The sequence below is a fragment of the Felis catus genome, chromosome B2 (genome assembly GCF_018350175.1).
Source record: "Felis catus isolate Fca126 chromosome B2, F.catus_Fca126_mat1.0, whole genome shotgun sequence".
Taxonomy (NCBI): Eukaryota; Metazoa; Chordata; class Mammalia; order Carnivora; family Felidae; genus Felis; species Felis catus.
The window spans coordinates 3,138,502-3,276,637 of NC_058372.1; the positions used below are offsets into that span (position 1 = coordinate 3,138,502).

General features: G+C 49.3%; 8 protein-coding genes, 4 long non-coding RNA genes and 19 other non-coding genes across 37 annotated transcripts; 15 read left to right on the forward strand and 16 right to left on the reverse strand.

The window, feature by feature from the left end:
- Window positions 1-1,696: 1,696 nt before the first annotated feature.
- On the reverse strand, window positions 1,697-1,769 carry TRNAV-AAC. Its single transcript has one exon. It is a non-coding gene; the product is annotated as a tRNA-Val (tRNA).
- A 1,435-nt stretch (window positions 1,770-3,204) lies between these two features.
- On the forward strand, window positions 3,205-3,278 carry TRNAI-AAU. Its single transcript has one exon. It is a non-coding gene; the product is annotated as a tRNA-Ile (tRNA).
- A 3,044-nt stretch (window positions 3,279-6,322) lies between these two features.
- TRNAV-AAC lies at window positions 6,323-6,395 on the forward strand. The gene has a single exon. It is a non-coding gene; the product is annotated as a tRNA-Val (tRNA).
- A 4,636-nt stretch (window positions 6,396-11,031) lies between these two features.
- Window positions 11,032-11,105, reverse strand: TRNAI-AAU. Its single transcript has one exon. It is a non-coding gene; the product is annotated as a tRNA-Ile (tRNA).
- A 1,710-nt stretch (window positions 11,106-12,815) lies between these two features.
- Window positions 12,816-12,888, forward strand: TRNAV-AAC. The gene has a single exon. It is a non-coding gene; the product is annotated as a tRNA-Val (tRNA).
- Window positions 12,889-13,618: 730 nt separating this feature from the next.
- On the reverse strand, window positions 13,619-13,691 carry TRNAV-AAC. Its single transcript has one exon. It is a non-coding gene; the product is annotated as a tRNA-Val (tRNA).
- A 4,258-nt stretch (window positions 13,692-17,949) lies between these two features.
- Window positions 17,950-18,023, reverse strand: TRNAT-AGU. The gene has a single exon. It is a non-coding gene; the product is annotated as a tRNA-Thr (tRNA).
- Window positions 18,024-24,234: 6,211 nt separating this feature from the next.
- LOC111560404 (MLV-related proviral Env polyprotein-like) lies at window positions 24,235-32,813 on the forward strand. 2 transcript variants are annotated; one of them, XM_045057035.1, is made up of 3 exons: window positions 24,235-24,855; window positions 25,971-26,165; window positions 30,016-32,813. In XM_045057035.1, exons 2-3 carry the CDS (start codon window positions 26,024-26,026, stop codon window positions 32,325-32,327), a joined length of 2,454 nt encoding a protein of 817 aa, XP_044912970.1. In that variant the 5' UTR covers window positions 24,235-24,855; window positions 25,971-26,023; the 3' UTR covers window positions 32,328-32,813. The 2 variants fall into 2 exon arrangements, with proteins under 2 accessions (XP_044912970.1, XP_044912969.1); XM_045057034.1 differs by lacking the exon at window positions 24,235-24,855 and having other exon boundaries at window positions 25,061-26,165.
- Window positions 32,814-36,525: 3,712 nt separating this feature from the next.
- TRNAV-UAC lies at window positions 36,526-36,598 on the forward strand. The gene has a single exon. It is a non-coding gene; the product is annotated as a tRNA-Val (tRNA).
- A 4,923-nt stretch (window positions 36,599-41,521) lies between these two features.
- Window positions 41,522-41,595, reverse strand: TRNAI-AAU. Its single transcript has one exon. It is a non-coding gene; the product is annotated as a tRNA-Ile (tRNA).
- A 288-nt stretch (window positions 41,596-41,883) lies between these two features.
- LOC123385267 lies at window positions 41,884-43,709 on the forward strand. Its single transcript, XR_006597472.1, has 2 exons — window positions 41,884-42,417; window positions 43,085-43,709. It is a non-coding gene; the product is annotated as an uncharacterized LOC123385267 (long non-coding RNA).
- Window positions 41,916-41,989, reverse strand: TRNAI-AAU. Its single transcript has one exon. It is a non-coding gene; the product is annotated as a tRNA-Ile (tRNA).
- A 2,158-nt stretch (window positions 43,710-45,867) lies between the features above and the next one.
- PRSS16 (serine protease 16) lies at window positions 45,868-53,945 on the reverse strand. The gene is made up of 12 exons (XM_023253573.2): window positions 53,826-53,945; window positions 53,590-53,750; window positions 52,755-52,854; window positions 52,004-52,133; window positions 50,625-50,748; window positions 50,296-50,373; window positions 50,151-50,198; window positions 49,312-49,602; window positions 48,598-48,739; window positions 46,575-46,754; window positions 46,352-46,497; window positions 45,868-46,243 (listed from the first exon to the last, which is right to left on the reverse strand). Exons 1-12 carry the CDS (start codon window positions 53,896-53,898, stop codon window positions 46,175-46,177), a joined length of 1,542 nt encoding a protein of 513 aa, XP_023109341.2. The 5' UTR covers window positions 53,899-53,945; the 3' UTR covers window positions 45,868-46,174.
- LOC109500252 lies at window positions 49,715-90,049 on the forward strand. 2 transcript variants are annotated; one of them, XR_006597470.1, is made up of 5 exons: window positions 49,723-50,364; window positions 51,122-53,272; window positions 79,971-80,256; window positions 85,051-85,614; window positions 89,724-90,049. It is a non-coding gene; the product is annotated as an uncharacterized LOC109500252 (long non-coding RNA). The 2 variants fall into 2 exon arrangements; XR_006597471.1 differs by lacking the exons at window positions 85,051-85,614; window positions 89,724-90,049 and having other exon boundaries at window positions 49,715-50,364; window positions 79,971-80,055; window positions 80,136-84,025.
- On the forward strand, window positions 56,155-63,188 carry LOC123385268. The gene is made up of 2 exons (XR_006597473.1): window positions 56,155-57,637; window positions 61,807-63,188. It is a non-coding gene; the product is annotated as an uncharacterized LOC123385268 (long non-coding RNA).
- TRNAV-AAC lies at window positions 61,619-61,691 on the reverse strand. Its single transcript has one exon. It is a non-coding gene; the product is annotated as a tRNA-Val (tRNA).
- Window positions 67,038-67,120, forward strand: TRNAL-UAA. Its single transcript has one exon. It is a non-coding gene; the product is annotated as a tRNA-Leu (tRNA).
- TRNAR-ACG lies at window positions 75,958-76,030 on the reverse strand. The gene has a single exon. It is a non-coding gene; the product is annotated as a tRNA-Arg (tRNA).
- On the reverse strand, window positions 77,943-78,023 carry TRNAS-CGA. Its single transcript has one exon. It is a non-coding gene; the product is annotated as a tRNA-Ser (tRNA).
- On the reverse strand, window positions 78,520-89,724 carry LOC102901177. Of its 4 annotated transcripts, none has more exons than XR_006597468.1 (5): window positions 88,871-89,724; window positions 84,464-84,639; window positions 83,628-83,719; window positions 82,589-82,709; window positions 78,520-81,533 (listed from the first exon to the last, which is right to left on the reverse strand). It is a non-coding gene; the product is annotated as an uncharacterized LOC102901177 (long non-coding RNA). The 4 variants fall into 4 exon arrangements; XR_006597467.1 differs by lacking the exon at window positions 88,871-89,724 and having other exon boundaries at window positions 78,520-79,773; window positions 81,407-81,533; window positions 84,464-85,056; XR_006597466.1 differs by lacking the exon at window positions 88,871-89,724 and having other exon boundaries at window positions 84,464-85,056.
- TRNAV-CAC lies at window positions 84,167-84,239 on the forward strand. The gene has a single exon. It is a non-coding gene; the product is annotated as a tRNA-Val (tRNA).
- A 1,250-nt stretch (window positions 90,050-91,299) lies between the features above and the next one.
- On the forward strand, window positions 91,300-97,320 carry LOC102901244. Its single transcript, XM_045058424.1, has 4 exons — window positions 91,300-91,330; window positions 93,133-93,598; window positions 94,497-94,661; window positions 95,912-97,320. The coding sequence occupies exons 1-4, from the start codon at window positions 91,300-91,302 to the stop codon at window positions 96,009-96,011; spliced, it is 762 nt and encodes a 253-aa protein (XP_044914359.1). The 3' UTR covers window positions 96,012-97,320.
- TRNAI-AAU lies at window positions 93,629-93,702 on the forward strand. Its single transcript has one exon. It is a non-coding gene; the product is annotated as a tRNA-Ile (tRNA).
- A 2,707-nt stretch (window positions 97,321-100,027) lies between the features above and the next one.
- On the reverse strand, window positions 100,028-100,101 carry TRNAT-AGU. Its single transcript has one exon. It is a non-coding gene; the product is annotated as a tRNA-Thr (tRNA).
- Window positions 100,102-104,467: 4,366 nt separating this feature from the next.
- TRNAV-UAC lies at window positions 104,468-104,540 on the forward strand. The gene has a single exon. It is a non-coding gene; the product is annotated as a tRNA-Val (tRNA).
- A 5,247-nt stretch (window positions 104,541-109,787) lies between these two features.
- TRNAH-GUG lies at window positions 109,788-109,859 on the reverse strand. Its single transcript has one exon. It is a non-coding gene; the product is annotated as a tRNA-His (tRNA).
- Window positions 109,860-119,487: 9,628 nt separating this feature from the next.
- Window positions 119,488-131,474, reverse strand: LOC101086721 (histone H2A type 1-E-like). 2 transcript variants are annotated; one of them, XM_045058514.1, is made up of 2 exons: window positions 131,052-131,474; window positions 119,488-119,575 (listed from the first exon to the last, which is right to left on the reverse strand). In XM_045058514.1, the coding sequence occupies exons 1-2, from the start codon at window positions 131,427-131,429 to the stop codon at window positions 119,567-119,569; spliced, it is 387 nt and encodes a 128-aa protein (XP_044914449.1). In that variant the 5' UTR covers window positions 131,430-131,474; the 3' UTR covers window positions 119,488-119,566. The 2 variants fall into 2 exon arrangements, with proteins under 2 accessions (XP_044914449.1, XP_003985748.1); XM_003985699.6 differs by lacking the exon at window positions 119,488-119,575 and having other exon boundaries at window positions 130,964-131,474.
- LOC101086477 (histone H2B type 1-K) lies at window positions 120,234-121,893 on the forward strand. Its single transcript, XM_045058516.1, has one exon. It carries the CDS (start codon window positions 120,278-120,280, stop codon window positions 120,656-120,658), a length of 381 nt encoding a protein of 126 aa, XP_044914451.1. The 5' UTR covers window positions 120,234-120,277; the 3' UTR covers window positions 120,659-121,893.
- Window positions 123,127-123,486, reverse strand: LOC105260538 (histone H4). Its single transcript, XM_011282072.4, has one exon. The coding sequence runs from the start codon at window positions 123,451-123,453 to the stop codon at window positions 123,142-123,144; it is 312 nt and encodes a 103-aa protein (XP_011280374.1). The 5' UTR covers window positions 123,454-123,486; the 3' UTR covers window positions 123,127-123,141.
- On the reverse strand, window positions 129,519-130,762 carry LOC105260537 (histone H3.3-like). The gene has a single exon (XM_011282071.4). It carries the CDS (start codon window positions 130,745-130,747, stop codon window positions 130,319-130,321), a length of 429 nt encoding a protein of 142 aa, XP_011280373.2. The 5' UTR covers window positions 130,748-130,762; the 3' UTR covers window positions 129,519-130,318.
- Window positions 131,475-131,721: 247 nt separating the features above from the next.
- LOC101086971 (histone H2B type 1-J) lies at window positions 131,722-132,151 on the forward strand. The gene is given in 2 exon segments (XM_023249598.2): window positions 131,722-132,105; window positions 132,108-132,151. Coding segments are annotated over 2 exon segments (378 nt in total). The 5' UTR covers window positions 131,722-131,768; the 3' UTR covers window positions 132,149-132,151.
- The last annotated feature ends 5,985 nt before the right edge of the window (window positions 132,152-138,136 follow it).

The following is a 138,136-nucleotide window of genomic DNA, read 5'->3' on the forward strand; positions in this document are numbered from 1 at the left end:
CTCACGGCCAGTGCACCACCCTGGCCGCTCAGAGCCACTGCCTCCACGAAATGAGTTCATGCCGCCAGTAACTTCTCCAGAATCTGGGTGTCCCGTTTTCCTGGCTCAGTTAATAAGAGGCAAGTCACTTTCCTCTAGAGAGGCGCTGTGTCAAGGACCCCGCATCGCTCTTCCGGTTGGCAGGCTCAGGGTGTGGCTGTAGCGGCGACTCCATCAGCCTTGATTAGTGGCACCCCATGTTATGGGCCCATTCCTGCCACTAGGCTCCTCCGTTTCTGTGACCAATTAGCCCGCCAGGGTTGCTGATTACTAAGGCTGGCAGACAAAACCTGCAGAATCATCCTGGCTGCTGAGCTGTTCCCTGCTTCTGGGTGTAGGCAAGCTGGTGGAAGTTATCATGTGACAGCGATCTTCTACTGGGTGCCCACTCTGACCAGTCAGCCGAACCGTTAGTCGCTGTACGTGGGTTCACGTCTATGCTGATATCCGGGTGAAATGGATGACCAGGTCCCCCATCCAAAGTTCTGCCCCCCACACTGCTGTCTTTCAACGATATTCCAGGATGCCTGCCGGAAGTGTGTGAGATCCTTTGGAAAACCTACTTAATACCCCAAACCGAGCCACTTTATTTTTAGGCCTGAAGCCCAAAGGGCTGGTTTTGAGGTCTCAGAGGCAGAACAATAAATAAACAGCCTGAAGATGTCTCCTAATGTTTTAAATCGATTTACATTCTTATAAGTCCGGCTCGGGCACCAACAAAACAAACTTTCTTGCTGAGGGGAACACCAGCCAAACATGAACTCTGTATGTGGGCTTCGAACCCACAGGAGCAAACCCCTGACCCGATCAGCCAGTTGCAAAGGAAGCCTGTTGGGCGCGGTTCATAGTCTTGGGGAAAATATGAGACTAACACAACCAAGTCACTATTAAGCCTCCCCCACACGTCCTCACTTCCAAATGCAGCAAATGACCCCACTTGGGAGGTCCCACGTGGGCCCCCCCCCCCAGGAACGGTCCGGGCCTGAGCCCGGGGACCTCCTCCCAGCTGGACGTTGAGTCCCGGGCAAAGGTCCCGCAGGCCCCAGTGCACACACGTGCAGGGCAACACCCTAACCCTGTCCCACACGCGCCACAAGCGTTCCGGCTCCGAGTGCCACACGCGCTGCTCCCACCCAAGCTGAGTGCACCAGGTGGCCCTGGAGGGAAGGGCCTGGCCAGGGCCTTGTGCCACACAGACTGCCCCCAAGTCTGGCAGCACCCCCTCCCCGGGGCCAGGCGGGCATCGGATCAGCCTGAGGTCCAAGTCCCTGAGATATTCCTGGGGACCTGGCGGGTGGAGCTCGGGCCTGAGTGGGCCGCGCGCCCCTGAGATGTCCCCGCCCATTCCTGTGATTCCTGTCCGCCCCATCTGCACCCCCGACACCTCCGCTCTTCTGTCTCTCTCTCACTCTCCTCAAAATTCACCCAATATCTGAATGTATTGATCTGGCAATAAATACGTTAACTGGGGACCTTAGCTCTGAGAAGTCCTGGGGCAGGGGGTGGGGGCGCTTGGGAAGGAGGGGAGACCTATCCCCCCCAAGAGACAGGCCCCCAGCGCTGCAGGCTCCAGGGAAGGCCCCTTGGAGGGGGGTCTTGTGCCCCCAGCGCAGCTCCAGGGAAACCTCAAAAGTAACACTCGCCCGGGAGACTTTCCTGTTTCCGCCCGGTTTCGAACCGGGGACCTTTCGCGTGTTAGGCGAACGTGATAACCACTACACTACGGAAACCAAGCCGCACCCCGCTCGCCTCCTCCCCGATGGAGACTAGCCGGTCTCTGGGTCTCCCGGCTTTGTTCCCACTGGAGGCCTCTTTCCTTCCGGGAAATAGCAACCTTATTCCGCCTCTCTCTTGACTAAAAGCAAGAACCTTCGAGGCAGTGAATCGCTCCAAGGAAACACCGTCCAGGGGAAGAACGCCTTTCCAGATGCAGGACACAAAGCGTAGGCCGCCTCGGGGTCTGGCGGGTGTCGGAAAATTCCTCCATGGGGGGGGGGGGGGGCGGGTCCTGCTTACGTTTGCCTGACCTCAGAGGGCTCCGTGACCTGCATCTCCTGGGTGCCAGACACGGGTCCGGGCCGGGATACTGACCCGGATCCGGTGGACTGACTCGAAGGGGCCCGTTGTGCGCGGCCCCGCTTGACCCACAGAAGCTGAGGCCCGAGAGGGGGCGGTGCCCACCTGCGTGCCGGGCGGAGTGGGGACGGCCGTGGGGGCCAGACCGTGGGACGTTGCCTGGCGGGGCTCGGTGCCCACGACGCCACTGGCCCGGCGCGGCGGGGACATGTCACGGGCTCCTGCTACGCACTGGGCGCGCTCGGGTCCCATACCCGCCGCCGTCGCTAATCCAACAGCCGGAGGGCCGCGCTCACAAACTGCGCCCGCCACGCCTCAGGGGACTGCCAGTGACCTTTGGGAGGGGGACCGGAGCCCCATCTCCACGGCTCAGCAGGGCCCAGAGCTGGAAGGGGACGCGCCCCCTCACACCTGTGCGTACCAAACGCCCTCTCATTGTGACGGTCATGGCGTTTCCCTAGGGACCGCGGATCGTTTTACTGTGGGTAGTAGCTATCCAGTGTCCCCGCTATTTGCTGCGAAGGCTACCCTTCCCCTCGTCGACTTGCCTGGCACCGTTGTTGACAATCAGCTGGCGATGCGTGCCCGGTGTTATTCTAGACTCTCGGTTATGTCCTGTGGGTTTGCACACCTATCCTTTTGCCAGGACCTCAGTCTCGGTTTCTGTGTCGTGACAGACAGTCTCCCATCAAGAAGAGAAATCCTCCAAGTCGGGTCCTCTTTTTGCAAAATGACGTTTCCTTCTGGCGTCTCTTGCGTTTCCAGGCGGATTTGAAAGACTGGCGTTTCCATGTCGGCGGGGCAGGGGGAAGACGCTTCCCGGGATTCTGAGCGGGATTGTTGTCATTTCACCCGGATGCTCGTCCCTGAGCGCAGGACGCTTCCCCGTGTGCGCCGATCCGCCCTGATCCCCCCTCTTCCCCGCGGTGTGCTGTCCGCTCTGCCCGTATGCGCAGAGCACTTTCGCCGCCCGAGGAGAGCACAGCCTTCCAGAAGGTCCCTGAGGAGCGAAAAGGCACCTGTCCCCTGCGAGTAGGAGCGGAGTCCTAGGGTGGAGTCCCAAAAAGCGGAGTGCCCGAAAGCCGACCTGGCCGGTTAGCTCAGCTGGCTAGAGCGTGGTGCTAATAACGCCAAGGTCGCGGGTTCGAGCCCCGTACTGGCCACGTCTCTTTTTACCAGGAGTTCAATGCCATCTACAAAGATGTGGTTTTTCCCCCAAGTTTGCACTCGAAGTCATTCTAAAGAATCCCTACTACCAGGGTTCCTGCTGCCTCACTTGGTAGCACATGTGACTCTTCCCCATGGGATCCTGAGTTCCTGCCCCAATTTGGTCAGTGTTCTGTAATAAAGCAAAACAAAACAAAAAAACCAACCAGTCTTACCAAGATTTAAACAAATCCACAATCCACGGCATTTCTTCATTACGCAATTGTGAAACCAGTTTTGTCCATGGTATATTCATTCTATTATTTTGCAATCAATTCCCTTCCCTAAAACCTTGCCCTTTAACCTTCCCGTCTTCAGCCTTTACAACGATTTTCAGCCCGGAAGGAGCCTTTCAACTCCTTTTGTGGAATTGCCAAGATACTCATTTTATTCACACTTACCTGGTGAAAAGCATTTCATTTCCCCCCTTTTTTTGGCAAGTTATTTCTAGAATTTGTAAGACAGCACTGTGTGTTATCAACTGTGTGTTGATAGCCACATACAGGGGTATTTGGGGGTTTTGTTTGTTTGTTTCTTTACCCGTTTGTAGGATCTTTTTAATTATGAGGACCATTCGTCACTTGTCTTTGATGTGAAACAAAAACATTCTGATTTGTCATTTGCCTTTTGACTCGCCTTATGATTGATTTCCCTTGCAAAAGAATGGTCATGTTTGTGGTTATAATTATCAACATTTTCAAGTTTTTAGTTTCTGGGGTTTCCACTTTGCGAGGAGTGTTCAGTTCTAGGCTCAAGCAAGGAAAGTATTTTTACTTACAAAAGAGTCTGAAAGGAAGGAAACGAAATAAAAACAGAGAGGGAGGCAAACCATAAGAGACTCTTAAATACAGAGAACAAACTGAGGGTTTCTGGTGGGAGGTGGGGGGATGGGCTAGAAGGGTGATGGGCATTGAGGAGGGCACTTGTTGGGATGAGCACTGGGTCTTACATGTAAGTGATGAACCACTCAACTCTACTCCTGACACCATTATTACAGTATATGTCAACTACCTTGGATCTAAATTACAAATAAACAAAGAAACAACAACAACAACAAATCTAGAAGGACATTTGCAAGTCTAGTGGAGCTTAGGACATCTGTGGGCTCGCCAGCAGATTTCAGGATGGGTAGCACCCCTGGCCTCACTGACTAAATGCCAGAAAAGCCAGCCAGTCGTGATGACAATCAAAATGTGCCCACATTTCCGCAATGTCCCTTAGTGCTGTCTTACACATTCTAGAAACCACTTACAACGAACAAGAGGGAAATGAAATGCTTTGTAGCAAGTAAGCACGAATAAAATGAGTATCTTGGAAACCTCATAGAAGGAGTTAGGAAGGTTATTCCCAGGCTGAAAATCGTTGTAAAGGCTAAAGATGGAAAGGTTAAAGAGTAAGGTTTTGGGCAAGAGAATTGATTGTAAAATAATAGAATGAATGTACCATGAACAAGACAGGTTCCACAATTACATAAGGAACAAACACCATTGTTTTTTAAAAAGTTACAATAAATCAGGGTGCCTGGGTGGCTCAGTCAGTTAAGCGTCCGACTTCGGCTCAGGTCATGATGTCACAGTTCGTGAGGGCAACTCACGTCATGATGTCACAGATTGTGAGTTCAAGCCCCGTGTCAGGCTCTGTGCTGACAGCTCAGAGCCTTGGAGCCTGCTTCAGTTTCTGTGTGTCTCTCTCTGCCCCTCCCCTGCTTGTGCGCGCTCTCTCTCTCTCTCTCTCTCTCTCAAAAATAAACATTTAAAAATTTAAAAAATAAAAATAAAAAGTTATAACAAATCCATTTGATTTTTTTTCCCCTTAACGAAGCCTCTGCCCAAGGTGGGGCTTGAGCTCATGCATAGCCATAGGCGCTAGGAGCTAACTGAGCCAGCAGGGAGCCCTGGCAACAGTGATCCTTTAGAACTCCTTCAAGTGCAAAACGTAGGAGAGCAGAACCAAATCTTTGCAGGTAGCATTGAACTCAGGTGGTCAGGCGACCTTGGTGTTATTAGCGCCGCGCTCTAACCAGCTGAACGAATTGGCCAGCTCAGCTCCAAAGGTCTCGCTGCAGTTGACAGTTGCACTAGAATAACACCGGGCACGCATCGCCAGCTGATTGTCAACAACGGTGCCAGGCAAGTCGACGAGGGGAAGGGTAGCCTTCGCAGCAAATAGCGGGGACACTGGATAGCCACTAACCACAGTAAAACCATCCGCGGTCCCTAGGGAAACGCCATGACCGTCACAATGAGAGGGCGTTTGGTACGCACAGGTGTGAGGGGGCGCGTCCCCTTCCAGCTCTGGGCCCTGCTGAGCCACGGAGATGGGGCTCCGGTCCCCCTCCCAAAGGTCACCGGCAGTCCCCTGAGGCGTGGCGGGCGCAGTTTGTGAGCGCGGCCCTCCCGCTGTTGGATTAGCGACGGCGGCGGGTATGGGACCCGAGCGCGCCCAGTGCGTAGCAGGAGCCCGGGACATGTCCCCGCCGCGCCGGGCCAGTGGCGTCGTGGGCACCGAGCCCCGCCAGGCAACGTCCCACGGTCTGGGCCCCACGGCCGTCCCCACTCCGCCCGGCACGCAGGTGGGCACCCCCCCCTCTCGGGCCTCAGCTTCTGTGGGTCAAGCGGGGCCGGCAGCGGGGCCCGGATCCGGGTCAGTATCCCGGCCCGGACCCGTGTCTGGCACCCAGGAGATGCAGGTCACGGAGCCCTCTGAGGTCAGGCAAACGTAAGCAGGACCCGCCCCCCCCCCCCATGGAGGAATTTTCCGACACCCGCCAGACCCCGAGGCGGCCTACACTTTGTGTCCTGCATCTGGAAAGGCGTTCTTCCCCTAGACGGTGTTTCCTTGGAGCGATTCACTGCCTCGAAGGTTCTTGCTTTTAGTCAAGAGAGAGGCGGAATAAGGTTGCTATTTCCCGGAAGGAAAGAGGCCTCCAGTGGGAACAAAGCCGGGAGACCCAGAGACCGGCTAGTCTCCATCGGGGAGGAGGCGAGCGGGGTGCGGCGTAGTTTCCGTAGTGTAGTGGTTATCACGTTCGCCTAACACGCGAAAGGTCCCCGGTTCGAAACCGGGCGGAAACAGCCGCCCGCTCGCTTTTTTCGCACTTTACCCAGTGCTCCCAGTGCCTGAGACCCTGCGCCCTGCCCGGGGCCCCACACGAACACACACCTTTGCCACCTGCCCCAACGCCACCAGCGCGGACCCTTGCGTCCCCAAGGGCTTTCTGACAACACGGGCCCTCCTGCCCCCCCATCCCCCCGCTTCCCTTCAACATCACATCCCTCTCCCGCGGGCTGCACCCTAAGACCTCTCAGACCCCTGGCGATAAGCCGTCCTCGACCCCGTAGTGGACACCCTCCGCGCGGGGGCCTGTGCCTCCTCTGTCCTCACGCAGCCTTTTCACGAAAACCTGCTCTGGTTTTACCAACAGCATCACCTTCCTGTGATGCTAAGTGCTGCGTCCTGTCCGGGAATCGCCTGCCTTCCTCGAGGGCACCAGGAGTTCCCCGCACGACCTTGCGTCCACCTACTGCTTTCGCCTGGGCCGCGGGCACAGGGCTGACCCGGGGACAGGCAGGGGCCGGTGCGCAGAAGTGACCCGCTGCAGCAAATGTGACCACGGGGAAACCGTCGGGAACCAAGGGCGATGCTCCCCGTACGCCGTCCATTTCCCACATCGAGTCCTCGCCGGACGCTGTCCCTGCACCCGGCGTCCGGGCCCTGTGTGCGGAGCAGGGGGACTGGAGCGGACTCGGGGTGCGGAGACCATGCGCACCTTCCGCCTCCATCCTGCCTCTCGCCCCTCCCACCCCCCAGCCCCCCTCCAGGTGCACCTGCGCCCCCGGGACCTCGTCCGCCTGCGGTTCCGCTGCTGTCCGCGCGCCCTGCACCCGCCGCACCTGCCGAGCCGCCCCCGCTGCCCGCGGCCCCTGCTTCCCGGCGGGGCGGCCACCAGCCGGAGGCGGCTCCGCAGACGGCCCCCTGAGGCACCGCGCGGTCCTGGCCGGGGAAGGGAGGGCGCTGAGGCGGGGTTCCGGGCGTGGGACGGACAGAAGGCCGCGGGACACGCGGACACGGCCTTGGGAAGCGGGACGCGCGCCCGCAGGTGTCCGCCACCGCACCTGCTCCTGGGCGCCCCTGCCGGGGACCCGGCGCCCGCTCCGCTGCGGGACTCGCGACGCCTCCAGTGAGCTTTCCCGCGGTGACACAGGAGACCGGGACGCGGCCTCATGGCAGGTTGTTGGTGTGTTTGGTCACAGACTTTTTTTTTTATGGAGAAGAAAAACCGCGACACAGGGGTCCCAGTGTCTGTACTGGGCTGAGGGCCGGGCCGGGCGCTTCCACATCCAGGGAACGGATCCCTAACCTCTGAGCTCCCAGAGCTCCGCGGTTGCAGGGACAGCGCTGGGGAGCGGGGCCGGGGGCGGGGGGGGGGGGCGGGGGAAGGGCGGGTTGACCCTGCAGATCCGGGAGGGGAGCTGAGTGTGGGGGGCTTTCACCCCAGGCCGTGGGACTGAGGGGTGCACGCTGATCCCAAAGGGAAAATGAGAGAACTTTCCCGTGAAAATAATCTGAGAGGGCGCCTGGGGGGCTCGGTTGGTTAAGTGTCTGACTCTTGATTTCAGCTCAGGTCACACTCTCATGGTTTGTGGGATCGAGCCCCCCACGGGGCTCTGTGCTGACATCTGGAGGCTACTTGGGATCCTCTCCCTTTCAGAATAAATAGATACACTTTAAAAAAATAATGGGAGAAATTTTCACGATCTCATCTTAGGCAATTTTTTTTAGAGCAGCACATAAAAAGCTACATCGAATTTCTCTGTGTTAGCTCTTCTCTGCAGGGGGTGGGGGCTGAGGGTCAGAGAGGCTCTTACAAAACTAGACTCTGCTAACAACGGGGATGAGAGGACATCACAGCAACAGAAGCCGCTAACAGAGTTTCACTGCCTGAACCCTCCTGGTGACATGAAATACGATAAGCAGCAAAGGCAGGGCCCCAGCCAAGCACCTGCCTCCCAGAGACTTGTGGGCACAGTTCATCTCAGGTTGTGTCCACAAAGGAAACGAGATGATAAGCCAGATACTGAGGGGGATTACACCGGTAATAATCACAAACTTTGCCCTGTTTCTGAACCTGAGAAAAATCTCAGACTTGGAATCTGTTGAAGGAACAAGAGACACCCTGGGCCCAGGATGCCACAGAAGCTTCACTGGTGAAAATCTGTTGCTTTCATTGAAAAGACTTAAAGTCAAACATTTGGTTCATATGTGCACTAATGAGGTGAAATTCCACGTAGTTAGACATATCAGGAAGGAACGATTAAAATATTAAAGAAGCAGGACGATGCTACTGGATGAGGACAAGAAACTTGGCAAATAAAGAGACTTTCTAAAGGAAAGGAGTACTTTCTGCCACAGGGAAAGGGATTTATACCTGCAAACCAGCTGATAGTTACTGTTCGTGCAGGGGTTGGAGTCAGGGAGTGTCTCCCTTTCAGAAAGGAGAACGTTGGGAGATAAAGGGAAACCACAGAATTCAAACTCATATTTGTAGGGATCCAGGTTCCATGCTCCTTTACTCTCAAAGGAACCGGATCACTGCGACTTAAATGTGGAAATGAGCAAGGATTTCCACATAGGACAGCATTTTGTATCAGTGGGAGAAGCAATGGTGGGGTGTGGGGGGCCGGGCCCCGGTGCCAGGCTGAGACCGGGTCCAGCAACGTTCCCCGTTGACTCAAGCCAACCCGGTGGTTCCCCCTCCCATTCCCCCACTTTCAAGGGCATACGAGAGCCTTGTCAAGGCTGAGAGAGTTAATTCCTGAAGCCTGTGGTCTGCAGGTGTTGGCAGTAATGCTACCTCCCTTTTTCTACCCCGAGTCAGACAGAAACAAACATGGGAACTGTGTTTTGCTAGCAATCTTATCAACAAGGTCTTGTGACCCGTCTAGAAAACGCACAAGAAACACAGAACTAAATGTTTTGGTTGGCAGCGATTATGTGAAACCTGTTTATTCTTAGAATGACCTAACCCATAAGAGTCTGGTTATAAAAGATTGTGTACAGCAACAATAAAGCCGTCACTTGGGCCATCAGCCCAGGGGACCCTCCTGTTCCCAAACTTTCTCTTCTCTCCTTTTTTCTTGCATTCCCCTACCCTCAGGACCCTGACCTCGGTGTTTGTCGCGCCGGTCACGACAGTGGGGGAGGCGTGTAGCCCACAGGGCGGGGATGCCAAGGGGATCCCTGCGCAGGAATCATACAGCTCCTGTTAAATAGGCACATTTACCACGGTGGGTCACAGATTTAAATGTAAATACGGAAATGTGAACTTTCCACAAGAACACACAGGGAAAAGTTGTTACGGTGGTAAAGTGGAAACGCGGAAACTAAAACCTCAAATCTGAGCATTGTAACTACAAACATGAGCATTTTTGTGCAAGACGGAATCAGTCACAAGGGGAGTCAAAAGGCAAATGACAAATTGGGATGTTTTTGTTTCACATCATAGATAAATGACAATGGTCCTCATATTTAACGAGAGCCTGCAAATCGGTAAGAAAAAGACGAATACCCCTGTGTGTGGCTATCAACACACGGTGCACAGAAAAGAAAATTCAAATGTCCTATATGTATGCCAAGGGACTTAGACGGACTCATTAGAGAACTGTAAATAATGAAACACTCCTGAGCATCCCTTTCTTTGCACCTGTCAGATGGCAGAAGGAAAGCATGGGTGGCAGCACTGTGTAGTGAGGACTCATTCATTCAATAAACAGCCATGGAACACGGACTTTACACCCGGTGTGGATACGTGCGCTGGGGACACTTGGACCTAGACTCAGTACCATGACACAGGCAGGTTTCACTCGTGACCCAAAACCAAGTGACCTGCTCTCAGTGACACGCTTTTCTAACATAAGCACGTCTCAGCAGGTGACACAAAAGTCAATGGACCCTCAGTTTAAAAATATGGAATACATGGAAAGCAGGGAGAATGTTTGCCTTTACATGCACAGAGAGTTCGTTTTAGGCGCAGGGAAGGAAAGCATTTTTACTTACAGAAAGTCTAGAAGGACATTTGCAAGTCTAGCGGAGCTTAGGACGATCTGTGGGCTCTCCGGCAGATTTCAGGATGCGTGGCACCCGTGGGCTCACTTCCTCAATGCCAGAAGAGCCAGCCAGTCGTGATGACAGCAGCGATGTCCACACATGTCCCAACATCGCTTAGTGCTGTCTTACAGACTCTAGAAATCAGCTTCAACGAATGTTGGGGAAATGAAATACTTCGGAGCAAGTAAGTGTGGGGGGAAAAATTGAGTATCTTGGAAATTCCATAAAAAGAGTTGGAAACGCTACTTTCCGGCTGCAAAATTGTTGTAAAGGCTGAAGATGGGCAAAGGGCAAGGTTTTGGGCAAAAGAATTAATTGTAAAATGACTGAATATACCATGCACAAAATAAGTTCCGCTAGTAATAACAAACACCGTTGCTTTTTTAAGTTATAATAAATCCAACTGATTTCTTCTTCTTTAATGAATCCCGTGCCCAAGGTACTGGGTGAGCTCATGACCCTGACGCTGTGATCGTTTTATGCTCTACGAACCGACCAGCGGGGAAACGTGGTTGACAGTGATCCTTCACACCTCCAAAGTGTAAGACTTGGGGGAGCAGAGGTAACTGTGAACTGAGGGGGTTAGGAGGTAAAAGGGACCACTGGCCCGTACGGGGATCGAACCCGCGACCTTGGCGTTATTAGCACCACGCTCTAACCAACTGAGCTAACCGGCCACACCCGCACCCCGGGCCTGTCCCTCAATCTTTCCGCCTCTGCTCCTGCGGTAGCTCTTCCTGGAAAACCAGGTTTTCATAGTTTTCTCATTCCACTCAATTTTCCACAACAGAAACACTGAAAGAAAAAGTCCCCTTCCGGCACACGTGATCCGCACCCACTAGCAAATCTCCTCTCCCCCAAATCCTAACGTCCCACCTGAAAAGACGCACAGAAACCGGGCTGGGAAGGGGCGGGGCGGGGCGTCCCGTTTCCCTCTTTTCGGGAAAACACCTGCGGCAAACGCAAGGCTTCCCGAAGCTCTGGGATCAGAGCACAGCAGGTCTCCGCAGGGCCCCGAGGACTCCGCTCCTACTCGCAGGGGGCAGGTGCCTTTTCGCTCCTCAGGGACCTTCTGGAAGGCTGTGCTCTCCTCGGGCGGCGAAAGTGCTCTGCGCACACGCGGAGCGGACAGCACACCGCGGGGAAGAGGGGGGATCAGGGCGGATCGGCGCACACGGGGAAGCGTCCTGCGCTCAGGGACGAGCATCCGGGTGAAATGACAACAATCCCGCTCAGAATCCCGGGAAGCGTCTTCCCCCTGCCCCGCCGACATGGAAACGCCAGTCTTTCAAATCCGCCTGGAAACGCAAGAGACGCCAGAAGGAAACGTCATTTTGCAAAAAGAGGACCCGACTTGGAGGATTTCTCTTCTTGATGGGAGACTGTCTGTCACGACACAGAAACCGAGACTGAGGTCCTGGCAAAAGGATAGGTGTGCAAACCCACAGGACATAACCGAGAGTCTAGAATAACACCGGGCACGCATCGCCAGCTGATTGTCAACAACGGTGCCAGGCAAGTCGCCGAGGGGAAGGGTAGCCTTCGCAACAAATAGCGGGGACACTGGATAGCCACTACCCACAGTAAAACCATCCGCGGTCCCCAGGGAAACGCCATGACCGTCACAATGAGAGGGCGTTTCCTACGCACAGGTGTGAGGGGGCGCGTCCCCTTCCAGCTCTGGGCCCTGCTGAGCCGTGGAGATGGGGCTCCGGTCCCCCTCCCAAAGGTCACTGGCAGTCCCCTGAGGCGTGGCGGGCGCAGTTTGTGAGCGCGGCCCTCCGGCTGTTGGATTAGCGACGGCGGCGGGTATGGGACCCGAGCGCGCCCAGTGCGTAGCAGGAGCCCGTGACATGTCCCCGCCGCGCCGGGCCAGTGGCGTCGTGGGCACCGAGCCCCGCCAGGCAACGTCCCACGGTCTGGCCCCACGGCCGTCCCCACTCCGCCCGGCACGCAGGTGGGCACACCCCCCTCTCGGGCCTCAGCTTCTGTGGGTCAAGCGGGGCCGGCAGCGGGGCCCGGATCCGGGTCAGTATCCCGGCCCGGACCCGTGTCTGGCACCCAGGAGATGCAGGTCACGGAGCCCTCTGAGGTCAGGCAAACGTAAGCAGGACCCGCCCCCCCCCCCCCATGGAGGAATTTTCCGACACCCGCCAGACCCCGAGGCGGCCTACACTTTGTGTCCTGCATCTGGAAAGGCGTTCTTCCCCTAGACGGTGTTTCCTTGGAGCGATTCACTGCCTCGAAGGTTCTTGCTTTTAGTCAAGAGAGAGGCGGAATAAGGTTGCTATTTCCCGGAAGGAAAGAGGCCTCCAGTGGGAACAAAGCCGGGAGACCCAGAGACCGGCTAGTCTCCATCGGGGAGGAGGCGAGCGGGGTGCGGCTTGGTTTCCGTAGTGTAGTGGTTATCACGTTCGCCTAACACGCGAAAGGTCCCCGGTTCGAAACCGGGCGGAAACAGCCGTCCGCTCGCTTTTTCTCGCTTTACGCAATGCTTCCCAGCGCCACCCAGCACCCGGATCCGCTCCGGTGCCCCTGCTCCGCACATAGAGCCCGGTCGCCAGGTGCAGGGACAGCGTCCGGCGAGGACACGATGTGGGAAATGGACGGCGTCCAGGGAGCATCGCCCTTGGTTCCCGACGGTTTCCCCGTGGTCACATTTGCTGCAGCGGGTCACTTCTGCGCACCGGCCCCTGCCTGTCCCCGGGTCAGCCCTGTGCCCGCGGCCCAGGCGAAAGCAGTAGGTGGACGCAAGGTCGTGCGGGGAACTCCTGGTGCCCTCGAGGAAGGCAGGCGATTCCCGGACAGGACGCAGCACTTAGCGTCACAGGAAGGTGATGCTGTTGGTAAAACCAGAGCAGGTTTTCGTGAAAAGGCTGCGTGAGGACAGAGGAGGCACAGGCCCCCGCGCGGAGGGTGTCCACTACGGGGTCGAGGACGGCTTATCGCCAGGGGCCTGAGAGGTCTTAGGGTGCAGCCCGCGGGAGAGGGATGTGATGTTGAAGGGAAGCGGGGGGATGGGGGGGCAGGAGGGCCCGTGTTGTCAGAAAGCCCTTGGGGACGCAAGGGTCCGCGCTGGTGGCGTTGGGGCAGGTGGCAAAGGTGTGTGTTCGTGTGGGGCCCCGGGCAGGGCGCAGGGTCTCAGGCACTGGGAGCACTGGGTAAAGTGCGAAAAAAGCGAGGGGGCGGCTGTTTCCGCCCGGTTTCGAACCGGGGACCTTTCGCGTGTTAGGCGAACGTGATAACCACTACACTACGGAAACCGACCTGCCAGAGCTGTTTCTAAAATCCTTCTAGAATGTCTTCTGGAACGTACACCCATTTTCTGGGTGCCCCCAAACCCGGTAACTTTGAATGATTTTTCTTTGTACGTATCGTCACTCACGATGACTCTGTTTCTCTTACACTTTTTGTTGTTAAAATAACAATACAGAAAACTCCGTAACTCGTAACCACACATAACTGAAACCCAGAGTCCAAATTCCTTCCCAGGCTGCAGGCAGGGGTTCCCGGGAGGGGGGGGGGTGTGCTTGGGGTCCGCATCTCTTCTGACCTGGAAAAGCTGGGGACCCCCAGACCTGCCGGGCCATGCTGGAAACTCCGCCTAGCGCGGGTGGAAACCGTCCCAGTTTACTGCCGGGCGGGGTGACAAAGGGAGCCCCTTGGGCGTCCCTGTGACTGGACTTCGTGTCCCCGCTTCCGCTCTGGGTGCCGGTGCTCAGGGACCGTGTCAGTCTGCGGAGCGAGTTTGTTTTCCTCCTCGTGCACCCTGACGTTCGTCACTCTTTCCCCCTTCCCAGCATTTGTCTGGGACTAGAAGGTGCTCACTGCAAAATGATCTGTCTTCAAACCCTTCGTGAGAAATTCGCGGCAGGACCGCGCTGTGACTGCATCGGTCAGAAACGGCAAAGCTGGAAAACCCCTCCCGTAACCCAAACTCGGACGGGTCTCAATGCTGCCGGAAACAGAAGCGAGGCTGTATTACCTAGAGGGCAGGAAGGATCTTCAGTCGTACTTTTTCTTCTGACATCGAGTGGACAGCATAACTTCTGGTTCATTATTTTTGAAAAATAAGTTGATTAGATATTTATTTTAAAGGAATTAGTGAGCAGCCCACAAGGTGCCCAATCCTGACCTAGGCTCTGGAGGTACCAGGTGTCCTGAAAAGTCGGACAAGCCTGGGGAAGCAAAGGGCATGTGCGCTGATTATTATAATATGATTGCACAAAATAAGTCATTTTATTTTTTAGTGTTTATTTTTGAGACAGAAAAAGAGAGACAGAGACAGAGAAAGAAGTGGGGAGAGGGGCAGAGAGAGAGGGAGACACAGAATCGGAAGCAGGCTCCAGGCCGGAGCTGTCAGCACAGATCTGGATGCAGGCCTCAAGGTCACCAACTCCAAGATCATGGCCTGAGCCAAAGTTGGAAGCTAAACGGACTGAGCCCCCCTGCCCCCCCCCCCAATTTATTTTTAAAATTGCCAAATAAAACTACAGAGATAAATGCTCATGCTTTTTCACAGATGCATACAAATGAGACAATTTTGCAACTCCTAATGATTAGGAAAGACTGTCAGAAGAAGTGATCAGCGATCTGAGACTTGATAGATGAAAAGAAATACATTGGTGGAGCAGAGGTGAAATGAGGCCTGGGGGTGGGGAGGGGGGATCGGCATCAGGGGCAGCATGGTAGGTCCCGGGCCAGGGCACTTGCCATGGGACCCAGGAGTAATGAGCACTCATTAACTTGAGTTGGTAGAGATAGGATTTCAGTTAAAGATATTGATGAACTTCCAGGTCTTATTTGGGATCGAATTGTAGAGAACAAACATTCTCCTTTATTATATTTAAATACTCACCTCTCCCAGCAGAGTTTCATAGCACTGTTTATTATTTTTATTTCTAACAGAAGTCAGTATTCCACTACAAGAGATCTACAGAATAAGTCTTCTGAGACATAACATTCCTTCCAAATGGCTCACAAAAGGAGACATCAGCCCGTTAGACCTTTAGGGGGAGAAGTAAGAAACGAAGGAAATGAAACTGATTGTTTGAGAAATGTTGTGCACATTACCAAGAGTGGGGAGCATGGCACTTATGGAGTATGATAAAAGCTTTAAAAGTGTTTTTTAGAATGTAGAAGAAATAGAGCAGATAAACAAGAAAATCTCAAGTCTTGGGGTTTAAAGTTTTTTTTTTCCAGCTGTATTATTTTTTTTAGAGTTATCTAGCTAGTAAGTGCACCAAGAGTTTTCAGATTTAAAAGCACTTTTTTATTTTATTTTTTAAATTTACATCCAAATTAGTTAGCATATAGTGCAATACTGATTTCGGGAGTAGATTCCTTAAAAAGCACTTTAAAAAGCAGTTGCCTCCAGCTTTTTTTTTTTTAAAAAAGGGAATCTTGTGTGCTTTGCCATTCTTTTTTATCCTCTCCTCTTTCAGATACAATCATATTACTCCTCCTTCCAAAATTTCTGGTATATTCCACAGTCCCTTAACACATTAAAAGGAGAAAACAGTTATAACGTTAGCTGATTTACACTAATTTATATTAGAGTTTTTCCCTCGTTCCTTTCTTTCATTTCTTTTGAACTGGATTGGATGAAAGGCAAATGAGTAGACAACTCCAGGTTTACTAATGGGTGTGGAAAATAGTTATAAACATATAAAAAAAACAGAACTCAAAACCACAACGACTGAGGTGCTGGGAAAACTGGACAGCCTCGTGCAAAAGAAAGCGGGTAGATCATTATTTATACCACACACAAGAATTAACTCAACGTGGGTTAAAGACTTGCATGTAGAAATTCTGGAAGAAAACACAGGCAGTAGGTTCCTTGACATCAGTCTTAGCTGTCTATGTGTCTGTGGATCCAACTCCACACGCAAGGGAAACAAGCAAAAATAAACAAATGGGACTACATCCCACCAAAAAGCTTTTGCACTGCGAAGGAAACCATCCGTTAAAATGAAGACAACTTCCTGAATGGAAGAAGATATTTGTAAATCATCTATTTGATAAAGCGTTAATACCCCCAAACATATAAAGAACTCACACAACTCAACAATAAGAAAACGACTTGATTAAAAGATGGGCAGGTGATCCGAATAGATATTTTTGTAAAGAAGTTATACGGATGGCCAACAGGTACGTGAAAAGATATTCAACATGACTACTGGAAACGCAAATTAAAAGCAAATGAGATGTCACCTCATACCTGTTAGAGGAATTGTTACCAAAAAGTCAAGAAATAACAAGTGTCGGAGAGAACGTGGACTGTGAGACGCTTAACCGACTGAGCCACCCAGGCGCCCCTGTCGCAGCATGATTTCCAATAAGCAAGACACAGAAACAACCTGAGCGTTCGTCAATAGGTGAATGGATGGGGAAAATGTGGTACATAGACAGTGGAACATATTCAACCATAAAGGAGAATGAAATCTTGCCATTGTTGACAACATGGATGGACCTCGAGGATATTACACTTACGGGAAAGAAGTCGGAGAAAGACGAATACTGTATGATCTTGCTCGTATGTGAGAGTCTAAGAAACAACACGAATGAACAAACAAAACAATATAAAAACAAACTCATAGAGGCAGAGAGCAGGCTCGTGGTTACCAGGGGGGAAAGGGGATTCGAGAGCAGGCAGAATGGAAGAAGAGGGTCAATTGTATGGTAATGAAAGGGAACTAGAATTTTGGCCATGTACATACAGGCCGTGTACATACATAGAATTTTGTAGTACATACAGATGTCTAATTATAATGTGCACTTGAAAGTTATCTGGTATTATATAGCAATTTTACCTTGGGGGGGGGGGGCAAAAGCCACAACCACTGAAGCTAGATCACTAAGTCACTAGCCTTTCTAAACCAAATAGGGTCCTTGTAACAGTGGCATAGACATCAGTCACCCGAGACTTGTATGAATGCTGGATTTCAAGCCCCATCCAAGATGCGGTGAATTAAATCTTTCATTTTAATGGAACGCCAGGTAATTCATGTCCTCGCCAAGGTTTGAGAAGCATGGCTCTGGTCCAACACACGATTCACTATTCGGTGGGCCAAAGAGCGATCTGATGCAAAATTGGGGATGGGGGAGCGGGAAATGGCCATTCAAGGAGCCAGTCAAGAAAAACAGCTGTTTACAACGTCCTAGTTGGGAAAGATTCTAGGGGGCGAAAATGACGAAGACAGTCACAGAGATCATGTATAACCTACGTGGTGGAGTGCCTGAGGTTTGGTCTAAAATGGCAAAAGAAGACCAAGGGGCAAACCCCACTTTTCCTAGGCAATCCCAGTGCCCAGATCATAGTCATAGAACAAGATCTGAGTTTCTCAGCTCTCAGCACAGATATTTCGGCATTTCTATCACTGTCCTATTGGGAGAAGTGTGTTTTTGTTTTTAAAGAAGAGTCTTCCCCTAAGGCTGTCCCTTCCACCTCTGGTGCTTCAGGGATGTGAATTCAAATTCTCTCCACTTCTCAGCTACTAAATCACAAAAGCTCGTGTGGAAAGGCCCCGCTGGGAGTCGAACCCAGGATCTCCTGTTTACTAGACAGGCGCTTTGACCAGCTAAGCCACGGAGCCCACAGCGAGGGCAGTCTCCTTTGTATGTAATTTGAGGGTGATGTCACTGTTTGGTCTGACCAATGTGGCTCTCGAGAATGTTTGCCCAACAAAAGCGCATCCAAACTAAGTCTCAGGATCTTTATCACGTTTTCTTACTTTCTCCCGAAAGGTGCACAGCAGTGTCGATACGCTGCACCAGGAATAAAAACTTCCTCAGCCACTGGACCGTTGCAGTAGGCAGCCAGACGGTCGCGCTTCCCGGAGTCTTCACAACTGCTTGGTATGGAAGGTGGATTCAGCTTGGACTCTGCCACACGGGGGACAATGGTGCCTCTCAGCCGCGCCCACCCGAGGCTTTCCTGAAGTGAATCACTTGGCAAAATGCTCAGGCGCTCAGGCGCTGGCGGTTTTCTTCCCTTTGTCGCTCAGCGGTGGCCGTTTATCCCACGTGCAACTATGTTCCGTATTTGCGGAGAGTGGCAGTCTGCTGTGGCACATGGGAGGCATTAAAAATACACCACGCTTCTTAAATTCCACACCTGGCATGCTAACTGCAATTTATGTAGAAACGTGGAAAAAATTAAAAAAGAAATTATATACGAATATCAAAACACATTAGAACTTTACTGGCGTATTATTTTCTTACACTTTCCCGCCAAGCAATATTGGATAGACGTCTTCTTACTCTCACCCTCCTTTTTCCTCTTTAAAGTTGATAGCGATCCCTTTCTTTCCGAAAAACGGATACTAAACATTACCCGGGAAAAGGCATATGTTCTCATTCCAAGAAACCGGAGCTGGACAAACCCTTGAGATCGTTTCTATCCCTGGGACAACGCTGGGGGAGTGCGCTGTGACACGCGCCAGTTAAACACACGGATCTATAATACAATCCCACAAACTTCTAGAAATAATTCCTCAGCCCTTGGTTGGGAGCAGAGTCGCTGAGCCCCGGCTGCTTAGCCCCGCCGGCGACATCCAGGCAGGGGTGGGGGTGGGGAGGGAAGGGCTAGAAAGCCCCTAGCTGGAAGAGGACAGGCGGTAAGGAAAAGCCCCAAAACATCAGTGAAGGCGACCTCCAGGCCTGGTCCTGCAAAGAGGAAGTTCAGGTGACAATTTTGCAGCACTTCCTGGGGGCGGGAAGTGCAAATAAAACGGAAAAGAGTGACACGGGGGAACTGGGAAACTGAGGGTTGAGGCTTAAAACCAGCAGAGTCCAGAGTCTGGTGTTGCCGGAGAGGGAGAAGACAAATCCGATATGCCCGACCTACAGGGAGTCCCAGCCCTGCTCCCTGGTAGCTGCCGCCTGTAAATCCATAGGGAGGGTGTAATCGACCATTCGTAAATGTAAATAACAGCCCATACTTGACGTAGAATAGTCAGGAAATTCCACCTCCTCTCTCTCTCTTCGTATTGAGATAAACGTAACCGCTTTCTCGACACAGGTGGAATTAGGTGCTGGTTGTCTTCCTGTACGACCAGAAAGTGGGGGATGATTGGATTAGGGAGGCTTTGTCTTGTGTGCGAACCTTACTTCCACTGTGTAGTGTGGTCAACATCAGGAGAGACGAGGGAACAGCGGAGCCAATTTCTCTCCGAGTCATTCTCTGCTCGCCTAAATCGTGGAGGAAGAAAGACACTTGCTAAAAGGACAAGAGCAAGCCAGCCCGTGGTTGAATCTCGAAAGTCTGGGTTGATTTTTAGACGAGATACTCACTGCGTCCCTCAACCTTCTCCAGGAAACACCTTCAAAACGCCTTTCTCATTAGCAAGCATCTGTGGTCCAGGAAGATGTGATTGGTTTAGAGACACAGACAGACATGAGGTGCTCAAGTGTGTGATTCGGGGACTCAGACCAATTCATCTTGTGCTCAGTTTCCAAGACGTACATTCTTTTATTTTTTCATAATAAAGAGCAAGTGATGTTATTCTTTAGAACTTTTTTATGTATGATAGGATGGATGTCATTCCCCTAAGGTCTTTTTGCTTTTGGATATATCTTCGTGTCTGTCTCCTTTCGAGCTTGTGAAATACCATGTTGCAGTTGGTTGATCTCTGCACTTTCACCTAAATTTGATTTGTCATATCCCTGAGGATGTGAATGAATCCTAAGACTTACAGTTTTTAACTCCTAATGGTGACTGCCAAGTTGATTCATTTACTTTCTGGTATTCTATCAATTTAAACAGATAAAATACTGTGAAGATATCGTACGTTATTCTATCATTCGAGAAAGTAACCAAGCAATAAATCCAGCATGCAAGAAACTGTAGCAGAGGTTAGAAATAGCACACCCTCAGAGGACGATTACATGTGTGGGAGAAAACATGTATTTTAATATGGTAGACTAACTAACAATCCACTATCACGATATTCTATCCTACATGTTTCTCTTTTTTTTTTTTTATCCTAGGTGTTTCTCTCTCTCTCAAACTATACTGCAAACAGAGGGACCAAGCCAATTGCATTAGTAAACGTCCCTCACTGCATTTTTGCATATAATAGGCACCAAAGGCCCTAATATATTTACAACTCGTGTAAGGGTTAAATTGTAGTGTAGGGCTAAGCTAGAGCTTGAGAGATAACAGCTTTGTGCTGACACTGTAGCTTGAGAAATAGCAGCTTTGTTTTGACACTGAAGGTTAAGAGATAACAGCTTTGCTTTACTCTTGTAAATTACACTTCCTACTCTTGTAAATTAGGCTTCACCAATTAAGGGAACAAAAGTTCAAAGAAAAGTGGACCAGAGGCAGGGTCAAGGAGATCAACTCATCACAGAAATTCTAAAATAATCACCCCATCCGGGAACTGTTTCCACCTCATCTGGGAACTATTTCTTTGTTCTGTTCCCAGGTGATAAGACGATGTGGTCGGCAATAAAAACTCTGTACCCCGGCTGTTCGAGGCCGCACTCTGATCAAAAGTGTCGGTCCCGATCGGTCGGCCTTGCCTCTCGTAGCAACAAACTTTGCTGTGACTGTCACTGGTGCCCTTAGCATTCTGTTTCAGGAGTCGTGTGGATGCAACACTGGTAAATAACATTGAAGATGTTTAGATGCACATAAAAAATAAGTAAGAACCCTCAATAGAAACTTAACCTTCCAGCCTACACAGAAGCTAGTTATATTTAATGTTTTTTTTCAGAAATGTCTTGAGCTATAGGTCTCACTTGAACAGAACTGCTTTAACTGGTTTATATTAAATACTGAAATTTTATAATAAACGATAAGAGCAGTAGAGAAACTGTTTCTAACATGAACACACAAAGGAACCCCTGGTACAGAAAGGGAAAATGCCATCATTTAAGAAGTCCTGATATTATTGTATACAAAAAGCAAACAATTTGCATAGGGACATCAAGCGCTTTGTAAGTTATCTTAAGTATTTTTGCAGTAGCCCAATGTAAAAAGGATTGGTAGGAGATGTGGGCATAAAGTGTATCTTAACTATTTGAAATTCAGTATTTTACACACATTTCATCCTCCTTTTCAATCCGTTCTTAGTTTCTAAATAAGTTGGAGTACTGAAATAAGGCACTGTATTTTCTCCTTCGTACATTTTACAAACTGTTACACTTTCAGGGATGTGGGGATTATCGATCGCTAGGATATTACGGGTGCTCTTGGTCCTGAAAGGGCGGGCCTACGCCAGCCGACTCCATCTTGTTCTGTGTCTTTCACCTTGACCACACCTCCTCCCCTTGAGTAAACCCTCCCTCACCTGCCTAACAGGACTCGGACCCTTCCCCAGGACCCTTCCCCAGCCAATCGGCTGAGGCCATAGCCATTACCTCACCAACTGCCCCCAGGCCCCAATAAAACCTTTGTCCTTTTGAAACTCGCTCTCTTTCCCTGGTATCTCACCGCTGCGTCGGTGCAGGTAGGGGATTGAGCTCGAGCTAGCTCGAATAAAGGCTCTTTGCTTTTGCATCGGACTCGGCTCCCTAGTGATCTTTGGGGATCACGAATTCTGGGCATAACATTTGGGGGCTCGGCCCGGGATCCCCAAGACCCCCAAGGGACCCCCGACCCGGAGAGCCTGACTGGCCACGGTTAGTGTCTGTTTGTTCCGTCTTTTCTGTGTGAGCTCATTTCTGGAATTCTGGTAGTGCCCGACGCGGTCTAAGTGGACGCACTGGAGGACCACGGGCCGGGAGTTTCGGAAGACGTTCCGATTCTCCCTTCTGGAGGGACATGGAATCCCCTCATCTGTTTCGGAGGGATGTGGAATCCCCTCAAAGGTCTGAGACGAGGCGGGTCGCTCCCGCTGGTCGGCGTGAGGCCGTCGTCTTTGGAGGGATGTGGAATCCCCTCAAATGTCTAAGCTAGCTCTCAGTTTTGCTTCCATGGAGTTGGAAGACTTTCTAGGGGCCCTCTGTTTGTCTGTTTTTGTGTTTCTCTGTTTTGCTCTGTGGACTTACTGGACGGACGTTATGGGACAGACTCGGACTACTCCTCTAAGTATTATGATTGATCACTTTAAGGATGTGAGGGGAAGAGCTAACAACCTCAGTGTGGAAGTCCGAAAGGGTCGGTTGCAGTTTTTTTTGCTCTAGCGAGTGGCCAACTTTCAATGTCGGATGGCCACCAGAGGGGACCTTCGACCTCCCTACCATCCACCGAGTCAGGAGTATCATCTCTCAGCCTAAGATGGGCCATCTTGATCAGCTCCCTTACATTATCACTTGGCAGGACCTTGTAGAAGACCCACCCTCTTGGCTTAAGCCCTTCCTAACCCTGATCCCTCTGGAGCCAAAACCCATTCTTGCTTTGCAGGAGACAGAGAAGAGGAAACGTCTTACCCAGCCTTCAGCACCCCTCTACCCTGTCCTACAGGGGGGTACTGAAGAAGAATTAATTTTTCCTCCCCCGTATAACCCCTCTAGGATGCCGGAAGAACACCATCCTCCCCCTCCGGGGGAGGCAGATGCTGTTCCGAGAGCGAGAGCGAGAGCGGGAGGCGGAAACGCTCCAGGGGGAAGCCCGCCCTTTACCAGACAAAGGGCTCAGAGGAGCAATCCACCTCTGCCGCAGACTCCACTATTCTGCCCCTGCGAGCCACTGGACCCCCAGATGCAGAGGGGAACCAGCCCCATCACTATTGGCCTTTCACCACTAGTGACCTCTACAATTGGAAAGCTCAGAATCCTAAGTTTTCTGAGAAACCGGCAGGGCTTATTGATTTATTAGACTCTGTTCTTTTTACCCATCAGCCCACGTGGGACGATTGCCAGCAGCTTTTGCAGGTCCTGTTCACGACTGAAGAAAGAGAAAGAATCCTCAGTGGGGCCTGAAAACTAGTTCCGGGCGCAGACGGGAATCCCACCACCAACCAGGCTCAGATAGAGGCCTCCTTCCCCTTAACTCGGCCCCAGTGGGATTTCAACACGGCAGAAGGTAAGGAGAGGCTCCGGGTCTACCGCCAGACTCTAATGAGGGGTCTCCGAATGGCTGCTAGAAAGCCAACCAATTTGGCCAAGGTAGGAAATGTACAACAGGGAAAAGATGAATCTCCGGCTGCCTTTTTAGAACGGATCATGGAGGCATTCCGTACCTATACCCCCATGGATCCAGAGGCTCCGGAAAGCAAGGCAGCTGTTATCATGGCCTTTGTAAACCAATCGGCCGTAGACATTAGGAGAAAATTACAGAAAATAGATAGACTAGGAGAAAAAAGTCTGCAGGACTTACTGGTGGTAGCCGAAAAGGCATATAATAACCGGGAGCCTCCTGAGGACAAGCAGGCTCGCGCCATGGCGGCTGCCAGCAGTAAGCAGACTCGAGACCTGGCCAGAATACTACTAGCTGCCACTGCTGACTTCCCCGAGGAACGAGACCGCCGTCTCCGGCAGCTGGCAGACGACACAAGAAAAGGTAAAGGAACCACCAAGGGGGGGAAGCAGAGGCTGCAGAAGGATCAGTGCGCATACTGCAAGGAGATAGGGCATTGGGCCCGAGATTGTCTGAAAAGGGCCGGCGGGAAGGGAAGCAAGACTGATCGAGTAAAAGTCCTAGAGCTGGATGAACTAAGTGATTAGGGGAGTCAGGGTTCGGACCCTCTCCCCGAACCCAGGGTAATTCTTAAAGTGGAGGGGACCCCTAGTGACTTCTTTGCCGACACCGGAGCACAACATTCGGTCCTCCGCACCCCACAAGGAAAACTAGCCAGCAAGAAGTCCTGGGTACAAGGGGCAACTGGCATGAGCCAGTATTCATGGACTACCCGAAGAACAGTAGATTTGGGAACGGGCCGGGTATCCCACTCCTTTATGGTGAAAGACCCCTTCCCCTTGCTTTGACCCCCTGTCATAATATGCTTAGCAATAGTAACGCCATTTGCAAGGCAGCACCAGGACGTTCAGGGGTCTTATCTTAAGTCCACCGTTTAGCTGCCAAACAGGATATCTGTGGTCAGCCACCTGGCCCTAAGATAGGGACGGAAAGTACTGACTCCACCCGATAAACCCTAGAGATGAGCCACGTCAGCCACCCATGTTTGTTCCCCTCATTCTGGAAAATCACCCTCAGGAAAAAACCAGCCTCATTCAAATGGACCAATAAGAACCCCGTAACCATGCTTCTCGCTTCTGTAACCGCGCTTCTGCCACTCCAACCCTATAAAAGTCTCCCCAGCCCAACAAGAGGCGCGCAAGTCTTTGCTGAGACTTGACCGCCCCGGGTACCCGTGTACCGAATAAACCTCTTGCTGTTTGCATCTGACTCGTGGTCTCGGTGTTCCGTGGGCACGGGGTCTCATCGCCGAGGAAGACCTAGTTCTGGGGTCTTTCATTTGGGGGCTCGTCCGGGATAGAGACCCCCAACCCCCGGGACCACCGACCCACCATCAGGAGGTAAGCTGGCCGGCGACCAGATCTGTTGTCCTTGTATGAGTGTCTCTGTCATTTGATCTGATCTTGGCGGTGGAGCCGAAGGAGCTGACGAGCTCAAACTTCGCCCCCGCAACCCTGGAAGACGTTCCACGGGTGTCTGATGTCTGGAGCCTCTAGTGGGACAACCATTGGGGTTAAATTGTTTGGGATCTCATCCGTATCAGGTGAATACAGGGTGTTGATCGGAGACGAGGGAGCCGGACCCTCAAAGTCTCCTTCTGAGGTTTCATTTTCGGTTTGGTATCGAAGCCGCGCGGCACGTCTTGTCATTCTTTGTCTTGTCACGTCTTTCCTTGTCCCCTGTCTAACCTTTTTAATTGCAGAAGCCGTCATGGGCCAAACTGTAACTACCCCCTTGAGCCTCACCCTCGACCACTGGTCCGAGGTTCGGGCACGAGCCCATAATCAGGGTGTTGAAGTCCGGAAAAAGAAATGGATTACACTGTGTGAGGCCGAATGGGTAATGATGAATGTAGGTTGGCCCCGAGAAGGAACTTTCACCATTGACAATATTTCACAGGTCGAGGAGAGAGTCTTCGCCCCGGGGCCATATGGACACCCAGATCAAGTCCCTTATATTACCACGTGGAGATCCCTGGCCACAGACCCCCCTCCATGGGTTCGCCCGTTCCTGCCCCCTCCTAAGCATCCCAGGACGGATCCTCCCGCGCCACTTCCCCAGCCTCTTTCGCCGCAACCCTCAGCCCCCCCCATCTCCTCCCTCTACCCCGTTCTCCCCAAACCAGACCCCCCCAAGGCGCCTGTATTACCACCCGATCCTCCTTCCCCTTTAATTGATCTCTTAACAGAAGAACCACCTCCCTATCCTGGGGGTCACGGGCCAACACCGCCGTCAGGCCCCAGAACCCCAACTGCCTCCCCAATTGCCAGCCGGCTGCGAGAACGACGAGAAAATCCAGCTGAGGAATCTCAAGCCCTCCCCTTAAGGGAAGGCCCTAACAACAGACCCCAGTACTGGCCATTCTCGGCCTCTGACCTGTACAATTGGAAATTGCATAACCCCCCTTTCTCCCAGGACCCAGTGGCCCTAACTAACCTAATTGAGTCCATTTTAGTGACGCATCAGCCAACCTGGGACGATTGCCAACAGCTCTTACAGACTCTCCTGATGGCAGAGGAGAGACAAAGGGTCCTCCTTGAAGCCCGAAAGCAAGTTCCGGGCGAGGACGGACGGCCAACCCAGCTGCCCAATGTCGTTGACGAGGCTTTCCCCTTGACCCGTCCCAACTGGGATTTTGCTACGCCGGCAGGTAGGGAGCACCTACGCCTTTATCGCCAGTTGCTGTTAGCGGGTCTCCGCGGGGCTGCAAGACGCCCCACTAATTTGGCACAGGTAAAGCAAGTTGTACAAGGGAAAGAGGAAACACCAGCCGCATTCTTAGAAAGATTAAAAGAGGCTTACAGAATGTATACTCCCTATGACTCTGAGGACCCAGGGCAGGCTGCTAGTGTTATCCTGTCCTTTATCTACCAGTCTAGCCCGGACATAAGAAATAAGTTACAAAGGTTAGAAGGCCTACAGGGGTTCACGCTGTCTGATTTGCTAAAAGAGGCAGAAAAGATATACAACAAAAGGGAAACCCCAGAGGAGAGGGAAGAAAGATTATGGCAGCGGCAGGAAGAAAGAGATAAAAAGCGCCATAAGGAGATGACTAAAGTTCTGGCCACAGTAGTTGCTCAGAGTAGAGATAAGGATAGGGAGGAAGGTAGACAGGGAGATCGAAGGAAAATACCTCTGGGGAAAGACCAGTGTGCCTATTGCAAGGAAAGGGGACATTGGGTTCGCAATTGCCCGAAACGACCCCGGAAGAAACCCGCAGACTCCACTCTCCTCAACCTAGAAGATTAGGAAGGTCAGGGCCAGGACCCCCCCCCCCTGAGCCCAGGATAACCCTAAAAGTGGGGGGGCAACCAGTGACCTTTCTGGTGGATACGGGAGCCCAGCACTCGGTACTGACTCGACCAGACGGACCTCTCAGTGACCGCTCAGCCCTGGTGCAAGGAGCCACAGGAAGCAAAAACTACCGATGGACCACCGACAGGAGGGTGCAACTGGCAACCGGTAAGGTGACTCATTCTTTTTTATATGTACCTGAATGTCCCTACCCGTTATTAGGGAGAGACCTATTAACCAAACTCAAGGCCCAGATCCATTTCACCGGGGAAGGAGCTAATGTTGTTGGACCCATGGGCTCACCCCTACAAGTCCTCACCTTGCAACTAGAAGAAGAGTATCGGCTATTTGAGCCGAAAAGTGAACTGAAACAAGGTATGGACAGTTGGCTTAAAAACTTTCCCCGGGCATGGGCAGAAACAGGAGGTATGGGAATGGCTCATTGCCAAGCCCCCATCCTCATTCAACTTAAAGCTACTGCCACCCCAATCTCCATTCGGCAGTACCCCATGCCCCATGAAGCTTACCAAGGAATTAAACCCCATATAAGGAGAATGCTGGACCAAGGCATCCTCAAGCCCTGCCGGTCCCCATGGAATACACCCCTATTACCTGTCAAAAAGCCAGGAACCGGGGATTACCGACCAGTGCAGGACTTAAGAGAAGTAAATAAAAGGGTAGAGGACATCCATCCCACTGTGCCAAACCCATACAACCTCCTTAGCACCCTCCCACCTTCTCACCCTTGGTACACCGTCCTAGATCTAAAAGATGCTTTTTTCTGCTTGCGACTACACCCTGAGAGCCAATTACTCTTTGCATTTGAATGGAAAGATCCAGAGATAGGGCTGTCAGGGCAACTGACCTGGACTCGCCTTCCACAAGGGTTCAAGAACAGCCCCACCCTATTTGACGAGGCCCTACACTCAGACCTGGCAGATTTCAGGGTGAGGTATCCAGCTTTAGTCCTCCTACAATATGTAGATGACCTCTTGCTGGCTGCGGCAACCAAGACCGAATGCCTAGAAGGGACTAAGGCACTCCTTGAGACTTTGGGCAATAAGGGTTACCGAGCCTCTGCAAAGAAGGCCCAGATTTGCCTGCAGAAAGTCACATACCTAGGGTACTCTTTAGAGGATGGTCAAAGATGGCTTACCAAAGCTCGGAAAGAAGCCATTCTCTCCATCCCTGTGCCTAAAAACCCACGGCAAGTGAGAGAGTTCCTTGGAACTGCAGGCTACTGCCGACTGTGGATTCCCGGTTTTGCAGAGCTCGCTGCCCCGCTATATCCTCTCACTCGACCAGGAACTCTGTTTCAGTGGGGAGCAGAACAACAATTGGCCTTCGAAAACATTAAAAAAGCCCTCTTGAGCTCCCCTGCCCTGGGGTTGCCAGATATCACCAAGCCCTTTAAATTATTTATTGATGAGAGCTCAGGGTTTGCGAAGGGGGTGTTGGTCCAAAAACTGGGACCCTGGAAAAGACCAGTTGCCTACCTATCAAAAAAACTGGATACAGTGGCATCTGGATGGCCCCCTTGTTTACGCATGGTTGCAGCCATCGCCATCCTAGTCAAGGATGCAGGGAAGCTAACTCTAGGACAGCCGCTAACTGTCCTGACCTCCCACCCAGTTGAGGCACTTGTCCGACAGCCTCCAAATAAATGGCTCTCTAATGCTAGAATGACTCATTACCAAGCTATGCTCCTCGATGCAGAGCGAGTCCATTTCGGGCCAACGGTCTCCCTTAACCCTGCCACCTTGCTTCCCCTCCCCAACGAGAGAAGCCACCACGACTGCCTCCAGATTTTAGCCGAGACCCATGGCACCAGACCCGACTTAACTGACCAGCCGTTGCCAGATGCAGACCTGACCTGGTACACGGATGGCAGCAGCTTCATCCGTAACGGAGAGAGAAAAGCCGGAGCCGCGGTAACAACCGAATCTGAGGTAATCTGGGCTGCTTCCCTCCCACCCGGAACGTCAGCCCAGCGAGCCGAACTGATTGCCCTGACCCAGGCACTAAAGATGGCAAAAGGTAAGAAGCTAACTGTCTATACGGACAGCCGATACGCCTTTGCTACAGCTCATGTACACGGAGAAATCTACAGGCGGTGGGGCCTGCTAACTTCAGAAGGAAAAGAAATTAAAAATAAAAATGAAATCCTCGCCCTATTAGAGGCGTTATTCTTACCCAAAAGACTGAGTATCATCCATTGCCCGGGACACCAAAAAGGTGATAGTCCCCAGGCGAAAGGAAACAGATTAGCCGATGATACAGCAAAGAAAGCCGCCACAGAGACTCAATCATCACTAACCATCTTACCCACAGAACTTATAGAGGGTCCCAAAAGGCCTCCATGGGAATATGATGACAGTGATTTAGACCTTGTGCAGAAACTCGAAGCTCATTATGAGCCGAAAAGAGGTACCTGGGAGTACCAAGGAAAAACTATAATGCCTGAAAAATACGCAAAAGAGTTGATTAGCCATCTGCATAAGTTAACACACCTCAGTGCTAGAAAAATGAAAACTTTACTAGAAAGGGAAGAAACTGGGTTTTACCTCCCTAACAGAGACTTACACCTCCGGCAAGTAACAGAGAGCTGCCGGGCATGTGCTCAAATAAACGCAGGGAAAATAAAGTTTGGACCTGATGTGAGAGCCCGAGGCCACCGGCCCGGAATACATTGGGAAGTAGACTTCACTGAAATCAAGCCAGGAATGTATGGATATAAATACCTCTTGGTGTTCATAGACACCTTCTCTGGCTGGGCCGAAGCTTACCCCGCCAAACATGAAACAGCAAAAGTTGTTGCCAAGAAACTCTTAGAAGAGATTTTTCCTCGTTACGGGATCCCTCAGGTATTGGGTTCAGATAATGGACCCGCCTTCATCTCCCAGGTAAGTCAGTCTGTGGCCACCCTACTGGGGATTAATTGGAAATTACATTGTGCATACCGACCCCAAAGTTCAGGTCAGGTAGAAAGAATGAATAGATCAATTAAGGAGACTTTAACTAAATTAACGCTAGAAACTGGCTCTAAGGATTGGGTGCTCCTCCTGCCCCTGGTTTTATACCGGGTACGTAACACGCCAGGTCCCCACGGGTTAACTCCTTTTGAAATTCTGTACGGGGCACCTCCACCTATGGCTCACTTCTTTGATTCTGACATCTCTGGTTTCGCTACATCCCCCACCATGCAGGCACATTTACGCGCCCTGCAGCTGGTCCAAGAAGAAATCCAGAGACCTCTAGCGGCAGCCTACCGAGAAAAGCTCGAAACCCCGGTTGTGCCTCACCCCTTCAAACCAGGAGACTCCGTCTGGGTTCGGAGACATCAAACCAAGAACCTCGAGCCACGGTGGAAGGGACCACATATCGTCCTCCTGACCACCCCCACGACCTTAAAAGTAGACGGAGTTGCTGCTTGGATCCACGCCTCTCATGTAAAGGCTGCAGGGCCAACCACCGATCAGGACCCCTCAGACGACCCCAGCTCAGACGATCTATCAAGATGGAAGGTCCAACGCACCCAAAACCCTCTAAAGATAAGACTTTCTCGTGGGACCTAATAATTCTGGTGGGGGTCTTACTAAGACTAGACGCGGGAATGGCCAATCCTAGTCCGCACCAAGTGTATAATATAACTTGGACAATAACCAACCTTGTAACTGGAACAAAGGCTAATGCCACCTCCATGTTGGGAACCCTGACAGACACCTTCCCTACCATATATTTTGACTTATGTGATATAATAGGAAATACATGGAACCCTTCAGATCAGGAACCATTCCCAGGGTACGGATGTGATCAGCCTATGAGGAGGTGGCAGCAGAGAAACACAGCCTTTTATGTCTGTCCAGGACATGCCAACCGGAAGCAATGTGGGGGGCCACAGGATGGGTTCTGCGCCGTATGGGGTTGCGAGACCACCGGGGAAACCTATTGGAAACCCACCTCCTCCTGGGACTACATCACAGTAAAAAAAGGGGTTACTCAGGGAATATATCAATGTAATGGAGGTGGTTGGTGTGGGCCCTGTTACGATAAAGCTGTTCACTCCTCGACAACGGGAGCTAGTGAAGGGGGCCGGTGCAACCCCTTGATCTTGCAATTTACCCAAAAGGGAAGACAAACGTCTTGGGATGGACCTAAGTCATGGGGGCTACGACTATACCGTTCAGGATATGACCCTATAGCCCTGTTCTCGGTATCCCGGCAAGTAATGACCATTACGCCGCCTCAGGCCATGGGACCAAATCCAGTCCTGCCTGATCAAAAACCCCCATCCAGGCAATCTCAAATAGAGTCCCGAGTAATACCTCACCATCCCCAAGGCAACGGAGGCACCCCAGGTATAACTCTTGTTAATGCCTCCATTGCCCCTCTAAGCACCCCTGTCACCCCCGCAAGTCCCAAACGTATAGGGACAGGAAATAGGTTAATAAATTTAGTGCAGGGGACATATCTAGCTTTAAATGTCACTAACCCCAACAAAACTAAAGACTGTTGGCTCTGTCTAGTCTCCCGACCGCCCTACTATGAAGGAATTGCGGTATTGGGCAATTACAGCAACCAAACCAACCCCCCCCCATCCTGCCTATCCGACCCACAACATAAACTAACTATATCAGAAGTGTCCGGGCAAGGTTTGTGCATAGGGACTGTTCCTAAGACCCACCAAGCTTTGTGCAACAAGACACAAAAAGGACATAAAGGGACTCACTATCTAGCAGCCCCTAACGGTACCTACTGGGCATGCAACACCGGGCTAACCCCATGCATCTCCATGGCAGTGCTCAACTGGACCTCTGATTTTTGTGTCCTGACCGAGTTATGGCCCAGAGTAACTTACCATGAGCCTGAGTATATCTATTCCCACTTCGAAAATAAGCCCCGGTTCAAGAGAGATCCAATCTCCTTGACAGTTGCCCTCATGCAGGGAGGAATCACTGTAGGAGGCATGGCCGCCGGAATAGGAACAGGGACTGCAGCCCTTCTCGAAACAGCCCAATTTAGACAACTGCAAATGGCCATGCACACGGACATTCAGGCCTTAGAGGAGTCAATTAGTGCCTTAGAAAAATCCTTGACTTCCCTTTCTGAAGTAGTCTTACAAAACAGGCGAGGACTAGATATTCTGTTCCTACAGGAGGGAGGGCTATGTACAGCATTAAAAGAAGAATGTTGTTTTTATGCAGATCACACCGGATTAGTCCGAGATAATATGGCTAAATTAAGAGAAAGACTAAAACAGCGACAACAACTATTTGACTCCCAGCAGGGATGGTTTGAAGGGTGGTTCAACAAGTCCCCCTGGTTCACTACCTTAATATCCTCCATCATGGGCCCCTTAATGATCCTCCTCCTAATTTTACTCTTCGGACCTTGCATCCTTAACCAGTTGGTGCAGTTTGTCAAAGATAGAATATCCGTCGTGCAGACTTTAGTGCTAACCCAGCAATACCAACGCCTGGGGCAATGCGACTCAGACCAACCGTATCACCCCAGCTAAATGTATGATTCCATTTAGGCTCCTAAGAAAAGGGGGAAATGAAAGACCCCTTCCCCTTGCTTTGACCCCCTGTCATAATATGCTTAGCAATAGTAACGCCATTTGCAAGGCAGCACCAGGACGTTCAGGGGTCTTATCTTAAGTCCACCGTTTAGCTGCCAAACAGGATATCTGTGGTCAGCCACCTGGCCCTAAGATAGGGACGGAAAGTACTGACTCCACCCGATAAACCCTAGAGATGAGCCACGTCAGCCACCCATGTTTGTTCCCCTCATTCTGGAAAATCACCCTCAGGAAAAAACCAGCCTCATTCAAATGGACCAATAAGAACCCCGTAACCATGCTTCTCGCTTCTGTAACCGCGCTTCTGCCACTCCAACCCTATAAAAGTCTCCCCAGCCCAACAAGAGGCGCGCAAGTCTTTGCTGAGACTTGACCGCCCCGGGTACCCGTGTACCGAATAAACCTCTTGCTGTTTGCATCTGACTCGTGGTCTCGGTGTTCCGTGGGCACGGGTCTCATCGCCGAGGAAGACCTAGTTCTGGGGTCTTTCAATGGTAATACCAGAATGCCCCTACCCGCTGTTAGGACGGGACTTACTGACCAAGATTGGAGCTCAGATAACTTTCAGACAAGGGGGGCCTCAGGTCACTGATGGCAAGGGCCACCCCATCCAGGTCCTGACCATGAAACTGGAGGATGAATACCTCCTCCACCAGGAGGCGCTCCCGAGAGAGGATAATATAGACAGATGGCTACAAGAATTCCCCTCGGTTTGGGCAGAGACAGGGGGGATGGGACTAGCCGCTCATAGGACCCCAGTCCTGGTAGAGCTCAAGCCAGGAGAGAGTCCGGTAAGGATCAAACAATACCCCATGTCTCAGGAGGCTTGGAAGGGGATCCAGCCACACATCCGGAGACTACGAAGCCTAGGGGTACTAGTTCCTTGCCAGTCTGCCTGGAACACCCCCCTACTGCCGGTCAAAAGCCTCACACAAATGACTAATGACCAGTACAAGACCTCTGGGAAGTAAATAAGAGGGTCGTGGACATACACCCAACTGTTCCCAACCCATATACTCTCTTGAGCTCCTTGGCGCCCTCCAGAGTCTGGTATACTGTACTAGATTTAAAGGACGCCTTCTTCAGTCTGCCGTTGGCACCCCAGAGCCAACCCTTGTTCGCCTTCGAGTGGCATGATCCGGAGGAGGGCTACAGTGGGCAACTCACCTGGACACGGCTACCTCAGGGATTCAAAAATTCACCCACCATCTTCGACGAGGCACTACACGAGGACCTGGTATTTACAGACAACTTCTCTGGCTGGGTGGAGGCATACCCAACCAAGCATGAAACGGCTCAGACGGTGGCTAAGAAGCTACTAGAAGACATCTTACCCAGGTATGGTTTTCCTGCCCTGGTAGGATCAGACAATGGACCAGCTTTTATCTCGCAGGTAACACAGGCAGTAGCCAAGGCGGTGGGGGCAAACTGGAAATTACATTGTGCTTATAGGCCCCAGAGCTCAGGACAGGTAGAAAGAATGAATAGAACCCTAAAAGAGACCCTTACCAAATTAACCATGGAGACTGGCGGGGACTGGGTGACTCTCCTACCGTACGCCCTTTACCGGGTTAGAAACACTCCTTACACTCTGGGTTTTACTCCCTACGAGATCATGTTTGGCAGGCCACCCCCTGTTATTCCCAGCCTTCGAGCTGAACTTATTGCTGAGTTTAAAGATCAAGAACTTTTTCTTTCCTTGAGCGGGCTCCAGATGGCGCACGAGGACATTTGGCCGCGCCTCCGTGCCATCTACGAGGCTGGCCCGATCCCGACACCTCATCAGTACAGGCCGGGAGACTGGGTCTACGTCAAGAGGCACCACCGAGAGACTCTCGAGCCGCGCTGGAAGGGACCCTACATCGTGGTGTTGACAACCCCCACCGCTCTCAAGGTAGACGGCATCGCGACCTGGGTCCATCACACCCACGCTCAGCCAGCGGACCCCTCCTCGATCCGGAAGGACTTCGTCACGCGATGGGCTATCAGTCGGGACCAACACAACCCGCTCAAGCTCAAGCTACAGCGCATTCGACCTACCTAATATTGGTAACTCTGTTAACTCTGCTTGTCATTGCTCATGCTGCCGGGAGTCCCCACGCCCCCCAAAACATCACCTGGCAGATCATAGACACGAGCTCGGGGACAATACTTAATCAGACGTCCCAGAGCCACCCCAGGGACACTTGGTTCCCAGAACTTTGCGTAAACCTCCAGACTCTGTTCTCCTTGTCACCATAAATGCAGCCGGTCCCATGATTGGGTCCGTAAGCTACATGACAAGGGGGGAATGAAAGGGCGGGCCTACGCCAGCCGACTCCATCTTGTTCTGTGTCTTTCACCTTGACCACACCTCCTCCCCTTGAGTAAACCCTCCCTCACCTGCCTAACAGGACTCGGACCCTTCCCCAGGACCCTTCCCCAGCCAATAGGCTGAGGCCATAGCCATTACCTCACCAACTGCCCCCAGGCCCCAATAAAACCTTTGTCCTTTTGAAACTCGCTCTCTTTCCCTGGTATCTCACCGCTGCGTCGGTGCAGGTAGGGGATTGAGCTCGAGCTAGCTCGAATAAAGGCTCTTTGCTTTTGCATCGGACTCGGCTCCCTAGTGGTCTTTGGGGATCACGAATTCTGGGCATAACAGTCCCGGCCTGGGTTGAGGCTGTCTGGTCTTCCAAAATTCATCTTTCTCACTGCAGCATCTGAAGTTCAAGTTGCCTCCATTTTGGAAGTTGCTTCCACCGAATTCATTAAAACCTCCATGCTCTTTCTTTCCCAGACTTTCATCTAAAAAGAGCCACTCTCTCCTTTCCATGACAAGTGTCTGGCTGGCTCACACACCTCTGCAATTTACTCTTACTTTTGTAACATGGGTGCCTTGACACCTAGCATGTACTGGAACGTGATATGTATTTGGAACAGTTTCAAGGACTTCATCACATCTTTTGCTACTGGCTCAGGCTCGTCCCGCTGCCTGGGGGAGTGTGGCAGTATTTCTAGAGCGTGTATTGTAAGTCCTGCAGGGGGATCGGGGTACCGGCCGAAATGTCAGCACTGTTCTGGTCTCCAGGTGGTCGAACGCATGAGATACAGAGCCCCACAGTCCCGCAGAGGACAGTTTAGATACAACACCTGCTGTAACTCGCTGACATTCCTGGAAACCACACGCACTCCTTCGTGCCTTCACGTCGCCACCAGACGTATGTCTGGCTCATGTCTAAAGATCCTTTGTGCTCTTTCTTTGCTCTGATATTCTTTGATGCTCACATCTAATGAAAGATGAAATAAAGGCTATGTGCGGGCCACGGCTGCTGCTGCTCTCTCTCTCTCTCTCTCTCTCTCTCTCTCTCTCTCTCTCTCTCACAGAGGCAGCCCCGCACGTCCACTCAGTCTCCGTGTCTGAGAACTTTTCCTTCCGTGCACGGACATGTGGGGGCACAAAGAAATAAGCCAGCAGCACACATAGTCCAGCCATGTCAAGGCCGCGAACTTGCCATCCGCGGAGACAAGGCATATATATAAACAGCCTCACGACCCTTTTCCAAGGTCTGCAAGTTCCAAGCTGATTTCACAGTAACACTAGATATTTATGGTGGGGTTGATGCTGATCTTAATGGATGTGGTTTTTGATCTTGTCTATTGAAACATGCAGGAGTTTCAGGACAAGGGGCAGAGAAGGAGTTCATGCGGCTGCTGCTGAATTCAAGGATAGTTTCCATGAAATATAAATGCACTTTTTAAGTGTCATCTCAAGAAGGATATATATATATTTTTTTTACCTTTGTATTTACTGCTGTATCCCAGAGCCTTGAAAAGTGTCTGGAGCATAGTAAGCTCTCAATAACTATGGGCAGAAAAACAATAAATGTTGACCAGACTAAGAGTGTCCCAGGAGGATAGAAAAATGGAGGATGTCTCCGAACATTTGAAGTCATTTTCATACTATATTTTCAGGTGACAGTATTCATGAAGACTTTCAAACTTGTGTATGTAAAGTTCATCTGTCCCACACATGCTCCCTGGGCCAAGTTCACAGGACTTCGTTCTCAGTCATAATAACAATCTATACCGAGTTTTGGTCTTCTTTTCTTACCTTGATTCTAGTAAGAGCACCTGGGGAGACAGGTTGCCCTCAGGTTCCATGGTGTAGTGGTTAGCACGTCTGCCTTACACGCAGAAGACCCTGGGTTCGATTCCCAGTGGAACCACAAACTTACCTTGACCCTGGGTTCGATTCCCAGTGGAACCACAAACTGGCTTCCATTCAGGAGAGGTTTGGAAGGTTCCTCTTTTCCTTCCAGACACTTAGATAGCCAAGAACCCAGTGGGTTGTGCGCTCAGTTTCCCCTTCTGGACACTCGCCCAACGGGGCTGTGCAGTGTGGGGCCACGCTGGCTTGCACAGAGGATTTCTCTGGCTTTCTTGATGGTTGGGGGAAAGCCATCAGCAGCAAATGTGGAATATTTTAAATGAGTGCACAGCCAGGGCCTGACTGGAAAGATTATTATTTTAATTCCATCGTAGTTACAATGTTAAGGATTTAAAATTGCAGAAACAACATCTACTTTAGCAGGTTTGAGCAGTGTGTTAAAGGAAACCCAAGTGTTGGATGCCAGAAACTGGAAGGCTCCGGGTTTCATGCAATTAGACATGTGCAGTTTCCCACAGAAGCAGATTTGAAGGAGAGCAGATCAGACGTTGTTCTGTGGTTTTGTAAGGAAACATGAACTTTCACCCTCTAGAGGGCAGAGAGTTGCTACAGTACCCACGTGGGAAAATTTGGCACTATTAAATACAATGGAAAACACACTTATTTTTTTTTTTTAAAGCACTATGTGATTTTTTAATGTCTCCTCATTTTGGTGGTAATCTAAAACCTGAGGATAATAACAATCGCCCAGATCTGAATTTCTCCACGTATTACAACACACGCACACAGCATTAAAGCCATACCTTCTCCCCAACTAGAAGACAGACTTCAAGTTCCCTGTAAAGGAGAACTAAAAACACCCACGTCAAGCAGATCTGCCTTTCAAGAGCTCCCAAAGGCGACTCTGGGGAGAATGGAAGGAGCTCCAGAAAAGCCATCTAGAAGTAAGAAAATGGGAACTGAGATCCCAACATGCAGCTAAAATTCCCCTCCTCTCAAATAGAAATTTCAGCTTAAAACACTGGGAAGGAACCTGGGCACGCATGCCAGTCCTGAGACGGTAGCAGCAGCAGAAGCTTCTGGGGGAGAAGAAAGTGAGGAGAAGCCCTCCGCGGAGAGTAGCTGGTAAAGGAAAAAAGAAGGAAGCGGGGGGATTCAGAATCCCCCAAGACCAAAGGAAACATAAAAATTGGAAGACGCAGAACTCTTTCCCAGTGGATCCCCAGCCCTCTCCCCAAAGCCATCTATTAAAGATACTGTATTTTTATGTAGGGATAGAAGAGGATGGCCTTGAACTAGGAATCCTGTAAACGATCCCAAGTCTCTTCCCACAATATCTGAACGAGCTTTATTTATGCAAAGCTGCTATAATATAAGAAAGCCCCAAGGCAAAATATTTTAGCTGATGAAAATTCCTCCAAAAGTGAAAAAGCAGAAGAAAACTGTAACACAGCTCTCAAAATTGAATCAGGCATCCTCAAATAAGCATTTTTTGGACTTGAAAAAAATCACACGAAGTCAGAAATATAAAAAATTAAAACAAAAAGAAAAAGGGTCAATCAAATGTCATAATAATTAAATTTATAATCCAGGAAGTTTCTGTGATAGAAGAAGTCCAGGACCAGATTGGGGGAAAAACAAGTTATACAAGGGTAAATAGATGGGGGTAACTGTTACAACAAAAATTCAAACCATCGTAGGTGTCACAAGAAACTTCTTAAATGAGAAAAGAAATATCAGGGGTGTCTGGGTGGCTCAGTCGGTTGAACTAACTCATTATTAGTTATGGAGAATGCCAATTAGTACCACAAGGAGATAATACTTAAGTCTATTTAAATGTTTCAAATAGACTGTCTAAAATTTAAAAGTCTGGCAATACCAAATGTTGGAGAAGTCTGGAGCAAATGGAGCTCTCACAAAGTATTAATTGGAAAGTAAAATGGCCTTACCATTTTGGAGAATATTTGGTAGCTTCTTATAAAGTCAAACAGACATTGACCAAATGATCCAGCAATTCTAGGTATTTACCCCAAAAGAAATGAACTCCTAGGTATTTACCCCAAAAGAAATGAAAACATTGCTGGGTAATTTTATGTGTCAACAAGGCTAGGCCACAGTATTCAGATATTTGGCCAAACACTAGTTTAGATGTTGCTGTGAAGATGTTTCTTGGATGAGATTAACATTTAACCAGTAGGTTTTGAGTAAAGCGAATTACCCTTCATAACGTGAGTGGCCTCATCCAATCAGTTGAAGGCCTTGAAAAAAGAAAGACCTTTCTCTCCTGAGGAAGGGGGAATTCTGCCAGTACACTGTAAAAATTTTTTTTAATTTATTTGTTTTGAGAGAGAGAGAGACAGAGAGAGTGTGTGCTTGCACGAAAGGGGGAGGGGCAGAGACAGAGGGGGAGAGAGGGGGAGGGAGGGAGAGAGAGAGAGAGAGAGAGAGAGAGAGAGAGAGAGTCCCAAGCAGGCCCTACGCTGCCAGTACAGAGCCCGATGTGGGTCTTGAACCCGTGAATTGTGAGATCCTGACCTGAGCCAAAAGCAACAGTCAGGCACTTAACCACCTGAGCACCTTGCCTTTAGGCTGGAGCTTTAACCTCAGATCTTTCCTGCGTCTCCACTCTGCTGATCTACCCCGCAGATGTGGGCTTGCCCGACCCTCACAACTGCCTGCGCCAGTTCTTTAAGATCTCTCTCTCTCTCTCTCTCTCTCTTTTTCTGGAGAAGCCTGACCAATACAACATACGTCCACACAAAGACTTGTGACATTAATCTTCATATGAAAAAGTCTATTCACATGTGAATGGAAAACAGACGGTGATATGTCTGTACATGGAGTACAATTCAGCAAGAAAATGGAACAAGCGACCGATACATGCAGCAACATGAATGAATCTCAAAAATATCGGGCTGAGCAAAGGAAGCCGGGAACATGAGACTACGTACTCATGGTTTATAAGAAATTATGGACAAGGCAAAGCCATCATGATAGAAAGAACATCTATAGTCACCTGGGGCTGGTATGGGGGTATAACGGAGTAGAAGGGGTATGTAAGTTTCCTATTGTGATTGTAACAAATTACCACAAATTCAGTGCTTGAAAACAACATACACTTACTTTCCTCCTGTTCTGGAGGTCAGTCCAATATGGGTCAGCGGTACTGCATTGCTTGGTAAGCTCTAGGGGGAATTTTGTTTCCTTACTTTGTCCAACTTCTAGACGCTGCTGGCATTCCTTGGCTAACACCACTGCACCTCTTCAACCTCTATTTCTATGTCACATCTCCTTCTGTGACCCTGACCCCTCGTAGAAGGGCCCTTGTGATGACATTGGACCCCATCTAGATAATTCAGGAAAATCACCTCATTTTAAGATCCTTAGTCACATGTGCAATGTCCCTTTTGCCACGCAAAATAATATGTTCATAGACCTCAGGGGTTAGGAGGTGGACATCTTTGGGGGGACATCCTTCTAACTACCACAAAGCACAGAGGAGGTTTGGGGGATTGTAACGGTTAAATTGTAGTGTAGGGCTAACGTGTAGCTTGAGAGATAACAGCTTTGTTCTGACACTGATAATAAACTTATCAAATTCTACACTTAAAATGGGTGCATTTTATTGTACGTAAATTATCCCATAATAAAGCTTGTTTGTTTTTTTTTTTTAAATACTTATTTATTTTTGAGACAGAGAGAGACAGAGCATGAATGGGGGAGGGTCAGAGAGAGGGAGACAGAATCCGAAGCAGGCTCCAGGCTCTGAGCTGTCAGCACAGAGCCCGATGTGGGGCTCGAACTCACGGACCGTGAGATCATTGCCTGAGCTGAAGTCGGACACTCAACCGACTGAGCCACCCAGGCGCCCAATAAAGCTTGTTTTAAAATGGAAGGATCAGAATCTTACACACACCGTTTCGAATTCTGCTTTTTTCACATAGTCATACATCTCCAGCATTTACCAGACACAGAATAGCGGCTAATTATTGCATTCTGAAGAGTGGAGCGATTTAAACAAATTTGTTAATAATGCACAATTTTCTTTAGGGGTCGGGCAGAAAGTGCTTTGCTTGAACATTTCCGCCTGTTCTCAAGTTTCCCCAAGCTGCCTCCCTGTGTGCATTGCCTCCAACGGTGATACAAAAGGTTAGAACGTTTCAGGTTCAACTTTGCTGAATATGCCAACTTTTTTGAAACTACGCTTTCATTTCGCCAAAGGCACAGTATCGAAAGTGTTGCTTGAAAGCTCTCAAAACGCTGATAAGATAAAGATGCCACCTTATATAGCTAAGTGAAGAAGGCAAATTGAGCGCGTATGCTGACTCTTAGGGGAAGAAGAGAAAACAAGAGTTTATGTAAATATTTGCTTGTGCAAAGAGAAGTGGAAAGAATACCTAAGGGGTCTCCTACAGAAGTTGGAAATCACCACTGGGTGCATGACAGGGGCGGGAGGAGACTTTTCACTGTACCTTTTAATATTTTCTAACTTTGGAACACATGAATATATTTTTACCCCCAAAGTAAACGTTTTAACGGTGAGCCCGCTGTCAGAACGTTTACAACGAAGCTGCCTTTCTTTCCTCCTGTGTCGATATTAATAGGAGCCTGCTTCCCAGATAGCTTCAAACATCTCGTTTCATCTCTCATTCAACTAGTGAAGCCCCAAGTGTGGACGTGCACAAAGTGCGGGTGGTCTTACAATTTCTTCCCAGTTGGAAATAATCCAAACAGGCCAGTTTCCGTTGCAAGAATCAGTTTCCCAATGGAAAAAAAAAAAAAAAAATCGCACGAAGGTAATTTTTTTCTTTTTCCAGGTCCCTGCTAACCTTTGTGGACAGAAATCAAACAAGGACCTACTAAAGCAGGGAAGTCAGAGAACCGTGTTCAAATTCTCTAAATTCCGCATTGGTTGAGGCCTGGGGATGAGTCCTAGACTGACGGACTCCGGTGTTTAAACGCAACAAAAGTCGCCCCCATGTGGCCAGTACGGGGCTCGAACCCGCGACCTTGGCGTTATTAGCACCACGCTCTAACCAGCTGAGCTAACCGGCCACTGAGGAAGGACCTCTCGGTCTGCGGGACGTGTTACATAAGCCAAAACCAATTCAGTTTTTTTTTTTTTTTTTCCAACACAAACCAAGGAATTCTCTCTCATCCTGGCCCCGCCTCGCCTAAATGTACCCGCTCTACTTTGTTCAATGTCTTTTAAAAACACTTTCTATTCTAGCTTTCGTTTGTTACTTCTTAAAATCATCATAATAACAAGACATGAAGGTTCCACAGCTCCACGCAAGTGTTTGACTTCAGCAGTCGGGTCCACCCGGGTCGGGTAGGGGAACTGCGCGCGCAGCGACGGTAAAACGGTATCTGCCTGGCCCGTACGGGGATCGAACCCGCGACCTTGGCGTTATTAGCACCACGCTCTAACCAACTGAGCTAACCGGCCACCCGACGGAAGGGTGGCCTCTATTGTGAAGATGTAAACAAAAATCCTGGACACCGGTTCTTCAAGTTGGAGGAGAGGGAGGAAGGGGGAGGGGAGAGAGGAGAGGGAGGGGAGGAGGGGAGGAGGAAAGGGAGGAGAGGACAAAACAAAAAAATGCCAAAGACGGACAGTTTTTAAAAAAAAGTCCCGCCTTCTTCCCATTTCGCTCTCCCCCACCGCGGTGATGGGAAAAGCAGCGAAGGTTAACTCGTGGCTTGAATGGACGAACCCTCCTGTCGCGAGTCTTTCTCAGATCCCGGTTCTGACCCGAGAGGATTCGGACCAAAGCCGCCCGGCGGGGCTTCCTTTCTCCCACCCACGTGTCGCAGCCTTGTCTTCCTGAAATTGATTTCCAGTTCTTCAATCTGGACGCAGATCCTTGGTCGGAAGTACGTAGTGTGCGTGTTTCCCTTCAGTCTTTTCCTTCCCTTTCCATTTCTTAGTGATGTTTTATGATGAGTTTTTTTTATGAGAAGTTTTAAATTTTGATAATGCCAATGTATCCTTTTGATAATGTCAGTTTGCTCCTTTTAATGTATTTTATGCTTTGCTTTCCTCCCTAAGAAATATTTGCCTACTACAAGGTCATAAGTGATTTTTCTATTTTATAGCTTTAGCCTTACCTCCACTTGTATTAATTTTTGAGTATGGTATGAGATAGGGGTGAGGTTAATCTTTTCCCCCACGCTCTGCAGCTCAGAGAATGCTTGGGAAGAGAAAGTAGTCTGGCACCAAACCCAGACCCATTCAGATACCAAGTTGCAAAGAAGCTTGCAAAAGAGATTGAGAGAAGGTCTGTAGTTTATCCAGTTGTTCCAGGATTATTTGTTTTAAAGACTTCCTCAACTGATTGGCCTAGGCATGATTGTAGAAAATTAATTGATCGCGTGCGTGCGTGCGTGTGTGTGTCTGTCTGTCTGCTTTTGGACTCCCGTCCTGCCCCGTTGATCTGTTTATCTACATGCAATGCCCAAACCACATCGTCTTCATTATTGCAGCTTAGTAGGAAATCTTTTGATCAGGTGGTACTAGTCCTTCACCTTTGGTCTTCTCTAGACTCAGCCTGAGAGATTTGTGTGAAGTTGAGAGTCTCTTCTGGTGAGGGCGCCATAGAACAGGCATTTTCACGTGCCCCCGGAGTTTGCGCCCTGGGATAAGGTCATGCTGCACCCGCGCCAGCCCACAAACCTCCAGAGAAGGTGAGAAGCCCCACTGGGTCCCGCTTCCAGGGGGAGTGTGTGTGGCACAAACCAGGAACCCTCAGAATGCAATGTTTCTACATTCCTCGGAACTGTTTATCCTCATTCGAATTCAAGTGTTTTCTAGGATATAGCGCATAACCGGTAAATGAAAGTCACAGGTGGGTGGACCACAAATTTACCAGCCCTCCTGGTCCTGAGAAGTGCTTTGCGATCTTTGATCTGGTAGACCGCTGAGCTTCTGGAGAACCAAGTTCGGGTGAAAACGGCACAGGTTGTGAAACGCAGAACTCACAGGGGCATGTTTACCAGGAGAGCACCGTCCCCTGGCTCAGGGACAGCACATTCTAGTACAGAGGGGGCCGAATTAGAAAGAAAATAAAACAAGGTAATTTTAGGTGGTGCTTGTGGCTGGGAAGCACGTAAAACAGGTAATGTGACAGGGAGTGACTGGGACACAGAGGCAGTCAGGAAAGGCCTCCTGGAGGTGACATTGGAGTGGAGCCTGAATGTTAAGAAGGAGTCAGTCATTTAAAGGTCATTGAAGGGAACCACCTCCTGGCAGAGGGAACAGCAAATGCGAGGACTTGAAGTAGGAATCAGCTTTAGATCTGAAGTAAACGAGGAGGCCAAGTGGTTGGCCTGCAGTGTGGGGGGTAGTGGGAGTTGAGTGCAAAGAGTCAAAAGCCAAAGGCCGAAGAGCCTCGTAGCCCCGGGGGAAGAATTCCAGCCTTATTCTAGTTCTAATGGGAAGCGCGGAGGCTTTTAAGCAGAGGTGACCTGATCTACCTTTTGCAAGAATCATCGTGGTTTGTAGGTAAGAGAAGGGATAGTAGGGGCCAAGTATGGGCCAAGGACACCAGGAAGGGAGAGTACCTCAGAATTCTCCATCCTTCCCTAATACAGACCCACACAGACAGTACTGCTGTTCGCCCGGCAGTCTCAGAGTCTCAGCCCAGTGAACTGAGGTGGCCCAGCCTGGTGCGCGGGCCGCCGCAGACCCGTGCCCAGAGGGAACGAGGATCTCAGCACAAGGGCAGCTCAGCCTGGTGCCGCACTCACCGCTGGGGGAGCTCTGAGAATGCTCGGGGAGGGAGCTGGGCACCAAAGCTAGGTCCATTCAGACGGCAGGTTGAGAAGACGTTTGCAGAAGAGAGTGCGAGCAGCTGCATCCGGCAAAGCATGGGAAGCGCTGACGTTAGACCTGGTTCTTTCATCCCCCGCGGGACCGAGCACCCTCCATGTGTCAGGCCTCGGAGCTCGTGTAAACATACACGCTAGGCCTCAGCTTGGGGTTGTCCCCACAGGGAGGACCCGGTGAACGGAGCTGGGGTTAGGGGGGTCAGCGGGGACAGTCAGGACTCAGGGTTCAGAGTCCAGACGGGCGAGCAGGGACTTCCTCACAGGACTGCGGGCTTGTGGCTTCTCTTACCAACCCCAAACCTTGTCCTGACTTGTCTCCCCCTGCCCTCCCCAGCCCCCCAGCGGCACTTGCCTCCCTGACTCGCTACTTCCTGTTCCCAAGGCCGTGCTCAGAGTGAACCAAGGCTCAGCAGACACGCCTGAGGGTGGGCGCACCTCCCCAGAGCCTGGGGCTCCCCTATCGTGAAGGCTGGACCAGGGCCCTCGACCCCCAGGGCGGGAAGCTGGAGGTGTGGAACTGTGAGAAACGGCATTGAGGGAAGGGCGGGGAAGGAGATTAAGAGCCGGAGACAGAAGCACAAAGATTATATGGCAGGGGAGAAACCGAAAAGGTCTCAGAGACAGAGAAGGCAGCGAGGAGAGACAGGGAGAGTCTGAAGAGAGGGAAACTGAGGCAGAGACGGAGGAGGAAAGGCAGACACCGGCCGCTGGGGAGCTAGCCGGGGCAGACAACCTAGAGAGGAGGCGAAGAGGGACACTGACTGAGAGACAGGACACCACGGACATAGACTGCAGCACAGAAATAAACAGGGGGACAGAATGACCCACAGACAGATGGAAATGAGGATATTCAGAGAAACAGGAGACCGGCTGGGAGACAGACAGAGACAGAGACCAGGAGAAAGCAAGAGCCCGAGGAAGAGGGGACAGTGAGAAGCAGGGACAGGGCCTGAGCGGGGAGGGAGGGGCTCACTCAGCAGGGCACCCAGCCCAGGAGCCGAGCAGAATTTGAGCTGCAGCACACTGGACATCTGACTTAAAATACCAATATTCCTTGGGGCGCCCGGCCGGCAACGTCAGTTAAGTGCCCTGACTCTTGATTTTGGCTCAAGTCGTGACCTCCTGGTGGTGAGGTTGGCCCCAGGGTCCAGCTCCGAGCTGACGAGCTGATGTGAAGCCTGCTTGGGCTTCTCTCTCCCGCTCTCTGCCCCTCCCCCGCCCCAGAGAGAAGACGGCTGAGTGAGAACCAGGAAGCGAGGTCTCCCCAGACACCTGATTTTCTGGTGCCCTGATGTCACGCTTCCCAGTGTCCAGAACCTCGTGAGACAAATATCTGTCGTTTATAAGCCACCCAATCCACAGGGTTCTGTTATCGCAGCCCGAACAGACCAAGATGGAAGCTGACTCCCTGTCCCTTTGGGACCCGAAGAACCTACCAAGGTTGCTGTGCTTTTGAAAGTAGGACAAAAAATAAGTCAGTGGGAGATCGTTCCCGAATTATGTTACACAAAGAGGCTTTACGTTAAGATACTTTACACAATAAAAGAGATAGCCACGAAACAATTAATAAAATGCTCCCTACAAAAGAAAAGAAGATACCAAGATGCACGCCAAGAATACTCCTCCACTTATCCTGCCATCCACTCTCGGGAGTGAGAGGGCTGCAGCAACGAGTCTGTGTGCGGATCAGAAGCTGAAGCCCGATTCCTGGCAACTCCCTCTTTCCAAACAAGCTCCGTTCCCCGTCCAGAGGACACGTCCGGGAAGGAGGTGGCCGCGCAGGGAGTGGCGAGGGTCCGGGCCCTCAGTCCCCACCCCTGGCCTGGCTCCGCTGTGCCGGCCCGAGCCAGGCCTGCAGCTGCTGGGAGATGCTCTGGGGAGGGGACAATTCTGGAAGTCAGACTCAGGCAGTGGAGGGCAGGGGCAGGCAAATTAATGCGCAAATGAATGCGACTAACCCAGCGCGCGGCCGCCCTCTTACCTGGCGCCCCCGGCGGAGGCTGGGGGAGTCTGACGGCCTCTCGGGGGCCATGTCCATGCAGTGGGAGGCTCCGGGGATGAGAAGGGCCGACGCCGACGGTCCCGAGGCTTGTGTTACGCTTAGCGCGTGCCAGGGGTCTGTGTCCCCTGGAAAGAAAGGAAGGATGGCATGCCGCGCCGGGGTTAGGTGCCCACCCGGGGCTCAGGTGCTGAGGGGCGCTCACCATTAACGAACAGCACCTGGGTGGCCCCCGGGGTCTGGCCGCCGTAGTAGGAGTTGGTCTGGGTCACGGCCTGGGCTACGGAGGAGGTGGAGAGCCCGAACACCTGCTGGCAGAGCTCTAGCTGGGAGGGCAGTGCCGGGACCCGGGAGAAGGGGCAGCTGGGGTCCTCACAGGTGACATCTGTGGGGGGAGACATCTGTAAGCGTGGGGCATACAGCCTTTAATGGTCACCATAGAGTCTCCCCTGGTGATGACCCAAGCAGCCCCATACCCTCCCTCCGGTGAGCTCACAATCCTGTCAGAGAGACCCCACCCACAGTGGCAGCCCAGACTGGTCATGGCTGGGAGGGAAAAAGACCTGGGGTGGGAGGAATCCCAGTTGGCATGAGAGGCTCCAAGACAGGAACCTGCCAGGGATAAAACCTTCAGGAGTGAGGAAGACAGAAAAGAAAAAGCAGCCTGAACAGGGGAAAGAGCAGGCGTGCAGGTCCAGAGAGACAAGGGAGCGTGGGAACTTAAAGCACAAATTGGACCACGTCTCCCTTGCTTAAAATCCATACCTCCCCAGTGCCCCCAGGCTAAATCGAACTCCCTTAGCCTCACATTCAGTCATTCCTTTCTTCACCAGGCATGGAGCACCTATTGTATGCTCACATACATGGTGACCGGTATTGGGAACGCAAGACGGTCCCAGGCTCTGTTGTCGCAGGGCTCACAGTGCACAGGGGGGAGATGGGCAACCGGGTCTGGAGGATGAGATTGCAAAGTGCTAATGAGAAAAAACACAGAGCAGTTGAGGGGGCTGGTAGGGGAGGCCAGGAGGCGGACCTCTCTCCAGCAATCAGGTAAGGCTTCCTGAGGAGGGGGCATCTTGTATGGAGACTTGAAGATGAGTAAACTGTGTGATGAGAGGAAGATGAGTAATCCAAGCAAAGTGAACAGTATGTGCAAAGTTCCTGAGGTGTTAGGAAAACTGGTGTATTTGAGGGTCAAAATGTGTCGTCTTGTAGGAGTAACAATAATTAGTACTTAGGGAGAACTCACTGTATACCAGTGTTATTCTTAGCATGTTACAGATATCACCTCCTTTAATCCTGGAAACAACCTTATGAGAGGCACTACTGTTATTCCCATTTTAGAGACGTGGAAACTAAGGCACAGAGAGAGAGCTTAGGTTATCTGCCCAAGATCACATAGCTATGAAATAGAGCTGGAATTTGAACGCTTTGCTTTAAACCATATCTTCATTGCCTGCAGGAGATGGGAAAGGATTTGAGCTTAACTCTGGAGTAGGGGACCCAGATTAGCAAACAAAGTTACAGGATGCCCAGTTCAATTTGAATTTCAGTTAACAAATACTTTTTTTAGTATGTCTCATGCAATATTTGGGACACACACTAAAAAAAAAAAGTTTTCTCAAATTCACATGTAACTGGGCGTCCTGTATTGTATGTGGCAACCCTGCCCAAGGGTCACTGAGAAGCCATGGGAGGAAGGACAAGATCATATTTAGAAAAAGCTCTCTCCGTGAGGAAATTGGATTGTAGGGGTGAAATGAAGGCCTGGAGACCAGAGAGGAGGTGGGGTCAGGGATCCAGGCAGGAGCCGATGGGGGCCTCTACCAGGGTGGCAGAGCTGGGAATAGAAAGGGGGTTGGGGTGAACCGGAGGGCTGTCCAGGATGAAGAGTGGGCAGGACTCAGTGGCTGACAGGCTATGGGACAAAGGGAAGGAGGCATGTAAAATGTGCTAGGGTTTCTAGGCCAGTGACTAGGGAGAGACTGGGGCCACTCCTGGGACAGGGACACATATCGCTCATGTGAGGACTGTGTGCGTGAGGGATTCTAGCACACTCTAGTACAGCTATGCACCTTCCAGCCCCACACCTATGGGTAAAACCAGGCCCAGCAGTGTGGCCAGGGTCCTATGGAAATGGAAACAAGTCCAGACCACGTGTGAGACAGCCTGTCTGGGCACAGTGCAGAACGTACATTTCAGGGGTGAGGGGTGGGTGGGTCACTCACAGAAGCCGAACTCAGTACAAGTCTGGTACAACCACTGGCGGTCGCCCACACCGGACACTTGGGACTCTGTGACCTTCAGCTGTGCCACTGTCTCTGCTCGGGAAAAGCTTAGACACCTCTGGCCCAGGCTGTGCATGACGACCTACGGGACAACACACACACACACATTACTCCTGTCCCTGAGAGTCAGGGCCCAGGGCCTGAAAGCATACACAGGTCCCTACAAGTCAAAGGTCAGAGGTCAGAAGAGCTACAGAGTTCTCCTGGGAGTCGGGGCTCAGGGCGAGTGGGTGCCTGGGTCCCTGTGGGTTAGAGGTGAAGGCACTAGGTGACTGTGAGACCCTGGGCGTGTGACCATCTCTTGGAACAGCCGTTTCTAGCCGTGGATCCCGAGGCTGGAATCTCGGTCTCTAGGGACGCTATGTCCCCAGGGCTTCTTTCTTCCGTCAACGCTACCGGAGCACCTGCTGTGAGCTAGACTCCGCTGCAGGTCCGGGAGTGGACCGAACAGGAAGCGCAAAATAGGGACCGGTCGTAGTCGCTAACACCTGCAGAGCGCGCGCTTCCCCTGACCGGCTTCTCCGCACCTCCCCCGGCCCTGAGGCATCACCCCCGCTTCACAGACCGGGAGACCAAGGTCAGAAGGGGTCACGCCCACCGCAGGACACGCAGCGGAGCAGGCGCCCCGCCGGCGGACTCTCCCAGGCCGCTCACCTGCACTGCCCGCCGGAGCCCGCGGTAGGGCGCGGAGTGGCTGTGGTTGCCCCCGCCTTGCAGGAGGAGCCCGCACAGCCGCCGCACGCTCAGCGGCGCTCCCGCCTGCGCGTCGTACTGCGCGGCGCCCCCCACCAGGGCCTGCAGCGCCCCCAGCAGCTCCGCCCGGTCCTCCGCGCGACTCAGTGGCGCGCAGGCGCCCAGCTCCGCCCGCAGCGCCGCGCGAGCCGCCCCGCCCGCGAGCAGCCGCCGCTCCACGTCCGCGAAGGCTGCGGCCGCCGCCGCCCGGCACTGCGGGGAGCGAGGGGCCGCATTGGCGAGGACTCGGGGTCCTGGGCCTCGCCTTCACCGGCCCAGGACCCCGAGTCCTTCCCCCCAGCGCCCCACTTCCTCAGAGGTCCCGCCCGAGGCCCCGCCCCCTGACCGTGCTCCTCCCGACCACCTCCCCGGGCCCCGCCCCTGGAGGAGCCTCTCCCCTCTGATAGGGTTGTCCCCTTAGGCCCCGCCCCACGCCCAGCCTCGCTCTCCTGATAGGGTCGTCACCCCGGGCCCCGCCCCACCTTGAGCCTCGCCCCATTTATGAGGTGGCCCCGCCCCGCGCTGAGTCTCGCCCTTCTGATAGGGTCGTCCCCCCTTGGTCCCGCCCCCCGCAGAGCCTCGCCCTCCTGATAGGGTCGGCCCCGCCGGGCCCCGCCCCATCCCACTTCCCCAAATCCGCCCACCTTCCCGGCCTCGGTCGTCTCTCAGACCCGGCCACCTTGCCAGCTTCCCCGGTTTTCTCTGCCCCCCTTCCAAGTTCTCCCGTCCCCATACCCCCGCGGACTGGCCCCATGTGCTACCTCCGGGGAGCCGCCGACGGCCGCGCTCGTCAGGCTTCGGGACACCACCTGTGGAGGGAGCGTGGGAGGTTGTTTCAGGGGACTCCCTGCACCAAGGACCTCCCCCCCCACCCCGCACCCGCCGCCCGCCGCCCGCAGCCCTCACCTCGTTGTACTCGGAAAAATCCAGCACGGCCCGCACCGGAGCAGAGGAGGCGACGGAGGCGAAGATGAGGTGGGGGAACTGAGGGAGGACAGCCGTTGTCAGCCTGGGGGGCCCAGGTCCTAGAACCCCATCCCCGCCGCCCCCGTGTCACCGTCTGCACTGCGGTCGGGGGCAAGTCCCTCCCCTCTACACGTGGACCCTGGAGACGACAGCTTGCGGAAAGCCCTTCGGCGGGGGGCAGGAGTGTGTGGGGGGCGCCTGGGGGGCGGGGGTGCCTTTGCCGCCTGAGACCGGGACCCACCCCAGCCCGCCCGGAGAGTCCCGGGGACCTTGAGCCGGGCCCAGGCGGCCAGGGAGCCGGCGTAGGAGCCTCCAAAGCAGATCCAGGGGCTGGAGGAGGAGACGTTGAAGAGGCGGCCGAGTGCGAGGCGGGCGGAGGCCACGTCAGCCAGCCTAGGGGCAGCGGGGAGGTTGGTGGGCCCTCCTCGCCGGGAATCCCCGAGGATGCACCCCCGCCTCTGCACGGGTGGGGGTCCAGAGACCCGAATGGGGCGGGGGGGGGGTCTGGCCAGAAGCCAGGGCTCTTGTCACGGGTGTGTGTGAGCCTGATCTCAGCAAGTGCGCACCTGGGCCAGAGGACCACCCCCCCACCCCCACCACCGCCAAGCCTCCACCCTCCTCACTGCGGGCTATAGGGGGGAGGAAGGGTCTCTCAGGCAGCGCATGCAGAAACCTGGGGGATAAGGGGAGGGCTGGGGGCGCTGGAGGAAGAGGAGACACCGTCAGAAAGGGACATGTTGCCATGTGGCTACATCCTCTTTTCTAGGTGTTTCCGTGTCTTCCCGGACTTTCCGAAGCAGGCTGCAGTTAGTGCCTTCCTAGGGCACTTAGAACCCCGTACAGCTTGTGAAAACGTGGGGAGACAGAGAAGCGTGGAGGCACAGAGACAGAGGTGGAGATAGAGATGACGGAGGTGAGAGTGAGACCGAGAAAGGCCGAGACTGACACAGCCGGAGACCAGGAGAGGTAAGTCCTGGGGCCGCCAGCAAAGCAGGTGGGACGCACTGGAGTCTGGGAAGAGCGTCTAGGGAAGGAGGTGAGGGAGACAGCCATACAAACACGGGGGGGGGGGGGGCGCTCCCCGCAGAAAGAAAAAGGCTCAGGGCAGCAATGTGCCTGTAAGCCTTCAGAGCAGCAAGGACGCGGGCGTCGCTGGAGCCCAGTGAGTGTGCGGAAGTGGGGGCCAGAGAAGTAACGGGGACCCAGAGCCAGTAGGACCTCGTGGCCCCTGTGAAGACTGTGACTTGACTGTGAGGCAGATGGGAGACCCTGGGAGATGTGAGCTGGGAGAGGGTGGTCTGGTCTGTGCTCTAACAGTCACTGTAGCTTCGTGTGTACAATACGCTGATGGGCTCAAGGGCAGAAACCGAAGACCAGTGGGGAGGCTGTGTCATCCAGATGCTGCTGGTCTGGACCGGGAGGCTGCAGTGACGCAGGAAGAGATGAAAACGTGGCCGGAGAGAAAGAGAGGGAGGGACAGGGACCCAGAGACAGAGAGAGAATAAGACACTGAAAGAGCGAAGGAAACGTGGACCAGAGACCCAGAGGTCAACCTTGGGCAGTGGCGGAGAGCCACACAGATGCAGAGGTGCCCGGATACAGATGGCATCAGCGCCATGACCCGGAACACTACCCCACCCTCACTCACGCGTGGCGGCTGGACAGGAAGCGGAGCTGGGCCACGTCCAGGCCCCCGGCAGGTATACTCAGGCCATAAAATCTGTGCTCCAGGCCTATCACGAGGGCCCCCCAGGCTGGGGCCAGGGCTGCGGGGTGCCCTGTGAAGAGTGTCCGGTTGGGGTGATGAGGGAGCGCGGGGCCACCTGAGGGCACAGTGCAGCCTCAGGGCACCCCCACCCTCAAGGTGGGATCTGTGTGATAGTCCCTGGACACTCCAGGCTACCCCAAAACAGGAAAGGATAAAAAACCAAACGGTTGAACTGATAAGAGTCTCCACCAGTTTACGAGAAAAAGGCAACCCCATCAATAGCCTGAAGTCCGGGAAGTCCCTACTGTCTTATGTCAATGCTTTGCTAGAGGGAGAAACAACCTTAGCTTGACCGTAGCTGGGCCTCCAGTAAGTCTTGAGCTTGTGAAAGTCTCTTTGGAAACTTCCCTTTTGACTTTACCTCCCCCAAGTCCATGGCGTACAACCAGCCCTTCTACACGACCCCAGTACAGTTCTCCCCGCCCACGGGTCCTGTCCCCGCGCTTCAATAAAGTCACCTTTTTGCACCAAAGACGTCTTCAACAATTCTGTCCTGGCCGTGGGTTCCGGACCCCGCGAACCTCACCATCACCCCAAAACTTCATCAGGGGGTTAGAGCCCTCCCGCCTCACCGCACGACAACATGGGGCGCCCTTCCGGCCCCCGCCAGCTTCCCAGCCCTGCTTCTTACCTCTCGTCACTGAGCCAGGCCTGAGGCTGCCCTCGCCCCCCAGATGCAGGAACACGGGTCCATGCCGGCTGGCCCAGTGTTGGTCATTCACCCAGTACCGCTGAGAGGTGGGGTGGAGAAGAAGATGAGGATTGAGAGTTCTGACCTGTTCTTTATTCCTAGTTCGCTGCGGTCTCTCTCCCTTATGGGTCTTCCTTTATCTACTTAGTAGTGTGTGAACTCGGCTTGTGTAGTTATGTTCCTTTCTCTCCTGTTAGTCTCTTCAGCTAGAATGCAAGGTCTGTAGGAGCAGATAGTTCATCGACGTTTTTACCCTTGTGTCCCCAGGGTCCAGGACACTGGCCAGCGGCGGGGGCCCTGGCTGTATATGGAAACGCTAAGCCGAGGATAAGTGACGGGTGCAGACCAATTTGGAAGCAGGGCCTAGGGGAGCTGACCTGCACACACTGTGCACACAGGAGGTGTGAAAAATGGGGCAAGTGTTCATCCATCAGATCCCTTCCAATTCCTCTCGTGAGGTAGGTCTGCTTCCAAAGCTGGTCCACATTTCTGCTACGTATTGAGCCCTACATGTTGGTGGTGGATTTGCTGTTCAATCTGAAGGACAGGGAGAAGGGGGTCAAAGACGGCGCCTGAGGGACAAGGGAAGTGGAGGCTGAAGAAAGAAAGGGGGGCCCGGGGATCAAGGGCACACTAAGGACCAGAGGGGCTGACCGGAGGCCACAGGGGCACGGGCAGCGGGCACAGGATGAGCCCGTGGGGCCCAGAGACACAGAGACAGGGTAGATAGAGCTGGGGGAGAAAGCGTCAGCTCCCCCCCACCCCCCGGCCTCACCTGCAGGAAAGATCGCTGGTCGGATGTGTTGAAGGGGTCCAGTGGCTGCTCCAGCCAGCCTTGTTTTGGGGGGACCAATGCATTTGGGCCGAAACCCAGGCCCGGGCCGGAGCCCTCCTGAAACCGCTCAATGTGCTCAGCCAGGCGCCTGAGGAGGGGGGCTGTGGGACACAGACAGGGAGGGAGTCAGCCAGGCCCCCGCAGGAGCCCCTGCCTGACCCGCGGCCTCTTCCTACCCGGAGCCGAGGACCCCCAGAGGGAGAGCAGGAGCAGAGGGCCCAGCCGTGGGGGGCCAGGCCTGCCGGCCATGCTGTCCGCTCCTCCGCGCTCTGTTCCCCCGCTCACTCAGGACCTTTATCGTGTTCTGGGGCTGGACTTTGAGGTTGTGGCCTTTCAGTGGGAGCTCGGGTTTCTTTCCAGATGCCTCTCCGGGGACAGGCGTCTGTGAGAACCAGTACAGCGGGGCAGGGACGCCAGTCTGTACACGGGGCCTGCGGGTGTGGTGCCTGAATATCCAGTTTCCCTCTCTGTCCCGTGACTTTCCATCCAGCCGTCCCTCAGGCTCCCCCTCTCTATGCCTTAGTCTGCGTTCTGGCCTCTAGTCTCTGGGTCTCCACGCAGGGACCTCGCCCTGCCCCCTCCCTCAGCCCCTTGGTCGCCCCGCTGCCCCACCTCGCCCTCTCTTTGTTCCTCTGTCCTTCACCCTCTGTCGTCTTCTCTACTTGAGTGACTCTCTGTCCAGGTCTCACCCTGTCTGCTTCCTAGTCTCCCCGTCTGTCTTATCACCTTATCACTGCCCCCCAGTCTCACCTCTCTTAAAAAAGCCTCCTTTGGAGAAGAAGAAGGATTTCCTTTAGTTTTAAAGAGACACAAGCACGTCAACACCCTTTTTACCCTTTTAAGTAAAAAGGAGGTCTGGCCAGGTGGCTGGTTGGCTCAGGCGGGCAGAATGTGGCACCGACAGCTCGACGTCGTGGGTTTGATCCCCAAACGGTCCAGGAAAGGTACCCGTTCTTGGGCTGGAAACAGCCTCTCCAACATAAAATTGAGACTAAAGTTGACTTTACTTCCTAATCCTCAGCAGAGACACCTACCTTCTTTGTCCCCCTTTCCAAGGGGGGGTGGTGGTGGTGGGGGGAAACCAGCAACTTGAGAAAAAGTGGCTTAAAGCCTTGAGACGGAAATTTCAGTGAAGAGAACCAGGGCACAAAGCCAGGGTTGGCGCTGGAGAGACGTGTGACCATCCGAGCGCCCGTGTCCTTGTCCCTTTCTGCATGGCCCTTCTGTGCTTCATGTACCTGATTGTGCCCGCCTCTCTGCGCTGCCTCTCAACACTGTTGAAGTTGATACTTCTTGTTAAAAAATCAAGTTAGACACAGTGCGTACTTTCCTTTTAAAATTTTTTTTTAACATTTATTTATTTTTGAGACAGAGAGAGACAGAGCATGAATGGGGGGAGGGCCCGAGAGAGAGGGAGACACAGAATCTGAAGCAGGCTCCAGGCTCTGAGCTGTCGGCACAGAGCCTGATGCGGGGCTCGAACTCATGGATCGCGAGATCGTGACCTGAGCGAAGTCAGACGCTCAACCGACTGAGCCACCCAGGCGCCCCAATTTCCTTTTTAAAAAGCTGCCAGTTTGCTTCCACCAGAATTTCCTTCCATGGAAACAGGTTTTGTTTTGCTTTGTTTTGTTCTCTGGATCTCTAAGACCAACAACAGTTTTGAACATAGAGCAGGCATTCGGTAAATATTCGTGGAGTGAATGTATGAAGCTTTTCCATCAGAGTGTGTCGGTACTTTGCCGAATCTGGTTAACACACGGTACAAAGGAACCGAGGTCTACCCGAGTCACTGCTTATGACAAAACCGTATGGTTGTGAAGGCCACACCGCCACATCCGACACCCAAGAATATCAGCAATGGAAAATGAATCAAAAATGTAATCCCAGCAAAAAATGAAATTGAGGTGTTTGAGATTCGATGAAGGGGCTTTCTCAAAGGATGGTGAAACCACCACCCACTACTTGAAACACAGAGCCAAAACTCATTTGGGGAGGGAGCTGGGTTGGTAAGGCACCGGCCCCTGAGAGAGCTGAGGGGTGGATGATGTTTTGGGGGAAGGGGCTCAGGGAAGCGAGGACGCTCGGATGGGATGCTCGGGCTGAGCGGGTTGACGCGATCTGTGGAAGCGTGACTGTTTGGGAGAGACTGGTTGGTGGCGCTCAGGGGCCTGTTTGTTGGAGCGAACCCGTGTCTGACTGGCTGACCTTCCGAAGGCAGGGGTTGACAGTGATTCATTGCGTTGAAAACAGTTATCGTTGATAGATTGAGTTGGTGGCTGCTGGCCTGGCTACAGAATAATCAGTCTCTGTTTTTTGGAAGTTTGTTTATTTATTTTGGGAGAATGAGAGTGTGTGCCTGCGTGAGTAGGGGAGGGGCAGAGAGGGAGGGAGGGAAAGAGAACCCCAACCAGGCTGGGCACTGTTAGCGCACAGCCTGACAGGGGGCTCGAACCTGAGCGGCAATCGAGAGTCACGTGCTTAACTGTCTGAGCACCCCCCCCCCCCGCCCCACCAGGGGCCCCATCAGTCTTTTTCTAAGTTTGTGATAAGTTTATGTTCTCAACATTTACTTCGACCTAATAGCAAAATTTCTTCCTTCCTCCCTCCCTTCCCTCCTTCCTGTCCCATCTATTTGTTTAATATCCAAGTAATGTATAATAAAAACGATTTTTTCTCTGAGCCTCTCAACCCATCTTGGACACAGTGACGAGATGACTAGCAGAGGTGGAGTTAAGGACCGTGAGGCATGGGGGAGCTTAGGAATGCTGTAAGTGGCAGGGATGGTCATGATCGTGGCGTGGGTGGTGATGGAGTTAGAGTGAGAAGCTAGAATACGTGGAGCACATAACCAGGTTAAAAAAAAAAGGCGGTTTTTATTTTGACCTTTTTGCATCAAATTAACTAGAAATAATTCATTACTGTGGTGGGCCTATTGCATTAATAACCCCAACTCTTCTCCCCTCCCTTTATTCATGGTGTTCTTCGTGTGCCCTTGTCGTGCCTTCCCCCTTTCTTTTGGCCGAGCCCTGTGACTGATGTTGGCCAACGTAGTATTAGCAAACTTGACAAAGAAGCTTCTTGAGTATGCCCTTTACTCTTTCTGCTTGCTTGTTTTGGTTCCTGTTTTTTTGTTTCTTTTAAGTAGTCTTTATTTTTTAGAGCAGTTTTAGGTTCACAGCAAAATTGAGTGGGAGGTTCTCATATACCCCCTACCCCACCACACACACAACCTCCTGCACTATCAATGTCCCAAATCAGAATGGCACATTTACTACAACTGGTGAACCTACAGTGACACATTATTATCATCCAAGGTCCATAGTTTGCATTTGGACTCCCTCTTGTTGGGCGTTCTGTAGCTTTTGGCAAATATGTGATGTATGTCTACCATTATAGTATCATACCGAATAGTTTCACTGCCCTAAAAATCCTCTGTGCTCTGCCTGTTCCTCCCTCCATCCCTCCTAATCCTGACAACCTCTGATCTTTTTGCTGTCTCTAGAGTTTTGCCTTTTACAAATATCACAGAGTTGAATCATATAGTGTGTGGCCTTTCCAGACTGGCTTCTTTCATTTAGCAATATGCGTTTAAGGTCCCTATATATCTTTTCATTGCTCAATAGCTCATTTCTTTTCAGTGCTGTATAATATTCCATCGTGTGGCTATACCATGGTTTACTTATCTACTCACCTCCTGGAGAACATCTTGTTTCCAAAGGTTGGCAATTATGCATAAAGCTGCTATCCACATCTGTGTGCAGGTTTTTGTGTAGACGTAAATTTTCAGCTGATTTGGGTAAATACCAAGGAATGTGGTTGCTGGATTGCTTGGTTGGTAAGAGGATGTTTAATTTTGCCAGAAACTGCCAAACTGTCTTCCAAAGTGGTTGCATTCCCACCAGCAACGTTGTGAGAGTTCCTGTTGCCCCACACCCTCCCCAGCATTTGGTGCCGTCCGTGTTTTGGATTTTGGCCATCCCAACAGGTGCGTGGTGGTGTCTCATTGTTGTTTTTATTTGCATTTCCATAATGACATGTAATGTTGACCATCTTTCATATGATTATTTTTTTCTCCTATGTTATCTGCTAGGAGTTTTATAGTTTTGTGTTTTACACTTAAGTCTATGATTCTTTCTTTTTATTTTTTGCATGTGGACATGTAATTGTTCCGGCACTATTTGTTGAAAAGGCTGTCTTTTATCCATTGTATTGTTTTTGCTCCTTTGTCAAGGATCAACAGATTAAATTTGTGTGGGTCTGTTTCTGTATGCTTTATTCTGTCTATTCTTATCCATTTATCTGTTCTTTTGCCAATAACACAATGTCTTGATTATTGTGATTTTATCATACTTCTTGAAGTCAGGTAGTGTCAGTCCTCCAACTTTATCCTTCTCTTTCAGTATTGTGTTGACAATTCTGGGTCTTTCGCTTCTCCATATAAACTTTAGAATCAACTTGTTAATATCCCAAAACAATTTGCTGGGGGTTTGATTGGGGTTGTGTTGAATCTATAGATCAAGCTGGGAAAAACTAACATCTTGTCAGTGTTAAGTCTTTCTATCCATGAACATGGAATATCTATTTAGTTCTTTGATTTATTTCATCAAAGTTTTATAGTTTTTTTTTTTTTCCTTGAGAGAGAGAGAGAGAGAGAGAGAGAGAGAGAGAATATGAACAAGTCAGGGGGTAGAGGGAGAAGGAGAGACAGAATCTCAAGCAGGTTCCCTGCCCAGCACAGAGCCTGATACAGAGCCTGATGCAGAGCTTAATCCCACAACCCTGGGATCATGACCTGAACTGAAATCAAGACTCGGACGTGTAACCAACTGACCCACCCAGGCGCTTTTGTACTTTTCTTCACGTATAGACTTTGTACCCATTTTGTTAGAATTGTACCTAAGTATTTTATTTTGGGGGCGTAAATGTAAATCACATTGTATTTTTAATTTCAAATTCCAAATTTTCATTGCTAGTATGTAGGAAAACGATTGACTTTCGTATATTAACCTTGTATCCTACAACCTTGCTATAATTGCTTTTTAGTTCCAGGAGGGATTTGTTTAGTATTTTTTCCTGGTTGTTTTTGCCTGGAGAACTTGCCTGGGTTTAGCATGCTGGAGACTATGAGATGTGTGGAGATTGTCTGATTGTTTATTGTTCACCAGATATGTGAGTCAACCCAGCTGGGACCTTCAACAGTCTAGTCAGTCCTGACCTATATTAGTTAACCACAGGCTAGTGAGATAAATAGATTCTAATTATTTTAGGCTACTGAATTTGGATAGTTTGTTAAGCAGTAGATTTGTGGCAGTAGATAAGTGTTGTGTACATTAAAATAGCATTCATTTTACTCCAGCAGAACTAGCCTCCTTGGTATTCCTTAAATACACAAGGTAAATTCCATATCAGGCTCCCTGTGGGCACTCTATCCTCTGTCTGGAATCAATTTACCTAGACAGCCCCAAGGATCATTCATTTTCTTCCTTCAGATTTTTTGCCCAAATGTCACCAATAATCCATTTAGAATTTGAAAATAAAAATTCACCCCTAATGTCCTTCTCTCAATTTTTTTCCTTAGCATTTATTGTCACATTGTATTGCATTTTATATGTAACTTTGCTTTTAAAAAAATTCTGTAATCCTGCTGCTAGAAAGGGAAGAGAGTTCTATTTTGTTCATAGGTGTTATCCCAGTAACGAATAGTGTATGACACAGTATATGCGCTCAATACATATCGATTCAATGAATGAGTGATTAAGTTCTTTGTTTAAAGAAAAGAGGACATAGGCTTGAAGAGAGGGGGTGGAGAAAACCTCACCTTAACTCCTTCCATCGCCTTTCCCTCCTTTTAATATCTAGGGGCTAGATGAAGTGGAAATTACCTAAAGAGGATTTTAGGGTAAGATCACATATACTCTAGCCGGAAGGGTCTCTTAATTTAGCAAGATCTGTTGAGGGTCTAGATTAATCATCTTGATGTCGTTCAAGGGCAGTAGTTCATTGACCTCTATGCTGGCAAATAGGGATTAATGTGACTCAGTAAATCAATGCAATTTTCTCTTTGAATCTATTATGTCTGTGGCATTGTTTTTGCTCCTTCCAGTTCTGATTCCTCCCCCCTAAAAAAATCCATCTAAATACGTGACCTATCTAAATGCGTGAATCATTTTGGGGCAGAGATTTTTATGGAGGATCAGGTTATAGGTCTCCTCACAGGTCACGTGCCAGCCCACGGATTGGCTGCCTTTGAGAGCTCTGACCTGGAAGTTGAGCGTCAGCATTACATGTGACAAAACATGGCCGTCCTCCAAGACCATGTAGCACTTTTGTGATTGTGGGCTGATGGTGGAGCGGTACCTATCCGATGAGACTGAAGACGTGGCCAGCTAGTGGATTGCTAGTAAATTACTCAGAGGTGGACATCTCATGGTTCCTTCAACTATTTTAAATGTTAGCATAGTTCCAGAACCAGTCTTCATATATCTTTGTCCTGAAAAGGGAAAATAACAGAGAAGAGAAAGATGGAATCAAAATCTACTTGTGACCTGTTGCTATTATCGAACTCTGGAAAATTCTTCAGTCTCCTCAGGGAAAGGAATTTTTTTGTACTGTCAAAATTTTTTTGTACTCCTGTGTTTATACACACACACACACACACACACACACACACACACACACACACAATGGAGTATCACTCAGCCATCAGAAAGAATGAAATCTTGCCATTTGCAATGATGGGGATGGAACTAGAGTGTATTATGCTAAGTGAAATAAGTCAGTCAGGGAAAGATGAGTATCATATGATTTCACTCATACGTGGAATTTGAGAAACATAACAGATGAACACAGGGGAAGGGAGGGACAAATAAGAAAAACAGAGAGGGAAACAAACCATAAGAGACTTTTAAATACAGAGAACAACCTGAGGGCTGCTGGAGGGAAGGTGGGTGGGGGGTGGGCTAAGCGGGCAAGGGGCATTAAGGAGGGCACTTGCTGGGATGAGCACTGGGGGTTGTATGTAAGTGAAGGATCACTAAATTCGTCTGAAAGCAATGAAAGATACAAGTTAGCATGCCTAAAACAGAACTCCCAAGTTTTCCCTGTCCACGCTGCTCCCTCCCGCCGCCCCCATTTCAGTTAAGGGCAAGCCCGTCTTTCCAGTTCTGCAAAAAAACTTCAGGGTCATCGCCAATTCTGTTTTTTCTCACTCTTCCCATCCATTTCCTCAGGGATTTCTCTCGCTCTACCTTTAAAGTATAGACCCGTAAGGACTTTCCAGCAACCCCACAGCCACCATGCTGTCCAAGCCACAGTTAGCTCTGATGAGCCGCCTGATGACAGGGGCTCCGTAGTCTCCCATTCTCTTCTGCATGCAGAATATTCTCCACAGATCTGGCAGAGGCGTCCTTCTGAACACTTACGTCGTGTAGAGTCATTTCAGTGCTTAAAACCCGGCGCCTTCCTATTTCATCCGAGTGGAGGCCGAAGTCCTTAAACAGCGGGCTAACAAGGCCGCCCTTGACCTGTCCGCTCCTTGCTGCCCCCTCTCCGCCTCCTGGAAGTCCTCTCCGCCGGGCGCCCTGCTGCAGTTGTAGGGGACTTCTCGATCCCCCCCTTGCGTGGACGAGCCACACTCCCCTCCCAGGCCTATCCCCTCCTGTTTCTGCTCCAGGCGGATGCAGACGCCCGCCCCGCTGGACAGCCTCCCTCCCCCCCCCCCCCCCCCCCCCCCCGCAGCCCCGCAGAATCTTCCCCCACCCCGGTGGTGAGGATTCAACAGTGTCTGGTTGAACAAGGAGAGGAAGCGAGGCTCAGCTCTGGGCTTGTTTCTAATACAATTCTTGTAATTAAAAGTTCTGGGCTGCAAAGAGAGCACAAAGATTTGAGACTGGGTGGAAATGTGAGTAAATTTAGGTAGACGATTTCTGGAACAGAACTTGGAAAAAAAAAAAAAAAGCAAACCCACTGTTTCCGCCCGGTTTCGAACCGGGGACCTTTCACGTGTTAGGCGAACGTGATAACCACTACACTACGGAAACCCGCTGGCTCGCAAGCTTTACTTTCCTGAATTAGTTAAATTTAACCTTAAATTTAGCCTTCCCTGGAGGCTGTACTCTGGGTGGAGGCAAATGTTTTCCACTCCACACTTTCCAGTTCTTTGACCCCACAACGTCTGCACTGGATAATTCGGGGCCAGGCCGGTGTTACCCCAGGGCCCAGCTACTCTGCAGACACCTGGCGGGGAAATCCTGGGCCGACTCCTGGGGGTGTTCTCATCTGCTGTTGGCTCCTGCCTCTGACCTTGCAAGACGCTCTGACCTTCACCTCTCCACGACTGAACATTGTCCTGTAGGAGCCGGAGCCGACTGGCGAGAGGACGCTGGTCTCCGGCCACAGGTGGCGTCCACGTGGCCACCACGCCCGCGCTGTGTCTGAACCGCTGGGCATCGCCACGCAGCCATCGGTCCGGGCCAGGGTGGCCTCGCTTCCGCCGACCATCTAGGAGAGACAGGTACCAGACGTCGTCTCTGTTGCCAAAGGGGCAAACGGCCCCACGGACTCCTTGCTGTGTGGAGCCGAGGGGCCTGGAGAACTGAGATCCCATCAGACACGACATCCGCCTGAGCGCTTTTCCTTCGCGCTGGAGGCCTGTCGGGATCGTGGCGGTGAGGTTTGTTAGACACCCGCTTTAAACACTCCTGAATGAGACACTTTACCCAGGTTTGAAAACAAAAGACAGGGCAGTGTTCGTGCAAAGATGTACAACAAGAAACACATCGCCTGGATGGGCTTGGGAGAGTGGAAACAGGAGGCAGAAAAAAATTATCCGTGGACTAATCAGCAGCGAGCTAATATGTAGATCTATTTCTCCCACTATGGATTTATTATGGTTTCGTGCATATATTGGCAGCTTCCTCATGCATAATTATCTCAGCTTAGCTTTGTGAACCATATCCAGCGGTTTTTACCGAGCCTGAGGAATGTTAATAAAAAGTTCTCCTAAGTATGGTTATGGCTTTCATCCAAGAAAGACATATTTAATCAGCTTAGAACTGAAATGTAAGTTCCCCAAGGAAAAGGATGTTTTGTCTCTTGTACCCACCGCTTTATTCCGAACTGTTCAACAACGCCTGGCTGGTAATAGGGGTTCAATTGATGTTCCTTGAATGAGTGAATGGATGATGGATGAATTAATGAATGATTAAGCAGGACCAAGTAAAAATCAAGAATGGAATTTCGGACCTCTAAGCCTAACTTTTCTCCCAGTGTATTCTAAAGAATGGGCCTTTCACACACGTGCCAGATGAGATGCTTTTAAGGTTCCTCAGCACTTAGAATGCCCTCCTCGCTTGGCTTGTGATTAGACCGTCCTTGGACCTGTTAGCTGTAACCAATTTTTTTTTTTTTTTTGTCAGCTTCCTGCTCTTTCTTGCATTTGTGCCTGTCCTCAGCAACGACCTCGTGTCCTAATGTAGTGGCTGTTACCTGTACTTTGCCTGAAGAAGCCCCAAAATAAACCAAGTGCTGATTCCTTGTCCTGCTTTTTAAATTTCATAACAGAGAGACCAAGCTATTATTTTACAGTCTTTCCCATCCAGGGGATGTCTGCTCCACTGGGCTGCAGGGGTCTGGGGTCTGGCAGACTTTTCCATTTCCTTATTTCTTTCTGGCTACCATAAGGAGCCACCGAAAAAGCATTTTCAACAAAGCCTGAGCACCTGCGACTGGCAAATACTCTCAGGATACAGAACCAGGGGCACTGACTTGGGGGACAACTGTAGAAGCTATGGAGATATAGATGCTGCCAACTTTAGCTCACAAAGGATAGCTACACCGGCATAAGCTTCCATCAGCAGGACACGAGGATTATTCTGTCCTCGTTCCTGCGGTAAAGAACACATGCGGTTTTCTGATTTTTCACACTTAACATATGTAGAGTCAGATCTCATTTTATTTTGCATTTGCATACATTACTAGCAATATTAACTGTTTGATATCTTTGTTAATCTTTTCAGATTCTTCTTTATCTTGGCTTTGATGAGCACCCTGTTCCTTTTTTTTTTTTTTTTTTTTTTACCCATCATATGTTGAATTTTCTGTCTGATTTTGCTAATTTCCATGACTTCTTACTCCATAATATAGAGCAGGCTGTCAGTTTTATTTTTAAAAAATTTAAAAGTTCATTTATTTATTCTGAGAGAGAGAGTAAAAGCAGGAGAGGGGCAGAGAGAAGGAGAGGCAGAATCCCAAGCAGGCTCCGCGCCATCAGCACAGAGCCCAACGCAGGGCTTGAACTCAGGAACCCTGAGATCATGACCTGAGCCGAGATCAAGAGTCGGACGCTTAACCAACTGTGCCACCCAGGTGCCCCTAAGCTGTCATTTTTAAATGTCTCAGTTATCTTTTACTTTAGTCATACCTGTCCATTTACTGTCCCATTGTGGCCTTTGCTTGAACATTTGATTTGGATGAAGTAAACCATACCAACCGTTGGAGCTTTTACTTTTTTTTTTCCTTAAGTCCTCCCTGACCTCCAGGTCATAAAGACACTTTTCTACATACGTTTCTATTAATTTTTACCTCTCACATTTAGGTATTTACACTCTCTAGCTAAGTGTATTTTATAAACTCTACAGACAATTCTACTCTGTGTTAAGAATCACAATAATCGCGGCAACAAAAGCAAAAATAAACAAGTGGGACTACATCAGATCAAAATCTTCTGCACAGCAAAGGAAACCATCAACCAGTCAACAAAAAGGCAACCTATGGAATGGGAGAAAATGTTTGCAAACCACGTATCTGATATGGGGTTAGTATCAAAAAAATTATAAAGGACTCATACAACTAATAGCAAAAAATAAACACACACACACACACACACGCACACACACACACCAAACAATCCCATTTTAAAATGGGCAGAGGATCTGAAGGGACATTTTTGCAGAGAAGACACCCAGACGGCCAACAGACACATGAGAACGTGCTCACTCATCATCAGGGAAATACAAATGAAAAACACAATGAGATATCACCTCACACCTGTTAGGATGGTTAGTCTTAAAAAGATAAGAAATAACAGGTGTTGATGAGAATGTGGAGGAAAGAGAACTCTCATCATGCACCGTTGGTGGGAATGTAAATTGGCACAGCCCCCGTGGAAAACAGCACGGAGGGTCCTCAGAACTACCGTGAGATCCAGCAATTCCCCTTCTGGGTATCCATCAGAAGAAAACAAAAACACTAACTTGAAAAGATAGATGCGTCCCACGTTCACTGCGGTATTGTTTACAACAGGCAGGATGGGGACACAGCCTAAGTGTCCCTCGGTGTGTGAACGGATGACGACAACGTGGGAAATATACACGAGGAATATCGTTCAGCTGAAAGGAAGAACGAAATCTTGCCGTTTGACACAACACAAATGGATCTGGAGGGCATTGTGCTAAGTGAGATAAGTCAGAGAAAGACAAGTACTGCATGACCCCACTTATGTGCGAAATCTTAAAACCAACAGGCAAAAACAAAAACAAAAACTTGAGTTCATAGATACAGAGAACAGATTGGCAGTTGCTAGGAGGTGGAGGGTGGGGGGGTGGGCAAAATGGGTGAAGGGGGCAAAAAGTACACATTTCCAGTTATAAAAGAAATAAGTCATGGGGATATAAGATACACCACGGTGACTCCAGTTAACGATACTGTATTGCATGTTTGCAAGTTGCTAAGAAAGTACATTTCGAAAGTTCTCATCACGAGAAAGAGAATCGTAACTGTATGGTGATGGACGTTACCTAGATTTATTGTGGTTATCGTTTTGCAATGTGCAATATTTAATCATTAAATTTTACACCTGAAAATACAGTCATATGTCAATTATGCATCGACTTAAAAAATTGGCAACAAAAAGAATCACAATAATAGAAAAATATAAAAGCCCTGGTGTGTGCCAATGTGTGGGAACTCCTTTCTCCGACATGCCCTTTGTTGCACCCACCACTCACTCTTCCCAGCTCAGCTCTGACCCAGGCACGGACTTGGCATTGAGCCAGCCTGGATCTCCCTCAACAGGCAAAGGCAAGAAGCTTCTAGGCCATCTCTTGGCTCGCTAGCACAGAGTATCTAAAAGGCCAGAGACAGAGCTCTGAGCTGATGGACCAATGAGATGAGTGACACATTCCTCCCTCGTGGCTTTACCAGCCAATACAGGACATGGTTTTGAACTTGGTGAGCTCTGTGCATTGCCAGCAAAAGCTGGACTCTTTCCGCCTCAGTGGTTTCAAGCCGGAGGAGGGCGGTGCTTAGACCTTTCGTGCTTGTGTGGTACAGCTGACAATCTTCTCATATTGCAGTTCTGTCTCCAGGTAACCAAAATAGCACAGGAGTATTTATTTATTATGGTGGCTCTCAATAGGTGTTTTGTGATGTTTGCACATTAATTCTATTCCAAACCCTACATCAGGATTAATTTCATCTCTGATTCCGGAAGCCTTCACAAACTTTCAAGACAAGCCCCCAAATCCCCATCTGGAACCTGCTTTAATGAGTTTTTCATCAGCCCACTCCCTGAAGTGTCTGACCGTGTGTTACTGACTTAGTATTACGTGCACCTGGCTCGGTGCCTAGCGCACAGTAGGTACTCAGGAAAGAGACTTCATCAGTGGAGAGTTGGAACTCTCGGTTAAAACACTTCCTTTATTAGAACCAATGTCACGTATTAAACTCCAAACTCCATATGTATGCAGTAGGGTTTTCTAAACTTACTCCAAGGGTAGGTTGTCTCAATATTAACTATTCTCTGGTTCCAGACCTGAAACCCTCACCCGGACAGTTAGATTCAACGGGCTTGGAATGGGGGCTGAGATTCAGCAGGCAAAACAGTGTTCTCTGATGAGTAATGAAAAGTACAGATACCACGTTTGTAGAGTTAGAGACATAGTTCACGCAGCTGCATTCTCCTCACCTCTCACTTCACTTCCTGTTCTCTTTGGTTTTCTTTCCAAATCCACTAAAAGAAGGGTCTTCTCGTGAGCGTAAGTGGTGACAAAGTGAGTTGAATCTGATGAGTATTCCTGTAGCATCCTGTGTTTTTTATGTCATAATATTTCTCATTTTGATGCAGGTCCATGAGATCAGGCGTATTTCAGTCTTTCCCTAACACCCGCCGTAATGTATGGTACAAATTAGTGATTACATAATAGTTGTTGAAAAGAAACATTTTCATTAGTTTTCTTTTACCCCCAAGAAGCATTATAAGGAATTGTTTCCTCTCGGCATGTTACAGCCTGGTCACAGATTTCCCAGGTGTATTCATAACTTTCCAGGAATTAGCAATTCTAATTAATTCTAATTCAGTAATTTTGACATCAGAGTTTGCATGTGCCACCGGGATGGCCGAGTGGTTAAGGCGTTGGACTTAAGATCCAATGGGCGTGTGCCCGCGTGGGTTCGAACCCCACTCCCGGTATGCATACTTTATGCGAGATAAAAATTCCCTCCTGGGGAGTCGATCCAGTATTGCAGCTGGGTCTGAGTTTCTATTATCCAACTTGACAAACTCTAATCAGTGGATTCAGATAACCTACATGTAACGTCATCGCTGACATGTTGGTGTTAAAATCCACTGTCTCATTACCCTGTTTTCTAGGTGTTCCTTTCCTTTATCTTTCTTCCTGTCTTTGACACTTCGGAGCACTCTATGTGATTCAATTTTATCTTCATTGTGGCCTTACTGTTTGCCTTTGAAAACAACCTCGACTGGTTTCCCTGGGGTTTCCTGCACCCAGCTGCAACGAACCCAGGTCCACTTTTCAAATGGCATCATGCTGCTTCTTGAGTGGCTCCGAGTTTGCAACAGCGGGCTCCTGGCTCCTCTCTCCTCTGTTGTGTGTTCTCCGTCCCACGCCTTGGCTCTCCCGCACATTCCACAGCTCATCAGCACGATTGCTTTATGCAGCCGATCGTATTTAGAGTGATTCAAATTGGGAAAAAATATTCCTTTTATGTACCTTCTTCACGGGGTAGCCACCTCCTTGGATATTCACTCTTTCTTGTGTCTCTGGGCTCGTATTCCTTCTCCCTGAATTCCTCCTTCTCATGACGTCTCCTGTTGCGCAGGTCTGCTGGTCATCCGCCCTTCAGATTTTGTGTGTCTGGGCAGACCTTAATGTCTTCTTCATGGTGGAAAAATATTTTTTTGCGTGATAGAGAATTCATGGTCAAGAGTTTCTGTTCTTTTGGGGTTTTGTTTGTTTTGTCTCTCATCACTTTCAAGTGTCATTCCCTTGTCCTCCGGCATGCTTAATTTCTGGTGAGAAGTCTGCTGTAATTTTTATCTTTTTCAGCTATATGTAATACGTATTTCGTTCTTTGACCGCCTTCAGCACTCTCTTTTGTTTTCAGCAGTATGACTATGAGGTAGAGTCCCCCCCACCCCAACCAATATAAAATGCTTAGAGTTCTCTGATCTTGGAGCCGGGGTTGGATGAATTTCATTATCTTGGGAAAGTACTCAGTCTTTATCTCTTCAAATATTTTTTTCTATTTTTTCTCTCTTTCTTTGCCTTCTGGGAGTTCAACAATAAATATATGAGACTATTTGGCATTAATCAATAACTCTTTAATGGTCTTTTTTTCCCAGTCTTTTTTTCTTGGTGTTTCAGGCTGGGTAGACTCTACTGACCTTCCTTCAACTGCCCCTCAGACCAGAGTCTCCCGGGGAGACATTAAAGGCATTCTTTATCTCTGTTACTGTGTGTAGGTTTTTACAATTTTTTTTAGCGTATCTATTTGACTTTTAGTTTCCACCAATCTACTGAAATTTCTCATCTGCTAACGTATGCGGTCCATTTTTCCACTGGAGCCTTTAACCTGATAACCATGGGTACCTGAAATTCCCTTTCTGACAGTTTCCTCATGTGAGACCTATCTGAATCTCATTTTGCTGCTTTGTCTCTTGACAGTGAATGGTTTCTTCTCGCTCTTATGAGCGTCTCATAATTTTTCACTAGCTGCTGGACACAGTGTGAGGGCTGTAGCCAGTGAGGTTAGTAGTAGCTAAGCCGGAGACCGATATGTCCCTTCTACTAGGCTGTTAATGTGTGAGGTTGAAATTGAAGCAGGAGTTGAGCTATGTTTGTATTTTATCGTTGCTATATTTTCCATCAGAGCACAACCGGCTTCAGATTCTTTTGGCTCTGCTTTGGGTTTGGGGTGAGGCTGAATTTCTTGCTTTTTCAATGTTTTTGCTCTACCCTCAGCTGTATGCCTTCTCTGTACAAGTTTCAGAGAGGGCTTCTCTCCTTGGGTTTCTTGCCTTCCCCCAGCGCTACACTTCTGTTTCTTGATAACTAGCGCTCGCTGGTCTAGGGGGTCGTGTGGGAGGCTTGAGCCCCAGTCTTCTTGTGCTCTGTGATCCTGGGGCTCTGGGGTGTGACTTTCTCAGTCAGCCTGCTCGCCCCCCCACCCCCCACCTCCCCCCCCCCCCCCCCCCCGCAGCTGACATTCTCTAGTATTCTGGGCCCAGTATGGTTTTCTGACACTCCCCCCGGGGCAGAGATTTTTATTTTTTGATGCTTCCTTTAGTTTCTAACAGTGTTTGCTGTTTCTCTGTCAGTGTTTAGGAGTTTTGCGGTTGTCAAAATAAAAGTCCGGACTACTGACGGAGGCTTTCTCTGGGCTCTTGCCCTGCCCCCGAGAGTGCTCGGTGAAGTGTGGGTAACCACCCCCCCTCCGCCCATCCAAACACTGGTCCCAGGGGTCCCAGCCCCCTGCTGGCCAACACTTGGGTTTCAGCAATTCACTACGAAATGATGAATTTTAGCTGGACTTTTCTGACCCTCTTGCCTGGAGGCCCCGTCTTCATCCCACTGCTTTTGGGTGAGACAGTGCTCATGTCCCATCTCTGCTTGGAGGCAACTGTTTTCCTTAGATTGCATACTATCTGGTCGCTCTGAGACCTCAGCTCTTCATGGATTCACAGAAACTTATAATTTTTTTTTCACATGATCTGGATTTTTGGTTGTTAGATTAGGAGCAACACTCTTTCCAACTCTATTCATGTTAAGTGAGAGCTCGAGTCCTCTAGGATTTTAATCTGAACATAAATGACGCCATACTATTCATTGCCTGTGATATTATGGTACTGATCTTTTGCGAATCCAGCATGATAAGAAATCACAGTAAGTCAGAGATAGATCTGCTTTATAATGATGGCGTGGTAAAAATGAGCATTTGATGTCTCTCTATCCAAAAATTCACTAAAAAAAGAAAGAAAGGGGGGTGTTTTTTACAGCAGAAACACACAAGGACAATCATAGGAAAGTAAAGGGCGGCACCCAAGTTTTGAAAACCAAATGGCAGAAGGGCTGGCGAGATACTCGAGGAAAGGTTTGTTTTAAGCCAGAATTGGGAAAAGCTGAATAAAAATACAACTTCTCTTGTGAAAACTGACCTCCTAAACTTAAAAAATTGGCCGCTGCAGGGATTTATATGTAGACAGTGAAAGTAAGAGTGAGAATAGAATTTGGCTGAATGTCACTTGCAAGGAATTTAGAACTGCAGACCCTCTCCCTCAATTTCAAGATATGGGGGGGGGGGTACTACCCCTCCAGACTGTGGCAGGACATCTGGAGGATAATTTCATGGGGAAAAACAGAGGCTCACCTGCCTGGAAGACACCAACAAATTGGAAAGGTGTATTCCATGGTACAAACCAATGGAATTCTATCTTATCTTGGCTCCGATTCATAGTCAGGACTATCGTATCCTGCAGCACACTAGAAGGTTTGTTTCTGAAAATCTGCCCAGCCCGCTTACGGACGCTGACGGGGAAGAGTTCCCCAACCAACTGGCCCAGCCATATCAACCGAAAATGAATTTCCCCTTTAAGAGCTCCACCAAATGCTCTGAGCTTCTGGTCAGGCAGGAATTGGAGGGAAGGGCCTAGATACTGCCTACTAAGTAAGGGTAAAGGTCTCAAGTTACACCTGGCCTTTTCCAACGCCACCCTCCTTGCTGGTCGAAGGTGGGGGGTCTGAGCTGTCCACTGGGTCCTTTCAGATGGTGAACGGGAGGGCGGGGGTATTGGGACAGTGTTTCCTGCGGCGTGCTGCTGGAGTAGAGTTTTCCCGTCTGAAAGTTGTCTGTCTTGCTCGGCTGCCCTCTTCCTGATCATTTGGCTAGAGACGGATGGCTTTCCTGTAATTTCCTGGGTGATAGGAGTGTCTTTGGTCCTACTGAGGTGCCTCCGGCTGGGCTCCTGGTGGCTCCCAGATAAGGGTCACCAGAAAGACCAAGCCATGATTAGAAGCTGGGAATGCTCAGCCCTGCCCCCAATTCTCTTAAGAAGGGGAAAGGACTGAAAATGGGGTGTGTGATCCATCACATCCACATGATGAAGCCTCCATAAAAATCACCGAAGTGTAAGATTCAGAGAGCTCTAGGTTGGTGAACTCAACTCACTCAACTCACTTGAGTTTGTACCTCAATGTACTGGGAGGGTGACCTCCCCCCAGCTCCCCAGGGACAGGCACTCCCGTGCTTGAGATCCTCTCAGACCACAGGTGCCTGCCCAACCGTATCCTTTATCAGACCCTTTAATAACCTGCTAGATGTGTGTAAGTGTTTCCCTGAGCTCTGTGAACTGTGCTAGCAAATAACGGGGAGGCGCTCATGGGACCCTCCAATTTGTTGCCAAGTTGGACAGAGTTGTGGGTAACCTGGGGCCCACAACTCGCCTTTGACATCTAAAGTGAGCGCAGTCTCATGAGACTGAACCCTTAACCTGTGGGATCCGACACCAGCTTCAGATAGAGAGTGTCAGAATTGAGTTACACCCAAGACATCCAGCTGGTGTTGAATTGCTTGGTGGGAGGAAAAACCCCACACATTTGGTGACCACAAGTGTAAAGTGTTCTGTGTAAGTTGTAAAGGAGACACGCAGGAGAAAAAAACCAGTTTTTTTCCCCCTAACACACTTCTCAGCCCAAATTCCTCCTTTTATTTTTTCCTTTTTTTAATTTAAATTTTATTTAGTTAACATGCAGTGCCATATTGGCTTTCGGAATAGAAGTCAGTGATTCATCACTTACATACAATGCCCAGTGCTCATCACAACAGGTGCCCTCCTGATACCCATCACCCATCCATCCCCCCCCCCCCAACTACCTCCATCAACCCTCAGTTAGTTCTGTATCTTTAAGAGTCTCTTTATGGTTTGTTTCCCTCTCTTCTCTCCCCCCCCCACCACTTCCCATCCATTTATCTGTTTTGTTTCTTAAATTCCACATATGAGTGAAATCATACGGTATTTGTCTTTCTCTGATTGACTCATTTTGCTTAGCATAATACACTCTAGCTCCATACATGTCATTGCAAATGGCCAGATTTCATTCTTTTTGATGCTGAGTATTATTCCATTCATCGGCCAACGGAATTTGGGCTCTTTCCATTCTTTGGCTATTGTTGACAGTGCTGCTATAAACATGGGGGTGCATGTGCCCCTTCGAATCTGTATTTTTGTATTCCTTGGGTAAATACCTATTAATGCAATTGCTGAATTGTAGGGCAATTGTATTTTTAGTTTCTTGAGGAAACTCTATACTGTTTTCCAGAGCGGCTGCACTAGTTTGCATTCCCACCAACAGTGCAAGAGGGTCCCCCTTTCTCCGCATCCTCGCCAACGTCTGTTGTTTCCTGTATTGTTATTTTAGCCATTCTGACAGGTGTGAAGTGGTATCTCATCGTGGTTTTGCTTTGTGTTTCCCTGATGATGAGTGATGTTGAGCATCTTTTCATACGTCTATTAGCCGTCGGATGTCCTCTTTGGAAAAGTGTCTATTCATGTCTTCTGCCCATTTCTTCACTGGATTATTTGGCTTTTGGGTGCTGAGTTTGATAAGTTCTTTATAGATTTTGGATATTAACCCTTTACCCAATATGTTGTTTGGAAATATCTTCTCCCATTCCATAGGCTGCCTTTTAGTTTTGCTGATTGTTTCTTTCACTGTGCATAAACTTTTTATCTTGATGAAGTAGCAATAGTTTATGTTTGGCAAATTTGTCTTTTTAGACAGCTTTTTGAAAAGGGATCTGGGCCTTAACATTTTTTTCCTTGTAGAGGCACTGAAATTTTGACAGTAGAGGGCGCTGGAGAGGCACTGCAGGAGGAAGAGTTTTGCTTCAGTTCCCGAAGTTCCTACAGCCCTCAGCCTGTTCCAGCTCTATTGTACTGACTTCCAAAAAAGTGAAGGAAGGAAATTGGATATTCACTGATCCATTTACAAGTAATTATTGGACATCACATATGGTGACTACTCCAGGATACAAAAAGAATTAAGAGTAGTTGTGGGGATCATACAAAATCAAAAAGGGTTTCCAGTAACTGCTGGAGCTCTTATTACAAGCTCTCAAATGTAAAGTCATAGATCAAGGACAAAATATCCAATTATTGCAAACCAAATCACTGATAATCTCATTGCATCGGGGAGAAGCATCGTCGTCAGATGAGAATTCTGAATTTTTTGGTGTCCAGGTAACAGTTTATGGTGGTTCAGTCGTGTGCTACGAAGAGTGATTTTTCATGGAACTTTTGACACATGCCACCCAGTCTTCCTGGCTCTTCCTTGAAAACTTTTGTTCCTGCCACCTTCGGAAGTTGCCTCTACGCAGTAAACGTCAGGCTTTGTCTTCCTCATTATACAGCAATTGAATAACTCAGGTTTCATCACGTATAAATCCTCCAAATGGTCTTCAACAAAACTAGGACTAACATTTTCCAGATGACGAAGCCTGTAGACAGAACCTCACCAAATTGCCATCCACAATCTGTGTACCAAGCAGGCTCTTTAACCAGCCCTCTTGCAAAGAAAAAGAAAAGCAGGAAAAGAAATACAGTACGAAAAGGTTTCGCTTTCACACACTAGGAATTGCTTTTGGAGAAGAGCACGTTCATTTTTTGGCATAGAAACCAATTTCTTTGGAATGTGACACCCCCCACAACCCTGGCAAAGTGATGGCACTTTACTGATATTACCACATCCATAACCACAAGAGGGTGTGGGAGTTAACAAATACCATATAATAAGTAAACTTAATTTTCCAAGTAGCCGTATTTAAAAAGTATAAATAAACAAGTGTGATTGATTGTAACGTTTTTATCCCAAACATTATTCCATTAATAAGGAATTGCACATTCTTTCTTTTTTGAATTAAGTTTTAGAAACATGTGCTAATGGCTATTGTTTTGGACAGTGCAGCTCTAGAACATTCTGAGGGAAAACAAAAAACTTTTCTCTTCTCAGAAAAATAATCTCAGCTGATGCTTTTATGGGGAGGAGGAGTTCCCAACCTGCAGATCAGAGAAAAGAAAAGAAAAAGCCTGTTTCCTCCTTTACGCCCAATAGTGTGATTATTCTACGAAAGGTCTTTTTGATGGTTTGAGGGGGAGGTGGAAATAGACTTCTTTCTAAAACAAGCCACCACCACCAACATGAAATAAAGTATTTGGTGATATGTACACGTTTAGAACAAAATCTTGAGGAAAACGAAAACTGAGGAGAGAAACGATCGGTTCCCTTAAAATTAATTAGCTTGGTCAAAGCACAGCGGAATAAAGCTGAAGTGGGGATTTGCACCTCCGTGGAGAAGCTCTATTTTTCTTTTTTCCAACCTCTGGTGGATGGATGTCCCCCGTCGGTGTTGGCTGCACAGAGCGGGTAGAGCAGGTGCCACCGCAGGTGTGGTCTGCGGGACGGTCGCGCGCGCACCTCTCACTGACGGGTCCCGGGCTGCACCGCAGGAACCGGCGTGGAATCCGGGGAGCGAGACGCAGAAAGCCGGGTTTTCCCCCTTCCGTGGCTTTCCTGCGCGCTAAACTTTGAGGAGCACCGACTCTAGAAGCTCCCAACCCCTTAGACCATCCGTCCCTCCTTCCCGCCTTGTAATGCACTTCCAGCCCGACGGCCCGTGTACCTATCGAAGGAGGTCTGGACGCGTGGCAGGTTCATTCTCCGCGCCAGCACCCGTGACGGCGCACACCGTGCCTCCGCGTTTTTGTGACATAAATCCGTGCGTATCCGCAAGCCGAGGTGCCCGTTGCTTGTTTGCGCCTTCCCCGCCCGGGCTTCGGCCTCTCCCCCTGCCCCGGCTTTGGGGTCGAGCGCGGGAGCGCGTGTTCGTTCAGGGAGGCGCACCTGTTCGGGGAGACCCCGCCCAGGGCCGCCGCCCCCTCGTCTCCCGACCCCCTCCCCTCTCTCTCGTCAGGCCCCATTCTCGTCCGTCCCGTCCCGGACCCTTTGCGACTGCAAACAGTTCCTCAGTCTCAGCCTGCCGCGGCCAGGCGGCCGCGCCGTGGGTGACCTCGCGGGGCGCGGCGGGGACAAGGAGGCTCAGTCGCTTTCGTGCGTGTTCGGGGCGGGGGGAACCTTTGCGGAGAACGCAGAACTGAGGGTCCACGGGAGGCTCTGGTTTCGTTGGTCCGCGGCGGCGTCTTTCTCGGTTCCACATGTCTCCGGTTGACGTCCCTTCTCTTTCCTCCGGGCCGGGCCGGGGACCGAGGGACAGAAAGTGTGCAGGAGAGAGAGCCCGAAGAGGCAGGGCCCTTGCCCAAACGGGGGACAACCTAGTGAAGAAGATACAGGCCACTTTTTATTTTTTGACACTTCTTTGGTTTTTAAAAATTAAGGTATAATTCACATACCATAAAATTCACATGAAAGTGCACAGTTCAGTGGTTTTTAGTATATGCAGACTTGTGCAACCATCGCCATGATCTAATTGCAAAACATACTCATCACTCCCATTCTGTCCCTTTCCACCCGGTTCCCCAGCTCCTGGCAGCTACTAGCTCTTTGAATGTGCCTGTTCTTGACATTGAACAGAAATGGAATCATACAGGAGGGCCTTTTGTGTCTGGCTTTTTTTTTTTTTTTTTCCACGTAGCATGATGTCTTCAAGGTTCATCCAGGGTGTAGCATGTATCAGAACCTCATTCCTTTTTATGGTCGAATGATATTCCTTATTTGATCTTCGAGCTGTCTTTCCAAAGATCCTTCAGTCAGCTCTCTCAGTATCAGCAAAAGGAAGCAGGTGAAAAGGGAAGTTGAGAGGAGAGACAATTCCAGCATCCATTCAGACTTGTTGGAGAGCCCCGGCTGGGTGGCGTGGCAGCACCACGTGAGCTCAAGAGCCAGACCAGAGCAAGTGCCTTCCAAAGGACTAAAAATCTGTTTCTCTTACCCACTTGAAGAACTTACACAGAAAGACATTCTTACCAAAAGGAGGGAGGAAAAAAGAGAGGAGGTACGAGCCAGCCAGGAGTCGAACCTAGAATCTTCTGATCCGTAGTCAGACGCGTTATCCATTGCGCCACTGGCCCCCTCGGCTGCTATGTGTTGATTATCCATCATTCATCGGAATCGTCGAGCACGCAGTTGCTTTGTGATGCGGGCAGAAGTGAGTTGAAGAAAGACCTGTGGACTCCGGCAAAGCTGACTGATGGGCTCTCTGTGGTTAGCTTGTATAAGTTACATCCCCTGGAAATAGTCACGTGTATGAAAGGGGTTTCCGCCTCGAAGCATCACGTATGTGGCAGGATGACTGGTTTGCATTTTTCCATCTATGTGCTTGCCTGTTTCTACTCGTGAATGTTCCGTCAGTTTACACAGCTGGTTCATGGCTCCGTCAGCCATCTCGTTTTGTTTACGTGCTTAACACTGATGCTATGTGTGGCTCAGTCATAGCGAGCCCTATGATGTAAAATTTTGATATCGTGAAAAAGAAAGTGGAATAAAATACCTTATTTGAGTGATGAATCATATGTTTCCACCTCACTCTCTGAAGACCTGTAACTCAAGACGGAGAGATACTTGCAGACTCTATGCTGAGAACAGACGTTCAGAAACACCCACCCTCCCCAATTAGGCCAAAGGCCGGCAAGAATTCAACAAAGGTAAGTGTTTTCAGAACCAGATTCACATAGAAGCTTCGACGTTTGGGTTTACAGCTATAAAGTGAAAGAATACCGTTACATAAAACAGCTAGGTATATTAAAGGGCTCGATACAGGCGAAATAGACACGTGGAAACACCAAAGTATTTCTAAGTGAGGGTGGTGCTCTCCCCCGAGAGCCAGAAGCATGGGCGCCGGGGTCTCAGGGTGCCTTTATGCAGACTCCTGGCCCACTGGGTTCATTGCCTTGGCCCAGTTGTGACTTTCTCTTTGCTTCAATTTCCTCGTTTCTATACGATGTTTTAGAGAGCAGTTGACACACACTCATGGATATTTCTTTTTTTTAATTTTTTATTATTCTTAAATTTTTTTAAAATTCACATCCAAATTAGTTAGCACATAGTGCAACAGTGATTTCAGGAGTAGATGCCTTAGTGCCCCTTCCCCATTTAGCCCATCCCCCCTCCCACAACCCCTCCCGGAACCCTCAGTTTGTTCTCCATATTTATGAGTCTCTTCTGTTTAGTCCCCCTCCCTGTTTTTATATTATTTTTGTTTCCCTTCCCTTATTTCATCTGTTCTCTCTCTTAAAGTCCTCATAGGAGTGAAGTCATATGATTTTTGTCTTTCTCTGACTAATTTCACTTAGCGTAATACCCTCCGGTTCCATCCACGTAGTTGCAAATCTCATGGCTATTTCTGATCCTAGAGCTTTGTGTTTCCCACCAGCCTGCGTTAGGTCCGGCCCCTTCCCTCCACTTCCCTCCCCTTCCCTCCCCTCCCCTTCCCTTTTTTCAAATACCAGAGAACTCTTTAAGGAAGTTTACGTACATCTCTATTGTCAGCACAAGGACTTTTATTCAAGAGTTTTAAAAACAAAATCTCCTGTTTGTCTTTGCCCCTGGGTCTGCCTTCGGATTTCCCAATCTCCTTACAAAGCAAGTGGCTCTTCTGAGTGCTAAACCTCAGGCTTTCTGACGAGGACAAGGACCGAGGACAAGGAGGTAAGGGTCCCAAACACCCGAGTGGTGCCCAAGCCAAGGTGGGGGGGACCAACACAGCCCTCTGGATAGGTAGCTCCCCACTCCCCTCCTACAAGGACGTAAGGGTAAGGGTCCCAAACACCTGAGTGGTGCCCAAGCCAAGGTGGGGGGACCAAGGTGGGGGGGACCAACACAGCCCTCTGGATAGGAAAAGGTGGGGGGGACCAACACAGCCCTCTGGATAGGAAGCTCCCCACTCCCCTCCTACTTCTCAGTTCGTGGAATAAGAAGAGAAGCTGAGAAGACTGCTTTGTGAGAATTTCATCCTAGAACTTGGATAGAAAAAGCACCACAGAGCGCTGTGAGCAGGATTTGAACCTGCGCGGGAGACCCCATTGGATTTCGAGTCCAACGCCTTAACCACTCGGCCATCACAGCCTGGCACGCAGGCCTTTGTCTACAAAGAAACACACGTTCGTGCAAGGCCCTGACTGCTGCAGTCTGGTTGCTTCTGCGCCTTTGGCCTATTTACTTTGAGTGGACGCGATAGGACACCATGCCCAAGCCCCTGCATCAGGCGTCTCCACTCAGCACCCCCAGCCGCCTTCACCTCACCCCCATCCTGCCAGGCCCCAGGCTGCAAAATCTCACCTCTTGGAGAGGAGGCGATCTTCCAGCATCGCAAGAATCCTTGATTTTCAGACTTTTTCTACAGTCTTCATGGATTGCCTGGTTGGATTCATAGTTGGTAGGAAGTGAATTAGGGAGCTGTATTATTCGTGCCCAACCTCCTATTTAATCGTGCTCTCCATGGAATATACTCTGCCTTGTTGCCCGGAGGGCAATCTGACAGGATCTTACCAACATGTCGAACGCCCATACCCTCGGGTCCAGCATTTCCACAAATATACCCCGTAGACTTGCACACACGACAGACCATATTGTGCTGAAGTTTATTCTCTGTGGCATTAATTGTAATAACAAGATTGGGAAAAACCTAATTATTCAGAATTATTTATTTGGATAAATTATGGCCTAACTCCACAGTGGAGTGCTATGCGTATTTCGAAGACAACGAGAAGGGTCGTTTTAACATAAAAGCGACGGTCAGGGCAATCTGCCTCCAGTGTTACCATTGGAAATCTATTTGTGTTAGATCATGCATAGATTTTACACGACACAGCCCTCAAGGATAATGAGTGGACTCAGGACGACAGTAGTCATTTGAGGGGCTCATGGGCAGGGGGCAGGAGGTGCCCACAGGCCACTTCAGGCTTTGACGCACCTACTAAAAAGAATGAAAAGCTCAAGAAAACACTACGAACGAGGAGGTGGGGGACAGAATTGTTTTTCCCAGGGGCCTCCTCTGGAAGGGTGAGTGGGCCTTCCCTTCTGGAACTCAGCGATCCATCGATCCATCGAGGGCTCTGAGGGAGGCCTCACCCGGAGCACCAGAGGGAGCCAATCGCCATTCCCAGTCGGTTGAGGAGGCTGGGGCCACAGGAAGAGGGCTCTGGAAAGTGTCCTAGGGGCACGGACACCTGGAGTGCACACCTGGTTTCCAGGCCTGCTGGGGAGTGGTCTTGATTTGCTCTAGGTGTTCCGGGAGAAGTGGAGAAGGCCTGTCTCCACGGTGCAACCTTGGACTATTTTGTCCCAATTCACAGAGTTCAAGTAGCTTAAACTTCTTCCTTTGGGTCTGGGAGTACAATTTCAAGTATCTGTAGGGTGCGTGTGCATGTGTGTGTATGTGTGTGTGTGTGTGTGTGTGTGTGCGTGTATTTTATTTTTGCAGAGAAAGGAGTATTTTCTTTCTGGGCCTGCATGTAGTTCTCCTTACAGCGTAATTTCCAGGAGTGGTTTTCACTGGGAAATCCTCTCGTGGCAAAGAGCACTGAGTGGAGGAACTGTGTAGTGGCAATCTCCAGTCTCTGTCCCCAGCTTTGCCATTTAACCAGTTCACAGCTCTGCAACAGACCCAGGACCAACCCAAGGCTGGCCACGGGGCAGTTTCATTGGTTTAATTTTCAGGGCCTTTGGCAGAACCCTTTGGAGGCTCAAGGTGTCTTGGGACGAACACGGTGGAATCCATCCACAAATTCAAGTGTCTTTTGAAATGTCTGTGGTTCTTTCTCAGCTAGATCTTGATTTTCCCCTAGTCCTACTCTGACAAGGAATTCAGATGTCCCTGCAGAAAAAACAGACAAAGGAGGCTGTTTGTTAAAAAGGACCCATCCACAAGCTGTCACTGCTTACCCCTTCCTTCCTGTCTCCTCTCCAGGAGTTTAATTTCCAAATTTCTCAGACTCTCGGTGTCGCCGGGAACCTGCCGTGTTCTTGTCCAACTCAACGTCCCCCAGGAGATGTTCATTCTCTCTCCTCCAGGACTGACTCCCCAGCCCAGGGCCCTGAGAAGCTGAGCGGGTGTAGACGCTGCTGAACTGGGAAACAGTTGGAAGAGAACGTACTGGTAAATTATCATAATTTTCTTTAAAGCATCTTTGATTTTAAAGTTTGCCAGAGTCCTGCTCAGTCAACTTCCTTTCTCAGTTTCAGGAAGAAGGGGGAGAAGGAAAGAAATCTTAGAAGATGGCTCCTTTGATGCCTCTGAAGGTCCTCAGCTGACAGCCGAGACCACTGTGGGACGGTGACTTCCTCTCAAGATGTTTTGGTAACTCGTTTCAGCGTTAGTTTTAGTGTCACGGTTCAGTATCACTTCTTTGGACGATGTAGGAAGAAAGATGTTTTTCACAAGAGACAGGAAAGAAAACTGAGGTGGCCAGGAGTGGACGGTGACCCTAGCCCGACCTGTGACCCCTCGTGTCACTGGCCACCGTGCCCAGGAGGCTCGCATCAACTTACTCTGCACCAAACCTATTTGAAGTCAGAAAAGGAAGTGGGTGTTCGGGGGATTGCTGTGGACTATGCGTGTTCCTCCCAAATTGGTGCCTTGAACCCTAATCCCCAATAGGGTGATGGTACCTGGGGGTGGGGCCTTGGGAGGTGATAGAGTCACGAGGGTGGGGCCCTCAAGAATGGGAATAGGTGCTTATAAAAGAGACCCTGGAGAGTTCGCTCCCCCATTCCTTCAGGTGTAGACACAGAGAAAGACTGCCCTCTATGAGCCAGGAAGCCAGGAAGGACACTTCCCCAGATTCAGAATCTGCTCCTGCCTTGAGCTGGGACTTCCCAGCTTCCAGAACTTCGAGAGATACATGCTTGTCGTGTAAGCCACCCAGTCTATGGTGCCTCTGTTACAGCAGCCCGAGTGGACTACGACTGGGTTGGAGACACAAAGGAGGCCCACAAGACCGAGCCAGTTCTGGAAAGGCACACCCGCTCGTCTTGTGGTCAGTTTGCAAAATATACATTTGCCTCAAATGTCCATGTGTCAAACAAGAATCAGCTTTCAACTTTAGGGCATGGTCTTGGGGGTGAAGGTCTCCGTGCCTAACTTAGGCCGTGGGATGGGAGTGTTGATATGCCCTGAGGTGGGGTAGACAGGGGGGCTGCTGGCTGAGCCAGCGGAAAGTCCACTGCTTCCGGCGGGTTCGACGGTTAGGCACAGAGAACACAGCACCAGCCCTGCCCGCGGCTGCACGCTAGGTGCCCGCGTTAAATTTCTCCACGGATGAAATGGCGTCTGGAATCGCACGCGCAATGGGAACAACCCCTCGACGACACTGACAGTAGCTTCTGTCACCCTGCACGAGCGACCTCTCTTCTACGACGACAGATACAGATACAGATACAATCACAGAATAGTGAGACGGAGGGAATCTCTACCCTGTCGCTTTCTAGTCCCCGATGTTGGCACTAACCTCTGTGATCTCTGCTGTTGTTTCACTGTTGTCATCGTTAGAGGAGTTTCTAGTGGCTTCCACTTGGCCTTTTCTGCCATCGTAGCATTCACTCCGTGAGCCATGGAAGTAATATTAAAGTTACCGTCTGGAATTAGGGAAATGGGTTCAGGGAAGGTTTCGGGACCCACCATGCCCACAGCGAGACAGATGGGAAGCAAGGCTTCACTGAGTCCCTGTCTTGCTCGGTGGGCCGCCGTGATGCTTTGTATCTCTAGGAATCAATGCCAGCCCGGAGCCATTTTCTAGCAATCCCCAAAATTCCACTTCCTCTTCCCTAACGCACAGTCACTTTGCTAAGTGGACACAGGTCCTTTTAGGAAAGGCTCGGAGGAAGAACAGGGGTGTAAATTTTTGTCTATGTGCCAGGGGTGTTTCTCAAGGGACACTGGACTTCTCTGCCTTCAAAACCGGCTCCCGTCTGGGAGCTCATACAAACTAAGTCCAAGGTCTACGTGCGTGCGGGACTGCTTTCTGGGGGGACCTCTAGGCCCGTAGATGGCCTTTCCTCTGTGCACACTTGGAGAGAGATTTCCGGTGTGTCTTTGTCTTCAAGCAAGGACACCAGTCCAGTTGGATGAGGACCCCACCCTATGACCTCACTTAACCGTATTTACCACCTTAAAGTGCCTGCTTCCAAACACAGTCACATAGGGGGTTAGGGCTAGAACATGTGGATTTTCAGGAGACGCCACCGAGTTCGTGACAACACCCATCCAGTCTTTGGCAGTTTATGGCCAACATTTGGCCCCTGTCACCCTGGGCTCCAGTCATCTCTGTTACGTGTGGGGATTCCAGGTCAGGGTCAGCAAGGCCCCCCTGTCATTTCTGGCCTCTGAGGAAAAGCCACCCGAGAACAACTCAAGGATCCTGAGGCGCTCCTCATGAACTTACTTCTCACAACCGGGGTGAAAGTTAGTTGCCCCCGGAGAAGCCCATGACAAATTCCTTCTAGAATTTCAATCTTCTTAGGCCTTGGGTTTGCTCTCCATACACGGAGGAAATACTGATGTTTCAATTTCATTCTGTTGGTTCACCCTAACTTCGGGTCCATACATTAATCACGTATGAATGATAATGTTTTAATTAATGACAATTTGGAGCTGCTCCCAGGCCCTTGAGTTAAAACACTGAATTGGATACCTGTGCCAAGTAAGACTGTGTCGGTGAGCTTGTGTGATGCAGCTTTATTTTCCTGCCGCCTTGATCCTGTCCACTCGAGAGCCATTCCCATTCAAAACTGCCAGGGTCCTGTCAATATAAACTGGGAAAATCATGCAGTTATTCTGACGTGTGCCACACCTCCTCATGGGTCACACTTTGTACTTGACCCTCTGGGGTCTCAGAAAAGGAGAGAGGTGGTCGTGACAGATCCGGGAGAGTATCAGCCGAGCTTAGCAAGACAAGGAGCTCAGAGAGGCCATTACAAATACCTCAGACAAGAGGATACTGACCTACTTCAGGTTGGGATAGGAAGCTTCTACCAGTTACTAGGGGATTGTAATCTGGAAGTGGGGAACAACATCCCTAAATATGGTTGAGAGATGTGATGGTTCCCCCTTCTAAGCTTATTCCATTCCAGAAAAAAAAAAATCAAGTCTTCGATATTTCTAATTTTTAGCAAAATCTCTGACTCAGACACAGACCCACGTATCACTAAATTCTTATGCAATTTACTCCTTGCCTTTTTCACTATCCTACCCTTACCCATTCCCCAAGACAGACATTTACCTTTTACCTGAGTCGGTTCGTTTGTATTTGAGTCCGTTCAGCTTTTAACAATGAATTTAGAAAGATTTGTTCTCAGGCTGAGAACACGGTCTCATCAAGAGCAACCGTGGCATTACATTTTGTGGCCAAATATCGCCCATTTGGTTGGCATAATAGCGTGCGTCCAGTTCAACTGTGATAGAGCGTGAGACCCAAGGGCGAGATGACATAACCTAGAGACGCTTGTCTCTACCAGCTGTCAGTTTGGGCAAGCGACAGTACAACAAAGATATCGTGACTCTATGACTCTGTAAAGAAGACTTATTACGGACTCCGAGTTCCTTGAGGACAAAGACTTCTTGCATTTGCATTCCACGCCTGGGATGGTGTTCCCTAAACATTTCACCTCCTTTGTGGGTCCCAGAAGCCTGGTAGCGAGGTGAAGCCACACGACTACTTCTACTCAACTCACCTGCGAAGGAAGACGCTGGGGCAGAAAGCGTCCGTGGCTTCTGACCATCTCCTGTGCTCAGGCCGCTCAATCCTGGTTCCCAGAGTCACTTTCTGTCACCAAGAGAGAAATCCCCATTGCAGGGACAGAGAAACAGGTGTAGACAGCATGGGGTAGTCTTGAAATCAAATTCTCCAGTTATAATCATTTCTTAATAGGTGGAAGTCAGATCATTATGCTGTACATCTTAAATTCATACGGTGCTGTATGCCAATTCTATGTCAAAACTAGGAACAGTTTTTAAAAAATAACAACTTATTAATTTACCCCCCCTCCCCGAATTCTCCAGGATGATGCAAGAATTGGGGTCCTGGGTGAAGCCTTTGTTTGGTTATGGCGGTTTTCTTTTTTCATAAATAGGAAGAAGAGGCAGAAATGCACCATAACAACAAACATTTCCTGGACGGGCTCATGCAGGCAAAAAAAAAAAAAAAAAAAAAAAAAAAAAAATCTTAATTATGTGCAGTCAGAGGTACAAACATGTGAGCCAACCCACGGCCGTTTCCGTAGTGTAGTGGTTATCACGTTCGCCTCACACGCGAAAGGTCCCCGGTTCGAAACCGGGCGGAAACAACTATTTTCTTAAAATACGCTGGACTTGACTTCGGGGATTTCATCTTCCTTATATTTCACAAACAACATAAAAACCAAAGGGTCGCCCCTGCCGCCCGCTCCCCTCTGCGGCCCGGGGGGTGAGCACCCCCGGAAAGCGGGCAAGAAGGGGCCGAGTCTGGGTGTCCAAGGTCGTGCGCCGCCGCCCCCCGCCGCGCGCGCCCCGCGCTGCACCTGCTGCAGACCTGGTGGCCGGTTCTCTCCCCGGGAGCCCTCTCGGAGCCCAAGGGCGCTCTGCCGCGCTCGGAGTATTTGTCGCGTCCCTTCCTCAGCACCACGGAGTTGAGTGTGCCCGCGAGGCCAGCTTTAGAGGGCCGACCCAGGACAGAGCCGTGCCAAGTGGAAACGAACAAACATAAACCTGAAATACAAACTGAATACTTCCAACACATTACCATAAAAATATGAAAAACGAGTGTTTATTTGAAATTATATTATTCTATTTGCTGCTCTGTTACCTGAATACTGTTATTTAATCAAAACAATGGGACCAGTTAAAAGTGGCGATTGGTAGTTAACAGCAGGACTTAACAAATACACATGTGAGAAAATATAACAATAATTTTATAATGTTTCTGTCCTCTGATAGAGAAACGTAAACTTCTTATTGGGTATTTAAGTTGTGTAGACGATGTTATTGTGTATGCATAAGACACATACGTGTAATATTTTTAAAAAAGATGATTACAATAGGACAAATTAAGCAGATGATCTATGTTTAATAAAAACTAACAACATGTTTTTTTTTTTTTCCTGTCCCATAATTCTGTAGGTTATTTTTACTCTTTGTTTCCTGTTCCAATAATACTTCACTGAACTGCCTGCAGCCTTTAGGACATTCTTCTCTTCTTTGATGTAGTGGTGAAGACCGGTTAAAGAAAAATCACTTTGACGTGCAGCTCTGCTCTTCTCAAACCCACATTACACTGTCCTTTGTGTCAGTTCAGCGTGAAGACATCCAACTAAATATCCGCTCGATAAAACCGAGCCTGGAATCCTTGGGATTTTACTGAATACCAATCACAGGTTCCTGGACAGGTGGGGATTCCTTTCCAGCTCTCCAAAAGCGTCCGCCTACTTCACAGCTTGTTTGCGTTGACCTGCTGGTTCTCACCCGGTTTGTCACATCTATCATATCACATCACATCGTATCATATCATATCATCTCCACGTCAAAAATTTCTACACAGCCAAAAAATCTCATTGTTTCTGCAAATTCTGAGAAACTGAAAAGTGGGCAAAACCCTGATGGATGAAGGCTTCACTATCATAGTGAATAAACCACGCCCCTGTGAACAGGAGACATGGTGTACGGGCTGCGAGGGACATTTGGCAGGTATCATCTTTTCGTTGTTTAATTTCTTTTAATGTTTATTTGTTTTTGAGAGAGACAGAGACAGAGCATGACTGGGGGAGGGGCAGAGAGAGAGGGAGACCCAGAATGCGAAGCAGGCGCCAGGCTCCCAGCTGTCAGCACAGACCCGGACGTGAGGCTTGAACTCACAAACCGAGAGATCATGACCAAAGCCGAAGTCGGACGCCTAACCCACTGAGCCCCCCAGGCGCCCCTCATCTTTTTGTTTTGTTAAAATTTTTACAACTTTAAGAGACAGAGTGGATGAAGGGCAGAGAGAGCGGGAGAGACAGAATTCCAGGTAGGCTCCGTGCTATCATCGTGGAGCCTGATGGCAGGACTTGAACTCAGGAACAGTGAGATCATGACCTGAGCCAAAACCAAGACTGAGCCACCCAGATGTTCCCTTTTCATTTTCTTTGGTAAGAAACTTGTTGGCTGAATTTGCCAAAATTTACATTTGTGCTGTCAGCTGAATATGCAGATCAATGAACGAAGCCTAATTTTTATTTGGGCAACAGATCATGAGGTTACAAGTGATGTGGGCCATTCTGACTAGTGGATCCAATAACTGGGTATCTTTGATAGGACGGGGACGAGGAACTATTTTCACACACAGAAAATTACCGAGACTGGGAGGGAAAAATCGTATTTCATTCAAGGAGAAACACGTAAGCCAAGAGCCTCATCTCTGAGCGTCTTGGCTTCGTTTAGCGATCATCTGGGAGGATGAAAATTATTTACTGGTTGTGATCGTTAATTTTTACGTTTCAACTTGAATGGGCCATGGTGCCCACGTATTTGGTCAAACATTATTCTGGTTGTTTCTGTGCTTTTGGGTGGGGTTTACATGTAAACTGGTGGGCTTTGAGTAAAGCAGATTGCCCTCTATAATGCAAGGGAGTTTTGTACAATCAAGTGAAGTCTTGAGTAGAAACCAGGGCTGATCTCCAGTGGACGAGAGGGAGTTTTGACACCACAGTGCCTTCGGATTTCATCTGCAACATCAGAACTTCCCGGTTTGCCAGCAGATGCCTTTGGGCTCCAACTGTAACCCCTTCCTGGGTCTCTGGTCTGCCAGCTCCCCTATCAGATTTTGGACCCCCTCAGCTGCCACAATCACGTGAGCCTGTTCCTTACAATGAATCTCTTTCTGTATACGTAAACGTCCTCCTGGGTCTGTTTTTCTGGAGAAACCTGACCAGCATCCCAGTCGGTATTTTAAAGTATTGAACTTTGCAGGAGTCAGTAAACGGCACCTGCTGCAGGTTCCACAGCGGCGTTCTGATCCAAGTGGTCTTTGGAGAGGTGGTCGTGCTCCCCCTGTCCACGCAAATAAGGGGTGTCTTTAACAGCACAGGACAGTTCACAGTCAAAGGTGCCAGTCAAGGAGCAGCAGCGTCTCTGGTGTTGGCACGCGGAGGGGGGCGGGGCGCGCAGGAACCTCTGTCCCCTCCTTCGGCGGTTGGAAGTCGCTGCCCTTCCCTGGTGGTCTCCGTGGAAGGCAGCTTGGGAAGGGGGTCCGGGGGATATTCGTATTCCCAAAGGGACATAAGAGCTAGAAAATCTAAGGCACATTGATGGAGAGGAGGAAAAGACTAAGGGATTATTGCAGTTCATAATAATAACGTCAATCTCTGCTCCAGAAAGCTTATGTTTGCTATCACAGGATATACACAAACACATGTAAGTCCATGTAGGATAATAGAGGCTTAATACATGTACAGTATAAATAAATAGTAATATGCTATGTTATGAATTATATATAAGTATCTTATTGTAGTCTATTCATAGCAATAATAATATAAAAGTTAATCAGAGTTTCTGGGAAGAAGATGTACTTATCTCTGTCCTGTAGTTGCTAAGTGTAACCAACCCCCCCGGACATTATGCATAAAATAAACCTAAGAACCTGAAAGGTGGAGAAAGGAAGGAGACTGGCTAGGGACCCTGGGGCCAGAAGAATGACACGATGGCAGGCTCCCTATTTTTGTCTCATGCATCCTAGACTTGGAGCTAAATAAACCGGAAGCCTGAAATACCAGTGGGCACATACAGAAAATTCTAAGAAAATCTGCCCTCTCCAGCCAAAAGGCCGTCAAAGGGACGGCCTAGCAAGACAAAACACTTGTAGACAATAACTGCTGACCTCTAGCCACGCACCACATTCCACTGTAGCCTTACCAGTGCCTGGGGCAGCAAAGGCCAAGCAGGAAGCCAGGACGTGTACCCCCCACCCAGCAGTGTCTCTCCCTCTCCCTGCCTGCTGGGGTGGTGATAGAGGAACCCGGTGAAGAACGGGACTTTCATCATTGCCCAGTGGTGACTGGGTCCTGCCTCCATCCATCTCTGGGCCAGTGGAGACCGCATGGGAGCCAGAATTCTCACCACCTGCCAGCAGAAATAAGACGCTCCCTACCTCTGGTGTCAGTGGAGGCTGAGTGGGGGACCCTGGACTTCTGGATTGCCCGGCTGGCAGTAATGAACAGATGTCCCCCCCCCCCCCACCTCCCTTGGGGGAAGAGAAAGCCAACTAAAACAGAGTTCAAATAAGAGCCAGAGTCTCACAACACAAAGCACATTAGGTCCAGACGTTAGTTGAAAAATCACTTGCCAAACCAAAAGCTGGAAAAATCTCCAACTGTGTAAAAGAAGACATTCAGCCGAGCGAGTCCAATAACAAGATGTAAGGGATTCGGGGTTATCCGACAGAGATTTTAAAGCAGCCACCTGACAATGCCTCAGTGAACAATTATGAACATGATGGAAACAAATGAAAAATAGAAAGCTTCAGGGGAAAAAAATGAAAGGAGTACAAAATGAAAATTGTAGACTCGAAAAACTCAGTGACCAAAATAAAGATCTCAGAGCCTGGGCTCAACAGCAGCACGCAAGGGACAGAGGAAAGAATGTGTGAACTGGAAGGCAGAACAACAGAAATGACCCTTACCGCAGCCCAGCCAACGAATACGCCATAAATCGCTAGCGGGAATGTAATTCAGCCACCCTGGAAATACACTGGCAAATTTTCAGAAACTAAATACAAAATCACCATGCGACCAACAGTGGCTCTCCTTGGCATTCATGCTAGAGAAATGGGAGACTTATGTCCACACCAATAACTGTGTAGGGGAGGTAAAGAAATTTTCCCTCTACCCTTCTAGATTCTTGGCTGAGACCTCCCTGCAATAAAGGACAAATTAGCAAGAGAAAAAGAATAGAAGTTTACAATACGTACGTCTTCCGTATACGTGGTAGTGACACAGTTTTCCCGGGTCTCTCCCATGTACGCAAGAGGTATATATGTTATCAAACTTCTGTTTCTTTTACTTCTGTCAGTCTGTCTTGTATAATGGGCGGTGGGAGGGTCTCAGCCAAGAACTGAAAAGACTAGAGGGAAAATTATTTTTTCTCTCCTTCGACTGTATGTGAATGTTCACACCAACTTTATTCATGATAGCCAAAACCCAGAAAAAAACCCAGATGCCCTTCAAGGAGTGAATGATGAACCATCTATACAATGACTCAGCAATAAAAGGGAATCAACTACTGATACCTGGAAGACTCTGCAGTGAATGCAGTGAATGCAGGATGAATTTGCAGTGAATTTTGGAGTGAAAAAAAATTCTCAAAGGCTGGATACTATATGCTTCCATTTATAGAACATGCTTGAAACGGTAAAACTATAGAAATGGGGAATAGATCAGTGGTTGCCAGTGGTTAAGGAGGGAACACGGGTAGGAAGGAAGTGGATGTGGTTCTAAAAGGGCAATCTGAGGAATCCTTGGGCCGTTGAAATGTTCTGGATCTTGACTGTTTGAATGTCAACATGCTGCATGTAATATTGTTTTGCAAGATGTTACCATTGGGAAAAACGGTAAAGGGCACCTGGGAACACTGTATTATTTCTTACAACTGTATATGAATCCACATTGATCTCAAAAATAAAAAAAATTAATTAAAAAACAAGTATTTAACACTTTCAGCTCTCAAAACATTTTTTATACTGTTTCACTTGCTCTCAGCCTTTGTTAAGTGTTTTTTCTCCTGCTCATCTGCTTGCTGTTGCCAAGTGAGCTCTCTTCCTCCAGGGTATCATCTGGTTGCTTCCTGGGTAAAACCTTCACGAGAACCAGAATCTGATGTGCAGCAATTTTCACAACCGCGGCCACGTCCGGTCCCACCTTTACTCTTGATAACCTCCCATGAACTCCTCCCCCCATCCGTCTGCACTCGACGGGGCTGAGGGGCTGACGTGGAACCTGACCGCTCTGTCTTCATTCACAACCAACCTGTGAGTCCTCCTTCCCTCCGCTCAAAGTCGCTACGCTTTGTAGTGTTAGGTCATGTTGCTGATGGCATTTTTCACATCTGGGTACCAGGAATAAGCAACCAATAAACAGAACATGAGTACTCGTTTGCTGTCCCGAAATGATCATTTCAGAGACAGGTTTCTTTGACTTACTGCTCAAGATGCCTTCACCCGACTTTTGTGCGAGCTTTGGGTGGGCGATGGGAGATTGCATGGCACTTCCAACTTCTGTTAGGAGTGACTTAAGGTCTCCCTGTCCCCGTGGCTTCAGAGAGATTAGTGCACAGGAGAGAATCCTAATGCGAGTCGCCAATTTATATAAATCATACCAGATTTGTTTACTTTTCTTATTTTTCTCATGTTCCTTAGAGGTCAGTGCTCACATTTGTGGGAATTTAGGCTAAGCCATGTGAAAAACCCTGTGAAGACATACTAGAAATCTTGCCTAAAACTAATTTGAATATGTGTTCCATTTCCTTCCTTGAGGTTGAAAGAAGAAATTGGCCATTCATTGTCCCATTTGCAAAAACTGGTTGAACAGCAACTTATTGTAGGTACAGTGGGTGCTCTGATGGTGGTAAAAGGAAGCAAGAAAAGCCAAGGAGATGAGGTAGAAATAGAATGGTAACGCAGCTGACGGCGCAGAGCCTGAAGCAGGGCTCGAACCCACAAGCCACGAGATCATGACTTGAGCCAAAATCAAGAGTCGGATGCTTAACCGACTGGGCCACCCAGGCGCCCCTCAACTTGTTCTGATGCCCGCATTCAGACTCCACTGGCCTCCGCAATTTATTAGTGGTTACAGAATGAAAATCCTGCACTCCACAGTTTCCAAGAGCAAATTGAAGGTACCTTCTTGAGGCCACACTGGGAGTGATTTTTCATACCGACTTTTACATAGACCAACCCTTCACATTAGCATTTCTCTACAGAAGACCCCACGGTTATCTCCTGACCTCAAAATCCTTCTTTCCCAGTTGACTTCAAGGTTCACATTTTCCTCCATTGCTTGACTTCTAAACTTGAGCATTCCATAGTATACTCTGTCAAGCTAATCTTCAACATTGCTGGTGACAATACTCTCCAAAATTACACAAAGAAAGGGAGAAGGGTTCTAACACAGGATATTATTCTCTTTAACCGGATGTGCTATGAACCCAAAATACGGAAGTTTTCTGTGATGCACAGTTGAAGAGCTTTCACTGGGCAACGCTGCTAATCTGTCCTGATCATTTGCATAGAAAATACATCAGCGTCAGACCTGAAGAACAAGAGAAGATCCTTCTTAAGGTAAAACAAAGATACTGCCTATGTGGGAAAGACCTTGCCTACACTTAGACAACTAACCATATACCATGGGTGTTATTAGATTTGAAGCTCTGGGAGGTGGGGGGGAGGGACCATGTGTGTCTTTGGGCCATGTCTATGGGCTGCCATCGTGAAGACTAGACTGGATCTTGGCAGGATATCCATAAACATTTGTGAAATCAGTGAACAATATTGTAGGTAACTTTCTGAAATGTATCCTAAACTCCACATGACGCAGGCCCTCCCAGGCACCCAGAAATCTCACCCAGAAGTCTAAGTAAAGCCTGGCAACGCACCTGTAAGTGGTCAGCCACTTCACTTCTGGAAGTTTCCACGGCAACATGTATATATTATTTCTAATTTTTCCCAACTTCAGTATAAGGACAATCATGGCTGTCTCTTAATATCCATTGAAAAAATGATGCGTGATGGAAAGTTCACTCGAAACAACACGCAATCATGTGGCACAAAGCAGGCCCTCAAACGATTCCTTTCTTTATTGAGAGTGGCCAGGCTGTTGCCATATATATTTTAAATGAAGTCGTTTCAAGGATGACAAAGCAATTTTGTCACAGAAATCTAGGCATGTTTGGTCAGGCTATGCAAAGTTGCCACAGTGTCTCTCTCTTAAACCTGCTAATTAGAGCAAGGCCATAGTGTCTCCTTCTCAGCCTGCTTATTAAACAGGCCCATAAACTGCAGAACATCAGGTTTTCTGAGCCTGTCAGGGAGTCAACGATACAAAAGAACCTGAGGAGGCTAAACTCCAGAAAGAGGCCTTTGCAGGGTAAAAAAAAAAGGCCTCTTATCCCTGGCAGATGGGCAGAGGCGCAAAAGAAAACTGTGAACGCCCGATCAGGAGAGACTGGGAGAAAATCTAAGGGATTTTTAAAGTTTGTTGGTGGGCTTGCTTGACCCAGAGAATTCCACGTAGCCAAAGCCACTGCCAACTGTCTCTGCTGTGGGAGAGCAAGCCAAAAAGGAGCCGAGGGAAAAGGCTAGAAAGTGGAGAGAAATATCCACTGAGGCTCCCCCCCCCCCCCCCCCCCCCCCCGCCGCCGCTCGGAGCAAAGTCTCTAAAGTCAGAGGGCAGGGCAGGAACGCTAAGAGCAACGGATCCAAGGCACTTTGCATTAAACAGCCAAGAGCCACGGCTGAGAGCTGAGAGAAATCTCTCCAAGGCTCTCTGGAAGGAGAGAGATCTCCCAGGCACCTCTCAGGGTTTGGAAAGCCAGGGGTGCGGTAGTAAAGCACAAAGAGAAGAGAAGGGACCCCGGAGAGCAAAAAATCCTGGTTTTTCAATTCAACTTCCACTGATTCTTTACTACAGGACGAAGCAAATGAAGACAACTTACCAGTTCATGTGGAGGATGCGGATTCAAAGTTAAAGAGATGCGCCAAAGATAAGGAGCATGCTCTCACAGCTCTTATTTTTAAAGTAAAACCAAGATGTATAAATTGCATGATGGAAAGTAGTTGATCCGCTTTGTTGAAAGCTACAGCTCTCCTTTCTCAAATAGAAAAAAAGAAAAAAGTGGCTTTTGAGTCTTACTCGGATACATGTGTGCATAAAGTGGGTCAATGAACTTGAGAAGCAACAGAGAGTAGGAAGTTAGAAGAGAAATGGGAGGGTTGTAGGGTCCAACAGAGAAAGGAGGACAAGCAGAGGGTGGATCTGCGGCTGCGCGGCTCCCTGACACCTGCCGGCAGGTGGATCCGGATCCAGGCGCGCGCTCCGGGGACAAAGGTTTCCCGCCTCCCTTCTCGGAGTTGATCCACCCGGGCCTGAGCTCCTCTGCTCTCTCAGGCCCAGCTAGCGGCCCAAACTACGAACTCGCCCTGGTCTCGACTTCTTTTGTCATGGATTTGGGGTGTCTGAGTTCTCTGGGGACGGAGAAGGGTCGGAGGCTCTCGAGAGGGGGCGGTGCCTTCCCGCCGACGCCAGCCCAGCACTCGGGCGCCACCGCGCGTCCCGCGGGCCGCCCTGCAGCTCCGGGACACCGTTTCAGACTCTGGGCCGCGCGGCGCGGGGTGCGGGGTCCCGGGCCCCCAGGGTCTGGGCGGAACCGACCTGCTCCAACCTTTCGCGGGAGCCGGGAGTGTGCGCTGCGCGGCGGCGGCTCCGCGGTCGGCCCCTCCCGGGCTGGGTAGGAGAGAGGAAGCCCCGCTCGGCGCCGTCTATGTGCTTCTGCAGTTTGGGAAGGACCGGGTTTTCCCGGGAAGGAGCCCGGCTCAGCTGTGTCGACCCTGGGACGTCTCCTTTCCCTTTCCTTCTAGAAGAAACAGCGTGTCCGAGCCTTCCGTAGGCAAAGGCGCTCGTCACCCTTGGTTCGTGGTGACTTTAAAGTACGTAAGTAAAGCGAGCGCGCCAGAGCGGGCCGGTTAGCTCAGTTGGTTAGAGCGTGGTGCTAATAACGCCAAGGTCGCGGGTTCGATCCCCGTACGGGCCACGCTGTGTGCTGTTTTTCCTTTTGCGGTTACCTCGTCACGTGGAATCTGCACCCCTACAGCCGGTTACGGAGAGTCCTACGCCGCCACTGCCGAGCGGTGCTCCTGGAAGCGTTGTTTTTGTGAAAGAAGCAATGGCGCCCGAGAGTACGGCCGGAAGGGCTTGTAAAGGAACGGAGGGAGGGAACGCGGGGCGGTAGGGACGGTCACAGGGCCTGCGCCCCTCGGGAGAGCCTGCCCTGCGGCAGTCCTGGCTTCCGGAGGCGCTCGCCACCGCGGCTGCTCCCTCCGTCCGGAGTGGGGGACGCCCCGGACCCCCGGAAAGAGCAGGAGCTCGGGTCCAGGCCGCGCACGCTCGGCGGGCGCGCGGGAAGCCTCGGGCCGCCTCGGGTCCTGGCGCCCGCCCGGTCCTTTTCCGGAGGTCCTGCCCCGGGTCCTAGCACCCGCCGATCTTTCCCAGAGTTCTTTCCACCTGCTTCTCCAGGCCGCTGGCTCTGCCCCGCTGGCCGCCCACGTGCTCTGCGCTTCCCCCTGTTGCCGAGTTCCGGGCAGCCACGAAAGTGACATGAGCCATACTGATTAAATAGTAACGTAAGCAGTGCCTGGAGCGTGGGGCCGGGGACGTTAGGAGATGCTCAGTGAATCCCAGAAAGCGGGGCTTCGTCTGTGTGGTCTGTGCTGCATCCTCTAGGTCAAGAACAGTGCCGGGCGCAAAGCTAAAGGCTGAAAAACCTACTTTAAAAAACTAATAAGGAATATTCAGTACTTCATTGTATGTGAAATACCGCACCCACAGATGTGAAGTACGAGGACTCGACAGGCCGATGCTGACCTGGGCGGACCTGCGCTCGCCCACAGCCTGCGAGGAGACTCAGCCCCGCGCCCACAGCACGGAGCCCGGCCCTTCTACCCCTTCCTGCGAGCCTGATGAGCCTCCCGGTTTTCGTCTGGCTCGGATAAGGTAATACCTTCTCGTATCAGTAACTACATGGGCTGCTTCTCGGGTCACTCTGCCACCTGTCACCACTATCTCCCCTGTGGAAGGAAGTGCTACCCTCACTTTCTTGTATATTCTCCTCTATGCGTGCCTCTGTAAATATGAACGTGCATTTCTCTCAGTGTGGCATAAAGTGTTACATTGTGCGCACTGTTTCGCATCCTGCTTTTTCCTACTCTCTGTGTCTTGGAGCATCTACACGGAGCCGGCACATGGCACAGCCACTGTTATACGCTATGAGGACACAGCCTATTTTCAGTCGAGTTGGTCCAGCTGGCCAGAAGCTGAATGAGAACTTTTCAATCCATTTCCCCCCTGAGTCGGGAGGTACACAAGCAGGGCTGGAGAGAGGACGGGAAGAGGACACCTTTCTCCCATTTTCTGTGATGATGTGGATAAAACACTTTCTGTGCGAAACCGTAGGATAGAGCTCCAAAGCACACCGTTGATCGAAGGAAATTTTGTATAGATGTGTTCAAAGGTAATCTTTTCAGGAAAAGGTAAAACGATGAGTCAGATAGATAGACAAATGAGCATGTTGCTAGACCATAGGATATTTTCAACTGTTTCAGTTCACAAAAGTGAAGTCTACTAAACTGTTACAACTCCTAGCATAGATCCTTAAGAGGCAAGAGAAAGGGCTTCTTTGTAGATCTAGAAGGTAGAATCCTATAGCAGCTTGCACACTATTCCAAACAAAGACTAAGTCATCCCTCAGTCAGTCCTATGTACTTCTTATTCCACCAGATCTTGAGTTAACAGGGTGTCAGGGTAAATGACAACGCTTTTCTCTGTTTCTGTAGGGAAAAGTGCCCTTGTCTCCCCTCCCTGTCCTATGCAGGGTCTCCGTGGACACCTAGTCAATCTGAGTCCTTACTGGAATCTTCAGAATAGAGATAGATATCTCTATGGATTAAGTTCAGTCTTCAGTGTTTACAGTGTAGAGTATCTCTAAGGCTATGGGCCAGATAGCCTCTAGATAGGTAAAAATGTGCCTCCAGGATCAGCTCAGGGGTCTGTCATGAGATTTCGGGGAGACCGTCATAGGGTGCAGCCACTGGCTTCTCAAGGAGATACAGAGAAGTTCCTATTCTTTCTTCAGCTTTACTATAAACAAGGAGTGAGATTCGGACATGATTTTGTTGTCACTTTGGTGCTGCCATGTACATAACGCGAACACTTAGTAAAGTGTGTTCCCTCTCTTCTCTGATCAGGAAGCATCTTTCTGCTGGCCGAGTCCCTTCATCGCCCCAGCACAGCTTCCAGAACTCAGGGGGCTTCTGGAGCAGAATTCTGGAACTCCAGGCTCGGTAGGATGGTTATGGGCGCAACGTTGTTGAAGCCACGCCATCCAGAGTCTATAACCAAGCATATCTGGTGGCGTGGTCTTCTCCTGTGAGGCTTTGAAGACTTGTGCTTTGTTGAAGGTAAAGCTGGCCTGTGGCTGATTGCAGATGCTTTCGGGGAAGTGAAGTAAAACAGAATGACTATGTATAGATGTCAGAAGATTTAAAGGGGCCGTAATTAATTTATTACTTAACGATTTTCCAAAGCAAGAGATCTGGTGAGAATTCATAACGAGGAGACCGCCACTAAGGAGTTTTGGTTGTTTCTGTGATACAAAAACGAGATGAGAAAGCCAATCCAAAATAAGTTTTAGACAAAATAGCTACCGACATAGTGATCTACCATATTTTCAAAGGAGATAGAAAACACCGCGTGGGATTTATAGCAGTGGATGAACGTAATTCCCACAGAGAAAAAGTCTTGAAACAGACATATAATAATCCTGAGACCTAATATGCTGCAGATATACAAGTCACACAGTAAGAATAATATATCAACAATATGAGACAGTTGTGGTAAGTCTGGAGTAAGTTCTACATAGTTAGACATTAATTAGACTCCATAGGCAAGTGATGTAAATCCCATTTGAAATTCAGAAGCCCAGAAGATGCTAGATTCGAATTGAAGAAGTAAAGTTGCGACCAAGTAAACGTTGAAAAAAATAGCTAAAATTCTGACTGATGACACTTCACTACTGTTGTCTAATATCAGAGAAAACAGCACCAGGACTTTCTATGTTGGTGGAAACATGTCATGGGCAGTAAGAGCACTGATCAGTCTCCAGGAATTTCCCATTCGGTGTACAATTTCCGAAATATTTATAGTAACGTTTTAGCCATGCAAATCTGACTTAGGGAAGCCTAGGCCTTTCTCCTCCTCCTCCTCCTCCTCCTCCCCTTCCTCCTCCTCCTCCTCCTCCCCCCCCCTCCTTCTGGCATCCCTTCTGATTTTCACCTCTTCCTGTGCAACTCATCAATAATAGCCTATCAAATAGCCCTGGTTCTCTTCACTCTCTGCCTTTTTGCAAGGGGACAGAACGCATCGTTGGGATTTTCCAGGCACCTTCGGGGGACGTCTCAACCACAGGTGTAGGTGGAAACAGTACCTTGAAAGTTTTAGTTGACATTTAGGATTCGATTGGGGGAAGGCAAAGGTTAAAACCGATCAGAACATTTGAACACTTAGGAGAGGAAACAAACCATGATTGCTGGAGAACTTAGGTGGTTATTGGTTTCAAAGTTACAATAAAACAGTTAAAACTAAGCACAGAAGGTAACATGACTGTCAACGACATTATTCCTATGTAAGAAACCTTTGTTTTCTTCAGGAAGGACGACACAACCAGTGTAAACTACAAAGCTTATTCTGCTAAAAAACAGAATATTTGCTGTCGGAGAAGGTTCCACAGGGGAAACAGAAAGAACCGGTCATATTATGGGTGAGGGCACCGAGCAGTTAACCAAAGGAACAAACACATCAAAGTGAAGCAAACCTTCCCAGATTTTGGTATATTCCGTGGCTCTTCAAACTCAGGTATTCTAAATGGGGATAAATAAAATTAACCTGCCAATTTTGCCCATCAGTATGTTCTTCCACACCCTGGGACAATCTGACACTGTCCCGGCTTCAGGAGTCCACGAGGTTGGAACTGATTTCACACCATTGTGAAACGATGTTACCAACGTGGATTGTGTCCCGACTGTGCGATCTCCAAATGCGCTAAGAAGTACGATTTTTTAAACTGCGTGTTGGGATTGTTTGTAATGGAACAAGCATTTCCAGTCAAGTTCGTATTTTAGATACTTAAACCTCCAAGACGTAGTTTATTCAACTGTTTACAGTGTTTTTCAACTGCAGCTTTCCAGCGTAAAGGGCCCGTGAAATCCCAGGCTTCTGACCTCCCTCCCAGGGGAACCGACTGGAACGCTGAAGAACGAAACAAGAAACAGGAGGCTCTCGCGATCTAATTGATCCTCAGCGTGAGAAGTGTTCTGCCCGTTCCAGAACGTACATGTTAGGTAAACGCACAAACAGATCCTTAAAAGCCATATTTCAGGATTTGATTCACAAATCTGTTTAAAAACCAAGGCCGCTGCTGGTAAACGGTCAGATATTCTTACTTCCAGATATTTTTCCTTTCGTTTGAGGCCTTTTTGTTTGTTTATTTTGATCTGACTGTCTTGCTTTCTCGGATCTGTTCTAATTGTTATCTCTCTAAGATTTCCTGTCCTCTCTAAAAAAAAATCTTCACTGAATCTGTTATCTTGCAAACCTTGAAACGTTGGCATCCTGTGTTCTGTGTCGTCTTCTGTCATTCCTCCTGACTTCCTGCCTCCTCCTGTCCTAAATGTGGCAAGAGAGAGAGGAGAGACGATTCCATTTCCTTACCCGTCAACCAGGCCGCGAGTGGGGTCTGCCGATGAGCTAATATGGAGGAGGCCTCCCTGTAATTGTCGTGACTTTGGAGCATCGGACAGTGTCACGTGGGCAGAGTTTGGCCCTCGGTTTGTGAGTTTGACTTCCTACTTGTGACACGGATTGTTCGGGGCCACTTCCTGACATACCTGTGGCATATCTGTCCCTCCCCGCCCAAGTTTCTGGTAGGGAACAGGCAGGAGTGACACTAATATGTGATGTCTGGGTTCCCAAGGTGTTTTCAGCCTTCACTGGATCGGGTTCACAAGCAGCAATCCTGCAGAATTAGAGGTACTCGAGGCTTGAGACTGAGGTGGGAAAGATAGTGCCCCGCTGCCTCTCTGAGGTCTTCGCCGAGACCCCGGTAACGAGCGAGTAAGAAGGAAAAACCGACCGAAGTTTGTTAACCCGTTTGCCCCGGGTACAGGTGGGCACACCCGGGGAGAACAAGTAACTGTCGCCGTGGCTTAGAAGTCCAGCTTACGCGGCATCTTCAACAAAGAACAGTGGATTTGTGGTGAAGTCATGGAACAAAGGAAAGTGTGTCAGGCCAAGGGCAGAGAGACAGGCCAGTCAGTAAAGTTTGTTATTTGATTTCCAGGCTGTTGGGGTCTAAGGTTGTCTGGGGGTGAACCTCCGTCTTTCCCCGCAGAGAGGGCACAAGGGTCTCTTGGCAAACTTCTGTCCTAATTCCTCTCTCTCGCTTTCAGCTCACAATAATCCTTGTGCCCAAGTGGCATATTTGGGGGTGGCCTAGTCTTCCACCTTCGCTGTCTTGTTTGTTCACATTCCTTTGGAAGCTGGGAGGGGGGAACTGCTATGAATAAACGATGAACTCAGGGTTGCTGCGGTGTGAACGGGACGCTGGGCGCCGGGCTGGGCCGCTTGCGCTAGGTGAAGAGACAGTGACTCTCAGGGGACCCCAGTCAGAACCTTCGAGATCTCTACATAGAACGGAAAAGCCCAGTGCGCAGGCCAGGGCTCCGTAGATTCAGGAGGGCGCCAGTCTGTTTGTGGTTTATTTCCTCCCCGAGCTCCAGTCTCTCCCCTTTGCCCAGAACGTGCATCTGATGCACAAAGGCGGCGGTTCCCGGGCCCGCACAAAACCAAAGTGGCGAGGGTCCAAGTCTGGCCGCTGTTCTCTTACTTGATCTCAAAAAATAAAATCAGAGTCTGACTCAAGCCAGACACCCTGGCTTATTCCCTGCCTGACACGGACAACCACACTCCCTCAGCTGAAGATGTCCCAGGTTCAGAGATCTGGGACCGAACCTCCAAGCCACAGTGTGGCACATTGCTTTCTATCTCTACTGCAAGGCACCTGTCACTCAGTTCTTAACCCAGTCTTACCTGCCATCCGCAAACCCGTCACTTTCTACCAACTACAGAAACCTCATTTTCCCTTCACCCCAGGCCCTCATAATGGGACGGCAGTGGCCTGGCAAGAGACTCTCCTCGCCTGGAATAACAGTTCAGCGCAGGCTTACCCGCCACACAGATTCTTTAATGCCTCTCCGACGTATTTAGTGGCACCTTCCACCATGGAAAAACAGAAAACTAAACAAAGAAGGCCCCGCTGGGATTCGAACCCAGGATCTCCTGTTTACTAGACAGGCGCTTTGACCAGCTAAGCCACAGAGCCCCTTTTTGAGTTTATGTTCAGTTATATCATATTTATACCGTTTTCTGTGAGTTGTAGCAACTTGTCAGAAACTCACTTGATTTTGGGACCAAGAGACGATATCTGTGTTTCCGAGCGTGTACTTAAACGGAAACCTCCAACATTTAAAGAAGATGCATTCTTCAATGCAAGAAAGGTTTAAAATTTTTCAAATTAAAAATGGGTTAAATTCCTATTTCATGGCGACTCTCGCCATCTAGAGGACGCGTTGGTTATTGCAACACATTTTAATTTTGTTTCTTCTTTAAATCCTTTGTCCGCAATCGGGAGTCCCCAGCCGGTCAAGCCCTTTTCTAGGTATGGGCGATAGAACAGTGAACAAAAAATAGACAAAACTTCCTTTTCTGACAGAATTTGTGTTCTAGAGGGAGGCGAAGAAAACACGTTCCAACGATTTGCCCCAACCCCTACCCCCCACGCGCCAGAGAGATAAGGGGGGATGTAAGAAGGAATCCGACTACTGCCGGGTTACAAACCCACGGGGCGACCTTCTGAGCTGATTTCCTGCACTGGAGCAAGACTGTCACGCGTCGCTCTGTTATGTCTAACTTGGCTCAGGACAGCAAGCAGAGATGAGCACACACCGAGGCAGATTTGGGGCCGCCCTGCTTCCAGCGTGCCCAGACCAGCCACTGTCAGGCCCTTTCTTTCCAAGACAGTCTGGACCCCAACAGATCTGTTGCTCGATGGGGAGTTCCGCAGGAGGACACTTTACTCCTGGCACAGCCTCGTTCCGTTCGCGGATTGACCCGCTGGGTTAAAACCGCCTTGGTCTCTGTCAAGACAGAAGGACTGAGAAGAGGGTACGGAGAAGGAGAAACCGGGGCAGAGTGTGACACATAACCCCCGCGGCATGCTGTGGGATCTGGGCTTGGCGCAGGGCGGGGGTCTTAGCAGAGTCACACGGCCTGTCCTCTGACAGGTTCTGCGCCAGGTGGACGAAAGCAGAAGGGGACTGTGGCACCTGGGGCCTGAGTGCGGCTCAGCGTGGAGAGAACAGGTGGGGCCGTCATCCTGAGACGTTCAGATGCTGCTTGGTGCGCTCTGAGCGACAAGGGCACGTGCGTTCCTGGGCAGCCACAAAGGGCAAGACGCTGCGGGGGTGACAGATCACTTCGGAGATGTCCTGGGGACAGGCAGATCTCTGTACACCTGCTTTCCTCTGGACACCAGCCCCGCCCCCCCGGCTCTCTTCCCAGCCAGCCGAGCCTGTACCTAACCCGGCTGGCCTTTTCTTGTGTCGCTTGAGGGTTATGCTTTCCCTTCGTCCCCACGTCCTGCTGCCATTCCTCTCCCGGTACCAGCTCGTTTGTTTACGGTACGGCCATTTTGAGGTGTATTTTTTGCAAAGTTGAAATTCCGTGCACATATGTTACACACTTACACAAATGGCATATTATCTAGTTTTATGCCTTTCAAAAAGATTATGACTAGGTAAGCCAATTTGACAACAAATTATGTTTAAAAAAACATACTGACTTCAAGATCCATCAGAGTTGTCCTGTGCTCCGAAGTCGTTGCTTCTAATGCCGTATAAATTCCCATAGTGGGCGCTCCCACTGTTTCCTCTCTTCCGTCCCAGTGACGGACTCACCCAGGTTGCCTCCACTGCCCCCCCCCCCCGGTCCCCCCCCAATTCCTAATAACACCGTCTTTTCATCCACCCCCTTTACATACGTGGTGGAGAGTTTCACTGGGATGTGCGTCTAGGAGCAGAATGGCTAAGTAATCCCAGCGTGCTCTCCAGTCCACACTCCACCGCTCTGCACGCCCCTTTATCCTGGTCTCGACGCTCAGCACGGGTCAGCTTTCTACTCTGTAATCTAATATGTGTAGAGCGATGCGTCTCATCACTGTTGCTTCAAAGTTTGCCTTTATGTTTTCTAAAGATTTTGAGCATTTGTTTATATGTTTGTTGGCCATTGGCATGGACTCTTATAATCCGCCTGTGTTCTTACTGAAGCTGATGTATCTTTCATGTTGATTCGCAGGGGCTGTGCGGTGTATCGTGGTTATTAGACCGCTGTGAATCTGGGATCTGGAAAGATCGTCCCCCGTTATGTTACCCACTGGCCTGTTGATGGAGGAACCTAATGGCGGATCCTTACTTTTGTTAAGGGTTTGTCTTTCCCCCCCGCCCCATGGTTTGCCCTTTTGAGGTTAGGCTTAAAGGGCCTTTCTCTGTTACTAAGTTAAAAACTGTTCTCCTCTCTCAACAAAAAATGTGTCGATTTTCTTTTTCACGTTTGAGACGTGGATCCATCTACTTTTCTAGGTAAGTGTGTTGGTTTTTTATGACAATCTGTTGGAATTGTGTCTTCCAGTTCTCGAGAGTTTTTTGGTTTGGTAAGGGTGCCCAGCAGGTGAACTTGCTCACTTAGCGTCCTACGTTTCCTTTCTCTTAGCTGCTTCACGTTTCTTATGCAATTACATATTTCATAAAATTATGTGTTTTTCCTGTTAGAACATATGTCTGCAAGGTTGGGGAGGATCGATTATTCCCTAACACACAGTACAAGTCATAGCATGGAAAGAATCTATTTTAATTTTTATTATTTTTTAGAAGTTTATTTATTTATTTTGAGAGAGAGAGAGAGGGGCAGAGAGAGAGAGAAGCCCAAGCAGGCCCTGTGCTGTCAGCACATAGCCCGATGCAGGGCTCGATCCCACATACCGTGAGATCATGGACCTGAGCCAAAATCAAGAGTGAGACGCTTAACCGACTGAGCCACCCAGGCGCCCCTGTAAAGAATATATCTTAATAAAACACGGTTTGAATGCTATTTTATGAATTTCCCAGCAGACAACCTTGCAAAGATTTGGTTTTTGTTTATATTCTTGTAAGCCTGGGCCTCAGTTGCGTAGACCTCTGACGTCAATCGCAGGCTCCCGAAACTGAAAACAAGTATTTTGGTTCCTGGAAGAAAAAGATAGGAGGATCCCAGTTCTCAGTTGCTGTGACGGATGAGTGGGTAAGGTTCTGAACTTAAAGTCTGCGGGGGTCCAATCCTTACTCGTGGCACATAATCTTGTCTTCTAATTGGTCCTTTTCAATACGGACTGGAAACCCCTCTTATTGGTTCCGGAAAACCTATGCATCTCTGGTTTTGTTCTCGGGCTCTTTGCTTATTTTTCTCTCTCCTGTAATCCTGCACCTCAGGACAAGAGCTGGGGGCAAAAATCCTGCTAGGCAGCGTTTAATGGGGGCACGACTGGCTCTCTGCGTCGTGGTCTTCGCCCACCACGGATTCGGCATAACCGTCTCAAGTCCATCAGCGGCTAAGTCTGCTGTAATTTGATTCTAAGCAGAAATGAAAACTGAGAAGAGCCTGGACAACACCAAGGAACACCCGGGATTACATGGCCCACACACAGCGTCCTCGGCCTCGTGGCCCTCACCGGTGACTTGACTTTCAAAAGGCTCCCAGCCCTTCACCGAGGCTCTGGAGAGTGGGGCCTGGAGTTTGCCCGGAGACGGTCACAGCCGCATTGTGTCAGAGGAAGGGAGAGAGAGACAGAGAGAGAAAGATTGTGTAAGGGAGGTAAAATCTCTCTTCTAAGCTTTTAGGGTTTCTGGCCGGGCCTACAGATTAAACTGATATAAAACAGGTTGATAGAAACACACATTTCATGAAGCAATTTTGACATGGGGCGGGGGGTGCTCACACAAAGTCTCAAAGCAGTTAGAGCCCCGTGCTCACGGGCTAGGTTGCACGCACGTTGGGAAAGCCGGGCAAGAGAAGGGGTCTGGGCCTAGGACAGTGAGCCGGGGCCAAGTGAGTAGCAGGTAAGGGTTGGTTTAACCGGGTTCGGTGCAGATTTCTCCTGGCCTGGTCTCGGTGATCAGAAGGGTCCTTCCCCCTGGGACAGGGAGGGCGCCTCTCACCTGGCTCCTTTACCTCCTGCTCTCAGGAGGAAAAAGGCAAGCGAGAGAGTTCTTCCTTCCCCTCCTGTTTTTCCAGCGCCTTTAACTCAGAATAATCAATATGCCAGACATGCGTACTTGGGGGTCGCGGCTCGAAACCAGGCGCGTCTTGAACTAGCGGAGGAACCCGGAGTAGCCCAGGCGCGCCCCGAGGGGGCACCAGTCGAGAACGCTGCCGCCCCTAGTTTCTTCTCGCGTGTTCCCACGGGACTTGGCTCCAGGATGTTTCAAGCTGGGGCGCGAGCGGGACGCGCCGGGGGCGCAGTCCGGGGCCGCGACTCCCTCGGCGCGGACGGGCTCGTTCTCTTTCCGGGGCGGTGGGGGGACTAGAAACGGTTTTCCTTCGACGTGTTTGCTCGGAAACTTTTGTATGGAGAGACCTGCAGGCTTCTGCCGGCTTGCGGTTCCATAGTGTAGTGGTTATCACGTCTGCTTTACACGCAGAAGGTCCTGGGTTCGATCCCCAGTGGAACCAGCTCCGGCGGCGCTTCTTTTCCGCGCCCGGTTCGGACGCAAACCGAGCGGGCTTGCCCTTCAGCTTCAATTTTAGCGGCTTTTTTTTTTTTTTTTTCTTTTTTTTCTTTTTTAAACTTTAGGCTTTGACAGCGCCGATGGAAAACCAGAACCGCGAACCGCTTGGGAGATTCACCTTCATACATCGCTCAGCTGGAGGCGGGTGCAGCAGCGTCAGGGGGTCCCAGAAAAGTCTCGTTTCCTGCCACGTCCAGCCGCCGTCAGAGGCAGAAAGGAACCGGCGTCCGTGAAGCCCGAGTTTTCTCCCCAAGACACCGAGCGCCCGATGTGCAGGGATTCCTAAAACCGCAAACCTGAGCGAGGGATTCAGGCCAGCAGTGCGCAGCCTGGGCCTCCGGGCGGGCCGGGGCGACCCGCCTCCCGGCCGCGAGCGCCGGACGCGGTACGGGGGACGGTTCTGCGCTGCAAACAAGGGACACCGACCTCCCGGGGCCTCCCGGGCCGGCTCCAGGCCTCCTCCACCACAGACACCCGGAGCTGCCAGTCCCCTTGACTTGAGTCAAGTGCCCTGCTCTTGACTGGGCATGGAGAAGCCAGCGTTGTTACGTATTTGAAGACTATGTTACAGAAAGGGAATAAAAGACGGGGGAGAAGAGCCGTGAGGATCAAGGCTACGATAGAAACATTCGGAGAACAAACGGATATGCCCAGAGAGGTGGGAGACTGCACTGAATGCCGGAACAGGCCTGTCGACACCGGGAAAGAGGCTTCTGTAAAAGAAAGAGGTATTAGCAGAAATGAAAAATCCACAAAGCGGATCATAAAGTGTGGTAGTATCCTGGAAGATCAAAAACATAGTGCTGAAGGAGAGAAAAAAAAGTAAGTAGAGGGAAAGCCGAGGATGTGCAAAATTCCAGTAATATTACTTCTAGAAATAATAGGGAAAACGCAAGGAAGAGAACCCCGCCGAATCAGGTACATATCCCAGCCCTACTCAAAAAATTCTAGGTGGTCAGGGATCACTGAATATTCAGTAAAAAGGATAAAAATAATCTGATACTTAACTACTGAGGAAATAGAAAAGAGCCTACAATATTCCAGAGAGGGAGGGAAAAGAAAACACAGAGTAGATCCGTTGACAGACTCACTGACTTTTCAAGATTGAGGCCAGAAGCTAGAAGACAGGCAACGGCTTCCAGTCTTCAAGAAGACCAAATCCACTGTAGATGTCACGTGAAACCCAAGTATCCGTCAAGTATGGGCATGGGAGATGTTTTCAAAAGTGCTTTGCCCTGTGAAATTTACCTTTACTCCTGCCTTCCCCAGGATCTAGGTAAAAATGAAAATGCAAGTTGAGAAACAGGGAGACTGGGGATACAGAAAGTTCCAGATGCCAATGTGAGGCAAGAGGGGGGTGGGATTGCAGGGGTTCAGGAAGGTCTGGGGAGGAATTCTTCCCGGAGGTGCAAAGCTGAGAGAAACTGGGATGTGGAGAGACACCCTTGAAAGAGATTTCAATAACTTGTGCGTGAATTTGGGGTTGAAATAAGACCTATAGAAAGCCGTGCAAATAAAATTAAGGTCACTCATTCCTTGTGGGAGGAGCAATCATGGTCTGTTAGGACGATTTCAAACTGGAAGAGAATATATAAGAATTGAAAAGGAATAAATAAGGAATCATTAGTTGCAGATAATATGATATTATCCATAGAGAAAAGAGAAGATCGAGGAACGTTTAAAGTCAATACCTGAGTTTAGCACGCTTGCTACTTTGCGTAATTTTAATTCAGAAACATACAGAAAATAAGGCCTAAAAAATTATACCCAAGAATGAATCTGACAAATTATGGATAATGTTTACACAGGAAGAGTCCTAAAATATTATGGACAGATATGAAAAACTGCTTAAGTCACCACAGAGAAACACTGTATCAAGGGGAGAAAATGCTTTATAAGGGAAAAATACGAAGTCTCTTTAAAATTATATATATTAAATGAGAGTTCCGTCAGAACTCCAACAGATCCTAATACTTGGAAGAATCGGAGAGATTTAGCCAGCTAAATCATTTTTTAAAATGTTTACTTACCTATTTTGAGAGAGAGAGTGGGGAGGGGCAAAGAGAGAGGGAGCGCGAGAATCCCAAGCAGGCTCTGCACGGTCCGCGCAGAGCCGGATGTGGGGCTCGATCTCACGAACTGGAAGATCTGAACCGAAGTCAAGAGCCGGCTGTTCAACCGCTCAACCGACCGAACCACCCAGGCACCCACGCCAGCTAAATCATTTTTAAAAAGAAGATAAAGAAAGCAGGACGGCTTCCTCTTGTAAATACTAGATGTACCGTAAAGGATAACAATATGCACGGCATTTTCGCAGAGATCTAGAAGTAAGCCAGTGGAACAGAATGGATGGCACAATATCGAGGCCAATAATGAAACCATCATATCCGACGTGGGCGGCAGGGCGGGTCCAGAGGGCATGTCCACTCTTCATTAAGTCTTCCTGACTCAATTACACGTGTTGGGGAAAATTCCACACTTCAGAATGTACGTCGAAGTTCACGATAGGCGGATCAAAGGCTGAAATACGAAAAGCAAAGCGTTTAGGCATTTTAGCTACGGCGGTGGAGGAGGATGGCTAACAATTCTACCGAGAGCTGTGAGGCAGATCGATGTCTCTCTGTCCCTTGAGCCCGCTCTTACCTGTTCTGTTCAGCTTAGGGCCTGCTGCTGTCCCTCTCGCCTTCCAGCCTCTGTCCGGGGCGGTCTGTCCCGCCCCGGGCCTCACACTTAGAGGAAAGACTGGAGGCCGGGCCTTGGGAGGCCCGCGCGGGTGAGGTTCGGGTCAAGTGTGGGGCGGCCTCTGATGTGTCCGGACGCGGGCCGGGAGCTCGTGCTCACTGCCCAGCTGGTCCGCGGGTGGGACCTGTATGCATGCAGCTCTCTTGCCCCGGGTTCTTTGTGAGGCCTGGCTATTCCCTTTTACGAGTCTAGCTAAAGCCTGCCTAGGGCCCTTCAGGAAAAGCCCTCCGCCTCTCCTCTTGAAAAGCTTTTCAATCTGAGCAGCCGTGTTAGCCCGAAGGAGGCGCTGGTGCGGCCTACATAGAGTCTAGAGTCGGCCTGCTGCCCTCGTGGGAGAAATGGCCCCTGCCCCGGGCGCTCCCTCTGATTTCCGCTCACAGGACAACAAAGCTCCTTGGACGTAAATCTTTCCTTTTCCTGATTCCCTGACTTGTGGCCACGCTTCCTCTGATCTGCCTCCCCCCCGACCTCGCTGCGTGCTTTCCCCAAACGTATATAACCTACTATGGCAAACGTCTTGGCCACGATCGGCTTTACCCGCGGCCTCGCCGAGATCTTGAAATAAACCTTAATCCTGAGGACGGACAAAGAGCTCTTCCTGCTCTTAGCTTCTCCCCGTCAAAACGGCACGGCGCGGCAGTCAGGCCCCTTAAAAAGCTGCTGACTTTGGCTCCGGTGTCCGCACCATCAGCACCGCGCGAAGCCCTTCCTCCGTGGAGGTCGCGACGCGCTTTCTTTATTTGCCAATAACGACAACGGCTCGTTGGGTCGCTTTGGGGTTTGTACCTCACCGAGCCGGTGCCACCATGCCCGTCATGCCCTTACATCCTCAGAACAGTTGTAGGAAGTGGTAATTCTCCTTCGCTTCCCTTGAGAGAGGAGGACGATGGGGCGCAGAGAAGTTTAAAAGCCGGACCGTGAGTGCCGTCGAGGAGGGCAGTTTCCCGTCTGCAGACGTGGCTGGCACGCCGTGTAGGAGGCTCCCAGACCGATATTCACGCCTACGTAACAGGACTCCCCGGACGAGGCGGTTTTTATCACCCCCCCGCCGCTCGGTTTAGACCGGATTTGCCACTGAGGTTCATTCAACGTTACACAATAGAGCCATGAGCAGAGCATCTAATATATCTAATATAAATCCAATATACATCTAATAGAAACACGCGCGTGGTACCAGGTAAACATACGGGACACGCCAAGCGAGCTCTGGGCCTTTCGAGCAAATCACAGAGCGTAGGTCTTCACCCCGCACTCGCCTGGTGCTACAAGAGAGTTCGGGCCCAGACCGAGGACACTAACCCTCCTGCTACTAAGAGGTGGCCTCTGGGCCACAGCCCATGACCACCTCCCCGGGCCACTAAGAGCCGGAGAACATGTGTTCTGGAGAACTTCCGGACCAAGCCGTTTGCCTCTGTTCTCAACCAGTCTCCTCGTTCACTGGTGGCGAAAGAATCGACAGGAGCTGGTCCTTCTGGGTCAATACGCACTTGACCCCTGTCCTCACCATGTAAAACACGCGCTTGATCCCTGTCCTTGCCCCTGTAAGACTGAGTGGAAGTAACACACGGAACAGAGAAAACTGAGTAGATGTGGTACGGGTGACCCTGGGTGACTGTTATGACTGCGGTCGGGCCACTGGGGCTGCCCGTGAGGTGACCCCGGCAGTACAAGAAGCCTCAGTCACAAGGTCTCAGAAGCTTTGTGGGTGCGAGCGTCAGACCCTACGTCACCTAGACAGTTGGGGGAGGAACGGGGGCCGCTGAAGCCTTAGGAAGGGAAAGCTTTTGGAAATCGGAGATCTTCATGCGGAAACTGCTAAAAGCTGCTACAAAAGTATGACAAAATAGACAGCAAATAGTATTTTTTTGAGCGTTCAAAATCCACAAGGCCCAGGAGAGAGGAGACGCCATTTGTGGGTTGTCGAGCTCCCGGGAGTTCTTGGGGGCCTGGGGGGTCTCCTTCCAGACACCTCCACCTCAGCTCAGCTCTCCCTACACCCGCCTGACCTGTCCACCTGCCCCTTTCTAAATCATTCTGGAAACGGGAGAGGCTAGAGGTAGGGGTTATTCTTCTGAGCCGTATTCCCCCACCCCTCCCCAATTTTCTCCAGATGATCAGAAGGTCACAGTTTTTCAGCCCTGGCCCAGCCACCATACTCAGCAGGCGTGATTCATTATCAGACCTTTGTCCCTAGGGAAGACTGCCATCATCAACCTGGGTCTGCGTTTGGACAGTCATTTCCTCCTGTTGAAAAGGAAAAGGTTTCTATGTGTATTTTTGTCACTTCTTGGGACTTGCAGCCAGTGCCCACAGGGCCATGGGACTTGGGCATGGTTGGGGAGAACAGCGCTAAAAAGAGACAGGGATGCCCGAGGCCGGGCTGGTGGTGAAGGACACGGGTCTCAGGCGTCCCCTGGTCGCGACGAAAAAGGCGGGCACCACACACTCCTGCCGTGACTCGGATTCGAACCGAGGTTGCTGCGGCCACAACGCAGAGTACTAACCACTATACGATCACGGCGCGCCACCGCGGGCCACCCGCTCCCGGCCCGGCCTTCCTCCTTTGTCAGCAACGCCTACCTGTGTCGTCGGGAGACACCTGCACTGGGCCGTCCGTCCTTTTTTTTTGAATTGCTCACCCCGATGACTGCTCCGCCCTCCCCGCTCGGATACTGTGCTCTTGGCGAGCAAACCGAAGGGGAGGAACATTAAGTTCCGCCACCTGGACGTGGCCGACCCTGGCAGCCCCTCGCCGGGGGCGGGAACGCCCACGTCCCGGCCCACGCGGGTCTCTGCCCGAGTTTTACGACGCGTGGTCCTCTGCGCTCTGGCCGCAGGCCGGAGACGTGCTGCCTCGGAGAGAGGCATCCTGGGGCCCCTTTGTGCCCCAACCGGCCAGAATCTGCGGGGCCCGGAGCGCAGTCCGGGTCCGGGGTCCCCGGAGCGCGCGGCTGGGTGCCGCCCGGTGCACCTGCCTGAGGTCGGGAGGGCCCAGCCGGCCTGGGCCCGCACCCCGCGCTGCCCGCAGGGGCTCCGGCCTCGTTCCGGCCTCTTCCTCCTGCCTCCCCGGCTGCCAGAACCGGGACCCGACTGCGCGCTGCCGGCGTGGACCGGAAGCCCCTCGGGACGGCCCTGCCCCCTGGCGGGCTGCCCTGCCCTCTGCCTGCTCTTCACCCGGTTGGATCCAGTAGCTTCAGTTCGTCCGGGAAGCTTTCCTGACCTCCCCTCTCCTCGCGACACATTCCTCCCAGTGCAGGTTATCCGTGGCGCACGGGGATGCTCCAAGAGACTCTTGCAAACCTCATGAAGAGTACTACACCCGGGGACTTAGAGTAAGGCCATGGCTGCTTCTAATGACAACGATTCTTTATGTAAAAGTAGCCTCTGACACCTACTGAGCCATTATAGTCACTGAATGCGTGACGTTGGGACACAAAGTAGATATGTGTCCACAGATATTCCCCACCCAGGTGTTCTATGATCTACTGAATCATACAACTGGGTACTCACAGTAGCATCTTATTTGAAGGTGAAATTCTATAGATAAGACCAGAACTGAGATGGTCTGGGGTGCGTGTGTGATGCAGTCTGAACTCCTTTGGTATCTGTTCCTACTGCCGGGATACGTCTCCTTCAACCTCCTTCAATAAGGTCGTGGTGAACTCCTTAAGACCAGTTAACAGAGGATTGGCAGTCATGGCCCGTTTCGATTGGCTTTGCAGAGCATTCTAGCACCAGTAGAATTGGATGGCTGTGCATTGTAAGTTACAACTCAGCCCAAGGGTAAGGGAAATCCTGTCAGCACAGCACTGGGTGTGCATCCGAATGCCTTCGAGTCACCCCAAAGTGATTACCAGAGGGCTCCTCCCATGAAGGCTGTTAACCATCAGGTGGAAACGGTGACCTCTCTGTGGGCATCAGTTAACCTCTTTCCCCGGCCAAACAGCGAAGGCAAGATTCTCCCTGTACAGAGTTGGGCAGGTTCAAATCAAACGCTCACCAACACCCAGCTGAGTGGGCCACCATCACTGCTGACTGTCCTGCTTGCCAACGGCAGAGGTCGCTGCTGAGCGTCCTTACCGGGTCACTTTCGGGGCTCCATCAAGTGGCCACTAGTTAGCGATTTGATTATACCAGACCCTTCTTTCACAGAGGAAGCACTGAATTTTCCTTACAAGGTAGGCACCTATTTGGGGCCTGAATTTGCTTTCCTTGTTTATATGTTTCAGCTCCTACCACCGTCCATGGGCCCACAGGATACCTACCCTTCATGGAAACCCAAACAGTGCCTCTAAGTTGGGCACATACTTTGAGGCAATGGCCTTGTACCCATGGTATTCACCGGTCATAACATGCACGCATCACCCAGAAGCTAGCGGCTTGGTAGAACTGTGAAATGGCCTTCTGGAAGCTCATTATGCCACTAACTGAAAGACGAGGATCTTCAAGTTTTTGTCCTACAGGGTGTTCCTTCCAAACGTGCCTTAAAACAACGGGCAACACAGAAAGCCATACCCTCTGTATTCAGAATACACGGATCTGGGAATCAAGGGGTCAAGGTGAGAATGGCCCCTCTCATCATTACACCCAGTAATCCATTAGGAGAATTTTGTATCCTACCCCTGTGAACTTCAGCTCCGAGGGCTTGAAGGTCTTCATGCCCAATAGAGCAATGTGTCCAGGAGGGAGCATTGTCAGTTTTCAAATTAATTGATTAGTCAATTTCAACAAATTTATTTTTTTCAACGTGTTTTTTTTTTTTTTTTTTTAATTTTTGGGACAGAGAAAGACAGAGCATGAACGGGGGAGGGGCAGAGAGAGAGGGAGACACAGAATCGGAACCAGGCTCCAGGCTCCGAGCCATCAGCCCAGAGCCTGACGCGGGGCTCGAACTCACGGACCGCGAGATCGTGACCTGGCCGAAGTCGGACGCTTAACCGACTGCGCCACCCAGGCGCCCCATTTTCAACAAATTTAAAGGCTGAGAACGGCCTCTGCGCATTTTAGTCTCTCCATGCCACTGAACCAATAGGCAGAGAAAAGAGTTCCTCTTCTCGCTGGGATGATTCATCCCAATTTCCAGGAAGTAATTGGGTGTCTGTTATCCAATGGGGGCGAAAAAGATACTACTGGAACCGAGAGAAGCTTCTAAGTATTGTTGGCCAACAGCCCTGGGCACTAAAAACATTGTGGCGGAACAATTAAAAAAAAAAAGACTGGCAAGGACATGGGTCCCACGGGAATAAAGGCGTAGATTTTGCCCCCATGTGTGTAAGAATGCGGCTAAGGTGCTCGCAGAGGTCAGGGTGATAAGGAATGAGTTTTTAGAAGGAAGTGAGATGGCTAATTTAAGCCTCCTGATCAGAAGCAGGATCCCTAGTAGCTTTGTATTATGTCAGCTGATTATTTCTCACTTTTTACCCCAACACCTTCTAAGAAGGTGGTAACATGTTAAATTTAAGGTGGGTCTCTGAACAAACTGAAACTATCCGGTGAGCAGGCTGCCAGGTCACCCTCCTATGTTGGAAATACAGAGTTTTCATGTGGGAAAGGACAAGAGGAAGTGCCGGGGAACAAGGGGAAGGGCTGGGCCAGACAGTTGCTCTCCCCTCCTTCACCGGCAGGGAGGCTGACCTCTGAATCGACCAATTCAATCTTTGCCCTCCGGCTTCCCGGCTGGATTTGGCAGTTTAGACAGAGGAAGGAGCACCCTTTGTCTCCAGATTCCCTTTCCTCCCATTGCCCTCTGGGGCTGGGAGGGTGGGGGGTGGTGACGGCCTCCTTGGATCAGCTTCTCTGTCCCTTGTGACTTCTTAACACCTTGCTCCCTGCTCTTCACACGCCAATGAGACGATATCAAAGTATTCAGTCTGAGCGTCCTTCTGGTGAAACACTGGCTGCCATACTGACCTCTTTCAGCTTACATGCTAGTGAAGTTTACAGACATTAAACACAAATACAAATAAGATATGTGTTTGTAAGATATGGTAATTGATAAGGAGTTTAAGAATCTGGTCTAGTAACAGCGAATGGCTGCAGAACGCGTAATGTGGATCAGGATTCGGGGAATACCTCACCAAGAGATGAATTTTTTATGAAAAATGACATAAAATAATAGTAGGATAATAGGAGGTTGGGGCGCCTGGGTGGCTCAGTCGGTTGAGTGTCCGACTTCGGCTCAGGTCATGATCTCGCAGTCCGTGGGTTCGGGCCCCACGTCGGGCTCTGTGCTGACAGCTCAAAGCCTGGAGCCCATTTCAGATTCTGTGTCTCCCTCTTTCTCTGACCCTCCCCTGTTCATGCTCTCTCTCTCTCTCTGTCTCAAAAATAAATAAATGTTAAAAAAAAATAGGAAGTTATGCAAAGAGTGACCGGATGGACAAACACTCTGGGCCTTGAAAACAGCACATGTAAAGGTCCTGAGGCAGGAAGAGCCATCACCTATTTTAGAAGCAGTAAACAATCCCTTGTGATTAGAGTGTCATGAGAAAGAAATAAAGCAGAACAGAAGTCGTGGATGTAGAGAAGGCCATGCATGGTGAACCCTTTGCTTTATGAGTGTGTGTCTGTTGTGTCTTTGTTCCCACCTCACGCTTTTCTTTGTATCCCAAGGGCTAGAAGACTAGAGATTATATTTTTTTCGATTCCTTTGTCAGCAGAGTTCTGGGTAGTTTCCGCCAGGGGGAGGCAATGGGAGGGAAAGAAGCCAGGAAGAAAGGAGAATCTAGTTGCTTCTGGCAATGGTGCTGGTTAGGTCTTGAGTGGGGAGATTGAGGGGGTTGGGGGGACAAGATCACTGTAACACAGCATTCCTTCCCCTGGGAAAGGGACGGAACAAGCCGAATACGATCTCTTTGTGCAAACTGATCTCCTGAAAGGATATTTTGGAAACTGACTAGAATGTTCAGAGAGGCTTCTGATTTATTTAGCGACAGTGCCAGGCCAAGTCAGAAGGGCCCGTCCATGACGGGGCTTTCTAATTCTGATCTGATAGTTTTATTAATTCATAAATGTTTCAAGCAAGCAGGGTATGGGATGCAATGATTTCCCCACAAAGATACCAATTCGTTTAGCAATTCTACCATGAATATAATGCGGTTAGCTTTTGAGGGGTCAAACGATATTAATTTGCACAAGCAGTTTTGCCCTCAGAGTTCTTTTGGTATTTTCCTTTGTGTTATTCCAAGGGAGATCTGGGATCTTAAATTTATATGCCGATGGCCGGTTGTGAGTGTAGGTATCAGTCATTCTTGTAAATGTCAGAACTCCTATCAGGTGCTGAAAATAGCACACATGGGGGGCGCCTGGGTGGCTCAGTCTACTGAGCATCTGATCAGCTGAGGTCGTGATCTCACGGTTCATGAGTTCAAGCCCCACATCAGGTTATGAGCTAATAGTGCAGAGCCTGCTTTGGATTCTGTCTCTCTCTCTGTGCCCCTCCCCTGCTGGTGGGCGCGCTCTCTCTCTCTCAAAAACAAATAAACATTAAAAAAATTAACAGCACACATAGGGTTTAGATTCCCCGATAAGTGAAGCAACGTCAACAAAGTCAGCCTGGTATAAAGTTATATTCTTTTGTCCTTAGTCAAGCATCCCCATTATCCATAACCATGGAGATCTCTGAGATTTTGTCATTATTAACTGTCTGAATCATGTAGTTACTTTGGGGGATAAATATTAGATATTTTGCTTTGATATTAAACATTAGATCTGACCTTACAATTGTTCCCTATATCCCATGTGTTACAACAACTCCATCTAGTAATAGGTGTGATGAAGGAATAAAGAATAGAACGAGGAAAAGGATGTATTAACTGTGATCCTCGTTTTCAGGAAACGACTACCGTAAACATGACTTGAATAATGAAATCTAGTTTTATTCTTCCTCATTAAAAAAAATATATATTTATGAAGCTTGTTTATTTATTTTTAGAGAGAGCGGGTGCGAGCCCAAGCAGGGGAGGGGCAGAGAGAAGGAGAGACAGAATCCCAAGCAGGCTCTGCGCTGTCGGTGCAGGACTTGAACCCACAGACTGTGGGATCACGACCCTCTGGGCCAAGATCAAGAGTCGGACGCTTAACCAACTGCGCCTCCCAGGTGCCCCTCATTTGGTGTTTGTTAATGCAAATCTGACCATCTACACGCTACTCCTCTGCTAAAATCTTTCAACATGTCCCTTCGAACCTTCTCAACCAAGGTTTGCACACTTTAGACCAAAGTATAGAAGACCAGGTAGTTACGAGAAGGGCAGTTACGTACGGGTTCTGTGTTGAGGTAGATAATATCTTGATTTACAGAGTTATCTTTTACCAATTGAGAATCTGATTGAATCACACTGTACTTTCTTGGCTTACGCTGTGGGAGCCTACACCGTAGGCTGGCGGCTTAAATAACAATGTCAGAGCAGATATTTAGTTCGGCTCTCACAGGAAGCCTGGAGGCCAGCACGGAGGAGGCCGTGCCCAGCTGTGGGGAAGGTCAGAGGCCTGTCCGGGCCGCACTCCTGAGAAGCCCCATCCCACCAGACGGGCCCACGATGGCGGCGCCATGACAGGAAGCCTCTGGCCAAGTGAAGAGGAAAGAGTGGGAAACCAGCGTGTCTGTCCTTGAATTCCTTCTGACGAGACCAGGAATCTTACGGGACTCCTTTGGGTCTGGCTTGAGTCGAGGCCCCAGAGCCCAGGGTCTCCCCAGTTTCCCCAGCAATACATTTATTTGTCGCAGTTCTGGAGTCTAGGAACCACAAGATCAAGGTGCCGGTAGAATCAGTGTCGGCTGAGGGCTGGCTTCCTGGCTGGTAGAGGCCATCCTCTCCCTGTGTGCTCACGTGATGTCTCTGTGGGCTGCGGGGAGGCAGGTGTCCTAGTCTCTCGCTCTTTTTTTTTTAACGTTTATTTATTTTTGAGACAGAGAGAGACAGAGCATGAACAGGGGAGGAGCAGAAAGAGAGGGAGACACAGAATCTGAAACAGGCTCCAGGCTCCGAGCCATCAGCACAGAGCCCGACGCGGGGCTCGAACTCACGGACCGTGAGATCGTGACCTGGCTGAAGTCGGACACTTAACCGACCAAGCCACCCAAGGTGCCCAGGCGCCCCCCTCTCGCTCTTATAAGAGCAGTAATCCCATCCTGGGGATTCTACCCTCATGACCTCATGGAAAACCAGTCACCTCCCAAAGGTCTCACCTCCTAGTACCATCCCATTGGAGTTTAGGGTTTTAGCCTAAGAACTAGGGGGTGAGGGTGAGATACAAACACTCAGCCCATAGCATTTCTTTTCTGGGTTGGAATTAGAACAATACCCGCCTCATCTGTAGCCCAGAGTGGTCTGTATGGAATCTCCCTTCCATGTTCTCTTGAAAGGCTCCCTCTCCTCCCCTTTGGGCCTCAACTGTTCATTCTGAAGCTTCCACATCATGGTGTGAGGCTGGATTATTTCCCAGTACCGGGAGAGCGAGGTGATTGGCTGGATCTGGAGGAAGGAGGGAGGGCCAGTGGAAGATCCTCCGTAGTCCTTATAATTGTTGTTGGGTTTTTTTTTAAACTTTATTTAATTTTAAGAGAGACAGGGAGGGAGGAGCAGAGAGAGAGAGAGAGAGAGAGAGAGAGAGAGAGAGAGAGAGAATTCCAAGCAGACTTTGTGCTGTCAGTGTAGAGCCTGACATGGGGCTCGATCTCACAAACCATGAGATTGTGACCTGAGCCGAAGAGTCAGATTCTCAACCACTCAACCGACTGAGCCCCCCAGGTGCCCGCCCCACCCCCTGCCTCCCCCCACCCTGTAGTCCTTATAACTGTTTTATATCACTTTCTCTTTGTGGTGAATCAAGCATCTAATACAATCTTACGGGAGTAGACAACATTAGTAAAGATTTTTTAGAAAGTCTATAGATTTTCTCATTTCTCTAAAAAGAAACCACATCCCTTTTGAATTCCCCAATGAAAGTAAAGAGGTGATACCAGCCATATGTGTTAAAAAGTAAGTCTTACAAACACCATCACAGACATTACTCACCGTCAGTGTTTACATGCATGTTAACGTATGTCAGAGACATACAAATGCGGGGCGCAGACCCCCCTCCGGGGAAGCCTTGCTGTCCAGCTGCAGAGCGAGTGCGGTTACAACAGCCGCCGAGCAACTTCAGGGTTTTCAGGACCTGACCCGGCTCAAGGCCGCGCCCTCCTCCAGGGCAGCCTGCAGCCCGCACAGAGCAAAGCGGGGCCATGCACACTGGGCCGGGGGGATCTTTGCCCAGTGCGGGACATCGCTGACGGGTGGCTCAGGGGTCTGTGCCCCCACGTTTGTCTGGCCCGCGGCACGGTCTGACCCTCTGTCCGGTCCTAGTTGCTCTTCCTCCTGTCACAGCTGTTGGTCCTTAATAACATCTTGTACCCCAAACTCCACCTGGGCATCCGCTCCCGGAGAACCTCACCTGCGTTGCTCTGTCACCATAATCTTTGTCCTGGGTCTCTGGCATTTTATTATTGCTTTGTTCAGTAGGGCTTCCGCGAGCCAAGACCAGGACTAGTGTGGGGGCCCCGGGAGGCCGCCCCAAATGGACCTCTATGGCGTATTGATTATTTTGAACGGGAGCTTCTTGGGAAGCAGCAGGTGCGAGGACCTCACACCATCTTCGGTCCCCCGGGACGCAGGGAACATCTCCCTTAGGAAAGGTCACCTCCCAGGACGGAAAAGTAAAAGACCACTTATCACCAGAGAAAGTGAATTGAGAGTAACAAGCCTTGTGACGTCTCTCACCAATCGACTACCTCAGCCCAACTTTTACTTAAAATTTCTTACTAATTAAGATTCCCAAACATCTGTTTTCTTTACCCTGTCAAATCCTCACTTTTTGTTTTTTGTTTTGTCTGTCTCAAGTGTATGAAAACTGCCCGCTTTACAGTCTGTTCAAGTGTCAATTTCATTATTGGGCCTCCCCGCGCACGTCACAAAACATTTTTTTCCTCCTCCTGATCCGTCTCATGTCAATTGAGTTCTTAACCCGGCTTGAAGAAATCTGGACAGAGGAATATTTCTTCCTTCCATTCAGTAGCAAACAAATCTGTGTGTATTGAATTATAAACTGTGCGCTCTTAACATCGCTGTTTGTGACCACACGACAAATTAATACGTTTATGGTATCTCTCTCTTTTTTTTTAGGTGGGTTGGGGTCCACAGATTTTGACAACTTTGATTTGTATTATCAAATTTATTACCTCAGAGATCAGGATTGCTACTGCTTTTGATGACCCATCCACATTAATCCACATACTACAAAGTCCTACGTTATGCTCCCCCCGCTTGCTTTAACACCGTAGTCTTCTGGGCCTACTGGCTGTTCCCAACTAATGCCACACACGTGTTCTGTCTTAAGGCCTCTGCATGTTCAGTTCCCTCCGCTTGTAATTCTCTCCCTCTAATATCTACCTGGCTCATCTCTTTTTTAGATGAACGTAGGTCTCTGATCAGATACACCTTTAAAGAAGTTATCTACGCTTACCTTCCATCTAAAATAGGGGTCCCCATTATGCTGTGGAGCTGCTCTATTTTCTGCACCAGATATTTGACACCTAACCTATTGTATGATTCTGTGTGTGTCTCTCTTACCGGAGTAATTTCCACGGAGGCAGATTTTCTAGGTTGCATCTGCTATTGGGTCCTGAGCCGCTGGAAGAGTGAATCAAATGAACACATGTGCGCCAAAGAAATAGGACCAAGGACTTACCAATGTGGGATTCAGTAAGTTCTGTGTACTTTCAACCAGTAAGTCAGACTCCCTACCTTCGGAATGAAATCTTAAAAAGGGTTAGACCACTAAGAATTCCATCACCTGAGAATTCAGAGCACTTAAGAATCAGTGTCCTTTTCCAGAACTCTAGTACATTCATACAGCTAAGTTTCTTCTGGAAAAGTGGCCACTGCATCCGGTACTTTTGGCCGCCTAAAACTGGTAACGGATAACGTAATCAAAATGGGTTCAGGAATTTGCCTGACTGGCTCCATCTGAAACTTCTAGACAAGCCTGTCCTAAACCCGCTACCCCTTATCTCCAGCTTGTCCTTTCTGTAGTTATCGCCCGTAGAAATGACACTTTGTCTCCCACGATTAACGAGGCCTTACAACAGTCACCAAAAAACACAGCAGATAGTGTGCACCAGCTTTCTCTTTGATGGCTTAAGTGGCTCTGAAAAGAGCCTTTGTTTGGCAACTTCCCTAACCTTACTCCTTATTTGGCCTTGTGGTGGCTCTCGGTCTTCTTGGGCAGCAGCACGGCCTGGATGTTGGGCAGGACGCCGCCCTGCGCGATGGTGACGCGGCCCAGCAGCTTGTTGAGCTCCTCGTCGTTGCGGATGGCCAGCTGCAGGTGGCGCGGGATGATGCGCGTCTTCTTGTTGTCGCGGGCCGCGTTGCCCGCCAGCTCCAGGATCTCGGCCGTCAGGTACTCCAGCACGGCCGCCAGGTACACCGGCGCGCCGGCCCCCACCCGCTCGGCGTAGTTGCCCTTGCGGAGCAGGCGGTGCACGCGGCCCACCGGGAACTGCAGCCCGGCCCGCGACGAGCGCGTCTTGGCCTTGGCGCGAGCCTTGCCGCCCTGCTTCCCGCGTCCAGACATCACAACCCCAGGTGCACAGAGAATACCTGATACAGCCAACACCAGGCCAGCACTTTTTATAACCCTATTGAGCGCGAAAAAGAAGACTTTGCATTGGCTAAGCTGTTGGCTTTATTTCATCCAATGAGAATGAAGTTTTGGGAGTCTCGCGTTGCGATTGGGCAGAACTAACTGTGACGTCAAGTTGACTAGTCACCAATCAGACCCAGGACTGTAACTTACACCTTATTTGCATAAGGGCTTCTATATAAAAAGGACAAGTTGCGCTTTGCCCGCAGTATAGTTTTCATTTCTCTTCTCGGCGCGTCAGGTCTTCTCTCGGCCATGCCTGAGCCGGCCAAGTCCGCTCCCGCCCCGAAGAAGGGCTCGAAGAAGGCGGTGACCAAGGCGCAGAAGAAGGACGGCAAGAAGCGCAAGCGCAGCCGCAAGGAGAGCTACTCGGTGTACGTGTACAAGGTGCTGAAGCAGGTGCACCCCGACACCGGCATCTCGTCCAAGGCCATGGGCATCATGAACTCGTTCGTCAACGACATCTTCGAGCGCATCGCGGGCGAGGCGTCGCGCCTGGCGCATTACAACAAGCGCTCGACCATCACGTCCCGGGAGATCCAGACGGCCGTGCGCCTGCTGCTGCCCGGGGAGCTGGCCAAGCACGCCGTGTCCGAGGGCACCAAGGCCGTCACCAAGTACACCAGCGCGAAGTAAAGTTGCCAAGTAAGAATATTTAACCCAAAGGCTCTTTTAAGAGCCACTAACCTGTCAGTATCAGAGCTGTAACTACATGTTTAGAATCTAGGCTCAAGTTCAGGCGGTTTCTTTGAGGCAACCATGAGGATTCATTCCATTGCAGTGAGTAATGCCTACTGTGCCCGTAACCGCCTCTGGCAGGAAGGAAACCGGATGTGCTGTGAGTTGGCTCTTGCGGGTTTGCAGCAAACATTCTAGTATGCCCCTTAACGGGAGAGTAACACAAGTTTGTATCCGTGTGTTGTGTGAACTGAAAATGATTCCTGGCTGTAGCGCGAATGTGGATCCTTTGGTTGTGAGCAAGAGTGGCTTCCTGTCGATCCTAACAGCCTATTGTCTTGTGACTTTTCTCCGTTAGGGGTTCTAAGCTGCTTTTGTTGGTAAATTCAGTCCCCACTGGTCTTCCAAAGCCAGCCTTTTACCTCCGGTTATCGCATGTCCTAGGCGCGGTACGCTATAATTAGAAAGATACTGTGTGCCGGAGGGGACGTTAGATTCGTAGAGCAGTGCTTTCATCCAGCTTAGGGGAAAAAAAGTTGGCCTCTCCGGCCCATTTGGGACCGGGACAGTGCCAGACCACCCTGGGGGAGAGGTATGCAAGGCAAAGATAAGCTTACCTTTTCTCCTGAGTAAAGAAATGGAATACAAGGGCTCGCAGTAATGTGGCTAGCTTACTGGTTTGTCATATTGCCAGAGAGAGAAGGGACCGGTGGTATAATGGGGGAAAATAAGGGCATATAAGTAACCGTTGGAATCTCGTGCCTCTACTGATTTGAGTAAATTAAAGTCTGTGCATCTGTTCGCCCATCTGCAGGAGAGCATTGATCTGAACTTTGTGAGTTATGTGCTCTCCAGAGAGAACATGAAATCTGTGAATAGAGATGATAAAAGTGACTTTCTTAGGCCCACAATCGGATCTACTGTAGAAGAGATCGGAATAACGATCAGATGGGGATAGTCACGAGCTGTCCCTGTACTTGTCCTGATACACGTCTGCCATTTCTTCATCATGGGACTAGGACTACAGCCGACTCTTGGTGATGGCTTCTCTAGCCGCGCTAAGCAGAGAAGAATGGTTAAAAACGTTATAGGTTCGTGTTATAGAATATATTTGTGACTTGGTTATTTGACTTGGCTGGCAGTGCCTTTATTTTGCCATTTTAAAATGAGAATAATAAAACCGATCAAGATTACGTGAGAGAGTCCACGGAAAGTATTTACCACAAATTGAAACAAATTATAGGCAGGATTTCTTCTCTTTCACTCTACCTTTTGTCTTTCATAATGGCTTGCAAATTTTAGGCATTCGGGCCATCAATCATGGCTTACTAAGAGAGTAGGACGATCAGTTGCCAGTAATTTCAAAAAAGTTTCCATCTCCAAGCCCAATAATGCCATGAGCAGCCTAAATTTCGTCCACTTGTGCCTGCATTTCTTTGAGGAACCGAGGGAAATAACTCCTGTACGAACAGGCATCATTTGGCAGAACTCCTAAGAATATAAACCCAACATTATTAGACCTGACTCCAAAATAGCCAAAAATCTTGTAAGAAAGTAAACAACTTTGTTACGATCAGAGAAGTGCAATTTAAATACATGAGATACAATTTAGCAAATGCGGACAGGCAAAAATCTGGTCTGCCTGTTAGCAAAATGTTGCAGGCGGGGGGGGGGGGGGGGGGGGGGGGGGGGGGGGGGGTAGCAGGATTTGCAGGGGGGGGAGGGGGGTAGTAGGAACTCTTGGTACTTGTGGAATATGGGAATCTAGCCCAAACTACAACCTTGAGAAGCAAGCTGTGCGTTTCTTGTCAAGTTGAATATGCACAGATCTTCTTGGTGAACAATCCCACTCCTAGATAAGCAAGGAGAGAAGGCGTACAGCTGAGTACAATGCCCATTGCCGTGCTAGGTCATGGAGGGAAATACAGCAATTTAAATTTCCAACAGAGAAAGGAATGGATAAATCATGAATGTGGTCTACAGTGCAAGACAGATTTTCTCTTCTAGAGCTCTCTGCAAACAAGTTTCCTGTTAAGGGAAACATTACTTTGCTTGGCCTCTTCACGATCGGACGTGAAGGAATGTATTTAAAAGATCGGTGTTAGGTTAGGTTAGTGTGGGCCTGGCCCTTAAGGCCGGACGCTTCCAGATTTCTCAAAATCTTTGGACTAAGCTAATGATCCAAAAATAACCAGATGCCGTGCAATGCCACCACGCAGTGAAAAGGGGTCGGGGGGGGGGGGCCCAGGTCCTGTCCCGCGGGGTCTCAACTCCCATCCTCCGGCCACGTTGAACTCCCCGGGCAGAAATGACCATTAAGCCGCATTTAAAAACGGCTCTACCGAGACCCGTTTATAGACAAGCACTAAAGCCCTTTTAACGAAAACTTGGGGGCCCTAAAAAGGGCCTTTTTGGTAAGCGACGGGAACCTTTAAAAAACTTTAGCCCCCGAAGCCGTAGAGGGTGCGACCCTGGCGCTTGAGCGCGTACACCACGTCCATGGCCGTGACCGTCTTGCGCTTGGCGTGCTCCGTGTAGGTGACGGCGTCCCGGATCACGTTCTCCAGGAACACCTTGAGCACCCCGCGGGTCTCCTCGTAGATGAGGCCGGAGATGCGCTTGACGCCGCCGCGCCGGGCCAGCCGCCGGATGGCGGGCTTGGTGATGCCCTGGATGTTGTCGCGCAGCACCTTGCGGTGGCGCTTGGCGCCCCCCTTGCCCAGGCCCTTCCCGCCTTTGCCGCGACCTGACATCTTCCAGAAGTCTGAGAGCAGAAGAATGCAGCCAGAGCGCGCAGCTCTCTTTTATAGGCAACCTCTGCGGACCGGAGTGAGAACCGGAAGGGCAGCGGCGGGAAGTCCGCCTGGGTTGGAGGAGGGACCTAAACCCGAGCCTCCTTTGTTCTCGGAGCGCTTTACACCCAGGACCCGGGCGATTTCCCCTCGTTCTCGTGTAGCGTGTTCCGTACCCCATCCTCATTAAGCAACGAAACTTTAACACTGCAGAGGATACACTTTAAAGAGCACAGGGAAGAAAATACTCCGTTTATGTCTCTACAAATATGCATGCCTTTGCTAACTATGTGTGTAAGACTGTGCATTTTGTAAGGTTATACGGGGGGAATAATGCTCCAGATGCTAACTTCCTAGATGTTGAACAAGATGTGCTAGTAAAACAGAATTTTAAGATCTTGCGGGTGTATTGCTAAATTCTCTTCCAGCAAAGGTGTAGCAGTTTTCAGTTTCAACAGCAGCTCCTACTACATTTTACTCATAATGAAGAGAGCCATTAAGATAATTTTAACTCTAATAATCCAGACTTGGTTTCTTGTATAGATAATTAACTTTTAAAAAGTTAACCAGCTAGCTAACCAGTAGAACATAGTATTTTCCCCACTGATTCGAGGGAATTAGTTGCTCATATGTTGAATATCTCACTTAAAATTATTTCTTGAGTTTTCACTGTTCCTCTGATTAGTCCACTGGCAGTGCTGAAGGTTATATTTGTAACATTGAAAAATAGCATTTCGCTATACATTTATTATGGCAAATACTGTGTTTTCCTAACCTGAAAAATACTGAATCTCTCCATCCATCTAGGTCTTTAAGTGTATCTCAGTAGAGGTTTTGTTTTTTTTTTCCTAGATAATATATCATTTGAAAATTTTTTAAAAGCTCTCATTAATTATAAGAGCAATTAATTTGTCATTAGTGAACAAGTAAAAATTCTAATGCAGGGGGAAAAAAGTACACTTTGGTCTTTCTACGAAAATCTTTATGAAAATATACTTAGCTGAAAAAAAAAACATATACAACTTTACTATTGCTTAAATTCTGCGAAATTTTAACACGTTTTTCAGCATTAGCATGTAATCCCCTTGCTATCCAATGATTTTATTGCTACCCTTTATATCAATGAATTACTTTTAGCAAATGTTGCATTACAGTATTTCCAAAGTATTCCATTTAAATTTTATAAAAGAAATACACATAATTTTAAAATGTCATTAAGATATTTAAATTTCTTTTCTGCGTTTATGTGGCAATAAAAGAACACTTGCCCAACACTTGAAGAAACAAAACCCATTCAACCAGGGGGGGTATATTCTATATATTTTATAAAGGGACGGATAGCATAGGTTAGTTCAAGGGCAAATGCAAATAGGAACTAAGAGGCTTAGTTCTCCCTGAGGGTCCTTCTATTTTCCTTTTTCTGTTTCAGAATTTCTTGCCTTTTTATGGCTAAATAAGTCTTTTGCTGGCCCCTTAACTCAGGGACTTTCCTCAAGGATCTTACTCTCTTTGAAAGGTAATCATCAGGGGAAACAGTCCTCTACTTGCCAGCTTCTTGAGAAGGAAAGGGACCCAAGTTCAGCTGTTACCTGCGTCCACACTGCAAAACGTATCTAATATAAAGGGATGTACCCACTTAGCTACTAAATCTCACTAAAAAAGTGAGGTTTCTCTGTGCCTTTGCAGTCTCTTTAGGAGATTACCTATGATGAGCATAGTATTCTGGCTTAATGTGTGTTGAATAAAAAGATTGTTTTCTTTTCCTTCTTTTTAAATTTATTTATTCATTTATTTGTTTATTTATTTAGAAAGCGAGAGCCGGAAGATAGGGTCAGGGAGAGAGAGAAAGACAGAGAACAAGAATCCCAAGCAGGTTCCATGCTGTCAGCGCTGAGAGAGATGTGAGAACCATGAGATGATGCCTGAGTGGCAATCAAGAATGCTTAACCGACTGAGCCCCCCAGCGCCCCGCGCCTTTTGCTTTTAATTGTATTTCTCCAACATGAGTTAATTGGAATACATTTTACAGACCCTGCTTTCTCTACTTTAAAAATCAGTAAAATTCCCACCAACCAGTAGCCTCCCTCTTTGACTTCATGGATTTTTGCCTGGCAACGCATCCTGTTAAAGTTGGCAGTGGGCAGCGATCTGGAAAGTTGGTCAGGCTCTTTATAGTTTCTGAAAGTGATAGCGGAAGGTATTTATTTTTCCATAAACCTACAGTGTATTAGTTCATGAAAATATAATGCCATTTGGGCCGTTTTCTCATACTCACTGACTTTTATAGATCAAGATAAACTTCATTCAAATCAAGGTATTTTCCTTGTACCTTTCACAGCTGAAGGGTAGCTGAGTGTGCCTCTTTCTCGTAAGGATTATTCTGAACTGATTATATTTGCGAAACAGCAGATACAGGAGAATGTCTGAAAATAGAAGTTACTTTATTGTAAGAGATATTTACATTTTTAAAGGAAATCTTCGTTTGTAAGTACCAGGAAGGAAGACTGGTACATAACAAGAGAATTTTAATGGAAAAGACACGTACTTTAATGTGCATAACGAACCTCAGCAGCAAACTCAGTTAGTTACACTTGCCAAATACATCCTATGCCTAATGACTCTGTACTGTTTCCTTTAGGCCAAATCTCTCGAGCAGACTACAGCAATGGTTTCCCAACTTCTAGCCTTACTTCTGAACTTTGTATTCACAATACACTTGTGTGAGTGAACTTCTGGAAAAAATGTAGGTCGGGTTGTGCTACTCCCACGTTCGAAGCTTCGAATGGTAATTTCGGATGGTTTATACAACTCAGCTTGGCGTGATCTGACCTCTGCCCGTGACCTCTGCCTGTGACCTCTGACCACCCTGTGAACTCGCTTTCACCCCGGCCCCTCTGCTCTTCATTGTCCTTAAACATTCTTGATCTTAGACTTGATCTTTAAATTCCTTATCCTTTTTTGATCTTGCTTAAACATTTCGTGTATATGACTGCCTTGGGTATTTGCATCATCTTCTTAGAATACTTTCCCAAACGCACCAGTCAGAATGGCTAAAATTAACATGAATTAATTTCTGATAAGCACCAAAGAGGTATAATCTGTCTCAGGGGGCCTGTTCATCCTCCAAAGGAAGGTGAGGTAATCGGCATAATCAGACCCCCTGACTTCACCCTTAAGGGAAGGTGCTCCGGCCGGAAACAATCTTTTCTTTTCTTTTGTTTATAACTTTCTTGCCCCACCCTTCTTCCTAGAAAAACTTTCCATTTTATACAGTTCCTCAGATGCTGCCCAATTCACGAATCTTCATTTAACGAAGCCAATTAGATTTTCAGGTTTACTTGGTTGAATTTTGCCTTTTAACAGGTTATTGGCACACAATGGGCTATTTAACTTACAACAGTGAGTGTTTTAGGTTTGATGAAATTTGGTACTAAAACAATGTTGCAATCACCTTGAATATATAGGTCTTTGTGCACTTGACCAAATATTCGGGACAAATCCATAAAGGTTCATCTTAACCAAATTTTTGACAGAGGATTTGGTCTTCTCATTCCTTACCAGATGAAAACTCAGCAGGTAAGTGGTGCGGTACTGGAGGAAAGTGACAATGTCACCAGCGAGGCCCCAAGACCTGACCTTTACTGCTCACCTGCTCGTACTGACGTTTGTCCCACGTTTTCCTTAAGCTCTTTTTTTCCAGTGTGTGTCTTATTTTAGGCAAAAGACCCGAGGGGCATAGTATCCTGTGATGGAGTTAAGATACAATACTGAGAAGTATTGTAAAGAGACAGCTTTAGTTTGCCTTAAAATTTTTAGACACGTTCTCTGTGTATTACTTAGAAATACAATGCAGATTTAAAGTTTTTTTTTAATTAAAAAAAAACCTTTTTGTTATTATTTTTCAGACAGGGAGAGACAGCGTGAGTGGGAGACGGGCAGAGACAGGGAGACCCCGAATCTGAAGCAGGCTCCAAGCTCTGAGCTGACAGCGCAGGGTCTGACGTGGGACTCAAACTCACAAACTGTGAGATCATGATCATGACCTGAGCCAGAGTCAGATGCTTAACCAACTGAGCCACCCAGGCGCACCTCAGGTTTTTTATTAATACTGACCTAATTCTGTACTAACAAATACCAACAAAATATTAGCATTAGGTATTGAAAGGTGGCAGAATAGGCCACCCCCAGAATATTCCACTCTGGCATAAGGTTTATTTTCAGCTGAAGGCATTTGAGATAAAGTAGAGACCAGAAAAGCTCTTGGTTTTTCCCTTCTATCTCTAAAAACAGGAAGTAGATTTATCAAGATGTCTCTTTCCCTTTCTACCAGGAAGGGGAAAGGTTAATTCCAGTGTCACAGCAGGCAGTTAGTCAGGCTCTAAGAGGATGCCTGGAGGCCAGGGCGGAGGAGGCCGTGCCCAGCTGCAGGGTGGGTCAGAGGCCTGTCTGGCCACACTCCCCTGAAAGACCCAGCATGCTGGAGGGGCCCAAGATGGCGGCGCCAGGACAGGAAGCCCCCCAGCAAGTGAGGAGGAAAAGGCCCAAAACCCTGCTTCCAAGAAATCCCCGCCCCCCAGGTAATCAATATTCCTCCTCCTTGTTAACAACTGTCAATAACTGATAGAAACCTCAACCCTGGTTCACAAGTGCTCTCTCTCTCCCTTGAGCTCACCCGCTCTCACATCTCGAGTGTACCTCTCATCCACTGTGTTGTGTCTGCCCTTAAATTCTTTCTCATGAGGCGACCAAGAGCCTTCGGTGACATCTTTGATCTGGGCTTGGTCGAGGTCTTAGGGCTCAGGGTCTCCCCAGTTCACCCGGCCACACCAGTAGACATCATTCGACCCTTATCAACGGAGAAGGCAGCAACTTAAATCTGCCTGACGGACTTCATTCTTGTTCTCCTGGTGACCTTCCCGTAACTGACTTCCCCTCACCTTTTGTCTTCGGCTCATGGGGGCCAAGGGCAGGCCGCTCCAAGATGCGCCACTGGGCATGAAGATTATTCTGAGCTGAAGGCGTGAAGACCCCACGGGCTCGGAGAAACTCTTGGTACTAACTACATAGAACAACCTAAATTGGGGGTCTTTCCCAGAACAGGGTTATTGGCGGCGATAAATTTGATCTGAGTGACCCATCCATATGGCAGGACAAACATGGAATTAGCATGCTCCTATGGCCCTGTGAATGCATTCCTTCCCTTCCTAGTCCCAGACCTCTGCCCCCTTCTTAGTTCAGGATGACATACATGCCTTGTTTGGCCTGGCTGTCTTTGGAATTTCCATGTCTGTGTGGATTCCCCATATGTATGCTGTTAAATTTGATTTTCTCCTGTTAACTTTTCTCACGTCAATGGGATTCTTAGTCCAGCTAGAAGGACCCTTGAAGGGGACAGGAATTCTTGCTTCCCGACAAGCGGTAGACGGTACTTAAGCCATACTTCTGAGGCATCTCTGGAGCTCATCTTCCCCAGTGTTATCTCCTGCGTACACACGAGGTACACGTCACAGAGACGGTAAACCCCAGATGGAGTCACGTGTGCGAAACCCCACAGCAGCAAACCAAGCCTGAACGCCTAATCCGATCGGTTTCCCACCCTGGGAATGGAACCTTTAGCTACTCAAGGAGCAATTAACCTAGTCTGTGCTGGGGAGATAATCCACCAGTAGGCCCAGCCAATCCCTTTAGGAGGATGACCTTGACTGAAACAATGCACTCTTTGCTAATAATTTCCATTTTCTGCTGCATTTCCACCTTGAAAAGTCTTTCGTTTTCTATAGCGCAGCAGAACTCCTTTCTGTTGCTCGATGGGACGCTGCCTGCTCCAGGAATCATTGAAAAAAAGCCAATTTGACCTTTAGTCACTTGAATTTTTGTTGTTTAACAACGTTAATAAATTTCTGTGTGTTTTTTTTCTTGGGAAAACTGTCTTCTACTGCAGGGGTCTCAGCCAAACATTCAAAAGCATAGAGGATAAATTATTTTTCTTGGCCTATAATTAGAAGACATAACAACTGAATAATGAATATAATCACAGATGTCTCCAAAAGACTGTATTATGGAATGTGCTAACTATATAAACACACTGATCCCTCCTACCAAATTTATTACTTTTTAAAATTTGGATAAGAAGTGGAATAAACATTTTTTTTTGCAATGTTTGCATTTTATACCCTTGAAATATTATCCTAAGCAGAATTTCCATAAATGTCATCAGGCAGCCAACGTCGTCCGTGACATTCAAGAAAAAAAGCGAAGAACGTTTTTCTCCCCGTTTTTGAGATGACATCCGTGACAGGGGTCCAGTGCACAGAAACTAGGAGGCAAGATTGTGCCCTGGGCAATCAAAACCATTGGCAGAACTTTCCTTATTTGGTGACAACAGCAACAAAAGAAAGTCACGTCAATAAACCTCCTTCCACACCTAACCGGTCAGCTGGGCGGAGAGACCTGGGTCGTTGGGAGCCACAGCGCACTCCACCTCTCCATTCAGAAGCATTCCTTGGTCAAACCATACAATCCTCTATTTATAGGATTTTCCTTACTCTACACGGACCTTGAAGCCTGTAAGGCGGAACAGCCTGTGCCATTAACTACACTTTACATTTCAATGGCAATAGTTGTGGGAACTAAAACTTAAAGTGGGACAGAAATAACCACCCGGAAGCAACCAAGGGCACTGACGATTTTAGGCTCCTCCCAAACGGGAGAAACATTTCTCGGGCTCCAGAACGGTGTCCTACCTACCAGCGTAATCCCAGTATTTCATTCATTTGCCAACACGGAGGGGGGCTGGCGAGGGCAGTGTCTCAAAACTTAGGTACTGTTAGGAAGAGTGGACGTGGCGGCCAGCCTTGGGATGGCGCACGACAATCGGGCCCTGAAGCTCTCCGTTCGCCTGTACGCGAACTGCATGTCCTTTGGGCATGACGGTGACGCGCTTGGCGCGGATGGCGCACAGGTTGGTGTCCTCGAAGAGCCCCACCAGGTAGGCCTCGCACGCCTCCTGCAGCGCCATCACGGCCGAGCTCTGGAAGCGCAGGTCGGTCTTGAAGTCCTGCGCGATCTCGCGCACCAGCCGCTGGAACGGCAGCTTGCGGATCAGCAGCTCGGTGGACTTCTGGTAGCGGCGGATCTCGCGCAGGGCCACCGTGCCGGGCCGGTAGCGGTGCGGCTTGACGCCGCCGGGGGCCGGTTGCTCGCTGCGCCGTCCGCCCAAGTCAGGGAAGGCAACTTTTTTTGCGCCAAATTTCATTACCCGAAAAGCTACGTAAACAATGAAGATACCGAAAAAGTCTATCCCCAATCACCGCCGTGGGCTGAAATCTACCCCGCTTTGCACGTTAGGGTTTAACCTATGGTGTCCTGCTTTCAACCCAGGACGGAGGTTCGTGAAGAGTGACCCAACTTCCCCACACCTCACTTCCCTTCCTTAGTGTCAAAGAAATGTTAAGTTCTTTTCCAGAAAAGATAGGTGGCCCTGAAAAGAGCCTTTGGGTTTGGACTCGACTTACTCGAGCTACTATAAACTATCATATAGGCCACTACTTGCTCTTAGCCTTGTGGTGGCTCTCGGTCTTCTTGGGCAGCAGCACGGCCTGGATGTTGGGCAGGACGCCGCCCTGCGCGATGGTGACGCGGCCCAGCAGCTTGTTGAGCTCCTCGTCGTTGCGGATGGCCAGCTGCAGGTGGCGCGGGATGATGCGCGTCTTCTTGTTGTCGCGGGCCGCGTTGCCCGCCAGCTCCAGGATCTCGGCCGTCAGGTACTCCAGCACGGCCGCCAGGTACACCGGCGCGCCGGCCCCCACCCGCTCGGCGTAGTTGCCCTTGCGGAGCAGGCGGTGCACGCGGCCCACCGGGAACTGCAGCCCGGCCCGCGACGAGCGCGTCTTGGCCTTGGCGCGAGCCTTGCCGCCTTGCTTTCCGCGTCCAGACATTGCGGCTCAGAAAAGCTACACTGCTATAATCTACCAGAACGAAACCGAACGGGGGGTAGGTAGCAGTTTTTATAACCCTTATTGGGCTTGAAAAACAAAAGTTTTCATTGGTTAACATTGCAGCTTCATCTTAACCAATGGAAATGCAACTTTGGGATCCTTGTATTCCGATTGGGCAGAACTCACTCCTGACGTTGCCCTGAGCGGCCACCTATCAGACACAGCACTCTAATTTACGCCTTATTTGCATATGTGGTTCTATATAAAAGGGGCGCATTACGCCCTTCTCCTAGTTTCTCTTCTGTTTTTTCCTTTAGGAGTCTTGAGCTGCTCTGAATTATGCCGGAACCAGCGAAGTCCGCTCCCGCCCCGAAGAAGGGCTCGAAGAAGGCGGTGACCAAAGCGCAGAAGAAGGACGGCAAGAAGCGCAAGCGCAGCCGCAAGGAGAGCTATTCCATCTACGTGTACAAGGTACTGAAGCAGGTGCACCCCGACACCGGCATCTCGTCCAAGGCCATGGGCATCATGAACTCGTTCGTCAACGACATCTTCGAGCGCATCGCGGGCGAGGCGTCGCGCCTGGCGCATTACAACAAGCGCTCGACCATCACGTCCCGGGAGATCCAGACGGCCGTGCGCCTGCTGCTGCCCGGGGAGCTGGCCAAGCACGCCGTGTCCGAGGCACCAAGGCCGTCACCAAGTACACCAGCGCCAAGTGAACAGTGAGTTGGCTGTAAACTGAACCCTAACGGCTCTTTTAAGAGCCACCCATATTCTCAAAGAGAGAGCTGCCACTTGCTTATTCTGTGCTGATCCTGTGACTCATTACAGTAGTTATTAGTCTGAACAGTCCCCGGCTTTTCCTATTACAGTAACTAAGCGGCAAAACTAATACTGGGTCTTAGCCAAGCTCTGGGACTCCTGGGAAAAGTAACAAAGGCTCTGAGCTTGTCCCTCACTTAGGAGCTAGCTACTTTCAAAAGGGCTCTGTCACCAGTTCGAATAACCTTTAGAATTAAGTAAACGATGGAGGAGAAAACATAAGCTGGAAGCAAATTCAAATACTCCCCAGTCACCCCTTGAGAACAGAGCTGGACTCGTGCCCAGGTTTCGGGGGTTGCGCCTACAGTTTGAATTTGCCGCCCTTCCTCTCTGCGCCCTGATTGGTTCTGGCATCTGAGCCCCCCCCCCCCCCCCCCCCCCCCCGCAGCCCAGCACACTCACGCACCTAGAGTAAATATTCTCCGGCTGTCTATCCTGTTTTCATCCTCTTAAGCTTTCTAAACTTGTCAGGAGTGAGGTTTAGTATTTCCTCTTGGAATTTTCGTTGGAGAGAGGCATCTGGAAGATGTTTTCAGGCTGAGAAGTACCAACGCTGTATTTCCAATTAGGCTGCCGCTTTCCTTCTGCCATATACCCATATAATGGAAAATGTTACCATGACGAGACAGGGCTATTTGGGGGTTCGGTGAAGGCAAAGAAGCTTGATAGCATCCATCCCAGACTCTTGTAAAACGAGAATCAGTTTTTCTTTTAAAGTTCCTTTGGTTGGCGCTTAAAGCTGCTGTTTGACATTGTTGGGAACCAGTAAGGAAAAAGCACGCTCCGCGTCGGTTAGGTTGCCACAAATAACCAGTCAGCCAACAATGTGTCTAGATTATAATTCTTCAATATCTCGTGTCTCTTAGCTAAACAGCCATGATCTGTAAAGCATTTGGAAGCCTCCAGTCCGGCTGGTTTGGGGTTTAGGTAGTAATTTTAAATGCATTTAATTGATATAAATAAATTACCCAATTTATCTGAAACGGATCTAAATTTAACACAGCGATAATGTCTAAAACAATGTTTTGTTAGAGCCAATGTCAAATATAGGCTTCTCCTTTGTTGACTCGAATCCTACTCCTGGTTCAGTGCCCACGTCAATCTGGCCTGCTCTCCGAAATTCCCTTTCCTTGTCCAGCATTTGGGAACTGCCTCCGTATAGTATAGTGAATTGCTACTAAGTGGTTTGCTGTATGTTTCCCCACAGAAAATGTGCAGTCAAGACAGGAAAAATAAAGAAGGAAGAAAAGAGAAAGTTCTTTCCTTCATTTCCACCCCACACTAATGATAACCGAGTACCTGGAAACAACATAATTTTTGTCACTTCTTCTGTCATATGAGCCCCCTGATCCTCTCCATTAATCCAAATAATCAGATGATAATGTTCAAGCTAAATACTTTTTGTTCTTGTTGTTTGTGCTATAGGATATAGAAATGAGAATACAAAGCCCGAATTCGTGGAAGATGCAGAGGGATTGGGACAGAGGATGAGTCGTAGGCAATAGTCCATTCCCAGATGAAACTTTGTGAAAACTAAGGTTTTTTTTGGAAACAACAAAGTTGAAAAGATAACCAGCCAATTTACCCTATTGCTCAAAATTAAACTGCTTAAGCCATACACAAATCAGGAAAATAAATCAAATTTTCATCTGTGGAGTTATTTGCACCTGGATGGGGTCCCCTTATAAATAAGGCAAGAGTTTAATCTTTTGCTTGAAAAACTGTTACACTTTATTTATGTATTTATATGTATTTGTGTATTTATTTATTTATGTTTATTTATTTTTGAGAGAGACTGAGCACAAGTGGGAGAGGGGCAGGGAGAGAGGGAGACACAGAATCCGAAGCAGGTTCCAGGCTCCGAGCTGTCACCACAGAGCCCTATGCGGGGCTTGAGTCGTGACTGGAGCCAAAGTCAGACGCTTAACTGAGGGAGCCACTCAGGCTCCCCTAAACTGTTATCACTTTAACCTACTTCTAACCAGCTTCAGAAGAATTGGTTCAAAGCTAACCTAATACAGTATGTCATTTACAAAAGTGTACATTGTACATGGTGTTATATCTTATCCCAAAGTACACACATTTGTTGCTCAAATACTTACGGCTATTTGGCCCATCTTCCCCAGAGATCATAAACCACAATGATGCCTTGAACATTGTGTTAGATGAACCGGCTGTTTGTAAGAAATCTTTTTTCAAGCGATACTATATCAAATGATATTTCATGTTTCTACCGTGCATATATTTCTTTGTAAGCTAATCTACATCGGTTGTGGAAATCAAGGCACCCATTCCCCAGGGAGTTAATAGAGACACACTGACAAAGTCCATTGAAAGATGCATGACCCTATATCTAGATACCTATGCGGATATCTGTTCTTCAACTCTATCTTTGGTATGTTAAAGCTCATCCCATTATAACTTTTGTCAATTTTATTTTCAAGTTTTGATGATACATGGCAAATACCCAGTTCATAATAACCATATTTCCAAACTATTGATTTGAACGACTTATGCTAAGCTTTAATTTCGAAGAACCACTTTTCCTGATATTGTCCCCAAATGTTGGATATGCAACCCTGTTTAGAGTCTGCATTCCATGAAGGCCTATGCCTTCTGCCCATAAATCTAGAACGGAATTTTTGAATTTTAAGAACACCGTTTGGCATACCTGAAGCATTTGTTTTGCACATTACTAGTATTTTTTCCAGTCTTTGCAAATGTATTGCTTCACCCTCACTGTGGAAACGATACTATTTATTTGACATCGGGACACCAGAAGAACACGTTGTTTGTTCTTCTGCTATTACTTGTACACCATCAGATCGACAAAACTATGATGTATACATCGGTACTTGATCGTCAGGAGGAAGTGATACACGCAAGGCTCGGCCTGAGCAAGTGCTGAAGGAGGAAAATAATTTTTAGAGCAAGTAGCTCACACCCCAATTATTTCTACTTCTGAAACATAGTTATGCTTTTTGCTATTTTTCAATAGCCTGAAGACTTTTCCTATCAATACCTGATTGAGAAACACTACCTAGGTTTGAAACTAGGCCCTGCCACTTGAAATTTGCATTTACACATGACTTTAATTTCTGTCGCTTTCTTCCTCATTTCCAAAGGGGGATTTGGTAGTGCTTCTCATGAATTAATATCTTCAAAAAAAAAATTTTTTTTTTTTTTGCCGTTTATTTATTATTGAGAGACGGAGAGACACAGAGCATGAGCAGGGGAGAGGCCGAGAGATGGAGACACAGAATCTGAAGCAGGCTCCAGGCTCTGAGCCGTCAGCACAGAGCCCGACGCGGGGCTCGAACCCACAAACCGTGAGATCATGACCCGAGCCAAAGTCGGACGCTTAACCAACCGAGCCACCCAGGCGCCCCTTGTGAATTACTATGTTAACAATGTCTTGCATATAGTAAGCCTTCAACATATTTGAGCTAATACCACTGCTGACACCAGTCAAAAGGGCAGTATTAGAATGAGTAATAACAACGTCCCGCTCAAAAGTACCCATGAAAGACAACAGAAAAGAGAGGAGAGTGGCATCTCATTGTTTAGTTTTGCTGGAAAGAGAAATGATCTAAGATATCGAGCTAAACTGATGCATGTGTGTCTGGCTGGGCAAGGGTTTGAAGGGGACAAAAGTGGAGGTTTGTGGACAAGTTTGGGGGATGAGTGATATGGATGAACTCAGAATGGTCCCAGAGTGTAAGAATGACGTTGGCCCTTGTGGATGCGAACCAACAGGTCTGTCCTTCCGAGGAGGCTATCGGTACTCAGGCATACGACAGCCACCATGTGCACATCACAAAGTTTATTTTTCTCAACACCCTTCCTACTGCCCAAGCCAGGTGGCCGGGGTGATGCTGCTGGAGGTTACCCACAAGCTCTTTGGTATAGACTTAGCTCACCAGAGTTGACCTGGATCCTGGCACTGCTAAGTGTCCCATATGCCGGGACCGCTCTTCTTGGATCCATGTTGTCATGGATGAGGCAGCTGTTGGACTTCACTGACACAGACACTTACTCTAGATTTGGTGTGTTTCACCTTCTCTCATGCCGTCGCTGGCAAGATTATCCATGAACTTCCTGAATACTTTGTGCCTCTATCTCACAGAATTCAGGTCATTTTAGAAAAAGGGTAAGGCAATGAGAAGACGGCTTGGGACTCACCAGTCTTCATGGGCACCACATCCTTCATGAGCACAGCCTTACCAATTACTGGGAGACTCTGTTAAAGTGGCATCTAGGAGTTTGGCAAGTTATCGGAGTCCCATTCAACTGGATAATGTATAGGTACCGAAGAGTGACGAATAGGCATAATTTCTGCCATTGCCAGAACACATTGGCCAAAGAACAAAGAGGCAGAAAGGGGGTAGTCCCTCTGCTCTTAGGGTTAATCACCAGCTCAAAAAACACCCACTTTCCATCCTTGCATCTCAGGGCTCTCTCTGTTGCGTTCATTGGATTTTCGGGTTTTTTGTTCTTAAAAGCTTTAGTACTCAAAGGAGGAATATGTCTGCCAGCGGAGACTGAGATCACACTGTTAAATTTTATTGATTTACAAAAAATGAGCCATTTCTGATATAAAGTTAAAACAATTTTAATTAGATTCACGGACTGGCTTAAGAGACATATGGGAAGGGGGCACCTGGGTGGCTCAGTTGGTTAAGCGTCCGACTTTGGCTCGGGTCATGATCTCATGGTTTGTGGATTCGAGGCCCGCGTCGGGCTCTGTGCTGACGGCTCAGAGCCTGGAGCCTGCTTTGGATTCTGTGTCTCCCTCCCTCTCTCTCTGCCCCTCCCCTGCTTGCGCTCTGTTTCTCTCTCTGTCTAAAAAATAAACATTTAAAAAAATAAAAAAAAAGAGAACGAGAGAGACATGTGGGAAGTCTTGAGGACTTTGGGTTTCGGATTCCTCTGTTTCTCAATCTTGTATAAGTTTTTGTTTTCTTTCTTCCCTCCCACACCCTCTGTTTTTAGGAGGGACAGGCAGGCACCTGGAACAGAGAACGTTTGAGTGTTCTTTAAAAGGTCGTCATAAAAAAGATACAATGAAAGCTGGTCGACTTAGTCTCAGAAACCTTCAAGTACAAGTTAAACTACACTGATCTAAGTTACTACAAAATTCATAAGTACACAAAAAAATTTTAATAATTCTTACGAATGGGTCACTTGGTGAAACGGTTTTCAGATAACCGAGCTGAAAAAAAAAAAAATTGTGCTGTCTACCCAGTTTCCTCCTGTGAGATTTCACGTGTGTAGTTGGCTATTTAACCTAATCTCTGGTGTTTCTTTCCTTCTCCTTTACAGTTTTATTCAGGGTGTCTTGGTGCCACATAACTCTACAGGTGACACAGTATACCTATGGCCTCACCGTGGAACCAGAAGAACAGTGGATTCGGGATTACGAGCTATTTTCTATAACTGAACTGATTCTGCCTCTGCTCTTAGGATATGACTGAGACATGCAAAACGAGAGCATCGTCACTGTCATGAAAAAGCAATATGCAGAAAAGAGTGTATTTTGGTCTTTGGCGAAGGTTTACTTCTCAATTTACACGAATTAATTGAATTTCTATGTAACCACAAACTTTTTCGCACATTACTAAATATACGTAATAGAACCATATAATAGCTGCTGTAAATATAATGGGTCAAGAAGAAATCCAATGGTATCAGACCCTTATTTAAAGGCATTAAGTGAAAAGATGTAATACATTCATGGGCACGAAATATTAAAGATGTCAGGTCTTCTAAAATTGGTACTCACGATAATTCCCGTCAAAATCCTAATGTCAGTTTTGGAATTTGGAAGCTAATCCTAACATTTATTTAAAGAGCAAAATGGTAAGAACAAATCAAAACAAGACAAA

Excerpts from the sequence above, each read along its gene's own strand:
- LOC105260537 (XM_011282071.4), bottom strand. The coding sequence starts at position 130,747 with ATGAAATTTGGCGCAAAAAAAGTTGCCTTCCCTGACTTGGGCGGACGG.
- LOC101086721 (XM_003985699.6), bottom strand. The coding sequence starts at position 131,429 with ATGTCTGGACGCGGAAAGCAAGGCGGCAAGGCTCGCGCCAAGGCCAAG.
- LOC105260538 (XM_011282072.4), bottom strand. The coding sequence starts at position 123,453 with ATGTCAGGTCGCGGCAAAGGCGGGAAGGGCCTGGGCAAGGGGGGCGCC.
- LOC101086477 (XM_045058516.1), top strand. The coding sequence starts at position 120,278 with ATGCCTGAGCCGGCCAAGTCCGCTCCCGCCCCGAAGAAGGGCTCGAAG.
- LOC111560404 (XM_045057034.1), top strand. The coding sequence starts at position 25,226 with ATGGGCCAAACTGTAACTACCCCCTTGAGCCTCACCCTCGACCACTGG. Across the intron at positions 26,166-30,015 it reads GGATTTTGCTACGCCGGCAG|GCACATTTACGCGCCCTGCA; the intron begins GTAGGGAGCACC and ends CCCACCATGCAG.
- PRSS16 (XM_023253573.2), bottom strand. The coding sequence starts at position 53,898 with ATGGCCGGCAGGCCTGGCCCCCCACGGCTGGGCCCTCTGCTCCTGCTC. Across the intron at positions 50,199-50,295 it reads ATTTTTCCGAGTACAACGAG|GTGGTGTCCCGAAGCCTGAC; the intron begins GTGAGGGCTGCG and ends CTCCCTCCACAG. Across the intron at positions 46,498-46,574 it reads CCAGGTGCTGTTCGTTAATG|GGGACACAGACCCCTGGCAC; the intron begins GTGAGCGCCCCT and ends CTTTCTTTCCAG.
- LOC102901244 (XM_045058424.1), top strand. The coding sequence starts at position 91,300 with ATGGGTGTTATTAGATTTGAAGCTCTGGGAG. Across the intron at positions 91,331-93,132 it reads TAGATTTGAAGCTCTGGGAG|TTCTCTGGGGACGGAGAAGG; the intron begins GTGGGGGGGAGG and ends GGGGTGTCTGAG. Across the intron at positions 93,599-94,496 it reads TGGTTCGTGGTGACTTTAAA|ATGTGAAGTACGAGGACTCG; the intron begins GTACGTAAGTAA and ends CCGCACCCACAG.